General features: G+C 48.0%; 2 protein-coding genes across 2 annotated transcripts in view; both read left to right on the top strand.

The window, feature by feature from the left end:
- The first annotated feature begins 5949 nt into the window (after positions 1-5949).
- Positions 5950-85985, top strand: ANTXRL (ANTXR like). Its single transcript, XM_050960162.1, has 18 exons — positions 5950-6431; positions 22387-22458; positions 23569-23640; positions 25933-26014; positions 26122-26155; positions 28308-28387; positions 28772-28840; positions 29026-29106; positions 29211-29271; positions 40474-40572; positions 42530-42599; positions 46028-46106; positions 50285-50380; positions 51983-52021; positions 53768-53866; positions 55478-55645; positions 56762-56842; positions 83858-85985. Exons 1-18 carry the CDS (start codon positions 6175-6177, stop codon positions 84077-84079), a joined length of 1761 nt encoding a protein of 586 aa, XP_050816119.1. The 5' UTR covers positions 5950-6174; the 3' UTR covers positions 84080-85985.
- Positions 85986-101128: 15143 nt separating this feature from the next.
- Positions 101129-105506, top strand: part of LOC127054232 (annexin A8-like) — a 19939-nt gene continuing 15561 nt past the window's right edge. Inside the window, exons 1-2 of the mRNA XM_050960272.1 lie at positions 101129-101449; positions 103484-103530. Of these exons, the coding sequence (XP_050816229.1) occupies positions 101422-101449; positions 103484-103530 (75 nt within the window). The 5' untranslated portion in view covers positions 101129-101421. The remainder of the gene's footprint in view (positions 101450-103483; positions 103531-105506) is intronic.

Genomic DNA, 105506 nt, shown 5'->3' with positions numbered 1-105506 from the left:
AACAGACTTTTAATTCAGAATTTTCTTGATTCTCAGTTCAATAATTATGATTGCATGATTATTATACTATTCCCAATTTTATACAAGCCTTCAAGTTTGCCCCACTGATGTGCTACAGGTCCCAATGGGCATTAATAGCTAATCACTGGAGTGTTCTGTTTATTGTCTGCACGTGTCCCCCGTGCATATAAAGGAACAATGCAATCGACTGTTTATGAGGGATCCGGAATGAAAAAGTGATACGCTGCAGAACGGGTATGAAAAATGGTGAATGTGTACTAGCCACTTAAAAGTCAAAAGATACGCGATGCGTACTATAGTTTATTTCAGGTTGAAAAGCACTTGTGGGGTAATTATACCTGCAACATTGACAGGAACCAGATCTTTGTCGAGCACCAAAGGGATCTGAAGCGATGAGCATTTGGCTTTTATTTTAAAAGGCAATTTATTGGATTGATTTCAATGCATGTAGAGGGGTGGAAATCTGTTTCTGATCTGCTCTTGGCACATTTGCGCCTCGGACACGTCTGCAGCAGCCCGGGAAAGAGACATTTCCCCGGGAAAGGACGTCTAGTGGGCAGCACTGAGCTCTCAGCGTAGGAGAGGGGATTTTCACTGCCCTGAAGTCACTTGTTCATTTTTTGTGTGTGTCAACATATAGGATGTGGTTTGTTTTTATCTCCATCTCCGTGATGTAAGTTAACAATTGGGGCTGAAATGGCCAGGGCAGAAAAAGTGGTTAACAAAAGCAGTGCATTCAGCTTCAGACGGGCATGGTTTATAGGGGGCAAATTGTCTGCTAAAACCATTTGGTCCTCTTTCTTGCTGACCCGCCTACAGCCAGGGCGGTCTGATTTTCTGAACTGGGTCCAGCGAGGAAACGTAAAACGAAATCAGAGCCAGTTTGCTTGCAGCTTTAGCGTTGGCTCAAGATTTTCTAGCAGTAACTTACACAGCGGGGGAGGGGGGTGTCTGCGCCCATATGTGAGTGTGATTGTTACAGGTGTGTGTGAGTGTGTGTGTGTATTTGTATGTGCTGATGTGAGGGGCTGTGTGAGTGTGTGATTAGTGTGTGTGTGTTTGAGTGAGCAGTGAGTGCATTTGTGTATGTAGGTCACGTGGGAGGGCTGTGTGTGCAAGTGTAGGTGGGAGAGCTGTGTGTGTATATTTGTGTGTGGGAGCTAAGCCTGTGAGTATGAGAGCTGTGTGTAGGCGCGGGAGGGCTGCAGGTGTGAAAGGGCTGAGTGTGTAGGTGGAAAGGCTGTGTGTATGGGAGGGCTGTGTGTGTATGTGTATAGGGGGAGGGCTGCGAGTCGTGTGCGTGTGTGGGAGGACTATGTGTGTATTTGTGTGTGTAGGTAGAAACTCTGTGTGGGTGTGAGGACCCTTAGTGTTTGTGTGTAGGTAGAAGAGCTGTAGGCAGGGGCGGCTCCAGGTCCTAGCACGCCAAGCCAGTGCTTGGGGCGGCATGCCGCGGGGGGCGCTCTGCCATCCGGAGGCGGCAGGCAGGCAGCCTTCGGGGGAGACTGCAGAGGGTCAGCTGGTCCCGCGGGACCCGCGACCGGCAGAGCGACCCCCCCACCCCGCGGCATGCCGCCGTGCTTGGGGTGGCGAAATGTCTAGAACCGCCCCTGGGTGTAGTTGGGTGGGTGTGGATGGGAGAGTTGTGTGTGTGTTTTGTGTGTGTAGGCAGAAAGGCAGTGTGTATGTGTAGGTGTGAGGACTGTCACTGTATGTGTGGTGGGAGGGCTGTGTGTGTAGGTGGATGGTGTAGGTGAGAAGGTTGTGTGTGCGTTGGTGGGAGGGCTGTGTGTGTAGGTGAGAAGGTTGTGTGTGTGTTGGTGGGAGGGCTGTGTGTGTAAGAAGGCTGTGTGTATATGGAGAGGGCTGTGTGAGGGGGTTGTGTAGGTACACTTGTGTATGTAGGGGGGAAGGGCTGTAACAGAGCCGGGGGCGGTACGTTTCCGAGCCCCGCCTGTATTTGCGCGGTGCGGAGACTCGCTGGCCTGGTCTCCCAGCTTGGTCTGGCTGCGGCTGCTGGCAAAGGGGCTTGGCGCCCGGCGTCTTAGCTCGCTCCCCCTCTGCCGAGCCGGACCGCGCCAGCCCGCCGGGAAGCGGGAGGGAGGGTGTGGGCTGCCAGTCCCGGCACAGAACTAGCGCTGTGCTGCCGAGCCCCGGGACCGGGCGGCAGGGGCGGGTGGCGCGGCCTGGGGCGGGCGGGGCCGCTACTATGTGAACACACACATACTGCTACACCCCACATACAGACACACAACATATGTACCACAGGATATGCACAGAGTCCTGCACTCATACAACACACCCTCCTGCGCATAACACGATCCACATGCGGATACAGTCACACAGCACAGGTACGCAACACAGACAGAGTCCTGTACACATACAACACACCCTCCTGCACACACCCCACATACACACGCAATGCCCACTCCTACACCACATCTATACACCCTCCGAGTCCCAGCTACAGACACAACACACACTCCTACACACACCATACACAACAGTTCTGCATGCACACCCCACATATGCACACAACACACACTCCTCTCACACAGAGCACACGCCCCTATACATACACACCGAATATATATACTCAATACACCCGTGCATGCTTCCACATGGTCACACCAAACACCTTCTGCTTCCTATCCATAGGCAAAGTCAGCTGCAAACATGCACACTCTGTCGCACCCATGCACCTCACACAGAAATACACACCATGGTACATAGAGGCGGCACTCATAGGTACACAAAGAAACACAACACATCCATACAAATTCACACACCATAGATATACATCAGGTTCATATAGTCACTGGCAAATCTGCCCCTCGCCACACACGGAGGGGTATTGAGACGGCAAGCAACAACACAGAGGGAACACGCCCTGCAGCTTCGCTAAGGCAGTGGATTTTGACCTGAGGTCCACGTGGCCCCCGGGGGTTCCACAGACTATGTCAAAGATTTCCAAAGGGGTCAACACCTCCATTTGAAAATGTTTAGGGGCCTGCAAATGAAAAAGGTTTGAAAACCCACTAGATCAGAGAAATCGTTAGCTTGGATCCCACAGGACTGGAGGTGGGAGGACCAAACTGATCACCTGATAGTTTCACTACTAAAGAGGCAAGTATCAAGAGGTCAGTTTATAACAGCAAGAAGGATTTAATTCCCACCCCAATGCACACTTCAGCTCAAAACTTTGCCTCTGGCACTATCTGTTGTGCCAGGACAGGACAGGAGATGCTGATGTGACACTGTGAAAGGGTTGCTTTGGACTTTAAGAATGGCCATACTGGATCAGACCAATGGTCCATCTAGCCCAGTATCCTGTCTTTTGACACTGGTCAATGCCAAGTACCCCAGAGGGAATGAACAGAACATGTAATCCTCAAGTGACCCATTTCCTATTGCCCATTCCCAGCTCCTGGCAAACAGAGGCTAGGGACACCATCTCTCCCAATCCTTGCTAATAGCCATTGATGGACCTATCCTCCATGAATTTATCTAGCTCTTTTTTGAACCCTGTTATAGTCTTGGCCTTCACAACGTCCTCTGGCAAGGAGTTCCACAGGCTGACTATGTATTGCATGGAGAAATACTTCCTTTTGTTTGTTTTAAACCTGCTGCCTATTGATTTCATTTGGTGACCCCTAGTTCTTGTGTTATGAGACACAGTAAATAACACTTCATTAAAAGCAGCAAAGAATCCTGCGGCACCTTATAGACTAACAGATGTTTTGGTGCATGAGCTTTCGTGGGTGAATACCCACTTATGCATCTGACGAAGTGGGTATTCACCCACGAAAGCTCATACTCCAAAACGTGTTTAGTCTATAAGGTGCCACAGGATTATTTGCTGCTTTTACAGATCCAGACTAACACGGCTACCCCTTTGATACTTAACACTTCATTATTTACTTCCTCCACACCAGTCATGATTTTATAGACCTCTATCATATCCCCTCTTAGTCCTCTCTTTTCAAAGTTGAGAAGTCCCAGTCTTTTAAATCTCTCATCATATGGAAGCTGTTCCATATCCCTAATTATTTTTGTTAGCTTTTTCTATATTTTTCCCAATTCCAATATGATTTTTTTGAGATGGGGTGACCAGATCTACATGCAGTATTCAAGATGTGGGCATACCATGGATTAATATAGAGGCAATGTGATATTTTCTGTCCTATTATCTGTCCCTTTCCTAATGACTCCAAATATTCTGTTCGCTTTTTTGACTGCCACTTGGGACTTAACTACCTTAAGTAATTTTGTATCATCTGCAAATTTTGCCACTTCGCTGTTTACTCTTTTTCCAGATCCAGGCTCCTTTTTGTCACTGAGAGTAGAGAAACAACCAGAAACCCTCCCCATCCTCAGAAAGAACTTTGTTCTCAGCAAGGGGAATGATCTCTCTTGGGGTTGTGATGAGAGGCAGCTTAGGAGTCTTTGGGACAATATAAACGGGGCAATTTGCCTTCCAACCCCCATGGATTCATTCTCTGACAATGAACCGTCCCCCAAAGAAAGAGCAACGTCCGTTCCCAAATCTCTCATCCAAAGTGACCATTCTCATCCCTCCCTGTGGCTCTAGGCGTTAATCAGGTCATATAATCGCAGTCCCTTCTCAGGAACTGTGACTGGTGGGTGAAGGGTGTCGGGGGGGAGAGAGTTAGTTCATAGCGTGGAGATGGGCGGCTGGAAACTACTAATTATTCAGATTTCTTATGCAGCATTCAGATGAATGCGGGCTTTGGTCAGTTCTTTAAGGGGGATTTTGTGTGTGGGTGGTGGTGGTGATGATGAGGGAGTTGGAGGTCCAGGTTGGAGGTCCAGGAATCTGTTGTTTTTTAAAACCTCAATTCAGTGATTTATTTTAACCTTACCTGCACTGTACATCCACCCACGTATATGACACCCACAATACACAAGTCTCTGTGTGTGTGTTCGTTTTTATCATTAGAAGAAAACATTTAATCGTGGGGTAAAAAGGGGGGGGGGAACCAGCAACCTGTACTACAGCAACCGGGCATTTTCTTTTGCACGTGGATCGAAAAGGCGTGTGACAGAGGCAAGGTGGATTGATAACAGAGGTTGAAAGAAGCGCCGATTCGTTGTTTGGGAAATTGCAAGGCTGCCTCTCCGATACAAAATGTTCGCCCTCCCGACTGGAAATCGCGAGGCACAGAGAGTAATGAGCAGCTAGGGAGCGGATTGACCGGAGGCATTTGGACGACTAACAGATCTGAGGGCTAGCTGGATTGTTTTAAAAGCAGCGCTTTCAAAACAATGGCTAACTCGATAGGAGCCCGAACTGTTTTCCTGACACTTGTGAGAGTGGGTTAAATCGATTCCTCTTGAAACAAAAAGGCAGCAGCTGAATAAACACCCGTGAAGCCAACAGTCCCTTTGCACGACTCGTTCCCAGTGATGCGGTCCAAACAGATCGCTACAATTCGTTCGCCTGGGGTCAAGACACATCGATTCGCTGCAATTCTTCCTCCTAGCCCTTCTTTGCCTGTCGCGTTATTCCAGAACTGCTCCCCGGCCGTGCCCATGAAATACACTCAATCCATAGCAAAGCGGTGACCGGTTGTAGTTGCTTTAGGATCCCTAAACTCTGAGCGGGATTGTAAAACCAGCTGCCTCCGACGGGAACAGGGAGGATGCAAGAAGACGAGAGTGAGAGACTTAAAACAGCTTTGCCAGCAAACGAATCCAGAGCTGACTCTTAGGGAGGGAGAGCAGGCAGCCCCGAGCTGTACCCTGGGTATAGCTCTGGTGTCCTGGGTGTGTTTGTGGGGGAAGGGGGGATGCCTCTCGTGCTAGTTTGCAGCCGTACTCTCCCTTCCCAGCTCTGGAGCCCGGAACAGGAAAGTCCCAGCTCAGCTTCCCCACCATAAGATCCTGTCCCCCCCTCCCTACGAATCTGTTCGCTCCCTGCGGGAGGAGGCACGCAGGAAATTGGGGCTGAGTTGCTACTCTAGCAACTCAACCCAGCCTGTTAGCGAGGGGCGGGGGTATGGGGCTTTAGGTACCGTCCATCTGGACTCCGAGCCAAGCCCCCCTTCCACCCAGAAATCTCCCCCACCCCCAGCATCACCTCTGCCCTTGCATGGACCAGTGGGGTGGGGGAGCAGAGAGCTGGTTCTGCGCATGTTTGAGAGGGGATCGGAAACTTTTTCTTTGCTTCTGAACAGCCTCCAAGGGCCGCGGGGCGGGGGAGAGGGGCAGAGATTGAGGAAGAAAATGGCGAGTCGTGGGAGTTGCGTGGAGAAAGCGGCTTTCCTCTGCGCCTTCCTGCTGGCCACTTGGAGCCTGGCGTCCTGCGCCCAAGCGGAGCCGGAGGAGGAAGGGCGAGACGACCAGCGCTCTTGTCACGGGGCCTTCGATCTCTACTTCGTCCTAGATAAGTAAGTGACAGTCCCTTTTCAAAGCGGTTATTGACCCTTCACTGCCTTTGCCCTGCTGCTGCAGCGGGGATCTCTGGGCTGATCGCCGGGGCATGCCGCCCTCCCACGCTGCCCGCGCCCTGCACACAAAGAGAGCACTGTGCAAAGCAAAGGCACCCCCAGCCAGGGAAGCTCAGGTCACACACACGGGGGCCACAGGGCTTTTCGGGGCCTCGGTGGCCCAACAAAGGCAGCCACGCTCGGGAGAGCCCGCTAATGCGCGGGTAGTAGCGCATAATACGCAACTTGCGTTAGTTCTGGGATGTTGAGGGATTTGGTCGGTTCTAGGCTGTAACCATTTGCATTTACTTAGTTCTAGGCTTAAATCCAAAGAATTTGCTTAGTTCTAAGCTATCACCCACGGGATTTGGTTAATTCTAGGACACAGTACAGCCTGTGCATTTTGGTTAATTTTAAGACTCCAACAGTTGTTTGTCCCAATTGTTTACAGGCGTGGTTTCACTTATTTAAAAATGTGTTAGCTGGTCATGGTTAATCTTTGAGGGGTTGTCTACACTAGTGTTTAAAATATATTAGTTCATACATATTGTCTAATGAATTTTTAGATACTACCTATTATCCTAGTTTAAACATGGCCTAGGGTATTTGTACACCGGAATTTGTAGATGTGTTTTAACATGTGGTACTCAAGTCAACTGTAAATTCTAGTGTAGACACTATGCAAGTGTTAGAAGGCATAGGTGCTCATATCTAGTTGTGTTTAACTCTAGTGTGCACCCTGGGCTCAACATGACAAGAAAGAAATGTTTGTGTCCTGCCTACAGTAGAATTTACAGTTGTGCTAGTCAAGATGCTTAGTTAGCACATGTTAAAACATGACTAAAGATTGGAGCTTTTTTTCAATGTGCATCTGACCAGATGGCTATGTGTGTGTCTAGAGGGGGAATTGTTCAGTCTGTCCGGCCTTCTGCTGAGCTTTGGGCCAAAAAGCACCTTCTCAAAGAAAGATAGTGACTTTGGTTTGCTCAGAAAGCAAAAGGATGCAAAGACTTGCTATGGCAATTGTTATTTTCCAGGAACCTGCATCACAAAATACCCTCCTGCCTCCTAAGGTTTATTACAGGGCTTTCTGACTCCAGCATCAAATGCACTTGTATCAAGATTTTGAATTGTTATTATCAATATTATCATGCTGTTCTCCAGGATGTAATTAAAAAAATCCAGTAAAAATGGATATTGGTGTTTGAGATTGGCAGGATAGGACATGTATATAACTTCATACAATGTAATTTCCTTGCCTTAAAAAGTCATTATTATATGCCTAGTCAAATCTAAGGCTTTAGATATTGGTTAAGGTACTGTCAAACCTCTACATTGAAATTGTGATGTAACTTGATTCTCTGACTTGATTGTGACTGTGGTATCGATGATCCATGTGTAGGATCCAGTCCTGCTGCCATTAAAGTCAATGGCAAAACTCCCATCCACTTCAATCATAGCAAGATCAGGCCATGAAAGTCTGCAAGAGAATAAAAGCCGAACTGTTTCAAATGAAAAATGCAAAAGAGGTAATTTGGTGATTTAAGTTGAGTTTCTTGTGGTTTTAAGGTCTGAACTTGCTCCCACTGAAACCAATGGTGAAATTCCTGTTGGCCTTTCGGGAGTAGGACTGTTACAAGAAAGAAATCTGCAAGGATTATGTGAAAGACCACAGACTGGGGGGCTATGTGCTGCAGCAGAATGTCCAGGAATGTTGGTGGGAGCTGTGCGTACAAACTGAAGTTGTATTTGGCCCTTCCTGCTTTTCTACATGACTGGTGGTATGGCAGCAAGGGGGTTTCTGAGGACAGATCTCATGGATGGATGGACTCTGGCTCTTGGAACAGTTTAGCAGGACGGAGCCAGATAATAAGTAAGAGTTGACAAGGTGGAGGGAATCTATGAGTGTTGGAAGGGAGAATGGGCGAAACTGAGACTGTAACATACACATTTTTGGAATCACATTTATTCAGATGTGAATCAGGGAGCATTTCTGGGTCCAACTTCTAATGGGATAACCCCCAACAATATGCAGTACTAGACATTGTATGCCACCAAGTGATATTGTGGATTGCCTTCCTCCATTGTGCCTGGCCAGTTTGGAATTAGAGACATTCAATCTTAATTAGATGGATAACAATGGGGTTGAAATGTTGCAATTATATATAGAGATATACCTATCTCATAGAGCTGGAAGGGACCTTGAAAGGCCATTGAGTCCAGTCCCCTGTCTTCACAAGGCAGGACCAAGTACTGATTTTGCCCCAGATCCCTAAACAGCCCCCTCAAGGATTGAGCTTACAACTCTGGGTTTAGCAGGCCAATGCTCAAACCACTGAGCTATCCCTCCCCCCAATGAAATGTCCAGGCTTGAGTCCTATGGCCCTGTGAGGCCCTCTATGAATGAATGACGGCGTGTCTGAGAAGTCAGTCTGGGTGAACCAGAATGACTTTAATAAGTCCTCTCTGTTACTTTGCTCCCTTGTGGGAAGATGTTATCTCATATCAAAAGCAGCCAGACTGAAGGAATACAAGAAGTTTCTTCCCTTATTGGTGCAGGCACTGTACATTACCACAATGACTGTCAGGGCCTGATTTTCTTTTTCATCCTGCCAGCTGGCGTCTGCAGGGATCTGATCCTCAAGACATCAGCCGGCAGAGAGGGAAAGATCATGCGCTGGTGAAGTTATTGGTATAATATATGGTGCCAATTAGAAAGAGAAACTTGCTGAGTTTGTGCAGTTTTTCTCCTTCTGATGTAGATTACATCTTCCTGTATTAACTCTATGGGATAGGCAGCTTCAGAGCAAAGGAACCAGGGGTATATGAAGGCCTGACATGGGGAAAAAAGCAAAGACCTATCTCAGAGCTCCTACAGGGTATCATTCCACACAAAGCAGAAGGTCAGGGCAAAGCTTTTATCCCTGTGGGCAAACCTCTTGAAGCTACCACAGGTAGATACATTCTGCCCTCTGGGTTCTGTATTCTTGGTCTACACTGGGGGCAGGGGGTGTCGATGTAAGATGCACAACTTCAGCTACGGGAATAGCGTAGCCGAAGTCAACATATCTTATTTCGACTTACCTCCCGTCCTCACTGTGTGGGATCAATGGCCATGGCTCCCCCATCGACTCTGCTTCCTCCGCCTTCCCTGGTGGAGTTCCAGAGTTGACGGGAGCACGTTCGGGGATTGATATATCGCGTTTAGACGAGATGCGATATATTGACCCCCGATAGATAGATTGCTACCCGCCGATCCAGCGGGTAGTCTGGACGTACCCTTAACCATGGTATATTGTGCTGGAGCAGCATTAGCCTTTGTCGGTACTTGGAGGGGACACCTTAAAGTTAAGGAAAGTGGCTCTGGTGATTCAGAAGGTAGGGCTCTTCTGGTTCAGACTGATGCTAGGGGGAATGTTGTAAGTGTAGGGCTCCCTTACTCCAGTGTGCTGGTTACAGGGGGCGAGGTGATTCAGAAATCAGAGGGCTGATCTCCAATTGCATTGATGTTTATATAGTAATGTCCTGGTTTTCAGAGATGCTGAGCACCCACAGTTCCTGCCATAGGCCATGGGAGCTATGTGTGCTCAGGAGTTGACACTGGACTAGTGCTTAGCTTCTGCTGAACCCATTGCCACAGGTCCCTCAAGTTTACTAATTCACAGCTTCTTGTGGTAGTGGCCTCCTGGCTGCTGCTGACAGCCCTCAGGCTGCATAAGAATCCAGCTGCCTGTCTCTGCGCTACATTCTCTGCTCAGGGGTTTGCTCGCTTGGCTCTGTTCAGATCACGTGGTGACATCCTTATGTCGAGTTATCTCTCTCTCCTCTGCTACATTGCTGTTGACATCCAGCTCTTGTTTGCCACTGTGTCCAAATGCACTTGCAGAAAAAACAATTGACCTCTAGTGTTTTCTAATTATAGCGGCGCCTGGTAGCATCACTTTAATTGTCTATCAGTGCAGCAATTATAAGTCCTTAGTTTAAAGGGGCTTCTAACTCTGCCATGAACATCTGCTCCTGGCTAGTGCTTGACATGACAGGTCTGAGCCACATATGTGTATTTTTGTTTACTGAATGTGAAGAAATCCTTTTGCTTATTTCTGAACTGTGAGGCCAGAGAAAGAAGGACCTTGAGATATTTCTGCATTCCTCTAAATGGGGCGTTTCACAAAAATCATTTATATTTTAAGCAAAATTGAGCTGGGCAGACGTTGGAGTTGCAGACTTCTGTTTATCCGCAGGACAGACAATGGCTGTGCAAGCTTCCCCCGCAGTGTCCTTGCCAGCGTGCATCAACCCTGCTCTGGAAGTGTCTCATCTCTGTGGGTGAGATGGGAGATTGGCCTTCATGGCCCATTCCCTCCTTGGCCTCTCTGCTGGCACTTCCAACAAGGAGACCAATTAGTCCTCTGGGGAAGTGATTAAGACTCATTACATCCAGGCCACACAGTCACCAGATGGGAAGGTCTTTCCATAATTATTGCCCCGGACTGGTTTTGAACTGATGACCTAAAGGTTGCTGCAAGCTATTGCCAGTCCCCAGAGTCACCCAGTCTCTACACACCGTGTGCTTTATTTTCAAAAGCCCTGGTTGGCAAGGACATTGTATGTTCCAGGGAAGCCAAAAAAACCCATTGTTTTGTTTCAAACGTTCCGAGTGAATATAGTACTCACAAAATTGATGGAATACAGGCACTGGCTAGAGCAAATAGGAACTGTGCAGGTTTCCACCCCCCAGTCCTTTCTAAGAATCTTTGCCCATCTTGCAACATTCCCACTGTTCCAGTCCAAGGACTTGACTTAAGCACAGGATATTGATTTGTCTCAGGTACTTCTGCAGCATCTCTCTGCAGGGGGTCTCAGCACTGACTGCTGTTCTGTGTGCTGATTGTGTGCACTGGATCAGAGGGAAACCCTCTAGATTTAGGTCAAAATTATTTAAAAATGGACTGCTAAATCCAGCCTTGGACACCTAGGACAGTGGCTAATGGGAGATGCTGGGATCTCAGCACATTTGAAAATCACACCACTATTTTAGGTCCCCCACTATGGACTCAGTCACCTAACTTTGGACCCCCATTTTTGAAAATATTGGGCTCATTTCTCTCGTGGCCTATGTCAAGATGGGGACCAACCTGTCTGGAAGACCAAGCATTCATGTGGTGTACCGCCTAATCCTGATTCATCAGTACATCTGGGATCTGATCATGAAGCCCTGATGCAGAAAGATTCCACTGAAATCTATGGGAGTTCATGTAAATAAGAAGAACTGAGTTTGCCCCTTAAATGTAATTGATTATAGCAGGTCTAAATTTCTGAATATGGTTGTAAATATCTATCTATCCACCCCCTACACCCCATCCATCCATCTATCCATCCCCAAACACCCCATCTATCAATCCCCATGAACCCCATCCATCAATCCATCCCCATCCAACAGATCGATCGATCTATCTATCCTCACACACCCAATATATCCATGTATCTATCCCCATGCATCTCATGTATCCATCTATCAATCTCTCCCCATAAACCCAATCTATTCATCTATCTCCAAAAAACCCATCTATCCGTCTCCATCAACCCCATCCGTCCATAGAAATATCCCCATACACTGTTCCATTCATCTTTCAATCCCCATCGACCCATCTATCTATTCCCATACAGCCATCCATCCATCTATCTATCCCCATTAACCTCATCTATTGATTTATCTTATCCCCATATACCCTATATATCCATTTACCTTATCCCCATACACCCCCATCCATCCATCTACCAATTCACTCTGTGTATCTATGTATCCACATACAGTACATCCATTCATCTATCCATCCCCATATGCCCCATGTATATATCTATCTATTCCCATACAGCCCATCCATTCTATCTATCCCCATACACCCCATCCATCTAATTATCCCCATACACCCTATATATGCATCTGTGTACCCCCATCCATCCCATCTCTCTCTCTATCTGTCCCCAGAAACCCCATCTAGTGATTTATCTTATCCCCATACAGCCTATATATCCATCTGTGGATCCCCATACACTGCATCCATTCATCTATCCATCCCCATACACCCCATCTATTCATCAGTCTATCCCCATACACCCCATCCATCTATCTATTTATTGATCACCATACACCCCATCTCTCCATATATACCCTATCTCTCCATCTGTCTACACCTTCACCTATCTATTTATCTATCTATACCCATACACCGCATCTATCCATCTCTGTATCTCCATGCACCCATCTATCTATCCCCATACACTATATCCATCTATCTATCCCCGTACACCCCATACATCCATCTACTCATTCCCATATACCCCATCTATCTGTCCTCAAACAGCCAAACATTCATCTATCTATCCCCATTGATCCTGTATAGGCATCTATCTATCCCTATTCATCCCATCCATTCATCTATCCCCATACACCCCATCCATCAATCTACCCATTCCCATACACCCCATCTATTCATCCCAATACGCCCCATCTATCTATCCCATCCACCACATCTATGTATCCCCATACACCCATCCGTCCATCTATCAGTCCCACCCATCTTTGTATCCCGATATACCTCATCCGTCTATCTATCCCCATACATCCTATATGTAAATCTATGTATCCCTATACCACCATCTATCCATCCACATACACCCTATCTATCTATCCCCACACACCCCATCTATCCATCTGTCTAGCCTAGTGATTGTTAAACTTTTGTACTGGTGACCCCTTTCACATAGCAAGCCTCTGAGTGCGACCCCCTCTTAATATATTTAACATCATTATAAATGCGGGAGGCAAAGCGGGGCTTGGGGTGGAGGCTGACACCTCGTGACCCCCCAGGTAATAACCTTGCGACCCCCTAAGGTGTCCCAACCCCCAGATTGAGAACCCCAATCTATCCCCATACATCCCATCTATCCATCTGTCTATCCCCATATGCCCCATCTATCTATATGCACCTCATCCATCCATCTCCGTATCCCCATACACCCCTTCCATCTATCTATCTCCAGGAACCCTATATATCCATCTATGTATCCCTATACAGCCCATGTATCCATCTATCCATCCCCATACACCCCATCTATCCATCCCCATAGACCCCCATCTGTCCATCTTTCTATCTCCATACACCTTATCCATCATCTGTCCACATACATTCGATCATCCATCTATCTATCTATCCCTGCCCGTCTCTGATTCTCATAATCTAACCTAGTCATTTATACCAAATATATCACTATGTTTGAGGTCAGATTAGATGATCACAGTGGTCCCTTCTGGTGTTAAAAATCCATGACTCAAGGAATCTGAGTGCCCGCAGTCAATATGTATTATTATCAAACCCTGATCTGCTGGTATTTTTTTCCTATCTGTCTTTCTTCACTGGGGTATAATGTAGCTGATGTTTAGATTTTATGTAGCCATGTACAATAGCTGGCAAGTTCTGCCAAATGCTTGCTTTGTTGTGGACATAACTTTGTTATTGGAAGCAGGTTGTGTTTATTTGTACTTTGTCCGATATTACACAAGCAGAGCTGCCTTTTGGCAAAAAAGAAAAAAACAATTAAATCCAAAAAGGAAAAAGCTTGAAGACAGTACAAAGTGAACCAATGAACAGTGAGTTTGTTAGATGGCACGTGTATAACTAAAAGGGTGAAGAAAAAAGCATCTCATATGCAATATTTAAATAAAGGCATATATCTGTATAGAACTGCGTTTTATATAGTAAGAGCCTGAGCCGTAGCCAAGGAAGTAAATTGAAAGACCTTGACTGATTTCAGTGGGTTTTGGGTCATGCTTCATAAGCATATAGTTGTAGGGAGTGAGTTATCGCTTCTGGGTGTGAGCTTGCATGCTTGACTCTCACAACGTAAATTTGCACAAGGCATGCAAGGACTGGGTCCTTTATGCACAAATGCAGAAAAGCAGCATGGCTCTTGCACATTACACTCAGCAGAAGTGCCTCATTTTGCTGCCTCCTGGCCAGTAGCAATGCCTGCTGAGTGACGGAGAGCAGCGAGGAGTAAGGGCCTTGGCTTTGCTGAATATAACCAGAACTGCTTAGCTGTGTGTCCGAGGACCTGTACTGGTAATAGCAAAAGTTCTAAGATGAGTAGTGGGCTGACGGGCTAAATTCCGTGTCTGGCTTTGGGTTTCCTTTCCATGTGCGCTGCCCATTTCTGTGGCTAGGTGTTGGGGAAGTCGCAGGAGGGAGCTGGCTTGGCCACATGGTCAGATTGATAGTGATCAGACCAGTGGCAGCGTTTTGAGGGAGGCACACAGAGTAGATAACAATGTGGAGTTAGGTAATTTTACAGCCATTTTATTTCATGGGAGAAAAGCTCTTAGTGAGGGGATAGTGTTCTGGCCTAGCACTCATCCCACTCTTAAAACCTTGGATGCAGCTACCTTGAGAGGCAGTGTGTATCAGCAGCTAGCCTGTTGGAGTGGGACCTAGAAGATATGGGTTTGAATCCTGACTCTCGGCAAGTTGCTTTTCTGTGTCTTTCTTTGTTCCCCTTCCTATCCTTTGTCTTGTCTATTTACGTTGTAAGCTCTTTGGGGCAGGGCCTGTCTCTTATGATATGTTTGGACAGTGGACAGAATAGTGCAGTCGGATGTCAGCTGGGGTGTCTAGATATTATTGGAATACAAATGCTGGTCCCTTTTACCTGAGTGATCCATCCACAAAAAGACCTTTCCAGGCCAGTGCTCAGGAGAGGAGGAGTCTTGTCACTTCCAATACTCTGCTGGCTCAGGAGAACAGAGCCGTGGGATGGATGGATGTGCATGTGCATGTCTGAAACCACAACAAACTCAGTGCCCTGAGGCTTTGCTTTAATTCCAGAGCCACTAATACCGATGTGCAGAATTTCCCTGCTGTCTAGAATGTGGTTGCGGCTGCAATTAGCTCTCACCAAATAACAACCAAGCTCCAGATTTCAGAGCAAGGGGCCCTACTCAGACACATGTCCATCCCTGTGATGGGCGGGGCCAGCTTTAGCCCCAGGATAAGCAGGTACTGCGCTCTGGGAGTACAGTGGCCCAAGCTAAGCCCAGCAGCACGTCTATAGAACAATGGGTTAGAACAGTGGAGTCTATTCTTGCTTTGAGACCATCCTGGAATGCTGCCTTCAGCCTGGAGAGCCTCCATATCAGATATAGGCAAATAGGCAGAAACTTGGCAAAAAACTTGCTTCACCCCCCCACCCCACCGTCCTGTTTTCAACCTCAGTAGGGGAGAGTAGGGTTTTGGCACTGCCATTTATATGTATCTGTTGGCTGTAAATGCAGCAGGAAGAGGGACCCTTTAAAGTAGCACAAGAGTGGGTGTAATTAGGAGCAATGGGATGAAACGAATCAAAGAAAACTTCAGGCACAATCTTTCCGGCATTGACATCTATTTTGCAGTGGAATGAACTCCACATGGAAGTCCATTGCTTGGGATGTTTAAAATTAGCCTCCATGAAGCACTGGGAATTACATGCCTGATGCTGCATTTACTTATGTCAAAAGCAGATTAGCAATGGATTTTAACGGCAGCAGGATTGGGGATGGGATGGATGATCTGCAGAAACAGTCCCTGTTCCTAAGTGTGTCCTATTCGTCATAGATGATCAGATAGTATTGGAAATATTTACTAGCTAGCAAGAGCCAGGGCATCCACTTTCACTGCTAAACTATGGAGCTTGTATGCCCTGTACCCTGTTGATCTACTCGGTCTCTTCAGGGCAGCCCCTGCCTATATCTTGAGTCACACATGTTCCAGCGCAGATTCTATGCTGCACCTCTCAGGAGAAGCAGAGATAGAGGGGGGCAAAGATGGCTTTATTGAGAAGGGTATGGGGGCTGGACCAGAGATCAGCCCCTCGGTTTTCTGCATCTTGCTGTAAATTGGCCATGAATGATACCTCTTCTGTGCCAGTTTTGCCCACCTGGTTTCAGTGGGTATTGGCTTACACCACCCCTTGAGGAGTCGCGCTCTTGTTATGATCCACCCAGTCTTGCACCTGATTGTCTCACAGACATCTCTAAGGACAGGTGGGCCTGACTGTGATAACTGTCACCCCAGCTGTGACAGGGATATAAAAAACTACATTGACTTAAAAGGAGTCACTCCTGATTTACTGCGGTGGAAGCAGGAGCAGAATTAGGTCCTGGTTGTTACAGCTCTTTCTTTCCCCACTGTCAGATGCTGATTCACCTCAGCGCCATTGCCCCAGAGAGGCATCAGCAGGAAATTCAGGCAGGCAGCTGCTGCTCGGGGCTCCCGGATGGGACAGGGAGTGCATTCTTTGCTAGGCTGTGGTTTGCTGACTCTTCTTTTTGTGTCTTGTGTAACAGAACAGTGCTCCCAGCATGGGGAGCTCACTCACAGTGCATGGCTTTTGTGGGTTTTGCATTTGTTGGGCCTGATCCTAATCTGGTCCCGGCTGCATCAGCCTATGATTTCATTGGGATCACTCTGGATTTACACCAGAGCCTGACCCAGAATGTCTCCTTCGGCACATCACTGCCCACAGCAGCTGCTTGCTGCCTCTTCTTCTGCTCCCCCATGAGCCTCAGCCATGGATGGGATGGATGTGGGGGGACAAGGCACCCCCTGTGCTCGACACATTGGGTAAAATGTTGCCTCCTGGCTGATAGGCTGCTGCTGCGGTTGTGGGCTAGTCTCCTCCCCTGCCCAGAAAGGCAGCAACATAGGAGCGCTGGTTGCTACTGCTACCAGCTGGGGGGGAGGGGGGCACTGCTACCTCCCTGGGGATCTCCATGTGCTGCACGTGAGGGAGAGTGGATGCTTTGGGCATGCTGTAGGGGAGGGGGCACACCAAGGAGCCTGCTCTGGGGGCACCATGGAATGGGGGATGGTGAGAAGCTGTCTGTGGGGGCACCACGGTGTGTGTGGGGAGACACAGGTGCTGGCTCGGGGCGGGGGGAGGCCCAGGAGTTGGCGCTGAGGGGTGGGAAGGCCCAACAACTATCTCTGGGAGCACCATGGAAGGGAGGCCCAGAAGCCATCTCTGGGGGGAGCTGTGGGGTGGAGAATACCAAGGAGCCATCTCTGGGGGTGCCAGGGCCACCCAGGAGGGGGCAATTTGCCCCAGGCCTGCAGGGGCCTCCACAAGAGCTTTTTTGGGCCCCTGGAGCGGGGTCCTTCACTTGCTCTGGGGCCCCGGAAAAGTCTCACGGGGCCCTGGCCCCCAGAGCTTCTTCCACTCCGGGTCTTCGGCGGCGAGGGGTCCTTCCACTCCGGGGCGGAAGGACCCCCCCGTCGCTGAATTACCGCCGAAGCAGGACCTGCCACCGAAGTGCCGGGTCTTTGGCAGTAATTTAGCGGCGGAGGCCTCCGCCGCCAAATTACCGCCGAAGTGGGGGCCCCCCACTGCCGAAGACCCCAGGCCCCCTGAATCCTCTGGGTGGCCCTGCCAGGAGCTCTACTTTTCTATGAGGCGATCGTGGCTCAGGCATCACAAGACAATAATCCAGCCTCATCAGCGGCAGTTATCCAATGTTCATTTGCTGCTCATTTAACAGACTCTGATCCTGGCCTGAGTGATTTTAAGGAACTTGCAAAAACAGCTTAAAGAAACAACGTTCCAATGTAGGTCCCGATGTGCAAATGTCCATTTATACCCAGTGGTGCTGGAACATTTTTAGCAGTGAGTGTTGAAAGCCAGCCCCCTTTCCCCTGTCTGCCCCCCTGACCTCCCGAGCTGGGGCTGGGAGCAGGGCTGTGTCTCTCGGAGAGGGGAGATCCAGACAGAAGTAAGAGGGCCAAGGTTGTGACCAGAGCTGGAAGTGGGTGTAGGGCCAGGAGCGGAGCTGGGCAAGGGCCAGCAATTGAGACCCCATGTGTGGGGCCAGGTATGGGGCCCCGGGAGTGGAGCCCTGGGAGTGGGGAGCTGGGCACGGGGCCTTGGGAGCGGAGGCCTGGGAATGGGGGGTGGGGCCAGGCACAGGGCCAGGGAGTGGGGCCAGCGGCCAGGGCCAGTGCCTTGGGACCGGAGTCCTGGGCCAGTAGCAGGGCCCTGGGCTTGGAGCCAGCAGCTGAGGAGTGGGGCCTGGGACCAACCCCCGGGACCCGAACCAGGGAGTGGAGCCCTGGGCGCAGGGCCAGTGGCCCTGCATAAAACCTGGGGCTGCTGCACACTGTGCACCCCTACTTCCTGGGCCTATGTTTATACCTGCAGTACTCTCATAGATTCATAGATTCCAAGGCCAGAAAGAACCACTGTGATCATCTCATCTGTCCTCCCATATAGCACAGGCCATAGAACTGCCGCATTATAATTCCTAGAGCAGAGCTTTTAGAAACACATCCAGTGTTGATTTAAAAGTTGTCAGTGATGGAAAATCTAGCACTCTCACTGTTAAAAACATACACTTACTTTGTGATTCAAAGCATCTTTCAAAGGCCTGCCACCTTCACTATCCTCGGGCATCAGGAAATGGGTTCAGAATGGGTTTTGCAGGCCTCAGACAGACACTCTAGCTAAGACTTGCCTTGCAATTGTTAGATGCTAATAGAAAAACTGATTCTTCAGAACTAAGGACCCACCTCTAGCAGCTGCTGAGTACCACAGTGATTTCAGCTGGAGTTGAGGGTGCTCAGGTCCTCATAGGAAGCACTTAGCACCTTGCAGAGTGGGGCCTTAGTGCATAGTCTAGCAAATGTTTTACCATTGTAAGCCCTGTTCTTAGTTGTATTAAAACTGTTGTTGATGAAAATGGTGCAGGATCAGGCCTTTAGGATAACAAATAAGGATATATATACACACACACACACACACAATCTGTATAGACTTACATATGAAAAAGCAAGCCAAAAGACATGGCAAAAACAATGCTATATAGGAAACAAACAGGTTCTTACCTAGCCCAGCCATCTGCTCCAGTCGGATTTTGGTGGGTCTGGCATCACCAATGTAGCCCATACTGCGGCATCACACACAGCAAGAGATGACAAGTCTGAACTATGAGGGGTGGAGTGGGGCAGGTCCTTTGATGTTAACTTCGTGCTGAGCACTCCTCTGGCACTGTTTATTTGGAGCATCCACCAGCTGATTTTCAAGCAGCTGGATTTCCTGAAACCTATTTGCAGCCAGCCGGGGTGCTTTCGAGGTGGGAGGGATGGAGTAAGGAACACACTGTATGGATGATGCCCCACAGTGGCAAATCACACCTGCTGCCTTTTTAAAGCGCCTGGGCCGAAGGGTGGCAAAGCACAGGGATCTGGTGCAACCCCCTTTCGGAGCATTGCTGATTCCCTGGGAGCATCAAATATAAGGACTCCAGCCCACGACAGATCTCACTTGCTTTTCAGCATTAATCCCCCTTCCCCGCGCGTGAATCTGATCAGTCATTTCCATAAACATGCCCCTAGGTGTGCAAAACTCCAACTGGAGTTACATGCTTATATGAATTCCAGAACTAGGGTCTTCACTACAGGCACAGCACATAGCAATGCCTAGCACTAAGGTTTCCTTGCTTAAGCATTTCTATTCTAATGGACTGTTTTCAGTAGCTGAAAAATTTCTCCAGCTTTCACCTTCCAGGCTGATATTTATAGGTCTGTTCTCTACCAGGGGGTGATTTTTTATTTATTTATTTTTTTTAAGACTGAGCAAAAACAGTTCAGCTATTTTTGAGTAGGCAGTGGGTGAAAAAGATACATTTTTGGCATGATAAAGAAAATCTGTTGCTATCATTCTTTTCAAATCGCGCTAACCCTGCAGCGGTTTGGGGGTAGAAACTTGAAATCCAGCCTGAAATAGTCTCTAAATTGGACATACTAGTAATAGCAGGGATCATATCTAGCTCCTAGATAGCACTTTTCATTAGCAGTTCTCTGAGCACTTTACAAAGGGAGGCAGAATCATTGTACCCATTGTGCAGATGAGGAAACTGAGGCACGAGTAGGCTTGTTCCTTGCAAAGACCCATTGGAAATCTTTTTTGGATTTAGCTGAGTTATCATCACTCAGAGTGGATTTTCAAAGGAGCCTAATGGAGTCAGAAGAACATACATTTTCTAATTCACAGGAAAAGGTTCCTCCACTAGCACCACCCCACTGTTCTGGTGACACTGCACATGCGTGTGGGGCGGGGATGGAGTGGAATTTCTCTTTCGGCATGTAGGTCCCGTGTGGAATCTGATCTTGAGGGTGCGCCGAGGCAGAGCTTCTAGCTTGGGACAGCGTTCCTTATTGCAACATCTATTTGTATCCCCACTGTCCAACATTATACCTGCTGTTTCGTTTACTACATGACATCAGATTTGTGCAGTGAATGAGGCAGGGGTCCCCCAGAAAACAATAGCATGTGATCATAGGGGCAGGGCTACATAAGGAGGCCTGTTCTGTCTATCTTAGGTAGTTATATGGCCCCATTACCTTGATAATGGATTTGTCTTCACATCAGCCCTGTGAGATAGGACCAGTCTATTAGCCCAATTTTACAGAGGGGGAACTGAGGCATGGAAAGACTAAAAACTTGCTCAAGATCATGCAGAAAGCCTGTGGTGAAGTGGGGAATTGAACCCTAAATCCTAGGCGTGCACCCTAACCACTGGACCATGCTTCCTCTGTCAATGCCTGCTTTTTCCATGTTCTGGCAGAGCACAATGGCTAAGGTCAATAAAATTGGCACTTAAGGCAGAGAGCAGTTTATCATGTCTTGCTTGGTGGTGGTTATGCTTTAGTTTGGTTACTTCCTTGTATTTCCCCATTGCATAGCAGAAGAATTCACATGGTGTAATAAGCCCTCGCTCTATGATCTTTCAGCGGATGTTGTTGTTTGTTTATGTAACTTTCTGCCTATGGTTTGCATCTCCTCTGCTTGTGATTCAGTGCCTGGGACATGGAATACATGAATTTGCCTGGCAAAGAGAGTGAATCCAGGTGTGATAGACAGTAGAGTCCAAGGCAGGGCTCCTAAACACTCCGATATCTCACCCTTCAGAGACTTTATAATGGTCTGAAAATGTTCATTGCTACAACATAAGGGCAATACTCCTCTCTAACCCATATAGTGGAAATGTACTTCTTATTTGCTTTACAGTAACACCTAGAAGACCCACTGCTCTAGGTGCTGTACATACATTTAGTAAGAGACAGTTTTTGCCCCAAAGAGTTTACAGTCTAAATGGATGAGACACTGGAGGTGATATTATTCCCATTTTACAGATGGGAAGCTGAAGCACAAAGACTTTTAAGTGACTTGCTCAAGGTCATATAAGAAATCTGGGGTAGATCCAGGAATTGAACTCAGATCTCCTGAGGTTTAGCCCTGTACATTAGCCACAATATTAGCCTTCCTCTCTGGATTACTTTGAAAGTCCACTCTACCTAAATGAGCAGGAATCCATGGATATTTTCTCCCATACATGCTGAGAGAGGAGAAAATTAGAGCTGAGATTGTTCAGTGCAGCTCTGAGAGCAGAATTGCACCCTGGGAAAGCAAATCCTTCATCTCATCACAAGTCTTAGCAAAATAAAATAAAAAGAAATTACAGTTTAAAAAAAGGACAGGGAATTTTACACTGTAAAAATGAATAAAAACAACTAGCAGAACGCTCTCTTCATGTGGCTTAAAAATACGCTGTGTACAGTAGAATAATTATGACCCAATCCTGCTTCCCTTTAAGTGAGTGGGAGTTTGCCGTTGATTTCAGTGGGAACATGACTGGGCCCATTGTTAACCTTTAGAATGGAATTGTTGTAGAAGGGTGGTATTTCAAAGGAGCTTCAGAGAGTTATAGTTGTCAAACTCCTGTTGATTTGTTTCTAACTGCCTTAGAAAATCCCATCCTAAATATTCAGTAGGTTGCAGTCAATTCCACTGCAGGGGGAAATTAACCTAACTGGTTATAATTTGCATTTAGGTCTGGAAGCGTCAGAAACCACTGGACAGAGATCTACTCTTTTGTCGAAAGCCTGGCTGAGAAGTTTATAAGGTAAAGTTTTCGCAAGAGGAAACTTCAGTTACAATATACATAGTGACAGGTTTCAGAGTAGCAGCCGTGTTTGTCTGTATCCGCAAAAAGAACAGGAGTACTTGTGGCACCTTCTAGACTAACACATTTATTTGAGCATAAGCTTTCGTGGGCTACAGCCCACTTCATCTGATGCATAGACTGGAACGCACAAACAGAAGATATTTATACATACAGAGAACATGAAAAGGTGGGAGTAGCCATACCAACTGTAAGAGGCCAATCAATTGAGATGAGCTATCATCATCAGGAGGAAAAAAAAACTTTTGAAGTGATAATTGAGATGACCCATAGAAGGTGTGAGGATACTTAACATGGGGAAAACAGATTAAATTAGTGTAATGGCCCAACCATTCCCAGTCTCTGTTCAAACCTAAGTTAATTGTATCTAATTTGCATATTAATGCAAGTTCAGCAGTCTCTCTTTGGAGTCTGTTTTTGAAGTTTTTTTGTTGTAAAATTGCCACCTTCAAGTCTATCACTGAATGGTTCGAGAGGCTAAAGTGTTCTCCCACTGGTTTTTGAATGTTATGATTCCTGATGTCAGATTTGTGTCCATTTATTCTTTTACATAGACTGTCTGGTTTGGCCAATGTACATGCAGAGGGGCATTGCTGGCATATGATGGCATATATCACGGTAGATATGCAGGTGAACTAGCCCCTGATGGCATGGCCATGCCATCATGTGCCAGCAATGCCCCTCTGCCATGTACATTGGCCAAACCGGACAGTCTCTATGCAAATTTTACAATAAAAAAACTTCAAAAACAGACTCCAAAGAGAGACTGCTAAACTTGAATTAATATGTATGTTATAAATATCTTGAATTAATATGTATGTTATATGTATGTATATATATCTTCTGTTTGTGTGTTCCAGTCTATGCATCTGATGAAGTGGGCTGTAGCCCACGAAAGCTTATGCTGAAATAAATTTGTTAGTCTTGAAGATGCCACAAGTACTCCTGTTCTTTTTGTGAATATACATAGTGTTTCACCTGCTGCTTTCTTAGAGGCTGCTGAATATGCTGAGATAATCTTGTGTGTGATGTGGATTTGTTCTGTTTCAGTCCAATGCTGCGCATGTCCTTCATTGTCTTTTCCTCGCGAGGCACTACGATCATGAAGCTAACAGAAGACAGGTAAATACTTCACTTCCTTCAGACCAATAGAACTAGGGACTCCTTAACAAGTGCAAGAGCTCAGGACTGGCTAACGTTAGTCTTTAGTGTGGATCCACTCCTGCGCCTATTGGAATAAATTGCGGTGCTTCCATTGGGAGCAGAATTGAAGGCCATATGCAGCCCTTTGGTATCCCATTTGCAGCCTTGTGGCAAGCAGATAGCTCAGTGTGCAGGTGCTCTATCAAGCTGCATTTCTAAGGCAAGTCCAGCGCTTGTAATCCGGGAGCCAGTTGCCTGATCTAGGTACACCAGCTCCATCCCACTGATTTCAGAAGGGCAGTTCTGGAGTAAGAGAGAGCAGAGAGAGCAGGCCCTGGTGCTGCCTGCAGAAGACGCTGTGTGATAAAGTGCTGCAGTGTTCTCCAGGAGCGGTCCAAAGCATTTCAGCAATCAATCCTGCATGGTCCTGGACCACTGCTAAAAGATCATAGAAGATTAGGGTTGGAAGAGACCTCAAAAAGTCATCTAGTCCAACCCCTGCTCAAAGCAGGACCAACCTCCAAACAGATTTTTACCCCAGTTCCCTAAATGGCCTTCTTAAGGATTGAACTCACAACCCTAGGTTTAGCAGACTAATGTTCAAACCACTGAGCTATCCCTGCCCCCCACCCAACATGGCTGGGTATTGTTTTGCAAGAAGTGCTTTCTATTCACACCATCTGCTTTGAATGCCATGCTGCTGCAAAGCCAGCCAGAAGAGAATTGCATCCTGTGCTCCAGTGAGAGAAAGAGGAGAAACTGAGACTGCAGCAAACCCTCTTTTTCTGCCACTCTTTGCAACCAAATTCACTCTCCATTGATTGAGTTAGGGCTGAACTTTGTCTTCACATAGTCTGTTTCCCTCTCCTCTCTGCTATATCTATCACACTGGCCATCTCTCCCTATGTGTCTAGTGCTGTGTGCCTACGTCAGTCTGAAGCACTTCTTAAAGGGAGGAGAGGGGGATTGGAATAGTGTCTAACCGACATCCAGAGACAGCCTCCCAGATCCTCCTTCTGCATCTTCTGGGGCCTGGCCCTGAAACCTACTGGAGTGTTTCCATTGACTTCACTGGGCTTCGGATCAGGCCCCAAGTGGGTGTCTAGGGGCCGGAGCTAGCTTGTATTTACCTTGCTCAGGTGGATTTGCCCTTTGCAAGGTGAAAGGTCGATGCTAACCCTGTGGCGATGTTGGAAACTGGCATTAAAATGTTCCCTGATCTAACCCCCCTGCCATATGCCATTCCCGGAGTGCCATTTCAGCTCGCCTTACACTTTGAAAGGGCAGAACGTGCTCCTTGCCCCAGGGGCGTCGCTCCTCAGAGCCTCAGATTTCTCCTCTGTCCCACAAAAACTCACACTGCCTCGCTGTTTATTACTGTGCTGCCCAAATGGCTGGATCACCAAACGAAGGCTGGGGAGAATGTCCCAGGTGTTTATGAATGTTTCTCTGCAGCATCTGACTTTTGGACTTCCTAGGTTCTTCCTTTGGGGACCTACTGCTGTTATGAGTGGCCTCAAGACAGGCTCAGGGCCCCATTGCGCTAGGCGCTGTACATACACAGACAGCTATGATTCTGATACCCTCATATTGAGTGGCACCTTCCATGAGTGGACTTTGAGTGAAACCTTCATGGAATAAGGTGCTATTCAAGATGAGTGACAGTATCAGAATCTGTCCCAGGATAAGGAACAGTTTATGCCCCCAGATGTTTATCGGCGGAAAGAGGGTTGATCACTTTTCATTGGGCCAGATTAGGAAGCCCACAACATTCGGACGCTTTTTCCATACACTTTGGCCTCTTATAGTTATTTTGGGTCAGACCATTACTCAAGATTTAACCAGCTCTAAGGGCTGTCCGAATCATGAGTTTTGGTTTGCACTTTATAGTGTTTGGGGCCATTGGAATGAAGATTTCAACCATGAGTGAAGTTTGCTAGAATTTATATCTGTTTTTTCTTTTTAATGTGATCTGATCCCTAATTATTAATATACCCCCATTGCAACCATGGAACAGGATCCTTCAAATGCGTTTGCCATGACGTTATATCCTGGCTCCATTTTTACATGCCATTGGGTGCAGGGCAGCTTTCAGCATGTTGGGTTGTAGTGATGCTGTTGTTTACTGACCCTTTGGCTCATGTATCTGTGGTGGTGCATTGTTCTGTTCTGATCAAGTGCTCTCAGGGGCTGCATCTCTTGCTGAGTTTCAGGAATGTCTCAAAGCAGAAAAATGAGATTTTTTTTTTTTTTAATTCTTCTCTTTTCAAGGGAAGCCATAAGACGGGGGCTTGAGATTCTTCAGTCTGAAATGCCTGGAGGAGATACATTCATGCATGAAGGATTTAAAAGGGTACACACTATGAAACCTTCTCGCTTTGATTTATACTCCTTAACTTCTGCTTCTCTTGCCCCTGTTGGACCTAAAAAGAGATAATAACTTTTTACTCTTTGTTGCAGGCAAATGAACAGATTTATCATGAAAACTATGGAGGTAGGGACACTTCTCACTGCCATCATTTATTTTCATTGAGAAGCTGGGGAGGATGGGGCTGTCAGCATGACCTGTAATTAACCCGTGAGAGAAAGAAATGTCGGGGGAGGAGCTAGTATTACACTGTCTTTCCATTCCAGTTTGATTTAAAGCCCTGCTTTCAAATTCATAGATTCTAAGGCCGGAAGGCACCACTGTGATCTTCTAGTCTTGACTTCCTGCATGACACAGGATTGCACCCAGCACTCCAGGCAGTGAGCCTAGTAATTGTTCAGCTGATTGGACACAGTCTAGAAGTATTGGGCTTTACATGTATCATTCCATTTTGAAGCATCCAATCCTATCTGCCTGATGTACCCTAAACTCTCATTTGACCTTCAGCATTGCTGTGAGTGCGATCTGACACTCATTGCATTCAGTTGGAGATGTCCCATTGATTTCACTGGGCTTGGATCAGGTTCTCTGTCCTTCTGAACTTAAAAGTAACCTAACGTGGGGGTGGGGGAGTATGCTTTTGTCCTTCTTTGATTCTATGCATAAAGGTGGCTTAACATTTAAAGAATGTATTTTTGCTGCTTGTATTTTACCTTGGCTATATCAGGAGTGTCAAGACTTTTCTTCCCTATGTTGCTGGAGATCTCCTGGGAGGACGCAGAGATCTGGGTTAGGGGTCACTAGGCTTCTAATTGAATTAGTGGTGGGTTTTAACAAAAGTGCCCTTCTCCCAAGTGTTTATCTAGTATTTGAGTTAAGCAGGTGTTTAGAAAAACAAAAATCTAAAGAGTCTGCATAAAAATGGCCTCTCCTCTCAGTCAATGAACCTACTAGTTTTCCAGGAAAAAAAAAGTGTCAACACAATAGCTAAAGTAAAATACCATGAAGAAGAAAAAATGTAAAACATAAAATAACAGCAATGATCTTTCCAACCTTCTTCAACTATTAAAAAAAAAAAGCGAGGTCAAGACCCATTTTTCCCACCTGCAGGTCACCTTTAAGGTTTCATGTTTGTGCCTATGACATGACATGGCAAGGACTGCATGGCATAAGAAACCTGTCAAAACTCATCCGTCTCTTTAATTTCCAGTAATACTAGAAAGACATTTGAAACAGAAAGAAATTACTTTAAAAACCAACATCCCTGGTCTCCCCCACTGCCCAGAAAACAAATGCTTGTATTTTAACTGCTGGACTTAAGAAGTTACATCAGATGTGTGTAATTGACTGAGCCACAATTTACGTACTAGTTGGGAGTAATTTTGCTAGAGCGCTATATTTGACTGTATATTGCTCTGCTGTATACTGGGCTACTTGCTGTTGCTAAAACTTGCCTGGAATAAAGCCGGCACAACCTTTAAGGCCTATTTTGAAGATTTAGGTGGGATGTAAGGGGTGCATCAGCCATGTGCTGGATCTCCACGCATGCGTGAATTTTTTCCCTGTGACCTGTTCCTGCAGTCTTTGCACACCTGTAATCCCCACTGACTTCAGGGAGCATTCTTACACAAGGAATGCAGGAGTTCTCACACAAATGCTGCTCACTATACTCACCTTGTTGGGGAGAATTGCTCCTTTCTGACCTGCAGGAGAAGGTGTTGGGATGGCAGGATGCGTTAGGGAGATCACCCCAGCTTGCTCTGTCATGGCGCAGGAATTGGCATCCCCTTCAATGAATGAACCCCCTGAACCCACAGACCCCTGCTGCCTTTCTCTGCAATGGCCACACTCAGAAATGCTTGTCAAGGGGCGATTTCCCCCCTCCCTTCTCCCTCTGGCCTCACCCTACCACAAGGTTCACTGCAGGATCCTCAGTGGGATCCAAACAGGAAAGAGGACTGACCTGAGGCAGCAGGCTCCAGGGAGGTCTGTGCATGGATGCTGCTGGAGCAGTACTCTCCTGACTTGCACTGATTCCCTGGTGCTGCTTGTGTGATAAAGACGAGTAGGATTTGGCTCATAACACGCTGTTCTGGGTCAGATCTTCAGCTGGTATAGATTGTCATAACTCCATTGTGGTCATTTTAGAGCTGCTGAGCCTTAGAGCTCTGTATTCATTTGTCAGCAAAGGATGCGTTGCCTAAGCTTATTTATCCATTGTCAAAGCTTCTGTATCATTCATACCTAACCCCAGCCATTTTCACTCTTGCCCCTGTAGGACTCCGGACAGCTAGTGTGATTATTGCTCTGACAGATGGGGAGTTGCAAGAGGTTCAGTTTTATTATGCAGAAAAAGAAGTAAGTCCTCATCAAATTTACCCAAGTAGCTAAGGGTATGTCTACAGTGCAATTAGACACCCATGGCTGGCCCATACCAGCTGACCTGGCCTTGTGTTCCCGGAGCTATTTAACTGTGGCATAGACATTTGGGCTCAGGCTGCATCTTCAGCTGTGGGACCCTCCCACCTTGCAGGGTCCTAGAAACCGGGCTCAAGCCTGAGCCTGAATGTCTCCACTGCAATTAAACAGCCCTTCACCCGAGCCCAAGTCAGCTGGCACGGGCTAGCAGCGGGTTTTTAATTGCAGTGCAGACGTACACTAAGTGGTTCATGTCAAACTTGGGAGCATCTGCTCTTGGTTCCAGTGTACCTGGCTTTGCATGTAACAATGTCTTTCATGTAGGCCGACAGAGCCAGAGGCCTCGGAGCTATCGTTTATTGTGTTGGAGTGAAAGACTTTAATGAAACTCAGGTAATTTTGGGACTTTCTTTTTTTTTTGTTCTCCGCACCCATTAACAGCATCAGATGAGGTCATTTACTTAATTACCAGTAAATAAATCCATACCTGTCAGAGCTTTTCCTGTCAGCAAATAGGCTCAGTTTTAGACGCTCCAATTTTGTTTGCCTTGTGCATTTATGATGGTCTTTCTTTGCAGCTGTCTACAATTGCTGACAGCATTGATCACGTTTTCCCGGTAACGGGCGGCTTTTATGCCCTAAGAGGCACTATTGATTCGGTGAGTGGGATACTGCAAAATCAAGAGAAATGCGCCCTTTCCCACATTTGTTAAGTGGCAAAAGAACATAGATGATCAAAAATCCCATTATCTTCATCTCTTAGATTCTGAAGAAATCCTGTATTGAGATCCTGGCAGCTGAACCATCCAGTGTCTGTGCAGGAGGTGAGCTTATATTGAAATCAAATGATATAGCAAAGGAGAGTGGAATTACAAAAAATGTCTGATAGCTCCCTACAAAAAGCAGATCCAAAACCCATGGAAGTCAATGGAAAGTTTCCCACTGGGCTTTAGATAAGGCCCAGTGAGTCTGTGCTCAGCGCAAGAAGGAGGCTACCGATGTAAAGATAGGCTCAGCTTTTCAAAGGCACCAAAGGGAACTGAAATTAGCAGGAATTGGGGTAGTGTTTTCAAAAGCATCCAAGTGACTTAGGAGCTTAAGTCCCTTTTTCCAAAGTGACTCATGGTCAGATTTTCAAAGGTGTCTACAGAGAGACACCTAGGCACAGATCCTCAAAGGGTTTTAGGCTCTTTACTCCTATTGGCATCCCACCTGCATAAGTGCTTTTGAAAAACCCACTAGATGCCTGTTTGTATCTTTAGGCACCTATATAGTTTTGAGGATCTGGTCCTTAGGAACCGAATTCTAAGAGAAAGGCAAAGGGATTTAGGCTTCCGGGTGGTTACGTCATTTTTGGGACCTAGATTCCTATATCCCCGAGCCGACTTTGAAAATTTCAGCCATTTATTACAATATTAGGATCTGCTCTTATAGCCCTCATATACATAAGCAATCTTTACTCACGTGAGTAATCCTAGTGACTTACATTGGACTACTCAAATGAGTAAAGATTGCTCTGTGTAGGCTTAGAAGCCACACCCCTCACTGTACTAGCTGAGTAGTTTTCAGGCTGCTTGTTCCTGCTAGCCCGGTTCTGGTTGCCTCCCATCCACAGACTGACATAGACCTAGCCTTGCTTAGCTTGAAAATGAAGCATGAGTAAAGCACAAGGTGATATGATTTTGTATGTGTCTGGGACTGATATTTACACAAGGAAGGGTTTGCAGAAAGAGGGCATGCTCAAGTGTTACACTCATAAAAAGATTTTGGAAAGTACTTTGCATGAAATGATGGTATCGTGTGGCTTAAATCCTATAGTCATTACTCAGGAAAAATCTCCCTTGAAATCAGTAGGTGTTACACCTGGCTAAGGACTCCAGAATGTATTAAGCTGGTTACGAAAGTCAAAAGATTATGAACCATTTTCCAAAATTTTCTTAATTCATTATTTTTTCAAATTCAAAATTTTTTGACCAGCAGTCTAACTGGTCAATTAACATAGGGAGATTTAATGGCAATTTTCTTTACATTTTTCCTGATCTTTTCCCAGCATATTGAAATATTGTCAAAATTTCAAAAGTCAAAAAATGTGACCAGCTCTGATAATAATGAAAATAAAATGAAGACACCTCATATCTTTCTTTTCATCTGAAGAATACCAACTGCTGCTTATTTTCTGAACAAAATACCCACTTACTTACCAATAGATTGCAACCTGTGTCACAATTTTCAGGAAATATTAGCATGTTTGGCTTTATTCGAAACTGCAAGCAGTCAAAGCGATGAGTTTATAAAACGCACATGGATGTTTCAGGTTTAAGGAAAGGTAATCGGAACTTTACTGAAACAGAAATAATGAACTGCATAGACCAAGATACCTGGTGATTTGTAAAGTGTTAGCATTTTGCATATTCATAATGAAAGAACTGCTAGTGTATTTGGTAAATGCAAAGTATTCCCCAGGGGAGCTGGTGCTAATGACATGCCTTTCGTGTTTAGTATATTTTGAACATGTAACCCCTCTGGTTTGTGTTAGCAATTCATTTGCTGTGTTTTTGTCTGTTTAGAAGACTATTGCAGCAGAGTAATAATGACACCATAAGCTTGCTGTAAGGTATAATTTACAGCATGGTTATTTAGAGCTTATGGTACTGTCTTCCATTCATTTGCTTATACATTACAAAAATGAGCACACTCAAAATAGCAATGGTGCATGAAAGCTAGACCAAAGATGTAATTTGAGGAAAATCTAGTAAATATTGCAGAGAAGAGAAATTTTTGTTCAGTCTTCATTCCCACATGTGAATTGCTGGAGGATGCTGCATTATGTATCTCATTTTAAAACATCCTCTGGCGCTTCCACTGTCTTCTGAATATTCCCAAAGGAGAAAAGGCGGAGAAGATATTTGCCACAAGACATTATCCATGAATTACTAAAAATGGAAGCTTACTGATTAAAAAAGAAGTCCTGGTAGAGCTGGTTAAAGAACAGGGAAACAACTTAGTGAAAAATCACATTTCAGAACTGTTTTCAATTCATAAGGGTTTGAAATGGACCCATCTTTTGTTTTATTTATTTTGCAAATATTTTCAATATAAATATATGGAAAAGGTTTTCAGCAAGAAAACAAATCTGATAACCAGTTTTTTGTCAAATGAAAAATTTCAGTAATCATTTCAATAACATGCTTTTATACATTTTGAAAAAAGTTTTGAAAATTTCATGAAAAATGAAAGATTTTGCAAAGTTGATATTTTTTCTTGAATGAGCTCTCTCGCTCTCTGTCTTTTTTTTTCTTTTTTTTTTAAGCCATATTTCAAGAAAAATTTCTTCCAGCTCTCCTTCCTGGTTTATTAGTTCTAAAACTTTCCCCTTTTTGCTGATGGAAATAGATTAAAAGATGAACTGAAATATATATGTGACTTTCAAGATGAGCAAAATGTTTAATGGAGCTAAAATGATTTTTTTTAAACTTTTTGATTTTCTGAACATTTTGAAAAATGTTGTTTTTGGGTCAGCCCGACACACTTTTTAAAATTGTCAGCAAAACAATCAGTTATTTGCACAGTGCTGGAGAGTCATTTCACTGAAATAGGGGGCACTGCTTGTGGCTCTATATGAGCTCTGTGCCTATTAATAAATATTTGGAGGATCCAAAAACCTTGATAAAGTGGCACATCCGTACTTACATCAATATCTCTGGACAACAATATACAGTTGTTTAGTTTAAATGCAGTGTGATTTATACAGTTCTTTACTTCATCTTTGTTAAGGTCTAACTCATTTATACACACACACACACACACACAGATATAGTACAGTCAGTCAGATATATAGATAGACACACACACACAGATGTGTACATGTTAATTCCTATCTCTAGCTCTTTTGGAAGTTTCCTTAAACCAACAGTGAAGCCTGTTTGCTTTTGGCTCTGAAATATGCACATCCTGGAGCCAGCCATGCATTTTGCATGAAATTCATCAAAGTGGGGGCGTAGTGGTTAATTGGGGGCTTATTAATAATTCTTAGTGACAATTTTAATCTTTATTCTATAATGCCAGATTCTGTGTTACTAAGTCAATGGGACTTTTGCTTGAATAGGGACCGCAGAAGGTTTTGACCTGTTCATTATGAATAATAATTACCATTATATGTGTATTTACAATTTAGCAACGCTCTCAGCTTCACTTTTGAGTTGCCAGTGGCTTAATAAATTGCTAAGGAAATGACTTCTATGTGGCGTTAGCTGAATTCTGACTAGTTCCAGTCTGGGGGTGGTATGTCTGAGATGGAGCTGGCTGGTACATTTATTTACAAATTGATCTAGCTGGGTTATGACAGCTCTCTGATGCTTAATGCTTTTTGACCCTGCAAATTTATAGTTCCTTATGTGGGGAAACGTACTTAGGTCTTTCTGTTCCCGCTGATTGAAAGTGACCAAGACATGCAGCCTGTAAACAGGCGATCAGTGTGGAATGGAGGTGCGGGGTCTGCTGTTTGACAGCATCATTGCTTTGATTAGGCGCTCGGTACACAGATGTGATTGAAAGGTTTTGCTGGATGTGGCATCCTACTGGCCCCGTCAACTCCCAGGTGTGGATGCAAGGAGTCAGCTCCTCATCAGAGTCAGAGAAGCGGAGCCGACAGCACAGCCACCGCGCACCAGCTTCAACCCACCATCTCGCTGCCAGCGCTGCCCAGTTATTTCACTGCTGACCTTTTTCCCTTCGCTGTCTTGTCAAAAGCTACAATCTAGAATCTGACAGTAACTAAGAAAGAAAAGGACGCAGCCAGAGCCAGGGCCCAAAATTAAATAGAATTAGCCATTTCAACAGGCCATCAGCCTGAATGTATTAATGCTCCATAGCATCTGACGAGGGGACTGCTCAATAGCAACCACACAATCCAGCCTCGACTGTTTCCATTTCCATGCAAGACTGTTACTGAAACTATACTGTTCCCTTGTGCTCGTGTAGACAGGTTATTATAGGGGCTCTGGGCTGCTTTAGCAAGCATCTGTGCAAAGTTGCAGTGACAGTGAGAGGAAGGGCAGGATGGATAAACTGCCTTGACAAGATTAAACTTCCAGATGAGGCCGTTACTGGGAACATTTTGCAGTTAGAGTCCTCTGTATTCACAGCGATGATGTTTTTTAAAAAACCCCACTGACATTAATAGTAAGTACACCTTTGTGGCTGCTGTATTGGAAAGCCTGTTCCTTCAGAAAAGCAAGCAGCCATTTCATTTTAACGTGTTGCTTTTATGTACGGACAACAAAAATATCATCTTGACCAGCTGGCGAGATCATTTTGGAGTTAGCAGGTGAAGAAACGTCAGAGTGCAAGATTTGGTACACAAGGATATACATGTACAGCTGCCACTAGAGAGTGCCGTGCGCCGAGAGGGGAATGTAACCCACATTCATGCTGCTGTCAGTTACCTTGGTGTCAAGGAGAAGGTTCTGATTCTGATCAAGAATAACTGCAGTGAAGTAAATTGGTTTACATCAGTGTAAACTGGCGCACAATATGAATCAGGCTTGGAGTAACTCGATTATCATCACTGGAGTTACTGCAGGTTTATACTGGGGTAACAGATAGAGCAGACTGAGGGCCAAATTCAACTAATTTATTTTAAGGAGCATTCGTTGCTGATGCGAATCATGACATAAAAAATAGGCCCAGTTCTGTGCGTTCAACTCCCTGATTCAAACCATCCTTCTGCAGTAAAGCACATGCTCAACTTTAGACATGTGCTTGAGCCCCATTGTCTGAAGCACTAGTTTAAGTTTCAGCATGTATTTACGGGGGAGGTTTTCCAACGTGCCAAAGGGATTTAGGTGCATCCGTCTCATTGGACTTCTGCATCTAAATCCTGTAGACACTCTGGAAATCCTCTCTCTAAGTGCTTTGCTGAGTGGGATGGGTTTAGGCACGTGCTTAAACTGGGGCCTTAAAGTACAACTTTCAAAGGTGCCTAAGTGACTTAGAGGCCTGTCCCTTTGACTTTGAATGGGATTTGGACTCCTAAGACACTTAGATACCTTTGAAAACTTTGCCTTGAATGACTTTGCTGGGAGCAGAAAGTGAGTAACTGATGGTAGAATATGGGCTACTACAGGTATTTCCCGTGTGCAGCTCTGCTTTTGCGGATGGGCTGTTCATTACAGGAGCTCCCTTTTCTCTCCAAAATCTCTTTCCAGCTCTTCACGTTCCTCTAAATCTTGCATTGTCTCTGTAGAACGCCAGAGCAGAAAACTAGTGTCCTCTCCTAGCATGCAGTTTTAGATCATGGAGTTCTGATCCACACAATTCCTAGCAGTCACCTGAGCCACTGCCTTTGCAGATCCAGCTGGAACCTGGAAGTAAGCACAGGATACCATTTATGTCCATAAGGAAGCGTCTCTTTGGGACTTAGCCCTGCAACCAAAAGGTTAACTTGCTGCCCTAGCTGAGGACCATTTGCATTTGTAGTTCTTAAGAACTTCGTACGATACCACATTTGAAATATATTTTATATGAGACACCGGAGTCCCATTGCCACATTCAGGGGCAGCTCTGTGTATTTTGCTGCCCCAAGCACGGCTTTTGGCGGCACGCCTGTGGGAGGTCCACTGGTAACGCGGATTTGGCAGCATGCCTGCGGGAGGTCTGCCGGTCCCGCGCCTTCAGTGTACCCGCCGCTGAATTGCCGCCGAAGCCGCGGGACCGGCGGACCTCCCGCAGGCATGCCACTGAAGGCAGCCTGACTGCCGCCCTCACGGCGACCGGCAGGCTGCCCCCCGCGGCTTGCCACCCCAGGCACGCACTTGGTGCGCTGGTGCCTGGAGCCACCCCTGGACATGTTGCAAAGCCTTAAATGAGGACAGGAAGGCCTGATCCTGCTCTTGTTTGCGCTGGGGTCACTTCATTAACTTCAGAGGAGTCACTCCAGGGCAAGTGAGAGCAGCATCAGGATGAGGCCCTGTGAGTCTGGGCTGAATAAGGAGAATGGCTTGGAGCATGTACGCTGGTTTGCAGTTGCTGACATAAATGTCCTGAGGAAATTGTTTAATCCATTATTAAATGTGTCAAACAAAGATATCTTAGGCCTGATTCTGATCTCACTCAGACTGGTGTAAATCAAGTACAACTCCACTGAAGTCAGTCAGCCTGATTCTCAACTCATTTACAGTGTTCTGTCCCAGGGTGGCTATTGGGTCCCATGAATTTAGCCCTGATTTATGCCAGTGTCACAGGAGAATCAGGCCCACTGATGTCAATGGAATTCTTCCCTAGAGGCTATGGAGCACCCGGAGCCTGGCAGGCAGATTCCATCCTCACCCCCCACCGTGGCATCACCTGGACCATGCTTGTCCATCGTGGCTTGGTACCACTGCCCCTGAGGAGTGTACCTGAGAGGGGGATGAGCTCGTGATGGGTTGGGGATTGGAGCTCCTGGGTCAGACTTCACCTCTGTTCGGTGTGTAGGAGTGAAGGGCAAACCATGGCGTCGCAAAGGGATTGGCTGGAGTCTCGAGGGAACGGTCTCATCCATGTCCATTTGGCTGTGGTTGTATCTGATCCATAGCCCCTGTGCACTGTGTCCTCCCTGTCACAACTGATGGCTCCTCAGATCTCCAGCCATTGCAATTCCAGCAGGAGCATAGACTAGTAAAAGCGTAATTCCCGTCTCATCCAGGTTGATGCCCATGCCAACCTGCTACATGGGCAGGGGAGTATAATGTGGAGCTGGGGCCTTTCGCTTGTTTGTTGTATGGATGAGGAGTATTTGCCATATTGGGTCTTAGCACTGGGCTTCTGCCTCTAGCAATGGCCTGTGCTGGATGTGTCACAGGAAACCCAAAATCACTCATTTGCAACCATTGGGGAAGAACCTCAGCTGGGGTAAACCAGCATCACTCCAATTAAGTCAGTGGTGCAATGCTGATTTACACCAGCTGTGGCTCTGAAAGAAATTGTAGCAAACTGGTGTGTTTTTTCACTACGGAAGCTGATTGCAGCTCAGACACTGAAGCCGTCCTTGTCGGTTTCATGTCCCGGTTTTAGGGTGACCAGACAGCAAGTGTGAAAAATTGGGACGAGGTGGGGGGTAATAGGAGCCTATATAAGAAAAAGACTCAAAAATTGGGACTGTCCCTATAAAATCAGGACATCTGGTCACCCTACCTGGTTCGCAGGCAGTAGCACCATGTTACCCTGCTGGGTTTCTCAGCCCTACAAGGGAATGTTTGAGTGCACACCACTTCAGCTAGTGTGGAGGGCAATGCCTGCAGTGGGCCACTGAAGGAGCTATGGAATCCACAAAATTAAAAGGTCCCTAATACCCCATGGTAATGGCACAGGGAGTTGCGCTACAACCCTGCTCCTTCTCTGGGAGTTGCATTGCACCCCTTGAACCTCATAGATTTTAAAGCCAGAAGATAATACAGGCCAGGGAATTTCACCCAGTGATTCCTGCCCCAAGCCCATATTCATCGGGTCATAGATGCCATATCTTGGTGATTGAGCTAGAGCATATTTTTTTAGAAAGAAACATCTCATCTTAATGTAAAAACTTCAGGTGAGGGAGAATCTGCCAGATCTCTGGGTAAATGGTTCCCATGGTTACTAAGACCTTCCCTCCTGCACATCACCTGCATAAAAGCCCAGTTCCTTGGGTTTCATGCAGGAAAAGTGAACTGCACTCACTAGGTTTTGTAAAAACTTCTTTAAAAAATATAAAATAATCCCCTGTGTTTTAGGGCTAAACTGCTTGACTCCATTAAAAAAAAATCAGCATTTTGGCTAATTCTCTTTCCCCTGGCATACCCTGCCTCAGAGTTTAGCTGCAGGAAGAATCTTTGGTGACAAGTTTGGGATTTTAGCTCCAAAGTCAGTTTCCATACTCCTAAGAATGGCCATACTGGGTCAGACCAAAGGTCTATCTAGCCCAGGGGTAGGCAACCTATGGCACATGTGCCAAAGGCAGCACGCAAGCTGATTTTCAGTGGCACTCACACTGCCCGGGTCCTGGCCATCGGTCCGAGGGCTCTGAATTTTAATTTAATTTTAAATGAAGCTTCTTAAACATTTTAAAAAACTTATTTACTTTACATACAACAGTAGTTCAGTTATATATTATAGACTCATAGAAAGACCTTCTAAGAATGTTAAAATGTATTACTGGCACACAAAACCTTAAATTAGAGTGAATAAATGTAGACTCAGCACACCACTTCTGAAAGGTTTCTAACCCCGATCTAGCCCAGTATCCTGTTTTCTGACAGCGGCCAATGCCACGTGCCCCAGAGGGAATGAACAGAACAGGTAATCATCAAGTGATCCATCCCCTGCAGCCCACTCTCAGCCTCTGGCAAACAGAGGCTAGGGGCACCATCCCTGCTCATCTTGGCTAATAGCAGTCCCTAGTAAACAGTTACTTATGAAGGAAAAATATCACAGGTTGTTTTCTTCCCCCTTCCCAACAGAAGCTGCACAAACCAGAGCAGCAGCTCCAGGGCAGCTGGAGTACGTCTCATGTGGCTGGTCTTTTCCTGGACCGTAGTTTGTTTCTGCTGGGGACAGGGTGCGGGAGGGAGGGAGAGAGAGTGTGAAGGAAAATGGCAGCTGCCAATCTATTAGTAACTCCACGATGCTCGCACAGCTTGGTCCTTGTGTGGCTAGAAAGGTCATAGGTTAGAAAAGGTTCAGAGAAGGGCAACTAAAATGATTAGGGGTTTGGAACGGTCTCATATGAGGAGAGATTAAAGAGGCTAGGACTTTTCAGCTTTGAAAAAAGGAGACTAAGAGGGAATATGATAGGGGTATATAAAATCATGAGTGATGTGGAGAAAGTGAATAAAGAAAAGTTATTTACTTGTTCCCACAATACAAGAACTAGGGGCACCAAATGAAATTAATAGGCAGCATGTTTAAAACAAATAAAAAGAAGTTCTTCTTCACACAGTGCACAGTCAACTTGTGGAACTCCTTGCCTGAGGAGGTTGTGAAGGCTAGGACTAGAACAGCGTTTAAAAGAGAACTGGATAAATTCTTGGAGGTTAAGTCCGTTAATGGCTATTAGCCAGGACGGGTAAGGAATGTAAGGGTAACCTGTTTGTCAGAGAGTGGAGATGGATGGCTGGAGAGAGACCACTTGATCATTACCTGTTAGGTTCACTCCCTCTGGGGCACTTGGCATTGGCCACTATCGGTAGACAGGATACTGGGCTAGATGGACCTTTGGTCTGACCCAGCACGGCCATTCTTATGTTCTTATGTCATGTTTCACCAGGGTTTGTACTAAGGCAAAACTCTCCTCTCTAATCAGCGTTGGGGGCGGGGAGGGAAGAGTCTCCATTCTGCCATCTCTCTGGGAATGGAGCTGCTGCTGGGATAGAAGCATATTGGCAAGGAGATCTCCCATGTGGGTCTGGGAGGAGCATTGTGCCCTGGGTTGTCACAAGTGGGGCCTGGTGCCTCCCTCATTCACATGGGTGTCAACCAAAGTGAAGTCACTCGGGAGGAAACCAGGACTAATGTGACCCGAATCAGACCCGTGATGTTATCTCAGCACCTTTCGTCTAGATATGTGGCAGAGCCACATTTTCAAAAGTCACTAAATGCCAAACAGTTGGTCTTGGTACCTGGGACTGGCCTGCTAGAGTCCTGGCCCTTTAAAGAGCACCCTCTTGCCTCGTGGGGTAAACTCCATTGCATAGAACTGAGATCCTGTAGAAGGACCCTCTGTCCTGGTTGTAGTCCTAGTTGACAGAGTCCACTGTTAGCAGTCAAGAGTCAGCTGGGTCAGGATATCAGGGGTCAGAGGCAGGAGGCAAACCAGAGATCAGAACCACAGGTCAGCGGTCAGGAGCCAAGCCAGTTCAGGATGCCTGGAAACCAAGCTGGGGGAGGAAAAGCAGGAGGCTCCAGGTACATAGTCCAGAGCAGGGTGAATCTCAGGTGTTTGGACAGCTTCCTGTTGCTGGCTTAAGTTCGGCTGACTGGCCAATCGGCTGCTCTGGGACTTTGCTAACAGGACGTCAGAGGTGGAGCCTCAAACTGGAGCTGGGCTTCATGTGTCCTGGGTCAGGAGGCTGCCAAGTGGAGGGTTGAGGCGTGGCTGCTCCTCTGGCCCCAGGTTTGAGGCCCGTGAGTCATGACACTCAGAAAGATGAACTAGGTGAGAAGCCTCCATCTTCCCTGACTCAGGAGGATCTAATGGCCCATGGCCACCTTCTGCTGTGAAAAGGAAACAAGTTATATACATCCAACCACTAAATGAAATACTCAGCCCTCCTCTGCTGTGGGACAGAACTATCCTCCAAGTGTCCCCAGGCATTCTGAGTCCAATTAGCATCCGCTGGCTTGGCATCCTTGGAGCTTGTCTTATACAAGGTCACATGCACCGGCCCTGACTCTTATGTACACCAAGACCACTTCCCACCACTCCAGCAACACACAGGGGCCTCAGTGTAAATGGGGCTCAGGCTTTGTGGGTGCTTAGCTAATAAGGATCTGGATGCAAAGCCCACACTTTGGATGAATATATTATAGGCTGGCTTCCCAGCTGATGTAAATCAGGGTAGCTCTGTTGATTTCAATGGAGCTGTAGCAACTGACCCCAACTGAGGATCTGGGCCTGTGTTTGGACTGACATATTATTTTGATCTTGAAATACTAGAGAGGAACAAACCCTGGAGAAATGAATTCACAGGAGGCAAAACATGACACTGTTGTGAACATTACAAGTAAATATCCCTTAGGGGACTAAAAGAAGTCTTCCACTATTCTACAACAATGGTCCCTAAATCACTAGTTTGCACTAGTGACCCTACAATGCTTTGGGTTATTACTGTGGAGTAGTGTAGTCGTTTATAACAGCAGGGTCAGAGTTAATCATTTGATTCAGACAGAGCAAGAATCAGCTGCTGTCGTGTCCTACTTCAGATCCCACTGGGATTACACTGAAATGCAGTCTTTGAGAGGAGAGGGGAAAAAGGTCAGTCATTTGTCATCATTCGTTCTATTTACCATTGCAGAATCCTTTCAAGTTGTGGTAAGAGGAAATGGCTTTTATCACGCAAGAAACATCGATCAAGTTCTCTGCAGCTTCAAGATCAATGACACCATAACAATCAGTAAGTTGATGGGCTGGCGATTTTATGCCATAAGTTGCACAAGGATCCTGACCTAGCTCCTCTCAGAGTCAATGCGAGTCTTTGCACGGACTTTGGTGGGCGTTCTTTAGGGCCCTAGTCCCATCCTAGGGGTCAAATTCATCCCTGTGCAATCCCAAGACCTGGGAATCATTTAAGTCATACTCTGAAGGTGGTGCCCAGGCTTTGCACTGGATCTTTCATCCTCACTGCAACAGTGGAGATGGTTTGACTTGCTGTCCACTCAGATACAGCCCATCTGGTACTGGGAGGGGTGGAGGGGGAGGCGGGAAGACGTGAAATTGCCCTCCGCTCTCGTGTCCGTTAATAACACAGACGGATGCTGTCCTGATCCTGAGATGCTGTGCTCAGTCACACGTCAGTTTCACTGGCTCAGGAGGAGTGACCAAGGGTTGGTGCCATTGGAGGCCTGTTCAGTCACTCAGTGAAATGAGTTGGTCTAAAGTATCATAACACAAAACCCAGCACAACTGTGTTAAATTGGGCCCCTTGCAGGCAGTCTCGGCACACAAGCTAAGGCTTGAATGGGCCAAAGAGATGCCCCCTCCCCACCACATCTAGAAGTTGCCTGGGTCCGTCATGAGTGATGAACATGAGTGGGGGAGTTTGCCCACTTCTGCTCATACCATCATTACTGGCTGAACCCAGTAGGGACTTTTATACTCTGTGGCTGTCAGTCAGGTGGCTGCTTTTCTCCAGCAAGAAAAAACACATGGATTGCTGCTTCTTTTCCTCTTCTGGCTGCGTGCCTGGACGTGGCAGTTCAGGAAACTCGTGGTCTCCCTCCCAGTCCACTTTCAGATGCCCTGAGTCTGTTTCCTGTGGGATTCCAGGTGGTGCAGATAGCCAGACGTCAACATCTCTCGGCCTTTCTGACCATTCCCCCTATTCATGAAGCACTGCACCTGTTTAGTATCAGAAGGGTAGCCGTGTTAGTCTGGATCTGTAAAAGCAGCAAAGAATCCTGTGGCACCTTATAGACTAACAGACGTTTTGGAGCATGAGCTTTCGTGGGTGAATACCCACTTCGTCAGATGCATGTAGTGGAAATTTCCAGGGGCAGGTATATATCTGCAAGCAAGCTAGAGATAACAAGATTAGTTCAGTCAGGGAGGATGAGGTCCTGTTCTAGCAGTTGAGGTGTGAAAACCAAGGGAGGAGAAACTGGTTTTGTAGTTGGCAAGCCATTCACAGTCTTTGTTTAATCCTGAGCTGATGGTGTCAAATTTGCAGATGAACTAAAGCTCAGCAGTTTCTCTTTGAAGTCTGGTCCTGAAGTTTTTTTTGCCGCAGGATGGCCACCTTAAGATCTGCTACAGTGTGGCCAGGGAGGTTGAAGTGTTCTCCTACAGGTTTTTGTATATTGCCATTCCTAATATCTGATTTGTGTCCATTTATCCTTTTCTGTAGAGGATATGATGCCAGCAATGCCCCTCTGCTATGTACATCGGCCAAACTGGACAGTCTTTACGGACTTTGCAAGCTCAATAGAGTGACAAGGGGGGTGAGGTCACATCTTTTATTGGACCAACTTCTGTTGATGAGAGAAACAGTCAAGAGATTGCCCAGTAAAAGATGGGACCTCACCCACTTTGTCCCTCTAATATCCTGGGACCAACCCAACTACAACAACAGTGCGTCCAAGTTGCACAATACTAAGCCAAACATTTAGGTAACCCATCCTGAGGGTGCCCTTTGAATGTTTTGAGCTGGGCGATGTCACAGCTGGATATCACAGCTGTGATTTGGAATGACAAATAAAGCCCCTAAAGACAAGGACCTGCTCTGAGCCATGTCCACACTGGGCCTGATCCTTCACCTGCAGCTCTCCTTGACGTCACCAGCACCCCTCCGAGTTGAGCCCGTTCAGGAGACACCACCCTTTCCGTACGTTACTGTCTGTCATGTTTCCTTTTAGACGAAAAACCAACTATTGTGCAAGACACCTATTTGCTTTGCCCTGCACCAGTAATAGAAGACATTGGACAGTAAGTACAGCTCTGCAGCCTGGGCTGAAGGAGCGGGGCTGTTGGCTGTGGGATCAGCATGTGTTTTGCCTAAAAAGGACTAAGCAAGGAGCTCAGGCGTGTGAGGCTTTTCAGATGTTCATTGGCAGGTTCAGCACCATCCTGATGGACCAGACCCTCCCCTGGGGTATGTCAGCATGGCTCCATTCCAGGCTGGGCTCAGGCAGCACGGGACCCTGGGCACACTTCAGCATGGGGCCCCTCATAGCCCTGCCGCCATTTGAAGTGGTGGTGGTGGTAGGGGCTGCAGCCTGCCCCTCTGGTCTATATTCCATAACTTGCCAGTGCACTCAGTCGTCGTGATGCCTCCTTGAGAAGCTGGGCCCTGCAGTGCATCTTGCAGGAGGGACAGGGATCAAACACATGGGCAGAGCATTGCATCTGGGTCTGCTGGTAAAAAGAGAGTTGAAAACAACATATTGAGTGTCACAGATCCACAGGGCCGGTGCTGCAGCCCCAGCTTTGGAACAGTTACTGGGAGGAGTCCTGCAGCATGCCAGACCCTCTAGGGGGTCTCACTCTTCCCCCAGGGTAAGCCACGTGGCTTCACCACCACCTTAGATGGGACCTGTGGGCCTTCAGCACTCCTGCTTTACACTGGGAGCTCAGCGAGTCCCACTGAGACAGACCCCTGAGGGAGCTTGTGCAGTCTTAGGGAGCAACACACCTCCTCTGCTAGCACCTGCAGGGACACATCCAGCGTTGTCACACTGCCGGGTTTATTAGTCAGCTGGAACACACATAGGAAGGCCTTAGTTGGCCCAGAGGAATGAAGTTTAAGCGCAGTCCAGAGCCCAGCCAAGCTGCAGTGAACCCCACTGTTCAAGCTCTGTCTCCCCATCTGTCTGACGTATGCCCCCGCAGTCAATGCTTAATGTCCCCCTCATTCCCCACTCCCCCACAGTCCTTTGTTTCTGACCTGAGGAGAGGTGGCTCGGGCCTCCCTGCTGAGAGGCAGGGAAGTCCATATCTCTCTGGGCCCTTGGTTGCTAGGTTTCCATGCCCAGGCAATTGACTTTGCCATTGTCTCCTTAAGAGCTCCGTTGATATGGGACGTGAAGCCACAGACAGCTAGGCCCCATGCCTACCTGTGTCTTAACTTGATCTGAGAGCAAACGTGCCCTTTTCACCCACTAAGTAGCAATGCCGCATATAGGAGAAACTGAGGCCATACAACTTCTTCTTACAAATATTCCAGAAAAATTCCCACTTTATTACGTTGGGTTTGAAAGCTACGGCTTCCACATCAATCCTACCATAATCGCCTGGGGCACATTTCCATCACCGCACACAACTTCCTGCTGTTCGTGAGCATGCGGAATAGTAGGGATGCATGAGAGGGCTGAATTTCTGGGCATCCTTCTGCTCTCATGTACGGTGGTGTAAATCAGGAGTAACAAATGAAGTCTCACACTCGTGTGGAATCAGTGCAGTAGGGTGTAGAATAGTTGCGTTCAGGAGCTCTGATCAATGCCTCATAGTGAGTTTCACCAGGGCAAAGAGTGGGTGTGAAATGCAGCCATTCTTAGCTGGTGGCATGTTACATCCACTCTGCCTAGGCAGAAAGGACTATACAAGGTGCAGGGCGAGGGAGGAATTGGGCCCATTGATCCTTTTTATGCATTGTAAATAAAATCCTTACAAATTCACACCAGCCTAACTAAGGACAGAATCTGGCCCTCTGACTACACTGGCAAATGGCTACATTCTCCTCAGTGCAATGCTATTGATGTTAGTGGTGCTGCACCAGGACATGTGAGTTTAGTTCCAAGTCATCTAAGCGGGATGCAAAGCTGCAGATCTCAGAGGTTCGCTTCACAGGGGCCTGTACAGACATTTCCTTCCGCTTTTCTTTGGGTTGGTTCAAACAACTGTAAAATCTGAAAGCAGAAAACTCCCAAATATTACCTTGTTTGACTTTGAAACTGCACATTACACAAGGTACTATGGGAACCACATAAATTCACTCACATCTGTAAACCTTTTAGCACATCCTGGGCTCGGCTTCAAATCTGCAACAAAGCTGGCGCTAGGCAAACTTCGTGTGGTTTCGGGTTTCATCTCCCAGAGCTCTAGTCAGGCATTTCGTCTGTCTTCCTGCTTCATGGGAGGTTTAATTTGTAGCCGAGAGACTAATCTGTGTGAACTAGACTACTGAGCAGCGAAGGAGAATTGCTTTGAATGTTGAGGACCTGCTCTATCAATTTTGAATATCGACAATTCTGAATGTATGTGATGTCCCCTCCTCCCCATATTTTACATCTAACTCTAGAGCGGATTGAGATTGTATTGAATTTTAAGCACATTTCACATTTTGACACCCCCCCCCCCGAAAAAAGAGGGGGGATGGATTTTGGAGTCGGGAAGGAATTTTCCTCCAGGGAAGATTGGCAGCGGCCCTGGAGGTTTTTCGCCTTCCTCTGCAGCATGGGGCACAAGTCACTTACTGGAGGATTCTCTGCACCTTGAGGTCTTTAAACCATGATTTGAGGACGTCAGTAACTCAGACATAGGTTAGGGGTTTGTTACAGGAGTGAGTGGGTGAGATTCTGTGGCCTGCATTGTGCAGGAGGTCAGACTAGTTGACCATAATGGTCCCTTCTGACCTTAAGTCTATGAATCTATGATTTCAAGTGTCTTTATTTATGAATCAAATTTAGTTTCCTGTGTTTGCATATTCTCTGCTCTCACCAATGATGGTGACTCCTCCACCCGCCTCAGCAACTTGTTTCATGACCCAACCCCCTGTTAAAGTTAAAGGGTTGAATTGTTCCCCGTCTTACCCCCATGCAATCCCATTGTGTGCTCAGGTAATATAGTGAGGGAGACTAGATAAGTATTTAAATAGCTAGGTGGGGTTTAAGCCAGGGCAGAATTAGGCTCTTAAGGACAGGTGCTCAGCTGGTGTATGACAGTGACAATGTACTCCAGCTGAGAACATGCCCTCCAACCTAAGGCCAGATTCTGCTCCCAGCTACCCTGGCATAAATCCAGAGGAAGTCTGTTAACTTCGGTGGTGATTCTCAGGGTTCATCCCCATGAAAAGGAGAGCCAAGTGTCCCTGCTGCAGCTTAAACCTGTAGCTTCCCATTCTAGCACAGGTCGTATTGCACACATCTAAGCCATAGCATTCTAAGTCACTGAGCTAGTGCCCTATACCCCCAGGGAGAATGGAGTCTCTTAATAAAGAACATATGCCCCAACTCAGTTTAGCCAACATTACAATGTTGGCTTTTGGGCAAGCAAACAGTCAGATGCAGGTGAGCACCTGCCGTCACATAACTGCATTGACTAGGGAGGACATGCACTCAGGAGCCAATGGCCAGGAAGAAGGGGAACAGTGGGTATAAAGATGATACTAAAAATAACTGTATCTGTTTGTGCTTTAGGGTGGTTTTCCTCCAAGTCAGCATGAACAGCGGACTAACATTCATCTCCAGCTCTGTCAGCATCACCAGCACACAGTGTGTAAGTATGGGATACAGCCACCAGAAGCACCTTGAAAAGAAAGGGCTGCTTTCCAGGGAAGGACTCTTCTCCGTCACAATTGCAGAGCCGATCCCGGCAGTGCACTAAAAAGCAGAGAGGGCTGGCTAAGAGCAGTTCATTAGTGATTGCAACCCATGCCTGGATCACGACTGATAAATAAATGCAAGAATATCCTCCCCCACCCCAGGAAAGAGAGAGAACTGCAGATCTCAGACCTGGACTGGGAGGGGCCCATGGACCCCCAGAGGAAGCCAAACCCCCCCCCCCCCCGAAAGTATTGGCAGTCCACCGCTATTCATCGTCTGTTCCCCTGTTTCATTCCCATTCATTGGAGGGGGGGTTGCCACTGAAATGGGATGAGGGTTGGCCTTCCTGGCATGCAGAGGAGCATAAAGAGACAGTAGCCCCAAGTGCTGGGATGAGCTTTTCCTGGAGGGGCTGTTCTGTCACCCAGCCAAGGAAGAGCTTTCTGTGCCGCTGATACTGATGGGAGACAGGGAGAGAAATGGCTGGGCTACGCAGTGGCTTTGTGGCTGACGTTAGCCTGGCGTCTGTCTGCCATGCGGGAGCACGACAGGACTCAACAGCCCCAAATGACCTTTTAGGGAAGATTCATTTTAGAAGCAATCAAATAATCCAAGCTAAGAAGCCAGTTATGATAAGTGATCAGCTCACTGCACCTCCAGGGAGAGAATAGGCCACGTTCCCGGCTGGCGTAAATCAGCAGAGAGGCAGTGGAGCTACATCAGTTTACACCAGCCTAGGATCTGGACCCCTGAGTTGAGATGACAGGAGGTTTGCCATAATAGCTGGATAACAAGCATTTTACACCAAGGTCATGGGTGTCAAGGTGAGCTTAGTTCTGCTCAGTGTCGGTGCCACCTGACGGCTATTGGAAGGGGTTGATGGGCTCAGGCTATGTCACAAAGCTGTCATCACATGTGGTATTCCTTCACTGGGCCCCTTTGTGGCAGCGTCAGCGCAGAAGCCATGGGTGCTGAAATCCACATGGCAGAGGTGTCTGACTTTTTCAGCAACCCATGCTGGGAAATTAAATCCCAGAAATGTGGGAAAGTCACAGTGTTTAATCACTTGGAATTGAGCAGGAACATTTTTTCCATTTCTCCTGGTTTCAAAACCCCCTCCAAACTTTGCAAGAATTGCGATGAGATGGGGATTTTACACCCACACAGCACGCATTTTATACCTACATCCCCTTCAAAGCCATCTCGGGCTGCTTCAGCAAAACCTTTTGCAATGATAGGCCCAGTTTAGGGTCGGTTATGGGCCATGAATTTTAACTCACTGTACATTTGGTTACCAGTGCTTCGTGCACTTCTAATGGAGATTGAACTCAGCCCTAGCGGGGATCCCTGCAGGTCAGAGCTCAGCCAGTCTGCTGGGGAAGGCATGCATTGCCGTTGCCTTGGGGTAAACAGAGGACTGCAATCTCCAAGGCTGTCAATCTGCCACTTTTCACCAGCACTTCCAGTCACTTGTAGCTTAAAAACGAGCAAGACCAGGGGCCCAATTCTCAGCTGATGAGCAGCAGCCTAGCTCCATTGAAATCGGATCGCACCGCTGAGGGTCTGGCCCACCCTTTGCAAATATGTTTTCAGGCTTGCGCGGAATCTCATGCATTCAGTTCTTTCTTTATCATTTTAGAGGATCCTTCCACTTCCCTTCTCTCCCGTTTCCTTTGCTGTGAATCGCAGCAAGCTGGCCTCCTCGGCCCTCATTCTCAGCTGGCACCTCTGTCCTTTTCTGTACAGTAAGTGTCTTTTCTTCCCTTTCCTCCTGAGGTTTCCTCTCCAGCCCCTCCACCAACCTATTTCCAGTCTTATTTTACCTATTTCCTAACAATCTTATCTAATCTGCTCCTAGCCCCTCCTCCATTTCACTCCCAGGTTTTGCATCTTTTCAGCAGGCTGACCCTGTTGCCCTTATGACACTGAGATCATCCAACACAAACTTTGATATAATGTAACTGACTTTGAGAAGGTTTCCTTTAGCATGGATAATAGGATCACTAGGGCAGCAGTGCTAAAGTTTTACTGCTAGCTCTTACCATCACTAGCTAGCCCAGGGGTCAGCAACCTTTCAGAAGTGTTGTGCCAAGTCTTCATTTATTCACACTAATTTAAGGTTTCGCGTGTCAGTAATACATTTTTACGTTTTTAGAAGGTCTCTTTCTATAAGTCAATAATACATAACTAATCTAGTGTATGTAAAGTAAATAAGGTTTTTAAAATGTTTAAGAAGCTTCATTTAAAATTAAATTAAAATGCAGAGCCCCCCTGTAAACATGCGGGACTCACCCCTGTGGCTTCTCCTGCTGGTCGTCTCCAGGAATTAGCTCTCTAGCTGTTGGAGCACCCTCTGCAGGCCCATGACCTGCTACTGCTGGGCCGCAATGTCCCTCCCAGGATCCCAGTGCCCCTTTAACTGGGTATTGCCCCCTGGCAGTACCCCCACAGTTCTGGGTCTCTCCCTCCTAAGGGACCCCCCACCCACTATCCCCACTTTGCCTTAGTCTTGGCTACTGCCTGTCATCACTTAGCCCCTGTTCACTGGGGCTGACTGCAGTGTATCAGCCACTCATCACAGGCAAAGGGATTTGGACCTGCTGCCTCTGCCTACTCATGGGCTGCCCCTTTGCAACTCCAGTACCCAGTTGGCCTTACCCTAGGCCTGCAGCCTGGGGGTTTCCAGGCCAGAGCTCCCCAGCTCCTCTTGCTTTCCCCCAGCCCTGCTCCACTTTAGGTACCCAGGTACGCTCCCCAGCAGCCAGGCCCTTCTCCCTCTACAGGCAGAGAGAGACTCTTGAGCGCCTGGCTCCCAGCCTCTTATGTAGGGCCAGCTGAGGCCTGATTGGGGTGTGGCCCAGCTGAGGCTACTTCCCCTAATCAGACCAGCTTTTCCCTGCCACAGCCCTCTCCCAGGGCTGTTTTAAGCCCTTCAGGGCAGGAGTGAGGTAAGCACCCCGCTACACCGCCAGGCCGGTGGACAGGACCTGGGCAGTGTGAGTGCCACTGAAAATCAGCTTGCGTGCCGCCTTTGGCATGTGTGCCATAGGTTGCCTACCCCTGAGCTAGCCTGATGCAGCCCAGGGAAACTACAGATCCCAGCATGCAACATTCCATTTTGTAGCAAGGCTTATTTTTTGTCAAAAAGTCTCTTTGTTCCTTGAAGAGGTTGTGTTGGGCTGCCATGAGTGCACAGAGGCCTGTGTGGTGTCACTTAGGGTGAGTGTTTTATTACAGAAAATCTGCAGAGGGATACAGCTAGTGATTGGTTTTGCAAGACTTTCCAGATTAACCCATGAAGACCAGAATTTTCAGAAGGGCTCAGAACTCACAGTCCAAAGAGCTTGGCTCTGATATAGACACCAAAACCAGCAGCCGTTTTTTCAGAAGTGCCCAGTGGCTTTGGGTACATGTCTGCATAAATGTCACAGTGAGAGCCACTGGGTGCTTAGCCCTTGACAATGTGGCATTAAATGCCTACCAGGTTAGAACGTTGTCTACATCAGGAAGCAGTTTGAATACAAGAGGCAAGAACGTAAACTCTTTGCTCCAAAGACTGACATAGTATGGATGTCAAACATAGATGTCAAACATGTCACCTGCACCTATTTTATTGCCCCGTGAATGAGAGTATTGTAGCAAAATGACCCATTTGCACAGTTAAGGAATCGGAAGATACAGTCAGTCATGTCTTGCTGAATGCCTGAGTATCCATAGAACGATCCTGCAGTTGGAAATCAGGCAAAATACCCCACCAGAGACACTGGGGAATGTTGTTGTCTTCAGGATCACATCCTTAGGCTCCGATTCAGCAAAGCATTTAATCACGTGCTTGAATGCCATTGAAGCCAATGAGACACAAGCATGTGCATAAATGCCCTTGTTGAACAGGGCTGCGTTCCTGTATCAGGGCTTGAAATATTAACCCGTGTCCCTGAGCGTAGAATCCAATCCCAATGACAATAATCACTAATTCTCTATGCTTTGTATAATCTGATTAAAACCTGTAGTGAAGCAAACCAGCTCCTCTTCTCCAGGTGTAACAGTACAGCCATAGGGTCTCCTGCTGGTGTTAGCCTGCCCAGCTTGTGGTATATTAAGGTAACCTGGAAACAACTGTCTTGTTTGCAGCTCAGTGGGACGATCCTTTTCATCGCACTCTTAATTCTGTTCCTGTTGCTGGCCTTGGCGCTGCTTTGGTGGTTCTGGCCTTTGTGCTGCACAGTGGTGAGTATGGACTGTGATCTCCATGGCTTAGTTTCCTCTGCTCTCTGCCGGAAGCTGGGGTTAAAAGCCTGGAGACATGCTCAATAGACAATGAGCGGAGCAGGCATGAATCTTCTTCATCTTAGGATATAAACTGATGTATCGGTATGGCCTCGATTCAGCAAAGCACGTAAACCTGTGCCTGTCCCATTGACGTCAGTGGGACTCAAGTACATGCTGAAAGTTAAGCAGGTGATTAAGAGCTTTGCTGAATCCAAGTGAGGCAGCCGTGTCGGTTTGTTAGAGTATAGGACTAGGATCCAGAAGATGTGAATTGCATCTCCAGGTCTGCCACCAAGCTGCAGGGTGACTTGGGCAAGTCACTTCCTCTTTCTGTGCCTCCATTTCCCACCTGTACGGAATGGGGTTGAAGAAACTGGTTTTCCTGGTAAAGTGCTGTGAGATCTAGGGATGGAAAGTGCTAGATATGATGAGGATGTGTGAGTGTATGCTCTTACTTCCATTGGAAATGCATTTCATGTGATGGACATTTCAACTCGTGGGTTAATGTTTCGCAGTAGCGTTGGACTCAAATGACCTGTTCAGTTAAGAGAAGGTTTGAACTCACAAAATCTGAGTCTATATTATGGGTGATTCAATCTGGTGTATAAGCACTGGTGACTCATCTACGCCAGTTTGACCCCAGTACCACTGCACTGTCTTCAATGTCATTATTCCTGACTGTTGGGAGCGAGAAGCAAGTCAGGCCCAGTAACATGCCAAGTCTAGATGGATAGGGCTGGCTGGTGATAGTTCGTCAGCAGGCAGGAGAATCTCTGTGATCCCATCTCTACCAGCTGGCGGAGATCACACATACCGCACTGCACGCTAGCTATTGTCCCAAAGGAAAGGTGCCAGCTATCCTGTTCTGTCAGCTGTCTCCTGCCAGCTGATCTGTCCAGTGGCACTAAAGGTCACTGGTCAGGGTGCCAGCCCTGCCTGCTGAATACTGTGGCATCACTGCTGGGAGAGAGAGGACAACCCCAGGTACAAAGCTGGGTGCTCACCTAAAATTAGGCTTGGCAGAATTCAATTTTTATTTTTTATAATGACAATGGATATCGATGTTTATTTTTAAACTTTTATTTTATCAATTGAACTTTTCACCATTGCTGGAAACTTTTCACAGTTGGTGGGGGGGTAGAGGGGGGAGAGACAATGAAGGGGAGGAGAACAATGGGCCGGGGCCAGACAATAATCCTTTAATGACAATAGACATTGAGTTTCAAATAGTTAAAACTTTATAATCACTAAAGCACAACTTGTCAACATCACAAGTCAAAATATACAAAGTAAATATCCTTAAATCAAACTCTCAGGCAGCATTGTTCTCACTTTGTCTATCTATATGTTTCTATGATTATCAATGGAAATATTTTTTCACTGGTTTGTGTGTGCACAGTGAAATCAACGTTTACTGATAATAATAAAATCCTTCTGCGCTGACCTGTAATGTGAGCCCGAGGGGGACAGAGAAGGACTGAGCCCAGGGGGACACAGGCAGTGACAGGGATATAAAGTGTATCTTTAACTCCGATTCTTTCCATTGCCTGCATGTCATAGGTCATCAAGGAGCCTCCACCACCGCCACCCCCAGAGCCTGTAAGTATTTTATTTTTCAAACCATAATACTACTGTCTGCAGCCACTGCAATGTAGCTCAATGACTAGGAACTTGGTGGGAGTCATAATGACAACTCTAAGTCTGTCTCCTGGGATAGGGTTATCTGTGCCTTTAGGTCCATATGCACACAGATGCTCTTCCTCCATGGAAAAGTAGCTGCATAACCCCCAGCAAGATACCTACAGAATCACTCTTTCGCTCAGACCAGTATTTTGTTCCATGCTGCTGCGCATCACGCATGCATGAAAAACTGTATTGCCAGATGCTGTGCTCAGTGCTCCAGTCCTGGCTCAGGCAAAATTGCCATTGTTCTCAATGGGAATTTAACCTGAGGAAGGAGTAAAGCTTAGAGTCCATCATCAGGTACAAGGCAGTGTGGAGACTATTGTCTAGTGGCAAGGTCACTGGCCCAGGACTCGGGAGACCTAGAGACTCTGTGCCTGGTTCTGCTATTGATGTCACTTCCTCTCTCGTCCTTTGTGTGTTTTGATTGGAAGCTCTTTAGCGCAGGGTGCCTCACTGGGTGTGTGCACAATGGGGCCCTGATCTCAGGTGAAGGGGAGCGTCCTGCCTGTTTCCACTCCTTGCATGCACACACACAGTTAATCCGTGGCAAAAATAACTGCCTAACTCATACAAGCAGGCTGCAGTTGGCTGCCAAATTGCTTTAACTTGGCATCCATCTGAGGAGGGAACCACAGCTGCCATTTTGAGGTTGCCAAAGACCGCCATTACTGTCTCTGTGAGCCTGTGATTTGTCCCGAGCAGCAATTCTGTGGCAATTTAACGGGAGGCCTGAGGGTGGGGGAGGGGGTACTGTGGAGAGACCTTGCTGAGCCCTTCTCTGTGTCATACGCATTCTGTGCACCAGCAGCAGGTGTTGGGGTCAGACCTTCAGCTGGTAGAAATTGGCCCAGCTCCACTGAAATCAGTTCAATGCTCTGCAGGTGGGGTAAATTGAATTGGAGGCAATTAAGCTCCACTAATGTACCTCAGCTGAGGACCCTGCAACATGTCTCCTGGGATGTCGGTGCAGGATCTTTCACCAGCACTGAATTAGGTTAAGTGAGGAAAGAACAATGGCTCTGAAAGAGAACCCGGATCTGGACTCCATCGCATTTTGGGTTTGCTTTAAAAACAGCCCCAGTCTTTATAATGGGCCAGATCAAACACCCCAGATCCAATCCCCCCAAAGGTACAAAATCCAGTGCCTGATTTGAATGGTTGCAGCCTGAGCCCGTCGCTGCAAAGAACCAAGCAGGGCAGAAGAGCTGGGTACAGCTGCGAGGAAAGAATGGTCTGTAGTGCGCGTTAGTGAGCTCACAGGGATTGCCTTTTCTCCTGTTAGCAATGTACAGTTCCCAAAGCACAGCGAAGAACGGGTTTCATTTGGTGAACATAGCAGCAAGGCCAGTATAATGTGCAATTCATCTCCACTGTGCCTTCTACACCCTTAAAAGGCAGTTGTGATTTTTGAAGCTTTACGCATATTTGACCGTATATAAAAGCAGCCTGAAGAGACGAGAAGAAGTGAACAGACAGTCGGCTTTGACTTCTCTAGGAGAAATTGCAGCTGCAGAGACAAGAGGCTTTTGTTTGCTGTCAGCACATAAATATAACATACAAAGCCAGATAGCCAGGGATAGGGCCATAGGATGTTCACTTGTTTACATCCCATGCTGTGTGCATGAAAACAACAGCGATCACTCTCCTTCTTTCCCGCAGGAATCGGATGATGAAGATGGATTGCCAAAGAAAAAGTGGCCAACCGTGGATGCATCTTATTACGGAGGCAGAGGTGTTGGTGGAATTAAGAGGATGGAGGTATCAGGCGCTTTTGTTTCCTGGGTCGCAGTAAACAATCAGAACCTTTTTAATTGAAAATCACGGCAAGACATTTCAAAAATGCTTTTTACAGAGTTATCATGATGGAATAGGGAGGTTGGTTTTTAATTAGGACCCATCTACCTAATCACACCTGCCAGCCCAGGAGTCAGCCATCAAGCGCCATCGTTTGCATCGTGCAATTAATTGTGTCTGGAAGTATTAGTGAGTGCAAATTTGCAGGTTGAGGAATGGGATGAGGACCAAACAGTTTCACTTTATTGGATCAGATCCTCACCTGGTGTAAATGGGTCTCGTCCTATAACTTCAATGGAGTGAGGCCAATTTATAGCAGCTGAGGGTCTAGCGTTAATTGGCCAAATTGAATAGAAGTAATTGCTCCTTAGCGCAGGGGTTAGGATTTTACAATCAGGCACTGAAACCTGATGCACTATCAGTTTGCCATGGGAGATTCTGACTCTTGAAACCAAGTGGCTAAGCAGCTGCATAGGGCAAATCTTGCCCTGGGATGCATTCACACAGCTCCCATTGAGGTCAGTTGAAACCCAAGGGCAGAATCATAAAACTATAGGGTTAGAAGGGACTGCAGGGGTCATCTGGTCTAACCACCTGCCAAGATGTGAGATTTGTTGTGTCTAAACAAACTTGCAGGTTTAAACTAGTGTAAATGGAGGATTCTCTGCAACTTGAAGTCTTTAAATCATGATTTAAGGACTTCATCCTCCTTTTGAAAACCTCCAGTGGAGAAGCTTCCACGACCTCCCTAGGCAGTCTGTTCCACTAGACTACTGTTCATACAGTTAGGAAGTTTTTCCTGATCTTCCATTTTTGACATGAATTGAGATGCATTATTAGGGGAAATCCAGCCCTCTCCTATGCACCTATGAAGAGTCCTTTGCTGAGGAACCTAGTCTAGTGAACCAGGACTAACTACCCACCAAGTCTGAGAGCCACTGCTCAAAAGAACCCTTCAGGGCTCTTCCTCATTCCTGAATACTTTTGTCACCTCTAAGTTGGAGGGCTGCAGTGCCCTGTTCTTGGGGCTATTGGTGGAGACCACTCAGGAATGTTAGCTACTCCCCTGCCATGGGAGACCATTCGTGGCATTTGTGTTGACAGAAGATGCAGACTCTGGCAGATTGCTGCCGTGCTGTTTTCAGTGCAGGGTCTTTGACTCTGGAACCTTGATAGACCATGTCTGATGACCTTCAGGGTCTAGTGCAAGATGCATCTGACTACCCTAGGTTTCACCCAAGTAAAGATTTGGATGGGAGGCGCCTGCTGGCTAAACAGCTGGCTGGGAAATTGAGTGGGGAATTTATTTTTTAGAGTTTCCTCTTTACGTTGATTGTTGGTAATGAATTAGGGGATTTTCCTTCCTCGCTAGTTAATGGCTGCATGTCATGATGGATTGTTCTGACAGTAATTTTGCTTCCAAGAAGGTCAGTTCTCCCAGATGCATGAGCAATGGGTGAATGTTTCACAAACACTGATTGAAACTAGATTAAATAATAGGCGTGTCTAGTTAAGATGTATGCCAGCACTGCTCACTGAAGCTTCTGCATCCATGATGTGCCCTTACAACTTCAGGTGAGGTGGGGAGACAAAGGATCAACGGAGGAAGGGGCCAAATTAGAGAAGCCCAAAAACGCTGTCATCAAATTGCCAGAGCAGGAGTATGAGCCGTGGGAGCCCAAGCCAAAGAAACACAATGTGAGGAAGCCACCTTCCCAGAGGAAGTGGTACACTCCAATCAAGGTAATGCATCTGCACATCAGCTTTAAAACATGGGTCGTTTATGCTAGGCATGTTACCACAGATAGGTTCCTGAGCACAACATTTCTCATGGTTGGCCATGGGGTGGGAGAACTATTGGAGGGGTCCCCATTTCTGGGACTAGACTTCTCATAGGCAACAAAGTCTTGGGTAACATCTTTCACCTGTTTTCCTGCCCCTCTGCACTGATTGGATTCCAGCAAGAAATCCCAGAATCTGTTCTCAGGACAGCACCGTCTCAGCAATGCACACCCAAGAGGGGCAGACGATGTAGAGGAGGTGGGAAGGAGGAGCGTAGTTACAGCCCTGGATTGGGACTCATAGATTTCAGCTCTCTTCCTGCCCAGCTGTGCCAAAGATGCAGTGTGTGCCTTGGCAAAGCCAGTTAGGGTCAGGTTTTTAAAGGTCTTCAGGCACCTAACAGTGCAGAAAGATACCTAGAAGGCTTTTCAAAAGCACCAATGAAATCAGTGGGAGTCAGGTGCCTATCGGCATCTCTAGGTTTCTAAACACTTTTGAAATCTTAACCTATCTCAGTTGATGCTGATGATGATAAGGCATCTTTAATCCCAGGGTTGGTTCACCGATATCCGTGTCATACACTGAAATCCTCAACGGGAACGGCCAGTGAATTTCAAAGTGTTATGAAAATTGAATAAGCGATCCGTCTTTTGGATGCTTATCTATGCCAAATCTGTTCTCTTCTCCTTTATGGGGGCACCCATCATTAGACTTCCACAAGCTTCTTTGTCAAGTCTTTTCTTAATGCTGTCTAACCCCATTCACCTAACTGCACCTGCTGGTCTATGTTAATTGTTCATATTAAACCAGATGCATCCTTGATGTAACTCCAGTCGGATGGATTTGTTCCATTGTGTGCAATGGCTGGTTCCCCTAGGCACTCGGTATTACATTGATGGGCATGCTATAAATACAAAGACAGATAATAATGAGTATACAAAGAGCAGCGGCCTCCGGGCCAGCCTGTGTGCTGATGGTTAAACACACACACAGTAATATCACAGCAAGTCGACTGTTGTTTAATTTCACATTGTTCTCTCAAGCATTGTTGGTCATGTCACGTATGTTTGATTCCAGGGCAAACTTGATGCATTATGGGCTCTGGTTCGACGAGGCTACGATCAAGTCTCTCTTATGAGACCACAGCCAGGGGATAAGGTAAGTTGTCATGGACGCACTGTCATGTCGATTCTTTGTTGTCGGAAGTAATGCTCATTTTTTTCCTCTTCTTGAGAGCTTGTCTCTCTTGGATTACCCTGAGGCTAAAATCCATCACTAGATCCTGAGGTTTAATGATGAGCTAAAATGTTTGCAGTGGCATCTGTTTAAAAGCATTGCCCCTAATGGTCAATCACTGTCTCTCTGGTGCTGTCCTTTGAGCAGACGCAGGTAGAGACTGGGTCATTTGAAGATGCCAGTTCATCTCTTGACTGATGTTACTTCTCCATGATGCTGTTTCTTGCCTTTCTTTCCGTAAGCAGAGATGCACTGGAATCAGGGGTTGGACTTCTTCATTTGTGCACTCCACTAGATTGTTGTGTTCTAGTTCAGTGCTGCTGTAAGTGTTAATAGATATTGGATCCTGCATACCAATGGCTCACAAAATGTTTTACTCATTCAATAGCAGAATTAAATGACAGGTAAGAGAAATCATAAATCACAGAGGGTCCCACCCTTCTGGGAAAATTCCCTGGAATTGAACAGAGAATAACCTTCCTATGGGATTATAGTGCTGGGCTATAGTGCTCTGCCACAACCCATAAGTGGTCTTTAAAATTCTAGAGAAATGATCTCCTGCTTTGTTCAGTTCCATGGGCCAGATCCTCAGCGGATGTGAATCACAGCTATGCCAATATGCACCAGCTGAAGATCTGGCACTATTGTATTTATAGAGTGTAATTTCTGAAGGACCCTGTTGGTTTCACCTCTGTTACATTCTGTAGGACTTTTCCGTAAAGCAAGCAGTCCTCTGCAGGAATGATCCACACAGGGGATGTTTGCACTCATGGGTTTTCCTTCTTGTGGAAGTGACAAGGGGTTCCCATCCCCAGATCTTGCCACCAGCCCAGGCTATTGACACAGGTGCCCTGTGCCTGCATACTGCCTCCTGGTTTCCTTGGCAGCAGTTCAGTCAGGATGCAGGCACCATCAGGCCGTGGTACAGTAATACCGGCTCTGGCAGGGATCTTCTGAGGGAAACCGCTGCCCAGACACTGGCTGCTCCTTGCCTGGGCCCTCCTATCCTCTGATCTGGATTTGTGCAATGGAGCTTTAGGCCTTGGCTACACTGGTGCTTTACAGCGCTGCAACTTTCTCGCTCAGGGGTGTGAAAAAACACCCCCCTGAGCGCAGCAAGTTACAGCGCTGTAAAGCGCCAGTGTAAACAGTGTCCCAGCGCTGGGAGGGCGGCTCCCAGCGCTGCAAGCTAATCCCCACGGGGAGGTGGAGTACGTGCAGTGCTGGGAGAGCTCTCTCCCAGCGCTGGCGCCGTGACCACACTCGCACTTCAAAGAGCTGCCATGGGAGCGCTCCCGCGGCAGCGCTTTGGAGTTTTGAGTGTAGCCAAGCCCTTAGATGGGCTGTGAGGAGAACACTGTGAAGCTATTTCTCCCCATTTCTGTACCCCTCTTGGGCCAGCAGCCCTGGGTTCCAGCACCCCGGCTCTCAGTGGGAGTGTCTGGGTGAGAGTTGCCGAATCCTGCAGCAGAGTTACATCCAGTGCAATAGTAATCCGCAAGTGCCTGTCACGGGCTGAACTGGCCTCATGCTGGGCTTCCACACATGGGTGAATTTCACCCTTAGTAACCAACAGAAAAGGTGGCTCCGGTTTTCTTTTAAAACCAATTAGGTGCATCCCTCCTGTTCATAGCAAGCTTCTGCTGTGCCCTGGACCAGGAACAGCTGAGCTCTCCCGCATCAGTATTTAGTCTTCAGGGTTCTCCACTTTTCCTTTGTGCCATAAATGAAACTCAGCTTCCTACGCTGCTCTGTAAAATTGCCTTTTAACTGGTTTACCAGGCTGCGTTTCCTTAGGCAGCTGCACTAGAGTCACTTATTTACTTCTTAAGCATGGCCCTGGGATTCTGAATAGCCCATTGAGGCCCAGCTGTATTTTGATAGCAGGCACATTGTACGGTAGGAGACTATCCTCCACCTTTCACTTGCGCGGCTGGTAGGTTTCTATCCTTGCAGAGCACAGTCCTGCCACTGTCAGAGCAGTCAAGAAACTTATCAGGGGCTGACTCAAAACAGGGATTCTCAGTTACTTGCCTACAACCCTGCTGTGTGCAGAAGGAAAAGAAACCAGCAAAGAGACTATTTAAAATGGAGCGAGCTGAAGGATTGTTGTATTCGGGGGAACATTAGAAAATCAACTGGGCATCTGGGGAAATAGGCTGGAAAGAATCTCATTGAGTTACATTCAGTGGAAGAATAAGGGTCATCTCTGTTCTATGGGCTGTGAAATTAACTATCGCTGAAGAATGTTGAAAGGAAAACAAGAAAATGACTGGGCACGGTTCTGTTTTCCGAAAAAGGCACTGGCGGAAGTTGCATCTCAATCCTTTTCTTTCATTTCAAGAGCCAGCATTGCAGGGAGCAATATTATTGTATATTATTTGTATTCCAGTAGCTCCTACAAGCCCCCGACCGAGATGGGGGTCCCATGCAAAAATATACACTCAGCCCCTGACCTGAAGAGCTTACAGCATTGCAGGACTTTTCATGTTGATAGACATTGTGTAAACCTCTAGCACACAAGCAAAAGGAATGACACAATTAGTTATGAGTCAGTAGCAGGCTCTTAACCTCACCTGAGCCAGCCTCTAGAGTGAGACATGGTCATTCTCTCATTCATATGCACGCTGATAGAGCTAAACCGATTTTCTCATTTCATGCTCCCCCAGCTCATAGGATGAGCTTACCAGGCATCACGGTTAGAGATGGTCTGAATTCTCTCAATTTGGAATTTTTCATAAGAATTTTGACAGATCCCTGCTCCCTCCCTCTTTGCATTTTGCCATGTTGCCAACTCTCATGGCTTTCTCCCAAGTCTCACGATATTTGGTGTTTTTCTTTAAGCCTTAGCTCCTGGAGTCAAGTGATTATGCGAGAATCTTGGTTTTATTGTTTTAAAAAAAAAAAGAATAAATTTCTAGTCTTTGTTGTGGCAGAAAAAAGCTTGAAAATACGAGACCTACAAGATCAATACCCAGCAGGCAAAAAGAACACAACATTGATTATTGGTTTAAAAAAATCTTTTGATTTTTTTAGCCAGCCTTGTGATTTTGGGAGGCTTGGGGTTGGTAATGCTATGTTTTGTGAGCAGCTTGAATCACGATGTTGTGACTCGAATGCACAAAACCAGCTTGGACTTTGAAGGAAGATGGAAGGTTTCTGTCCATCAGAGATCTAACTGAATGCATGAGGCGTGAGTTTCTGGCCACTGGGGTGTGTGAAACACAGGGATATTTTTTAATTAAAAAAGGAAAGTTTTATGTGTTTTGTTTTAGATTTTCAAAAAGCAGCCAAATTTCCCCCTCCTCCCCCCAAATCCTTTTTTTAATTGAAAATGTAGGGTTCTGTTGGGGGGTGATTTGTGAGATGACCTTGTGTGGTTCTTTTCTTGAGCAAAACAAATGTGGTTTTCCAATTTTCCAGTTCCATTATTCCTTTGTAGGCTTTGTCTGCCCTTGGAGCCGAGTGTGTAATTCCCAGCTCCTGTAGACATACCCATGGCAGCATTGTTCCTTCTAGTGCACTAAAGCTAGCAATGGAGCTGAGGGGAGCACAGGTGGCAGCTTGGGCCAGCTGTCTGAGTTGGGGTGATGGAAGCTCCTTAAAAGTGGGGAAATCACTGGTGCCTGAACTGTGGTCCTGCCCCTCCACGCCACCCCTTCCTCCTGAGTCCCTGCCCTGCACCACCTCTTTCCCCCAAGACCCCATCCCCCACTCAGTCCTTTTTGCTCCCTCCACCCCCAGTTTCTTGCCCTTACTACTGGTAAAAAGTGATGGGGCCATAACTCCCTGGGCCCCCCTGTTCTGGCGCCCCTGGTCTTGGTACAATGCAGCCTGAGCCCCTGGATATGTACTTGGCTGGCTAGCCCCAGCCACTGCCTGTACTATCCCACCAACGCTGCTATTTTTAGTTTGCTAGCTCTGGCAGAGCTAGCGTGGGTACATCACCGCAAGTTGGGAATTGCCATTCTTGGGAAACTGTTGAAAAAATGACCAAGAAATAAAATGTCATGGCAGAGAGAGTAAAAAAATGTTCTTTTTTTTGGGGGGGGGGGGGGAGAAGGGATGAAAAATGGCTTTTTGACTCAACAGAAATTTTCTTGAAAAAATTTCCCATTTTCACCCACATTTTTCAGGTTTTTGTTGAAAAATTGAAAACATAAAAAATGTTTTGGCATTTTCATGAAAAGCTACAAAAACTTTTAAAAAAGAAATGTTGATTCTCGCCCCCCTCCCCCCCCCCGGCCTGCAAAATACACTACATGTTTTAATGAGTCCATGGCTTTTTTGTGGCTTGTCTTACAACTCCCGTGGCATAGAGGGTGCCCGGGTCAACAGACTCGATCCTGTGGGGCTCGTGCTTAGCTGTGTAAACATTGTAGCTTGGGCTCTGAGGCCTAGGGAGGGGGGTGGGCTCAGAGCCAGGTCCAGCCTGAGCCGCAGCTTAAAAGTGCTGTCTACACAGCTGTATTTAGTGCCAATGTGCCAGCCCCTTAAGCCTGAGTCTATTGAGCTGGGTCGGCGGCTTGCTGCCACTGCCTTTGTAGACGTACCCGAGGGGAGTGTATTAGGCATCGCTCCTGGTTGGCCTGTTCATTGTCCCATCCACGTGGCCCTCTTCCTCTCCTCCCTGTTCTGGCAATGTCGGAAACGCCAAGCAATTACCTGGTCGCTTGCCCCAGGCATTCAGAAATCATGAGTTGAGTCATGAGATCGGCTTACCACCTATGAGATTTTTTTAAAATTAAAAATCTGCGGGAGGTAGATTTATTTGCCTGGTCTCTTTTGAGCCTTGCTTGGGAAAGCTGCCCACATCAAAGCGTGCATGAGCATCTTTAGGGACAAATTCAAGGTGACAGCCGAGGCAGAAATACAGAGCGCCCTGCTGGCTGCTGGGAGGGGACTTGCCGCCTCCTCTGAGAACCCAGTTGCCTCTCCACTCTCCTCTTTCCACACTATCCAGTCTCCCCATCTGGCGAGTCGCTACAGTCACCCACCCCCTTTACGGTATCCTACCCGTGACCCTTTCCTTCTGCCACCCCCAATTCCCCTGCACCCTCCTCAAGCAGCCCAGTGCCCCTCTCCCACCTGCGCTCTCAGATCCCTTGCCAAGGATCGCTGGGGTGGTGGGAGCCCCGCCCCACAGCCCCATTCCTCAATTATGGTTCCAAAGCGGTGGCTCTAGGCCGGCCCTCTGCAGCCGTAACAACAAAACACATCTGTGGGAATCAGCCTTGGCCTCTCTGTACTGAACAGGTTTCGAAGCATCCCAAGAGGACTCAGCATCTTCTTAAGAAAAATCCTGGTGCTGGATGATCCAGTGGCACTGAGTCAAACCCATCCCTGCTGTAACTCCACAGACTTAGATCGGGGATAAATTTATCCTTCCTCTCCTAAGATCAGTGAGCAGAGTGGCACAGTCCTGGAGTGACCACAGTGGCAAAAAGCTGAGTTTGCTGCTTGGGGAGATGAATGATTATAACACATCCCAGTATTCCAGTAGCACCTGAAGGCTTCAGCTGAGATCAGGGCCTCATTGTGCCAAGTGCTGTGCGAAAATATGAAGTGGCTCCTCAGCTGGTGGGAATGGTCATAGCGAAATGGAGCTATGCCAGGGTCCACCAGCTTAGCCTCTTCTTCGGAAGGAGAGAGAGCCCCTGCCCCATGGAGTTCACATTCCATATAGAGGAGGCAGCCAAAGAGGTGGCAGAAAGGAAGAACTATCCCCATTTCACAGGTGGGAACTGAGGGCCCCTCTACCTGAAGCATCTGTTGCTGAATGCACTGCTCACCAGAGTTCCCTGCCAGGAGCTCCTCTTCCCTAGGGATCAGACAGCAAGGGGGAAACACACGCACGGCGTTAACCCCTCATTACCAGCAGGCTGTTGGTTGTGGGTGGTTCTTCTTCGAGTGATTGCTCATATGCATTCCAGTTAGGTGTGCGCGCGCCGCGTGCACGTTCGTCGGGAAAACTTTTACCCTAGCAACCCAGTCGGGTCGGCTGGGCGCCCCCTGGAGTGGCGCCGCCATGGCGCCCAATATATATCCCAGCCGACCCGGCCACCCTTCAGTTCCTTCTTACCGCCCGTGTCGGTCGTTGGAACTGTGGAGCGCGGCTTCGCTGAACTCCACACTCCCTAGCAGCTCATTTAGCTTTCGTGGTATATAGTTACTCATTGTATATAGATAGTTTATAGTTGTCAATAGTTAGTAGTTTAGTGCTTTAGTTTAGTTTTTAGTGGTAACGAGGGGATCGGGGTACCCACCCCTCCCCTCCCCCCCACACGGGGAGCCGGAGCCCATGCCCGGCTCATCAGGTTTCAAGCCCTGTGCGGCTTGCCATAAACCTATGCCTGTGGGAGACCCTCATGACTCCTGCTTAAAATGCCTAGGGGAGTCGCACTTAACTGCTAAGTGCTCAATCTGCAAGTCCTTTAAGCCAAGGACCAAAAAGGAGCGGGACATTAGATTAAGACAGCTCCTAATGGAAGCGGCCTTGACACCTTCGCCCTCGGCTCAGAGCGCAAGCAAGCCGGTGAGCAAGGGCACCGCGGCACCGAGTACCTCCTCCAAGAAGGCGGCACCGAAGCCGAGCCAAAGCCGCTCCACCTCCCCGAGACCAAAGGCGGCGAAGGCACAAATCGTCTCGCCATCAGCCGCCCCGCAGCCAGACCCTGCGAAGACAGCGGATGGCCCGGCACCGATACCAGCCGCGGCACCGCCCAAACCGGTACCGTCGACTCCGGCCCCGAGAGGTCCGTCGAGTCCGGCACCTGGTAGCTCCCCGGTACACGCAGTGGTAGAGCTCTCTACACCTACTACCCCGGAGACATTTGCCGCGGCGAGGGAGCTGATCGCCATTACGGAGGCACCCATGCCCTTACCCCCGGCACCGCCGGTGCGGGTCCTGTGTTCTATGGGCAAGCCGACCCTGACCAGACCAGCTTCGGTCAGTGTAACAGACCGGCACCGCTCTAGGTCGCGATCCGGCAGACGCTCAGCTTCAAGACGACGTTCAGACTCACGGCGTCGGTCCCGATCTCGATCCCGATCCCGGTACCGATCGGGCTCCCGGCACCGATCACCTCGTCGGCGATCACCCAGGCACCGGTCGAGCTCTCGGCACCGATCACCTCGGTACCGCTCACGCTCCCGGCACCGCTCCGGCTCCAGGCACCGCTCCGGCTCCCGGCACCAGTCAGGCTCCCGGCACCGGTCGACGTCACGTGCGTCAACTGAGTACTCCCGGCACCGATCCAGCTCACGGCACCGCAGGGAGCACCGCGCCTACAGGAGCAGATCCAGACAACGGCGCTCGCGATCCCGGTCGACCTCCCGGCACCGAGCCGGTCGCAGGTCCCGGTCTCGCTCTCCCCACCAATACCAGCACCGGTCGCCAGTATCCAGAGGTGTGAGGTCGGTCGGCACCGCGGCACCGACCTTTGCAGCACCACCGTGGCCATCAAGAGCCACGTCGGCATCCTCCCATGCGGGTAGTTATTACGAACCTGAAGTACCGCTGGGCGAGTTTCAAGACCCACATACACAGGACACGAGTGCCCAACAGTGGGGCTTCTGGACACCATGGGCTTACCAACAGACCCAGGGTGCCCCCCTACCTCAGCCGCGTCCCGCTACCGCAGAGCATCGGGTGCCAGAGGCCACTGTTTCCCGACCTCCCGCGATTGAGTCGGACAAACAGCCACGTCCAGACTCACCGGGCTGTCACGAGCTGGAAACAGAGGAACAGCGAGACACCGCACAGGAGGACATCATCCCCGGTGTCTCCTCCTCCTCCTCGCCAGACGAGGCAGTGGCGGGGACTTCAACATCGGGACCTCCACCAATAGATCTCAGGGCCCACCAGGACCTCCTCCGTAGGGTAGCACTTAATATCAACCTCCCCGTGGAGGAAGTCTCGGAGGTTCAGGACCCGGTGGTGAGCATACTATCGGCAGATGCCCCTACCCGGGTAGCTCTGCCGTTTATACGGACTATTCAGTCTACCACCGAAAACCTGTGGCAGTCACCGGCCTCCATCCCTCCGACAGCTAAGGGAGTGGAGAGGAAGTACATGGTACCCTCTCGGGGGTACGAATACCTCTATGTACACCCTCCCCCCTCATCCCTCGTGGCCCAGTCGGTCAATGACAGGGAGCGTCATGGACAACAGGCACCGGCCCCCAAGTCCAAAGAGGCCAAGCGCATGGACCTCATGGGTCGCAAGGTCTACTCAGCAGGGGCCTTGCAACTCCGTGTGGCCAACCAGCAGGCCCTTTTAGGGCGTTATAACCACAACATATGGGTGGAGGTGGGCAAGTTCGCGGAACTGCTCCCCCACGACTCACGCCCAGAATTCAATGCATTCCTGGAGGAAGGTAAGAAGGTGGCCAGGACTACCCTCCAGGCCTCCCTCGATGCAGCTGATTCGGCAGCCAGAACCATTGCGTCCGGAGTAACAATGTGGCGCATCTCTTGGCTTCAAGCGTCCACACTACCTCCGGAGCTGCAATACACGATCCAAGACCTACCCTTTGACGGGAAAGGCTTGTTCTCTGAGAAGACGGACTCAAAACTGCAAAACCTAAAAGACAATAGGGTCATTATTCGCTCATTAGGGATGCATACCCCGTCCACCCAGCGCAGACCCTTCAGGCCCCAAACACGGCGCCCATACTTCCCACCCCGTCAGAGGCAAGACCTCAATAGACGGCGTGGACGCGGGGGACGCAGACGCCAACCCAGCTCCCAGGGAGGCCAGAACCAAGGGCCTTCCAAGTCGCAACCGGGCCCCAAGTCCGGCTTTTGAAGGTGCGCCCGGGGACGGCTTATCAGTCTCAATTCAGGATCCTTTCCCTACTTTCTACAACCGCCTCTCCCGCTTCCTCCCAGCGTGGTCCCAATTAACGTCAGACCGTTGGGTGCTACGCACAGTGAAGCATGGATACCATCTACAATTTGCTTCTTCACCCCCTTCCCGCCCCCCTTCCCAGTCCCTCTTCAGGGACCCCTCTCACGAGCAAACCCTTCTACAGGAGGTTCGCTCCCTCCTGGCGGCGGGGGCCATAGAGGAAGTACCTCTAGCCGAGAGAGGCAAGGGATTCTACTTCCGTTATTTCCTGATCCCCAAATCCAAGGGAGGTCTCAGACCCATCCTAGACCTTCGGGGCCTCAACAAGTGGATGCTCAAGTTGAAGTTCCGTATGATCTCCCTGGGAACCATTATTCCATCCCTGGATCCTGGAGACTGGTACGCCGCCCTCGACATGAAAGACGCGTACTTCCATATTGCCATCTTCCCACCGCACAGGAAGTACCTCCGCTTCACGGTCACACATCAACACTTCCAGTTCACGGTTCTACCATTCGGTCTCTCGACAGCCCCAAGGGTGTTCACCAAGTGCATGGCCGTCGTGGCCGCCTACCTCCGTCGGCGGAAAATCCACGTCTTCCCGTACCTAGACGACTGGCTCCTGAAAGGTTCCTCCCAGTCGCAGGTACGACGACATGTGGAGGCTGCCACGGACCTCTTTTCCCGACTGGGACTGCTGGTCAACATCGAGAAGTCCAACCTAGTTCCAACACAGAGGTTGGACTTCATAGGTGCGACCCTGGACTCTATTCAGGCCAGGGCCTTCTTACCTCAACCTCGTTTCCAGGCGATCGGGGCGATCATCCGGAGCTTGCAAGCATCCCCTCTCACCTCGGCTCGGACATGCCTCACACTCCTCGGTCACATGGCCGCTTGCACGTACGTGACAAAGCATGCCAGACTCAGAATGAGGCCCCTCCAAACGTGGCTTCACTCAGTATACCGACCAAGCAGAGACCACCCGGATGTGTTAGTGATGGTGCCCCCCGATCCTCTCCGCTCCCTCGACTGGTGGCTGACCCCATCGTTGGTATGCGCGGGGATGCCATTCCATCCGCAACAGCCATCGGTGACTCTAACAACCGATGCGTCATCCCTGGGTTGGGGAGCTCACTTAGGAAACCTGCGCACCCAGGGCCTGTGGTCGACCCTCGAGCTGTCACTCCACATAAATGTCCGGGAGCTAAGGGCAGTCCGCCTTGCCTGCCAGGCATTTCTCCGTCACCTCCAAGGCCGTTGTGTTTCCGTACTCACGGACAACACAACGGCCATGTATTATATCAACAAACAGGGGGGAACCCGGTCATCTCCACTGTGCCAAGAGGCCATTCGACTCTGGGACTTCTGTATAGCCCACTCGATAGACCCAGTGGCATCCTTTCTCCCAGGGGTCGAGAACACGCTGGCGGACAACCTCAGCCGATCCTTTCTCTGCCACGAATGGTCGATCAGACCAGACGTCATCCATTCCATCTTCCAGAGGTGGGGGTTTCCCCGCATAGACCTCTTTGCAACCAGGTCCAACAGGAAGTGCCAGGAGTTTTGCTCCTTTCAAGGTCTCTCCCCGGGGTCGATCACGGATGCATTTCTCCTGCCGTGGACCCGCCATCTCCTGTATGCCTTCCCTCCGTTCCCCCTGGTGCACAAGGTCCTCTTGAAGTTGCGCAGAGACAAGGCTCACCTGATACTGATCGCACCTGCGTGGCCCAGACAACACTGGTTCACCACCTTGATGAACCTATCTGTGGACCCCCCAATTCACCTTCCTCTCCATCCAGACCTAATTACCCAGGATCATGGCACGCTTCACCACCCGGACCTGCGAGCCCTTCATCTCACGGCGTGGCTCCTACATGGCTGAGCTCGGCAGAGCTCAGCTGCTCTACGCCGGTCCAACATATACTTCTTAACAGCAGGAAGCCCTCCACTCGCTCTACGTACAGGGCCAAATGGAAACGCTTCTCTTGCTGGTGCGCTTCCCAAGGGGTGAACCCCACGCAGTCCCCAGTTTCCACAATCCTCGACTACCTCTGGTACCTTAAACAGCAGGACCTGGCAACTTCCTCCTTAAAGGTGCACTTAGCGGCCATTTCAGCCTTCCGGCCAGGTGAAGGTGGCCGCTCCATATTTTCTCATCCGCTAGTCGCCAGATTTCTTAAAGGACTGAAGCGACTATACCCGCCTGTACGCCGCCCTGCCCCTACGTGGGACCTTAACTTAGTCCTGAACAGGCTCATGCTCCCACCATTCGAGCCACTGGCGACATGCTCGCTCACACACCTATCATGGAAGACAGCTTTCCTGGTGGCCATTACATCGGCCAGACGGGTCTCAGAGCTGAAAGCTCTCACAGTGGACCCACCTTACACCGTCTTCCATAAGGACAAGGTACATCTACGACCCCACCCGGCGTTCCTCCCTAAGGTGGTGTCCACCTTTCATACCAACCAGGACATCTTCCTTCCCGTCTTCTTTCCGAAACCACACTCTTCTCGGCGGGAGCAACATCTACACTCCTTGGATGTACGTAGAGCGCTTGCCTTCTACATCGAGAGAACCAAGGGGTTTCGGAAGTCCCCTCAGCTTTTCGTAGCGATTGCAGAACGCATGAGGGGACAACCTATATCCTCTCAGAGGATCTCCTCCTGGGTGACTGCTTGCATCCGCACATGCTACGACTTGGCTCGTGTCCCATCTGGCCACCTCACAGCACACTCCACAAGAGCCCAGGCGACATCAGCGGCCTTCCTGGCGCACGTGCCTATTCAGGAGATATGTCGTGCGGCGACCTGGTCATCGGTACACACTTTCACCGATCACTATGCGTTAGTAAGACAATCTAGAGATGATGCGGCCTTTGGCGTAGCAGTTTTAAATACCGCCACATCTCGCTCCGACCCCACCGCCTAGGTAAGGCTTGGGAATCACCTAACTGGAATGCATATGAGCAATCACTCGAAGAAGAAAAGACGGTTACTTACCTTTGTAACTGTTGTTCTTCGAGATGTGTTGCTCATATCCATTCCAAACCCACCCTCCTTCCCCACTGTCGGAGTAGCCGGCAAGAAGGAACTGAAGGGTGGCCGGGTCGGCTGGGATATATATTGGGCGCCATGGCGGCGCCACTCCAGGGGGCGCCCAGCCGACCCGACTGGGTTGCTAGGGTAAAAGTTTTCCCGACGAACGTGCACGCGGCGCGCGCACACCTAACTGGAATGGATATGAGCAACACATCTCGAAGAACAACAGTTACAAAGGTAAGTAACCGTCTTTTCTCTAGAGGCAGAGGAGGGAACAGAGTGTGTGTGGCTTGGGTTCACTCCGGGGGCTCTCCTCAGCAGTCTGGCCACAGAGAGGCCCTGCTGCTGGGTTTGTAGTTATGTTATTTTAGTGCTGGTTTGACAGCCCTGGGGACGGAGATCCTTCTGATCCACACAGCTGGGAGTGCCAGCTGGCTTTGTCAATGAGGAGGCAGCATGGCCCTGCAGGTAGGGCATCAGAATCAGGGTGGTTGGGTCCTGTTTCTCACTGTCATTGATGTGCTGTGTGGCCATGGGCAGCTTGCTTCGTGCCTCAGTTTCCCCACCTATAGCATGGAAAGAAGGATACCCCTGCCCTTCAAGAGCATGAGTGGGGAGAAGTTACATTAATGTCAGCAAAGACAGAGTGCACTGTGTCCCCTGAAATTCACACATACTGCGTTTGGTCTGCGGGAGGATCATTCAGAGCAACCCCATGGGTCTGATGTTTCTTGCTCCTTGTGCGCTCGTCTACACCAGTGTGAAGTGGGTGTGAAACATCACGACTGGTGCAAGGCGGGATAGGAGGGGATCTCCTATGGGCTTTGCACAAGTGTCCAGGATGCCCCAAGTTAGGGGAGAATCCAGTCCCCTGAGAGGAATCCACTAGTCTCCTTTGGGATGGGGCAGCTGATGGAAAGGGGTCCCCCTACAGGCGGCTTCCCATGGGACCTGCAGAACCAGCAATGGTGACTCTGACGTCCCCGCCCCCTCCTGGAGATCAGAGTGGCTGGGGCTGGAGGGGCAAGTAGTTGGAGCACAGTACCGTTCCTCACCCCCACTCTCCCGCATCTGGTGTCATACAGGTCATTACAGGAGGGGGGTAAATTAGAGCAACCCTGGGGGCTGCCCTAGCCTGCACCAGGGGTCACACCAGCTCCCGGCAGCCCCTGGGTAGGGAAGGAGCCAGCCACACCCCCTTAACCCCTTCGCTGGTATCATGGGTCTGCGTTCCTGAGCTGGGGATGTTACAGATGTTGGCTCCCCACCCGCTTCGCTCTGGGATGAAGACGAGGTGCCCCATCCAAGGGCCGGCTTAGTTGCTGCTTTCAGCAAATCCACTTTGGTTTGCAGTTCAGCACATACTGTGCCAGGAAATTCTCCACTGCTTGGTTTATCAAAAACCTCGGCTGAAAAAAAAGAGGCATTCTTTTCCCCCAGCCGAATGGCTCTGGTTTACTTGAAGCTTTTAGAAAATGATCTTATTTTTGTCTCTGAAAATTACCTGCAAGGAGGTGAGATCTTACACCAGACTGGCTGCATCCTGCCCTCACTTACACCTGGGGTGACCCCAGTGCCTTCTGCTGTGAGTCAGTGAGCCTTCTCCAGCATTAGCCAGCAGTTTGCATGTTCAAGGTTCATCCCAGGGGAAAGGAGATAGCAACTGACTTCACAGGAGAACCTGAAAGCTGAATTTAGCCTGGATTTTTCTCATTCCTCAAAATCGGAGGAACGCTTCACAGGCATCAAAGGCTGGCTGACTAGGAATATAATAACTGGCAGCCAGGACTCCTGGGTCCCATTCAGAACTTAGCCATTGACTCCCTGTGTGAACTTGAGTGAATCACTGAGGCCAGTATTTTAAACAGTGACCTGAGATCTTGTGAGCGTCACTAGCTGGGTCCCTGACTCTGTCCACCTTAGGGCTGGGTTGCAAAGGGGCTTGGATGGAGCAGTGGGTGCAGAGCATTTCAGGGACTCAGGCCCCAGGTGTCTCTGCAATTGGGCAGTTGCTTTTTAAAATGCTGGCTTTAACCGCTCTGTGCCTCAGTTTCCCCACCTGTAAAATGGTTGCAGGATGGTGGCAGGCTTATTTAGTTAATTGCTGTCAGGCACTTAGGACCCATCAGGTGACAGCTGCTACAGAAAGACAAAGGATTATTAATAGCTAATAATTATTTCCAGGTTGCTACCCACAGGTGGTCAGCAGGTTGGATCAATCCCATGTCTGGTGGCAGCACATGCCTGTCAGGTCTTGCTGGCTGCCTGCAGGACAGCGCTGTTTAGCACTCATTCTAATTAGCTCTTTTTAAGTCCCAGGAATGGCCTCTAATGGGATTGGAGCCTGATTTCCTGCCCCTTGCTGGGCGACATGCTGTAGCCGCCCCAGTAGTGATTGGCAGGGCTACACAAGGTGTTGGAACTGCAGAGTTTGCCTCTTTCAGACCATATTTATCAGAGATCTTTGCCTGGATCTGGGGCTTGCTTTCTTCCCGTTACCTTTGTGGAACCGATTACTTTCATAAGCTGCTGAAAAATTCAAGAGACAGGAGATGCCGCCTGCCACGATAATTGATCTCGCATTGTCAGTTCCAATGAGCCTGTGGCGCCCGGGTAACTTTTTGCAGTTGTGACTGATGTCTGTAATGCTGGGCTCAGCTGTAACAGGCACTGTGGGAAACAAAGATCCACAGCGCATGGCCAGTTGCCTGAGTGCTGCCACAGCTATGCAGATGTGCCGCGTTCACAGCTGGAGACATCTCATCTGTGACCTAAGGAGTTTCCTGTCCTGCAGGGAGCTCCCACGCTGGCACTGCTTGTCTCAGGCCCTCTTGTATGACTTCTGACATGGAAAAGGAATCCACAAGTAGGCTTGGCAGCATCTATCTGTCCTGGGCATATCTGAGGCTAGCCAGCTCCAGAGCCCAAAAGCACTCTTCGTAATAACAGCTCACGGCTGAGCCTGCTGCCCAGGGCCGGTGCTTCCATTTAGGCGACCTAGGCGATCGCCTAGGGCACGAGGATTTGGGATGACGGCAGACTGCTCCGGTGGACCTCCCGCAGGTGTGCCTGCGGAGGGTCCGCTGGTCCTGCAGCTCCGGTGGAGCATCCGCAGGAACGCCTGCGGCAGGTCCACTGGAGCCACGGGACCAGCGGACCATCCGCAGGAACGCCTGCGGCAGGTCCACCAGAGCCGCGGGACCAGTGGACCGTCCGCAGGAAAGCCTGCGGGAGGTCCACCGGAGCCGTGGGACCAGTGAGCCGGCCCTGCGCCTAGGATGCCAAAAACCCTGGCGCCGCTCCTGCTGCTGCCTGCATTCTAGAGCAAGAGAACAGAACCAGGGCTGCATCTACGCTGACAGCAGCATGCCCCAGGGAAAGGCAGGCTGCATCCACACTTGTCACTGTGGTGTGTGGCTACACACGGCAGTGAATGGCTCTGCCAGGGGCAGGCAGCGGGGAATAGCTCCCAAATAGCATCGTAGCTGTGGGAGGCACTGCTTGGGTGTGTACAGAGCTCATGGAGGATATTTGTCTTCGGATTCAGAAGCTTAGGGCACCTTGCTCCCCTAGGCCGTGTCTCGCCATCTACGCTGCTAGCTAGGCCCAGCATGGCTATACTGTACACACTACCCCAAAGCGTGAGCCGGAAGGGAGGAACTTGTGAGTGAGGCAGTGGGCTTGGAGACCCCAGTTCAGTGCCTGGCTCAGCCACAGACTCCCTGTGTGACCTTCACTTCACGCCTCCATCCTACCTTGCGGAACTGGGATAATAAAACATCCCAGGAGCGCCGAGAAGATCATCCCATTTATAATGTTTGTGAGGCACTCGCTTACTTCGCAGAAGGGGCATGTAAACAGCAAGGAACCGTGGTCTGTCTTTTTAAATCTCTGCCAGCGCAGTGATCTTTATAATACCCAACGGGCATTACTATGAGGAACCTGCAGACCGGACTCTGAATGCCCCCAAACAGTTGGGCTGTGGAGTAGGACGGTCCCTTATTAACTAGACCCCCCACTTGAAAATGTCTGCCAGCATCGAGAGCCCCCAGTAGCTCATTGGGTCCCAGCAGGCCTGCACTGCAACTGAACAATACTTACATTCTTTAGTGCAGCACACACCAGCAATAGTGGGTCTGATTCTGAGCCCACTGATATGAATAGAAAGACACTTCCACTCCGCACCATTTGACTACAGTGGGCTTTGGAGCGGGCCTATAAATCAAGACACGCCGGGGCCTGATTTTTAACAAAGCTAGACTTATAAATGCATGTGCATCTGTGCACCATATGCAGATCAGGTATTGGCACAGGCATATGGCCAGTTATGCATCTCACTGGTCACACATAAGTACCCAGCGCAGATGCATAGTCATAGTAATTGCACATGCAAATTGGGTGCACAATTACACTTGCATTCATGTGCATACATTTTCAAATGCGAAAAAGACCCTCCGTTTAGAATGACAATCCTGCAGAAACTGAGCTCTGTTTACATCAGCAAGGTTAACCTGTGGGTGTCTTTTTCAATCCACTGCTGGAGTTGCAAGTCCCTAAAACTTGCCTGGCCAGTTTTGCATCCAGGCTGTGTAAAATTTATAGACTGATGTGAGCTGAGGTTGTATCTATAGCCTGGGTTGGTGACAAATGCTGTCTGGTTTTTGTTTGCATTTCTGTGTTGCCTTCCAGTTGAGGCTTTCAAAGTGCACGTGGCCTAGTGGCTAGAGCAGGGGAGTCACTTCACAACTCCGTGCCTCAGTTTCCCGGTATGTAAAATGGGGGTAATGCTATCAACCTCCTTTGTGAAGCAGTTTGAGATCTATTGGTGAAAAGCCCTAGATAAGAGGTTTCTAACCATCAGAGCAGTGAAGTTCTGGAATATGTTTCCAAGCAGAGTAGTGGGGGCAAAAAACCTAATTTGTTTTAAGACAGCTTGATAAATTTATGGAGGGGACAGTAAAATGAGGTTGCCTACCATGGCCCATGGCCCATCCTTGAATGTTATTAGCAAATATCTCCAGTGGCCAGAGAGGGGACTCTAGAGGGGGAGGGCTCTGAGTGACAACAGAGAATTCTTTCCCAGGTGTCTGGCCCACATGCTCCAGGTTTAACTGATTGGCATACAATATTTGGGATCAGGAAGGAATTTTCCCCCAGGTCAGATTGGCAGAGACGCTGGAGGCTTTTCGCCTTCCTCTGCAGCACAGGGCACGTGACACTTGTTGGTATGAACTTTACTAGAGTAAATGGTGGATTCTTTGTCACAGGAAGTCTTTAAGTCATTATTTGAGATCTTCAGTAATTCAGCCAGAGGTTAGGGGTCTGTTACAGGTGTGGGTGGGCAAGGTTCCGGGGCCTGTGATGTGCAGGAGGTCAGATGATGAGTCTAGAGAAACTGGGCCTGAATCTCCAAGTGATACTTAGCTGTACCTGGGCCCCATTTTATTTATTTATTTATTTGGACTCTTCCTGGCTGTTTTGCTGCTTTACTTTCCTGTTGATCTCCATTGACCAGGGAGCTTCCCACTGGGCCTGATCCTCAGTCACTGAAGGCAGTACTGAGCCCTGTGTTTTCAGAATCCTGTTTGATGGCGTGAGGCACGAGGAGGAAAATGCTCCTTTGATGTTAGTAAATGGAGCAGCAGCATGTGACCTCATCAGCAGGGCTCCATGAGCAGCAAATAGGGAAGCCAAGCCATCCTCTGGGTTCTGCGGAGTGGGCCTCAGGCGAGCTGGGTCCAGTTTCCAGCATTGCAACAGCCCTCGGGCCAGTCAATTTTACGTCTCTGTAGGATGGGAGATAATTCTTCCCCCACCCTTTGTCTCTTTAGGTCCTGATTCGGGAAAGCACTTAAGCATGTGCTGCCGTGCTACCCAGAACAGGGGTGCTTTCCTGACCCGGCACCTTAATTATATGGCAGGACTGCCTCTTACTATCTAGGGCGTGTCTAGTCTATGATGATTGGGTGTATTTTGAAATGCGTTAGCCGGAGCCCTGCTCTCAGTCATGGCAAATCGGTGCGGTTGTAATGTAGATAACCAATAATAATGTGCTGGGTGGAAATGCTCACATTCCCTTACAGATCGCTTGCGAGCTGACAGGCACTGGGCATTCACCATCTTTCATTTTTCTATTTGAATCTACCTTTGGTGCTTCTATGGTTTCCCTTTACTGTAGTATCTGAGCTCCTTGCAATCTTTAAGGTACTTATCCTCACAGCACCCCTCTGAGACAGGGACCTGCCATTATCCCTGCTTGCATTCTGTGAAACCAGCTCCGTTCATTTAGGAAGAGGCCCAAGAAGAGAACAAACAGTTAAGAAAGGGGTGAAATGGATTTATTTTTCAAATGGGCGGGGGGGGGGGCACAGGTGGAAGAATCACATCTTCCTTGTTAGATATCAGCAGTACTTTAGCGTTGGTGTTTAAAATTCCCTCACTCCGGTCCACTTCTGTTTATCATACCATTTCATAATTTGCAGATTGCAGTGGCTGGAGCCACCTCCCCAACCATCAGAAAATCATTATCCAGGAGAAAATACTTCTAATGTTAGGAGGTATTTAAAACACCCAACCTCTGGGTGGACAGGGTTAAAAAAACCCAAACCATTTGTGGTGGTTATTTTTAATGCTCCAAGTTGAGACATAAAAACTGAAAATGCAAAAAAATGATCAAAAGCGCAATCAGCAACGAAGTTGCAGCTATTTTAAACCTCTCGCATTTCCCTTTATGTTTGATAAGCTTTTCTGTCCTTTAAACACAGAAGCAAAGCCCCAGCCATGAATGTAGCTGTTTTCGTTAGTAAGAGTTATTCCAATCCTGCCTGAAATCCAGGTCTATTTGGTTGAAGTGACAAGGAGTTTCACTGCTCCACTAATTTCTAACCCTAACGCTATGGGGTAATCAGTGCAATTGCAGGGACAGCGGGGAGCGTTTTAATGAGCCGTGGCATGTTCAGCCCACAGTCAGCATTAAGCGATGCAGTGCAAGGAAGCTTTTGGCAAACACTGATTCACATGGATTGTGGTTCCTTGAAACCGCACGTTATCGGCCCGATCCTGACACCGTGCCTAGGCAACGTGAACAGCAGATGTTCAGCACCTCTTTGGATCAGCTCCTTCCTTGTAAAACGATTACATCCAAAACGGTTTTGGTGTCTGATCCATGAATTAATCAATGTAAACCAACCCATTCATCTCAATGGACTTTGGGTCAGGCTCTGATTGTATATTTTGATTTGAATTTTTAGGGAGCAAGGTTCAGATGCTGCCAGCTGGAGGGTTCTTGTTCCCTTAAATCACTGTTCACTAAAGTTTCCCAAGAATTAACTTCTTAACATTAACTTAGGACCCACAAAGGTCAAATGGTTGAGACCTCCCATTGATTTCATTGGTCTTTGAATTCGGGCTTCCGTTCAGTTACATTGATTCTGTGACTCAGCTTACACATCCAGTCTCAAATATCTCATGCTTTGTAAGTTGACTTGTTCATTTTATTTTTAACATTTACCTGTTCTCCTTTTCTTTGGGGTTGGTAGATAATATTGAGTCACCGTTTGTGTTGTTTTGACATGCCTATCTGTGCTTTCAAACAGAAATATCAATGACATTTTATTTGTTAAAAAGCAGTTTATAGAAAGTGAAGATGAATGTAGACATGCTGTGCATATAAAATAAATGTACCCTCGGTAAAAACCTACTGACATCAATGAAGATAAAATAGCGATGAATTTGGCCCATTTATTTAGAGACCCAAACAAAATTACATTACTCTCAGTTGTTAATTTCTTAAAAGTAGCATTTTGGTTGTTTTTTTAATTATATTTATACAGATTATACAGATATACCAACAGATTGTTTTATTCTAGAGTGACCAAACTTTAAAGGGATGTTTTCAATTTAAATTTTACCCTAAAATTGAAGGGCAAAACAAGATTTTATATAGTCTACGCCCCCTAAGAAATGTTCTCAGGGCTTCAAACAAAAATTCTGGTGGAAACAACTAAAACCAATGAGTATTCCCTTCCCGAAAGTCAAAATTGCATACTAAGAATCTTTAAGTGAAATTGACTATAAATAAAAATTAAACTGACTTTCTTTGCTTTTCATTCTGCAAACTGAGAGAAATGCAGAAAGTATACAAAATGGCAAATGGAGCAGACTTTTAAACTTCCCTTTTTAATAATGAAAGATGCTGTTAGTACCATAGGGAAAGGCATTTGTTTCTGTACAACGCATGATTTTTAAGTTGTTGGTGTTCCTTTACATAGCGCTTCCCGTTTTCTTGAAGACTTGTTGAGTAGCAGACGAAAGAAGCAAACAGTGGGAATCTAAACACTCAGCACTATGCTGACAATGACCAAGAAACAAGTTGCTTTCAAAAGTCTTTTCCCCCCCCCCCCATAAACCACAGACAAAAACACATCCTAGGTGGTCAAAGAGGCAAAGCAATTGAATTACACATGATTGTTACACTGGGATAAAAGCTGCTTTGAATTGCCCTGATTGATCTGGCTAGAGTCAAAATGAGGGCAGATCCTGCAGCTTCAGTATTTGTACCTTTGAAAAGCCAATTTGGCGAACAGCGTAACAGGAGACTAACAAGTGGATGGACATATGGGAAGGCAAAATAATGGTGTATTATAAATACTGTGTAGATGTGAACTGAAGTAAGGCCGTAACTCCATATGGCATATTGCTGATCTGCAGTTGGTCCATGAATGACAATAAGATTTACGAGTCAGACCATCTGAGCAATTTCATGCCAGCAGTGAGGGTGGAACCAGATAGAACTGGATTTATTCAGATCACCTGCTTCTTAGAAAACAATAAGGCAGCTACCAACAGCTGTCCAAGTTGGGATCATTGTGGCATTGCCACAGTTGACAGCTCTGATACCTTCCCTTAAAAGATTTAATGCTGCCATACTTAAGGGGAAAATAATGCCAATTCCACCACTGGTGTGATTGCGGTTGTCTATCCCTATTAATCAATCCCGTTGATCACATTACCTTGAGTATAGGTGTGTGTGGGTAGAAACCTGAGGAAAGAATGCAAAAGCTGTATTTAATTTAATCTTTATTCAAATGCACATTGCAAGCTGTTGGGGGCGGGGAATACTTAAATCAAATATAGGTATGAAAAAAACCCTATAATTTCTGTCTCATAATAAGTGGGGTTTTTGTTATTTAATGTGTATACTAACCCTGGGCTGATATAGGACCATGTAACAAACACAAGGCCTTCCAGTCCTTACTCACATGCATAATCCTTGCCCACAGAAGTAACCCTCTTGGCACCGCTTGTTTGATTACGACTGGCAGGATGTGGCCCGTAGCTTATTGCAAGGCTGAATTCCTCAGCACTGGTAAAGCATTTCAAGATCTTAGGAAGGTGCAAAGCATGATTGATCAGTAATGATTATTTGCTCCTCTTAGTTTCTCTGTAATCCTAATGCAAGGAATCAATTCAGCTGTGATTTATCAATGGCGGCTGCAGATGCTCGGAAGAATTAGCTTTAGTATTAACAAATCGCTTGTTGCCATATGAGATCGGAAGCGTGCACCGATAATCTGTTGTGAGGAAATGTCACAATATATACATCAATCATCCCAATCGCTCTCTGTCAAACTCCAAACCCAACTGTATTTTTCATGACACAGTGTGATGCATGGCCTTTAAATTACACAGCTGTCTGATAAATCCAAGGGTATGTCTACACTACCCGCGGGATCAGGTAATGATCGATCTATCGGGGATCGATTTATCAGGTCTCATCTAGACACAATAAATTGATCCCCGAACGTGCTCCCTATTGACTCTGGAACTCCACCAGGCAAGAGGCAGAAGTGGAGTCGACAGGGGAGCCAATCTAAGTCGATCTAAGATACTTTGACTTCAGCTACACTATTCTCGTAGCTGAAGTTGCGTATCTTAGATCGATTATCCCCCCCCACTCCAGTGTAGACCAGGCCCAAGAACGTGGCAGAACCTGGCAGCAGTTTGACGTTGCGTATCACTTTAACTGAAGTGAAAAAATGCAAACAGATTTCTGGGCTCCCCTTTGATTATACACGATGAATACCTTTGAGACTGGTGTTTGTGGATGAGGAAGAGCACGGGGCAAAGAAGACTTGTAAGCAAAAATACTGATGTGCGTTTGTGGCTTTGCACTTACAGAGGAGAAGGGTTTTTTTTAGTTTCATTTTGTATCTGACTTTTGAGTAAATAGACTTCACTCACAAAGTGATGCTTCTAAACCCCTCTTTTTTCCTTTTTTTTTTTTTTTTGTTTTGGACCCCTGGCAAATGCACAACCATGTAAATACAAGGGCAAAAGCATTTGTGTACTAAAGTGGATTTGTCGGACATGCTGCATGTCTGTAGATTTTGGTGGCTTTATCAGGCATCATTTACTAATGCAGCAGGGAGCAGATTTTGAATATAAAGTAAACCAGTGGAAATGAAGATACGTGGCCCCTAGAAACAAAGAAGGATGATGCAATGGTTTGGGTGCTAACCTGGGACTCAGAAGACCTGGGTTCTATTTCCTGATCTGCTACAGGCTCCCTGTTTGATCTTGGGCTTGTTCTCACTGAAGAGTAAAGCCAGGCTCTTTGTTGGGTGTTGCTCCTGGCCATCTACAGAAACCTCTGGCACAAGTGTGGTGGTGTTTCAACCTGGCTACCTGTCCTGGTGGGGCTATAGAGTAAAGCCTGAGTGTTGCTTTCACCTGGCCACTTTGCAGCGAGGATGCAGGCTAAACTACTCAGTGCTGATAGCCATCCAGTGCCTTCCCACAATTCCCCTGGGTGCCCAGAAGGGCAGGAAAGTTCTCCCACAATTCCCTGGGAAAGAATCACAGAGCGGCTCAGCTCAAGGCAGCACAAACAACTGAAGTGCTAGCACCTCCTCTGAGTGAGCACAGCACCAGTGTGGCTGCTCACCCCCAGGCAGGACCACCTAGGGTGCAGATCCCCTCAGTTAAATCTGCAGCGCAGACATAGTATTAGTGTCTCTGTGCCTCAGTTCCCCATCTGTACATTGGGCATAATATTCCCACTCTGCCTCATGAGGTTCACAAGGATAAACACAGTGATGATTGTGAGGTGCACAGACACTATAGCAATGGGGCCTCGGACAGAGAACTGTATGTATATATGTTTAAACATATCTGCCAAGTCTTGTGCAGCTCCGGGTGTGATATTCAGATATTTAATTAACTAATTGGCATAGAACCCTAAACTTCAGCTTCAAGCACTGGAGGCTTTAGTACCGGTGAAAGGCATTGGTCCTTTGTCTGTCTACAGGATAGCAGCCAGGCAGGCTTCCCACATGTCCTGCTCTCAGCCCTGGTCTGGGAGAAGGAGTTCGTCTAAAGGTAACAGGTGCAGATCAGTCTCCACAGCCCATTCAGGACTTGGCCTCTTTATTTCCTTGGCCACTTAATGCAAAGCCTGGTGGTGAGTTTGTGACAAGGGAGACAACTGAGACCTGCCAAACTCATCTCATGCAGGGGCTACCTGGGGTCCTTCAGAGGGGAGCAACTTTTAATCGCTGTTGAGCTGGGCTGGATTACAGGGCTCAGAATGTCATTAGCAAAGCCTGGGGCCAGGTAGGCAAGTGTCACATTGCCCCGTTTGGGTCACCAGCACGGCTTGAGCCTGGGAACATACACACTTCCAATGTAGTTATACCCTAGGGTTACCATATTTCAACAATCAAAAAAGAGGATGGGGGCGGGGGGGAGCCCCACCCCCATCCACTCCCTCCTACTTCCCGCCCCGACTGCCCCACTCAGAACCCCCAGTCCCCTCCTGGTCCTTGTCCCCTGACTGCCCCCTCCTGAGACCCCCCCGCCCTAACTGTCCCCCTAGGATCCTACCCCCTAACTGTCCCCTGACTGCCCCAACCCTTATCCACAACCCCACCCCCAGACAGACCCCCCGGGGACTCCCACGCCCCATCCAACCACTCCCTGCCCCCTGACAGCTCCCCCCAGAACTCTTGACCCATCCAACCCTCCCCTTGCTCCCTGACTGCCCCCTTTACCATGCCCATGCTGCTCGAGCTGCTGGCTCCACGTGGAGCCAAACCAAACAGGCTGCCCCACTGCCGAACACACAGCCCCTCCCCCACAGAGTGCTGAGGCAGTGGGGGGAGGGGCTCTGGCTGCTGGAGGCCAATGGGAGCGGCTCAATCAGGCCCAGCTGCCCTATCGGCCGCGCCGCACTCTGCATGGGGAGGGGAGCCGGGGGAAATCCCAGACCTTCCTACTACCTTATTACCAATTCCTCCAAGACGGCTATTTAAAGATGAAAAAGCCGGACACGTCCGGGGAAATACGGCCGGACAGTAACCCGATTATACCCTATCTCTGCGGTTGCATGCTTGAGTTCCATCCGGCCTCTCACGGGTGATTTCAAAACCCCTCCAGCAACATGGCCGCGCACTTCGCTTCTCGAACAGCCCGGCAGTGGGCGGAGCCTGCCAGGTTGAATGTTCTGAGGCCTAGAGCTGGGCAGGAAATGGGTTTCCCATCCCACAAGCATTGCTGAGATTTCAAAAAACAAATTCCTGTGCTGCAGAGGGATGGAACCGAGACCTTTTCTGCTAGAAAACAGGGAATGAATGACATAGCCCAGTGGCCTCACATGGGAGACCTGGAGTCAAGCCTCTCCAAATCAGACAGCTTTTGGGGTGTGAATCTGGGTCTTCCACATCAAATCCTGAATTGAAGGGATTAGATCCTGAGTCACCTACATCCCAGCTGAGTGTCCTGACTGTTGGCTACTGGGAGGGGGGGCTGGCTTCTCATAATCATGGGCGGTGTCAATCCTGCATTTTCAGAGAGCCATCATATCTAGCCTTTTGTCTGATGGTGAGGGGCCTGTCTCAATCTCAAAAGCACAGACTCTTGCCGGGTTTAAAGCAACAACTTTGCTGCAAAACTCTCTCTCCCTCCTCCCAAAACCAGGAGCATGCAAGGCCAGATCCGCAGCTGCCAAGTTTAGGAGATCGACTTGGGACATTGGGAATTTGCAAAGGATATAATGAGTTTCCCCAAGCAGCGGCAAGGGGTAGGATAGGGAGCCATGCAAGACTTGGCAGCTGCGAAGCTGGGTAGGTCGGGAGGTGAGAGAGCGGCTGGGGTACTGGCGTGTGTCTGGGATTGCTGGGTGGGCTCTGGTGCTGGCAGGGTGCTTCTTTCCCTCTTCCTCCTTAGAGCTTGGCTGAAGAGAGCCTGACAGAGCTCTGCTTTGGCTGGTGGAAGCCCTGTTGAAAATGTGTGTAGCCCTTAAAGAAGCAGGACGTCCTTCAACATTTCTTTCTGTTTCCTCTTTGTTTCCCCACCCACTATGGTGTGGAAATACCACCTAGGCAGCTCCCCACAGCCCAGACTGTGCGATAGGCCACTCCCATTTCAAAATCCCCCGAATCGGAAAACACGTTACACTATCACATGACTTGCTGGTGTTCTCGGTGTGGGACCAGAGGGCTAAGGACCCTAGGCCATGTCCTGCATAACCCTACCAGCAGGGCTAGAGTGAGCATCACAAAGTTGGGCCTTTCCATGTAAACCATCAGCAGACCCTGCTTTAAAGTGGCTGGTTTCAGGTCCAAGAACTGCGTTGCTTTTGAATGCTAGTGCATGTGATGTGCATGCATCCCTAGGCCTTGTCCAAAGCAAGACTTGGACTAGTTTTGGGGCAAGGTATGTTGCCTTCTGCTGGGTCAGGGCTATTGTGCTTTCTCCAGCAGTCTCTTGTATGCACAGAAGATGGGGAAATGGTAGTATAGCTCTAAATGGAGAAGCAAAGCAAGATGTGAGACTCCTCTTCATTGAGCATACATTGACTTGTTCTGTATATATCACCAGTCCTTAGACACAATGACGTCTAGTGGTTAGAGCAGGAGCCTGAGAGTCATGAATCTTGTTTTCTCCTCCCACTTCTGCCCGCCCCTCCCCCCCCGGCTCACTGCTCTGCTTTAGACAAGTCTGCCCCAGTTTTGTACCGTTGTTTTCCCAGCTGTCAAATGGTGATACCTGCAGGAAGGGCTTTGAGATCTGTGGCTGACAAGGTGCAGTGGAAGTTCAAAGTACTGTAGCATGACTGTGATAGAGCCCCCACTCAGAGACTCCTTTTCCAAACACCCCTGGGCAGGACCAGCACTAGGGTTTTGAGCGCCCTAGGTGGACGGCAATTTCACCGCCCCTCGCGCTGGTCCCGTGGCTCCGGTGGAGCTGCTGCAGTGGTGCCTGCGGGCGGTCCGGTGCTCCACGGCTCCGGTGGAGCTGCCGCAGTGGTGTCTGCGGGAGGTCCACTGGAGCCACGCGTGAGGAGCCGACCGTCTGCAGGCATGGCTGCGGCAGCTCCACGGGAGCTGCCTGCCGCCCCCTCCGGACACCCTGGGCTGCAGGCTGCCGCGGCTGCTCCCTAACCCAGAGTCAGGGTGCCTCCACGGCAGCCGGCAGCCCGGGCTTTCCCTGGGCCAGGGGACCCCCGCCCCTGGGCTGACAGCTGCCGGGGCAGCGCCCTGACCCAGGGGACCCCCTGGACTGCCGGCTGCCGCGGCGGCGCCCTGACCCAGGGGACCCCCTGGGCTGCCGGCTGCCGCCGGCAGCTCAGACTCCCTCTCTGTCCCAGCAGCAGCGGCTGCTCAACCATTTGAAAAAAAATTGGGGGGCGCTTTTTGGCACCCTCAAATCTCGGCGCCCTAGGCAACCGCCTAGTCCGCCTAAATGGTTGCACCAGCCCTGCCCCTGGGAGACTTCAGCGCAGGAGCTGAATTTCAGAATGGGCCTTTTTCTCAATAACAGGCTCAAGCAAAACCTATGTCCGAACCCCCGAGTGTTTGATAAAGCGAAGGTCTGAACTTTGCTGGTGAGGGCGCAATAAATGTCCGGTGGCTGAAGATCTATAGGCATTTCCATAGAAAAAAACAGCGTTACAGCACTGCTGTCTCCAATCCCTTTGGCACTGGGCTTGCTAGCTGCTGCAAAACACACGGAGGCTTTACGAATAACAATTTTTCTTTTAACTAGGGGCGATGCATAAACTTCACTCGGGTGAAATCAGACGGAAGCACCACCCCATACCGCCCACCGCCGAAGCATGATGCCACCCCCCTCAACAACGCTCCGAGAAACACCTCGCCTTCGGCCTCTCTGCAGCCTCCTTCCAGGCAGCCGCCTCCTGGACCACCCCCAACCCGAGTGCCCCCAGGACCTCCTCCAGCGCGCCCGCCCCCACAACCCCTGGCTTAGAGCGCGGCAAAAACCAAGATTGCTCTCTGCTGAGCATGGCATATTTATTGAGGCTTGGTTTACAGTCGAAAGATAGCGAAATTTGTTGCTGGTCAGCAAAAAAAAAAAAATGCCAAGCGTCAGTTTTACTGTATAAATATATTTATGCCACACGTGCTGAGTAAACATTCAGTGGATAATTCTGGAGCTACTGGATGTAGAACAAAACCGAAACAATCATCTAGTCACAGTAGCAGTGTTTATATAGTTATATATACACACACACACACATTTTTTGGATTTATCCACACATGACGTTTGTATGACATTATATGTCCTATCATACATGAAAACCCGAGCCAGATACACATGCATCAGTCAGTTGAAAGGTGCCACCTGCAAATGAGTTGGGTAAATGTAGGGAATTGAAAGTTGCTCTTCTCCCCACAAACACAACGTGAACGGGGAGCTGTGATTACAAGGGATCATTCTCCTTGGTTTGTTCTGCAAGGGGAATTTCCCTGGATAACGATAACAGAGCAAGGTGAGCTATTCACCATGCAGTTCCAGTGATTTAGGGTGTGGAATCTGCCCTGTGTTTCCCCCCCACCTCCGAGAAGCTCAGTTTTGAAACCAAAATCTTTGATTTAACTAGATTTGGCCTTTGTTCTTAATTTCATCAGACATAGGCTGTAAAGGCTAATTTGGGGTTCTGAAAACCTCAGAGTGGGGCAGATCTTTCCAAAGTTCAGGGGAATGTGGAAAAAAGTTTCTAGGTTTTTTGCATTTTTTAATTTTCATTTACATAAAAAGGCCTCTCACATGGAACAGAAATATATGTCCCTTATATGTGACTGCTACTGTATATAAGTAGCATGTTTGATACATCAGACATACGTGGGAACACACAGGGATTGATCCCATGTCTGTTTCCCATAGACTTCACTGCTAGCAGGAGCGAAGGATTGAGCTCCTTTATGATTCAGATGAAAACACATCTGAGTCCTTTTATATATCAGAGATCCCCCTGCCCTCAATATGGAACATTACTAACTAGCTGTGTGTATAAAACATACAGAATCTGATCTGTCAGCGTGGGCTTTTCTTTTGGTTTTTATTCATGCCAAACCTGTAGGACTCCCAAACTTTAATGAGCCTCAGTTATGTCTGACACTAAGCATGCGTGTAGGTGGGGAATATCTGACGTGGGATTACGGGGTGCCTCATGACTGGGGCTTGCTAAATGCTAAATCCTGAGTGGTTTGTACCCAGCTCATCCCTAGTGAAGCAATATAACTCTCCCCATCCTGTATTATACTGCATCAGAAAGGGTGTCTTCAGATCCACGTGTAAATGGTATTACTGGAGTCGTAGAGAGGATGTCAATGTTGCATCATAGAATCGTAGGACTGGAAGGGACCTTGAGAGATCATCTAGTCCAGTTCCCTGCATTCATGGCAGGACTAAGTATTGTGTCTTATTGGCATGGTCTATCTATTTGTATGAGGGAGCAGATACAACCTTGCACCTGTTCTTGGCCATATAATCCCAAGAGGAAACTGTAGTAATGTCTTGCATTTACTTTCGCTTTATGGCATCTGCACTCCTGGTGCGACATAAAGAGGCCTTAGGGTAGATCAGAATCAGGCTTGTTTTTTTCAGTGGAAACACCCAGTTGCAGAACCCAATAACTAGCTCCCACCATTCTATGCTGATCATCATTACAGGCTGTGTGTACAGAAGAGGGATGATAAAGGGCCCAACAAGGCCTAATTGGTAAAGACACGCAGCGCTATGGCATGCTGTTGGGCCATAAACTCATCTCACAGGAATCAGGGTAACTCTACTGAAGTCAGAGGAGCAGCACCCATTTACACCAGCTGCGGATCTGGTCCCATTGACTACACTGGAATTGCTCCTGGTTTAGACCTGAAGAATGTGGTTAACTTTAGGTCTGTGATTAAATTCCATTGAAGTCAATAGGATTATTTGCATGCTCAAACTGGGGCCTCACAGTGCACTGAGAGGAGAATCAGGTACATTACTTATAGCTCGATCCAGTCCTACCTCCCTTACTCCACATGAGTGCGGTCTGCCGAGTTGGCCCCTATGTGGCAGACACAGAGGGAATGGCTTGTGTGGGTTAACATCTCCTATCTGGATTACTCCCCCTCCATTTAAAGCATTTGCTTTGAGAGCAACAGTGCCATATCTGCAGCCAATGTGACATCTAATTAGTCAGCAGTTGTTCTCACTGCTTTGAGTTGAAAAGCAAAAATAATGTGTCTTATTCTCCATTTCAGTTATGGCGAAACTCCATTGCCTTCAGCGAAGGGGACTGGATGAGCCGGGGGAGAGTGGGCATGGGCTGCCAACTCTTTCATAGCAAGACCATCCATTTAGCCCAGACTGGTAGTGACTGGAAGTTGGTGTTGCCTGATATCTCTTTGGAGGTCTCTCTGAAATGAGTTGGTGGGTCTCAGCCCAGCCCCTAGCAGACAGGTGTCTACATCACAATAAACAGTTGGCATTAACCGCCCCTGTTGTTGGCAATCTCAGCAGAGGCCGATAATTGAAATGACAAAGGATACTGAACATCCCTCCCAGCCTCAAGTGCTGTCATTGAGATCTGGCACATTGGTGGCGAAGCTTGTGCGGCTACTGCCTATGCATATAGAAAGGACATTAGTGTTGTCAGACCTTTCACCAACACTTAATTCACCACCGGGGGGGACTGAGGTACTATTGAGACCCACCGTGCTGGGAGCAAATAACAAGCAGGGGAACTTAACCTACAAAAATTGGTTCTATTTATAAAGTGTTTCTTGATGGGCCAGGACTACTGTTAGCCAGTGAGAAAAGCAGCCAAATTCTGTCATCGCTTACTCCTGTGTAAATCCAGAGTAGCTCCAATGACTTTTATGGGGTCACTGCAGATGTACACCCAGTGTAAATGCCAGCGGAGTTTGGCCCAGGGATCTGTGTTACATATGTCAATACCTAAAGGTTTTTCACAAGCTATTCAAACAGCTGACTCATCTGCAGATTGACAGGTATAACAACTCTTTTATCTTTGCAAATGTGTCTAGTCTTGGCTGTGCAAGGAATCCATCTTCAGTAAACTCATGTGCACAGCTGTGCTAAATTCACCTCTGCATTACTCAAGCTTCACACTGCTCTGACTCCATCTCTTCTAAAACTACCCCAGCATACAACTGGAGGAGAGCAGGGTGTTTCCATTAGTATCCATGGCTAGAGAGTTAAATTCCCAGGAAATCGCTTTTCGTTTGTATTGCAAACCTGCCCCTGCAGTGTCTGCAACCCATGCATTACAGCACTGTGTGAGCTGGACAGTGAAATTGGTGAGAAGCAAAAGGGAAACTGACCAGTGTATTTTCATTTGTTCGAGCTGAATGCAGCACTAAATGTAAACCTAGGGCACTGGCTGCAGAAAGGACATTTGGACTTGGACAAATCTTTTCCATTTTTATTATTTCAGGAGTTACAATAATACAGGTGAAGCAATTTGGCTTTTTTGTAGTCTATTGGGTCAGAGCCTCGGCTGATTTAAATTGTTGTTGCTCCATGGACTTCAATGGAGCTGTGCCACTTTGCACCAGCTGAGGATCTGGCCCAGGATTTTTAACCTGACGGTGTCCCTTTCACCGGCCTGACAGTTAAATATGCTATTGTTGTTTTCGTCTGTATGTCTGGCCATTTGTGATTACAGTGCTCCATAGCAAACACTGTCAGGAAGTGTTTCAAAGGGAACGATTTGCCAGTACTTGGAGCCTCCAGTCTCATTTTTACCCGTGCACCGTGAGTGTCTAATGCTTTCCCTGGCATGATTGGAGAATCTGGATTTGGGAGCATCTGGCACACACTTAACACTGGTGTAAACAGTAATGCAAAATGCAAAGCAGTGGAGAATCAGACTCCAAGTTATCAGGATTCATCCAAGACCATTGTGGTTTAGGCTATTAAGGGCTGTGTACCAACCTCAGTTCATGATACATCAAGATCAAGGCTGTGGGTCAAACAGTCCTAAATCTAAAAAGGTCAGCTCCTATTATTAGTGAGTGAGCTCAGTGATGGATTGATGCATGAACTGTACCAGTTCAGATGCACATGCTCCTGTTGTTCTCTAAGCCTTTATATTCTTGTCATGGCTTTTGTCAATGTGATCCGCACCATTCTTTGACTTTTTCATTTAAAAAAAGCATTTTCCTGAGAAAGCAGCCCAGCTTCTGTAAATATAGAGAGTTTAACACAGAGGAGACAGGACACTTCTGGACTTTACTGCTGGACAGTTAGAGTAATTTATTAAAAGGGGCTTAAGGTGAATAAATACAGGTGGCCCAGGATGCTATGCATGGGAGTGTGGTAATACAGTCTGGTATTCTTAAATTGTTCTCTGTAGCTTTGGGAAACAGGAATTATTGGGTACTGGTAGTACATTTAGACATTTGTTACTGATCTGATGCTTTTGAGTAATGCAAAATGTAGGAGAACCAGGAGATTTCTAACTTTTAACAATGCTTGAACAGATATGTAGATAATGATAGATTTACATTTTGGAGAAGAGAGAAATTGCTTGGTTTATAAGTGAAAACAATGTACTGTACAAATATTTTCTAGAAAGATGTACGCTCTCAGAAGTAGGGGATGTGGGCTGACATGACAGCCATAAAACGTTGGGGACAGAGGAAGCTGATGGAACATGTTGGATTTCTTATTGCTAAAGTTTAAAGGGGTTCTTCATGGGGGTTTGTTGCCAGTACATGTGGTACAACTTTCTGTAACTAACATGCTGCTTCCATGTTATAATTGTATAACCTTATGCATTTTGTGCACCTGCTCCATTTCTCTGAAAAACTCTGCAACAATAATATCTACATGCAAATGTGGGAAATGTAGCCAAAATCTCATAATCCAACGTAATGTAGTCTTAATGGATTTTAAATCAGCAATAAAAGTGCTTAACGGTTACACATTAGAGCGAATGATTTCACTCCAAGGGACTTTTTAAGTAGCCACAAGATTATCTGACCCTTTAATATACTGTTCCTCACTAAGCAGCAAAGAATCCTGTGGCACCTTATAGACTAACAAACCTATTGGAGCTTTCGTGGGATGCATCCGATGAAGTGGGTATCCACCCACGAAAGCTCATGCTCCAATACGTCTATTAGTCTATAAGGTGCCACAGGACTCTTTGCTGCTTTCACAGACCCAGACTAACACGCTACCCCTTTGATACTTGTTCCTCATTAGTTCACTCATGTTATGGGTAGAGCAAGAAACTGGGAGTCAGGGCTCCTGAGTGCCAGCCAGTGCTCTGCTGCTGTGCAAAGGAGTGTCCTGTCTCTGAAGGGACAGCCAGGTGCTCACAATCACAGCAGGAGATTCCCCGCTTCACCCTAGGGCTGACTTATTTAAACAAAACCAGGGAGCTAGAAGCTATCCAGGTTGTCAGGTGTGTGTGATCTCCCTCTCCCTGGCTACAAGAGACTAACCTGAGCAAGCAGAGACTTTCTCTGAGGACTTGGGCAAGGAGCTTTGAAACTGAGGCCTCTGAGCTTGGATTAAAAATGCTGCTGCCACGAGACTTTAAAAGGACACACGTCTATTTTGGTTGGTTGTTTTTGGCTTCCCTTGGCCCTGATCCTTTACAGAGGGAATATTTTTTTGCCCTAACTGGAAAATAAGGTGGGGTTTGCCTGCAGTGCCACACCTGATCCCATGGGAGTGTGCAGGAAAGGCCCACACCTTTACATACTGACCCAATGGGCAGCTGTGTGCCAGCTGCTTGTTCTGTGACCCTCTTTTCCCATTCCTGAATGGGAGTGACAACCCTTGCCTATCTTGCAGGGCTTAATTACTTAGGAGCACGTTCTGATCTCATGTGCATGACTGAAAATTCAGAGTAATTCCACTGAAGTCAACCGTCACAGCAGTTCACACTCAGGTCACAACTGCAAGGGTATTTTGCTACCTTGAGGGCTTGAGGTATATTTTTAACAAAAAAGAAAGCTGAGATTCTGGAGCATAATTCTGCAGCATGGAGCGAACTCTAGGGCAAATTCTACAGCTGTTGGATCACGGGACGCGCAGGGCTCTTCCTGTGGGGGAGATCTTGCTCAAGCAAAGCTCCCACTGATTTTGGGAATCTTGCCTGTGTAATGACGGAGGGATTGGCCCTATAATTTCCCATCCCACGCAGCCTAGCAAGCCCTTTATTTTCTTGCTGGGAGCATTTCCTCTGAATCTCTTTGTGTCCCTATGGGGATAGAGACAGGCTTTAGCAGAGATGCAGCGGAAGTAGAGAGGTCATGGGGATAGGCCACAAAAATCCTCAAGCCAGGCAGGCCACAATGACTAGCGATCAAGGCTGTGGCAAAGCTGCACACGGTCCGCACGGCATGTCAGCCACAGCCCCGTATGGAATGAGAAGGGGGAGGAGAGCGGCCAGGAAGCTGATGCATGCAGATCTGAGTGGGCAGATGCAAGCACACAGCCAGCTGGACAATGTGGAGGCTACAGGGAGGGGAGGCCACAGGGAGGGAAAGCCAGGCAGCGCAGAGAGCGATTCATCCCTGTGCTGGCCTGGGAAGCAGCCTGTACCTTCCCTATTCAGGGACTGTAGAGGGGCTTTCTTGCTTCACAGTCCAAACAGGGCTTTGCTGAGGCACAGAATCCTGGTGGGGGATGCCCTGACCACACTCCCTTCCTGCCCCTTCTATCACCATCACTCACTGACTACTCTGGCCCTCCCAACGCTTCTGCAGAACAACAGGGTGTAGGGCAGAGGTGGGCAAACTACAGCCCGTGGGCCACATCTGGCCCATGGGACCCTCCTGTCCAGCCCCTGAGCTCCTGGACCAAGAGGCTAGCCCCCGGCCCCTCCCCTGCTGTTCTCCTTCCCCCACAGCCTCAGCTCACTGTGCCACCGGCGCAATCCTCTGGGCAGTGGGGCTCTGAGCTCCTGCCCGGCAGAGCAGCTGCAGAGCCAGCCTGACCCGGTGCTCTGGGCGGCGCGGCTGTAGCGCCGCCAGCCACCAGTGCTCCAGGCAGCATGGTAAGGGGGCAGGGAGCAGGGGGGTTTGGATAGAGGGCTGGGGAGTTTGGGGTGGTGGTCAGGGGGCGGGGGTGTGGATAGGGGCAGAGTGATCAGAGGTCATGGACGGGGGGGTTGAATGGGGGAAGGGGTCCCTGGGGGCAGTCAGGAAAGAGAGAAGGGGTTGGATAGGGCAGCAGGGGTCAGAGGTGGAGGGTCCAGGGGCGGTCAGGGGACAGGGAGAGGTGGATGGGGCAGGAGTCCCGGGGGGCTATCAGGGGGCAAGAAGCAGGGGGGGGGGTTGGATATAGGGCAGGGGCTGGGCCAGGCCTGGTTGTTTGGGGAGACATCACCCCCGCTAACCGGCCCTCCATACAATTTCAGAAACCTGATGTGGCCCTCAGGCCAAAAAGTTTGCCTGCCCCTGGTGTAGGGGCTCTGTAACCCCGGGCAGGGCTGGACACCTGACCTAGGACCCCTTTGCTCTGTAAAGGGGCTACAGGCTAAGGGTCAGTCAGGCTCAGGGAATTGTATCACGGCCGAGCCCAATCCTGCTCCCCAGGAAAGCACCCGGAGTTGGCTTAGTGGATCTGGGTGCAGCATTAAGTCATTGGACCAAACCGGTGGCAGGCTCAGGCAGGCAGAACCTGTGCTGTGGCCGAGTGTGGGGGCTGTTATTCTGCTCATCCTTTAACCTGAGCCGAGAGCTTTTGCCCCAGGAGCTGCATCCCTTCATCATCAGCATTGTTGTTTCTGACAAACAGCCTGGCACAGGACACAATTCACCCAGTTGGGCTGCGTGGCCTCCACTGTTTTGCACAGTTCTAACTAACGTTGTGCCATTGGGGTGTTACGGGAAAGGCAATCCTGAGCTCTTGAAAGGGTTCAGATGCACAAAAGCTCTCTGGGAGCCAGTAACAAACACCAGATGCTCACTGCAGCTGTTGCTGGTTAGTATTCTCATAACACTAGCTACAGGCCTGAGACACAGAATTCAGCTCTGACCTGAACTCCTCTAACCATCAGGAATGTTTGGCTCCAGGGTTCTGGTTCCAGCCTCTCTATAAATGGCCAGTTATGCTGATTTAGCACCTTCCAGCCCAACATGCTGGCTCAGAAGTACAAGCTATGTTATAGACTATACCTATATACCCTAGCCTGCTGCCCCTGAAATCAATGGCAGGATCCTATGGGCTGCAGCATTTGGGGCCAGGAAGTGAAAAAGACTTCCTGCTCCTGATGGAATGACAGGCCAGCTGGAAACTACCAACTCTGGCAGCTTGAAAAACCCTGTGCTGTGATCTTGAATGAGCACAGTGCTCTGACCATTGTGAATTATAACTCATCCGAATCTCAGCAGCTAAGCAGCACAGTCCCTCTAGCTCAGGAATGGGCAAACTTGCGGTTCTGAAACTGTATGGAGGGCTGGCTGTAGTGTATTAAATTGATCCCTGTAGGAATGTGCTACTTACAGTGCACCAGGATTGGTAGCTGTAAGTAGTACGCTGTACATAGCACATTCCTACAGGGAGCAATTTAATACACTACACACGAGGGGTCTCACAGCCACACTGCCTGGCAGGAGCTCGCAGCCCCGCTGCCCAGAACACAGGCACAGTGAGCTGAGGCTGGAGGGGAGGGGCCGGGGCCTAGCCTCCCCGGTCGAGAGATCAAGGGCCGGGCAGGACAGTCCCCCAGGCTGGATGTGGCCTGCAGGCCATAGTTTGCCCACCTCTGCTTTAGCTCCATGCAGAGTTTTTGATACAGTCTCTCACAGTATTCTTGCCAGCAAGTTAAAGTATGGATTGGATGCATGGACTATAAGGTGAATAGAAAGCTGGCTAGATTGTCAGGCTCTACGGATAGCGATCAATGGTTCGATGTCTAGTTGGTGCCGGTATCAAGCGGAGTGCCCCAGGGGTCGATCCTGGGGCCAGTTTTGTTCAACATCTTTATTAATGATCTGGATGATGGGATTAACTGCACCCTCAGCAAGTTCACAGATGACACTAAAATGAGGGGAGAGGTAGATACACTGGAGGGTAGGGATAGGGTCCAGAGTGACCTAGACAAATTGGAGGATCAGGCCAAAAGAAATCTGATGAGGTTCAACAAGAGCAAGTGCAGAATCTTGCACTTAGGATGGAAGAATTCCATGCACTGCTACAGGCTGGGAACTGACTGGCTAAGTGGCACTTCTGCAGAAAAGGACCTGGGGATTACAGTGGATGAGAAGATGGATCTGAGTCAGCAGTGTGCCCTTGTTGCCAAGAAGGCCAATGGCATATTGGGCTGTATTAGTAGGAACATTGCCAGCAGATTGAGGGAAATAATTATTCTTCCCTATTCAGCATTGGCGAGGCCACACCTGGAGTATTGCGTCCAGTTTTGGTCCCCCCACTACAGAAGGGATGGGCAACAAAAATGATTAGGGTGCTGGAGCACATGATTTACGAGGAGAGGCTGAGGGATCTGGGGGTTATTTACGCTGCAGAAGAGAAGAGTGAGGGGGGTTTTGATAGCAGCCTTCAATTATCTGAAGGGGATGGAGCTAGGCTGTTCTCAGTGGTGGCAGATGACAGAACAAGGAGCAATGGTCTCAAGTTGCAGTGGGGGAGGTCTAGGTTGGATATTAGGAAACACTATTTCACTAGGAGGATGGGGAAGCACTGGAATGGGTTACCTAGGGAGGTGGTGGAATCTCCATCCTTAGAGGTTTTTAAGGCCCAGCTTGACAAAGCTTTGGATGGGATGATTTAGTTGGTGTTGGTCCTGCTTTGAGCAGGGGATTGGACTACATGACCTCCTGAGGTCTCTTCCAACCCTAATATTCTATTATTCAAATGCTTCAGCCGCACAGGGAGCTTGCAAGTCCAGGCTCTGATGTGGTCACTTTTGTCCTCATAGATCATAAGCCCAGCTGGCAACTGAGCCACTGTGGGTCACAGTTGTGGGATATATATCAAAGGAGGAAGGTGAGTATCAGTGCGGCGGAGGGAGGGAGGGTGACTTACTGTCTCACCACGGTAGATATCCTACTGCTTTCCTGCAGCCACAAGGTGCTAAGGCTGCCACCTCTGATCTGCTGTTTCCTAGGAGAATGTCGAGACCGAAAGCCTATTTGTGAACATGTTAAGGGGGTCATGGCAAAATACAGAGACAGAAACTCCATGGCCTGAAAGCAGCTTGTGTGCCACAAACCATAAACCCTGCATCTTCTCGCCTGTCATGGTTACTCAGCGCATACTGAGTGCAGGGGAATTGATTTCATTCTCTGCTCTTTACGGTTTACTGAGACCTCAGTCTTTTAAGACACATTTTGTACCAGAAAGCCTGAGAAAATCCCAGTGGTGAGCAGCCTCTCTGAAGACTAGGTCTGCAAATGCTCTGTGCCTCAGTTTCCCCATCTGTAAAATGGGGATAAAGCTCCTGATACTCCTGTAGAAGGTGAGGTGAGATCTGCAGGTGGAAGGTGCTGTCTGATTTCTCAGTGTGATGGTGACAAGGAGAGACACACTGGCCAGGAAGGCTAGAGACCCCTATCAGAAGATCTGCTGCCCCCTAACAGGTAAAACCAGGCATTACACTCCTGACTCCTATCACATAACCTGCTCTAGAGCAGACTTGGGGGCCAGTGACCACTGAGATGCCCCTGCCTCCAACAGGCTGTGGTGTGTTCCCAGCCCCCTCTCTGCTCTTGCTGATTGCAGCTGTCCCTCCCTGAAGTAACCCATTGAACACAGATGGGAATAGGCTCTGTTGCTGTGTAGCTGGCCCTTTAAGAGGAAAGTGGCTTCAGCCCCATCTGTGACACAGCCTATTCTCCTCCCCAGGTGGGAAAAATGAAATTCATGGGCCCCAATCAGACTGCAGGTAGACATGGTTGAGGCTGTAGGGAGGTACAGCAGGGCCTCCTTCAGAAAAGCTATTGAGATGAAGAATGCAGTCTGTATAAAGCTGCGGGGGCTGTGGAAACCCTGCTTCAAGGGGATTTATTCTAGGAGCTGGATTAGATTAAGTAAATTACACCTTCCTTCCTCTACCCTGTACGCTTGTGGGGGAATATTGTGTTAAAGCTTCTTTGCTATGAGTAGATTATTTCTGGGACCCTTGGAGGGAAGCTGAGGTGGGGGGCTGTAGGACTGCTCCAGGCCATGCAGGGGGTGCTCTGAATGTGGTAACCCTCTTACAAGCCCATTTCCCTCTACACTTGGCACTGAGGAGCAACTGCTCCCATTATATGGGGAGGTCCCAGCAGGATAGTGTCCAAAGTGACCCCAGGTTATGGGGCTGGCAGTGCCCCCTGAAGGATGATCAGTTTGAGGTGATCCTGCTTGGGTGGTGTTTGCTCTGGGTCCCTGGATGAATTCCTTTGTGTTCCTTTATTAGAGACATTTGCCCAAGCTTCCTGTTCTGTAAGGGCCTGATCCAAAACCCATTAGAGCTGACTGACAGATGGTCACTCATGCTGGAGCAGGAGCCCATCTGTTCCTACCCACTTCTGTTGCCTCAGTCCCATGGGTGGGGCAGTTCTGAGCAGCAGGGCCTGGCTCACACCCTGCATGACTCATGAGAAGGACCAGGTTACAGGGAGTCAGGGCTTTGTATTATCAATGCACTGCACACACTCATCAACTCTCACAACTTCCACTCCAGCCAGCAGGGGCTGTGTCAGCTCAGCACCCTGATCACCAGGTCCCTTTAATTTGGGCATCTGAATGGGGATTTAGGTGCCTCACTGCAGTGACCTGGGGGGGCGGGGGGATTGCTGAATGCTGATCCCAGTTTTGGCACTAATGTACTTCATGGCCTTGGTCAAGTTGGTTTTTTGTGTGCCTCAGTTTACCCATCTGAAATGCTGAGCACCCCAGCCTGACCCTTTGGGCCCTGGTTCTCAGTGCTCAGCACTAGACACTGCTGTCTATCCCAAACAGTGCTCTGTGGGCAGCAGCAGCTCTTGAGGTTCACTAAGGGGCAGGGCTGGGTTCCCTGAGCTGCCCTGGGGGTAACTCATGTGTGGTGGTAGAATCCAGGCACCTTGCAATGCGCTACAGCAGGGACCAAAATGAAATGAAAGCGTACCTTTATGTGTGTTTGAAGCTAAGGAAAGAGCCTGGTGTCCATCTGCTCTCCTGGGCTTCACCATCCAACCCCAGTGTTGCTTTACGCAGCAGGAGGCTGCAGTGGTGTGGAAAACATGGGAGTAACATGCTGGGGAGAAACACTGCCACCCACGATCCTGCTGCTCTGTCTTCCCTGGCCCTGCTGCAGAGGGGTGAATATCACCCTGTCACTGCAGACTGCTGCCTCTGGGTTTGTTGGCCCTGAGCTCTGGGCTGGGCACGCTGGTTTGGAATGTTATTTAGCTCCAAAGGAGATGGAGGAGACTGAAACCCCACCCAAACAGGGACTTGGGGTGGCTCTCCACACCCTCCATGACTGCTCTTCCAGGCCCTCAGCTGGGAAAGGGGCCGTAGCCTTTCACACCTCTCACGTGGCTGGCTCGGATTAATCGCTGATTCAGTAGTCAGACCCTTGTCCCATCCCTCCTGCCAAACCCTCCCTGCAATAGATTCTGTGGGGCTGATGTAGCCCAGCTCTCATGGGAGGCTTTCTGTGCCCTACAGTTGATCTCCTCTTCCCACTGTCTCAGAAGCAAAGCTGGGCTGTGCCATCTGACATGCGAGGGGATGGATTCACCCAGGCTGCAGTCTGACAAGGGGCCAAGCTTCAGAATCCAGGAATTACAGGATTAGGGGCATCTAGTCCAGTGTCCTTAGGGTGACCAGATGTCCCAATTTTATAAGGACAGTCCAGATATTTGGAAGTTTGTCTTATATAGGTGCCTATTACTCCCCACCCCTTGTCCTGATTTTTCACACTTGCTATTCTGTCTCTGACAGTCACCAATGCTAGCAGCTTCAGAGGAAGGAGCAAGAAGTCTTGTAGCAGGGAGTTATGGGATGATCTCCCCATCCCTGGAAAATTCCTTCCTGACCCACAATAGCCAGATGTCCACTCATGCCCTGAAGCAAGTGGATTTATCCCTTCCAGAATTCTTCAGTACATTTTAGTCCTTACTCTGGATATTCTTGTTATCCCTATAAATGATGCAGGTGAGTGGCTGTTTCAGTTGTCTCAGTGCTAGCAAGGGATAGAGTAGAGAGGGCTCTGAGCAAAGCCCCTCATCTGAGCATAACTGTGGTGATGAACCTTTGGCCCCTGTGGCCATCATGGACTGACCCAAAATCCTAGCTCTGACCATCAGGCATCTCTGTGGCTCAGGCTCATCTTATGATCAAAGCTGTGTGTTCCCCCTCTTTCTAACAATGAGTCTCTCCCGGGGCCGATGAGAGGGGGGGAAACCGGTACAAATTACTGGAGCCCAGCGGTCTGGAATGGGACCGGGGGCCGGCTTCCCTGGCTTTGTTGGCCCTGTTTAGCTGGTCCACCCTTGCTGGGGGGCCCGAAAAATGTTTTTCACCCGGGCCAGAACCCACTCTTGGCAGCCCTGGTCTCTTCCCCTGTGGAATGGGCTGGGGATGTCTCTGTTTCCTACCTGTGTTCCTTTCCCTGAATTTCAGCAGATGTTGGCCTAGCATCAGAAATACTTTCCAGCCCTAAACCGCCTCCGGCTACATGGCAAATTCTTCCTTCCACTAATAAATACATAGGTGCAATTCCTATGACCTTCAGTGGAAGTTCCACTCCTTTCAATAAGGACAAAAAATGGGCCTCTTACATCTGGGACACTGATGACTGAAACAGTGCTATTTTTAGATTAGCCACTGGAGGCCAGTACATGACAATGTTTTTCCATCAAACACACACAGCAAAGCTCTGATGTTGCAGTTCATAGATTCCAAGGCCAGAAGGGACCACTGTGATCATCTAGTCTGACCTAAATATCTAGTCTGACCTGCCGGAGGCACCACAGGGATCTGAATCCTGGATTTCCTGTTTATTAGGCAGGCACCTTAACCAACTAAGCCACAGCACCCTCTAAAAGTGCCTCGCTGATATTTTGCTATCGATTGTGTTGTGCCTTGCTAGAATGAGTACAGCTGGGTAGAAAGTTTCCAATAATGTTTTTCTGTTGGAAAATGTGGATTTGATTAAATGGACACATGCTGCAGGCATGTGTCGATTTCAGTGAAATTCCTCTGGAAGCCAGGCAAATTTCTGACAGACTCCTGCCTGTCAGACAGGTTTGCAAACCTACCTGGTTTCTCATAAGCTCGCCTTCCAGATCCTCAGCAGCCTTGTTCTCCCAGGGCTTCCTGACTCCTCAGCTGTCCAGAAGCCCCAAGAGCCTGTTCCCAAACCCATGAACTGTCCAACTTTTTGCCTAGTAGGCTGCCAGGGTTCCAGGCATCTCTCAGGAAGCCTTGGAAACATTTCAACAGAAAGAAAATTAATTGTCAGGTTTTTTTAAACAAAATCTTGGGATTTCTTTTCTTTTTGGTTCCATTTCAGAATAAAATGGTTTTTTTTTAATTTTGAAATTGCCCTCTGAATGGGGTTTCCAGACACTAATAATGACCTGCCCCCTTCCGCGAGGCAAGCATTTAACGAGATAGTGTCAAGGGTGTTTGGGGAATCCACAAACAACTGTGACTCCTCGATGTTTTTAAAACTCATGGGCGCTTGCAAATAACATATTGCCTCACCAATACTTTCCATTAATAATAGCAGACTTTACAGATGCAAATACCAAGAGTATGCTGCTCTTCTACAGTCACTGCAGTGACTCGGCAATGAAAAAGAAAGCCACCATCTCCTTACTAATGGGCAACATTTTCAAATGTGGGTGCCCACATGTGGGCATACAAGACACCTCAATCAAATTGGTCTGATTTTTTTCAGAGCTGTTTGGCTCCTGGCTAAGCTAATGAAGTGGGAGGCGCTCGGTATTTCTGATGATCTGCATGGGGCAATTCACCAGCAGAACTACTGTAGTGGGATTATACCACTAGAGTTGTACCATATAACTCCCGAGGTGGACATTCAGTCCAGAATAAGAGTGTCCACATCATAGGGAGCTATACCAGTATAATTTCAGCAATAGGACTGTCCCAGTTTAGTTCTGCTGGTCAGCTTTCCCCATATAGATAAGCCCCGAATCTCAGGCCACTTTTATTTGGATGCCTAAATATAGCTTAGCTTAATTTTAGGCTTCCACGTTTGAAACATTTAGATCAGAGAGAAATTTACCATTTTTGTTGTTGTTTTATTCATTTCCCATTACTTACTTTTGCAACCCTTTCAAACTGAGGAAGGCTGAGGGTCTTGTAGCTAAGGCAGTGGGCTGGAACCCAGGAGATCTGGCTCTGATTCTTAGCTTGCCCTCGGACATTGTGAGGATTAATGTTTGCAAGGTGTTCAGATATTATGGTGATAGGGTTCTATAAGGACACACAATTTATGGTAAACTGGATTTCTTTTTAAAGCAACAAAGCCACTCTTTGCTCTTGCAGAAGACTTTAAAAAACTTCACTTTATTAATTGCATTTTTTGGCCTATTTTCCCTTCTCACTAGTGTACAAATTATTTGTGCACATGGCAATTCCCCACCCCCCACCCTCCTTTTTGGTTTTTTGGGGTTTTATTTTTGCTTTTTGGTTTTTTTGCAAGTTCACTATAAAACATGAAAAACCCTGTATTTCAAGTAGTTTTGCATTTGTCCAGATGAAAACCAGTACTCAAGAGTTGCCTTGAACAGGACTGTCTGGATTTGTTTGTTCTACAAGTAAGCTTCCACATTATCTAGAGATAAACTGTGGAGAACCAGCCATACCTTTGAACTGCAGGTTGAGCTCACAGTACTGCTGTGCTGGGCCTACGAGGTAGAAAATGAGCCATTACCTTGCAGGGTCTAGTTCTCCAAGCCTGGTTCATGTCAATGAGTACTCTTGCAAAGTGTTAATGGGACAAAGATCAATCTGAGTGACTTGAGGGTTGCAGATTCAGCATCAGAGAGAAAGCAGCAGCGTGTGTCTATTCCTGTCTCCCATTGCGAAAGGCTTTTGAGAATCATATATCAGGGAAATGCTATTGCCTTGATCAGCAGAACATCTAAATGTATAAAACTTGAGGCTGGCTTCTGATTTCCATGTAAATGGGGCATAACTGCTCTGACTTTGATGAGTCGATCTGGGTTTCTAGCAATGCAAGTAATGAAAATCTGGCCCCTAGAGCTTAGGGTCTGGTCCAACACCCTTTGAAGTCGGTGCCTCTCTTGACTTCCAGGGGGATTGGATCAGGTCCTCAGAGTCAGGGAACATGAAGAAGTAGCTGCTAAAACAACTGATTAAAGAATCTGTCTGTAATATTTAAAAAGGCCTGTTTCTTCTGCTGAAGACATGAATTTATATAGCATCTTCTTAGATTGTCAGCTCTCTGGGGCAGAGACTGTCTTTTTGTTCTGTGTTTGTACAGCACCTAGCACCTTTCCTGTTCTGCTTATAAGTTTGTAATTGAGTTCACCATTATCCTGGGCTATTGAACGTAAGTACTCCAACTTCTGTCCCTTTGGTAGTGGCTAGCACTACAATGCTGGAGTTAGCCCCTATTTTTGCCAAAGGGATCCTCAGTGACCACATAGTCTTTGTTTCTCCTCTCATCTTCTTTATTATAGATTGTTACTGATAGTGTCATAGATCTCCTGGATCATTACTATGTGTAACAGTAACTTGCGTCCTCATGATCATTTACGATGTATTAATACATTATTATTTCATTTCCAGTTCCTTTTTTTAAAGGTTCTTTCTTTAGATGGATCTGTGCAAATGTTAAAGCGATGCTGCTAGATTGCATTTGGGTTTTGTAGAAACATGGGGGCTAATTCGCCTCCCACTTTCGTCAGTTTATATTCATGGCTAGCCATTGACTCACTCCTAATTCTCACCAATGTGAGAGTGGAATTGGGGGTCAGGTTTTTACTAAGCCTTTTGTTTCTATGCTTTCTGAACTTTCTTCTGTCCTGTTTGCTGCCCTAACACAGCAGGGTCTGACTAGCCTGTTGCAGTAGCGCAGGAGAGCAGGAAAGTGAGTGACTAGAGATAGGCCATGAAGATCTTTACTGTGAAAAATGGAAGCAGGGAAGTGAACAGCACGGATGGTGGAACGGAGGTAATCTGAGATTAAAAAATTCATTACAACTGAAAAACTTAAAACGTAACAGCAATGTCAGTCTTCTGCAAGCTACAGCCAGCACTGTCCGTTCTGCTTTCTGCAAGCCAAATCCCTCATTACTTTGTGCAGACACACCCACATCCTTACATAGCAACGACAGCTACTCCACCCGATGATCTCAGGTGCTCTTAATATCAGAGGTAAGGAAATGTTATTTAATAATGTGGGGTTTTTTTTAAGCGAATGACATGTGGGGTCACATCTTCCCATGTAGCCAGATGGCTAAATGGGCAGTTAGGGCTACCTGCTGGTAAAGGGGATGTGGCTGGTGGAAGGGGGCATGACTGTGCTGTCCCTACACCTTAGTGATTCTTCACTGGCCTTGATATCCTTCAGATTGTAGCAGGCTGGACCAGGTCAAACAGAGCAGCCCTAAGTTTGAGAAGGAAAAGATCTCTTAAAGAAGCCTTAGCATCTTCCTCTCCTGAGGCCCCACCTTTTAAAAACATATTTCAAATCTGTTGAAGTTTGAGCAAACTCTTGTCAGTCATTCTTGAATTCCCCAAAGCTGCCAGTGAGGAAATCAGCACAAAGATTAAACACCACAACCCCAAACCTCTGGTAGTCCTGACAGCAGAACTGAGAAAACCTGAGCACAGAGCTAATGTCAGGGGTGGCCCAGAACTCCAGAGACCCCCGACAATCTGGGACGGCTTGCACAATAGGCCAGACTCTGGAAACTTCTGCGTGATCCTGTGATCATCATGGGGAAACAATGTGAGGGGTGGAGCTGCAGCTGGCAGCGTTGTTCGCTACCTCAGGGTGTGGATGTTGCTCTCCAGAAAGGAATGTTACTGAGACAGTTATTGGCCCCGGAAAGCTGGGCACCGCTCTGGGGCGTAGGTGGAACCACTCCCTTACAATCTGTTTTCCAAAGCCTTGCAATAACTGCAAATTCCCCAGGGTGGCTTGAGCACACGGTGCCTGGGCTCAGTCTCTGAAGGGGAACAGAGTCTAAAGCGGAGATCGGCTTCTCCAGGTTGGGCTGGTCTGCCTAAGTTAAGCTGGCCTAGGCTATGGTAGTAAGAGGGCTGGGAGGAGCAGCCAGTCACTCACTAGAGGGGCCTTACAATTCACAGTAGTCCAGTCCCTGATTTTCATTGGGCTGCCTGGCATTTGAGAGCCATAGGCCCATTACACTTGTATCCATCTTGCTCAGGATGGGCTGATTCCCTCCCCATTTCCTCAGGAAGGCACTTATGACCAGGTCTGTGTATCCCACTGAGGGATTCAGAAAAGCCACAAAGCAGCCTTGTTTGGCCAGCTTTAGTGTGTGTGTGTGTGTGGCAAGGGGCGGGGGGTGGCTCATGAGTCCATCACCTTGAGAGTAGGTGATAGAAATGGAATCTTCACTGGGCTAGATCTAGTTGGTTTGGGCCTGGTTAACAGACCACTTCCCTCCTCGCATCATTCTGGTGCTGCTGTGATTGTCAGAGGCCCTTGAGTTCCCAGACCTTGCTCCAGCAGAAAGGGTACGTCTCACAGTGCCTTCTCCACACGGGGCTCTGGAACACCCTTCCCTCCTGGGTCTTCATAGCCTCAATGTAGTGAACTTCGGTGCAAGTTGTAGGCCTCCTTTTTTTCTCCTAGGCTTTGCTGGGAGGGATGGGGCACTGGGTGGGGATTAGCCGAGGGAATGAGTGTCATGTTTCGTTAGGGTACAGATAGACTTTTCATAATTAGAGAGCGATTGATCCGAGTGTTGTAGGGTGCTCTGGGCCACACTGGGATCTTGACATTTATCTGGCTGTAATTTCCATGTTGCACAAGCCCCTGGGGCTAAGACAGGCACATTGTAAAAATCAGAAAGGGAAATTCAAACTTTAGTCAGCCAAGTTTGCATGTGAGGCTTTTAACCAGGGAAGACCTGTTACTAAGCAACCGCATCTCTGCCAGTGAGATCATCTGTACAAAAACCGGTCGAACCATGTCTTTAGGGTGTTGCCTTGTGAGGTTTATAGAAAAGGAAGGTGCACATTTGTACATTTTTGGTGCAGAGGTGCCAGTTAGACCTTGCAGCGATCAGTGTGAATAGACCTCCAGAGAGCAAAAGAATTATATTTTCTTATTTTCTAGCGGTGAGTTTGCAGGAAACTTTTTTGTCTTTCCGATTCACATGTGCTCAAGCCCTTTAACTTTCAAAAGATCTAACGTGTAACTTCCTTTATTTACAGGAAAAAGAATTGCTACTAAGTGTACCATGGCGTGGTGGAAGGGCTGGGTAAGTAGAGGAAATACTGGAGTGTGAAACTCTCTGTACATGATTTTAGAGGCATATTGTCATGCCTCAGACAATATATAAATTCTATGTGTGGAGACACAGTAAAATCCTTCCACTTACAAACTGACCACACCTGCTGCATGATCACTCTGTGTGCGTGTGTTTGATTGAGGAATTTGTTAAACATGTTTGCTGGTTTTTAAGCAACAGGCTGGCACTTTTATTAGCTGGTTGCTTATGAGAGGGTTTAGGTGGGTGGAGAATTTACTGAAGGACAGCTAAGCTGAGGAAGTGAGTTTTGCATTTAGTTCTGAGAACTGTGAACAATTTGGTCTGTCTTCTCCCTTGTGGGAGTGAGTTGTATGTTCTAGGTCCAGCGCCTGCAAACATTCAACCTCCCGTTGTCATCAGCCTCTCGACTGGCCACCAGGCTGATTGTTCCAGGTGTGGTGGTAGGTCCTGGTCCTGGAAGGAGATGTGGTCTCAAGTAGCTATGCCATTGCCATGGAGGGTTTTGAATATCAGTACAGGGACTGGACTCAATGGGGAGCCAGATTACAATGTTCCTTTAAAGTTCATATTACTTTGAAATGTATGTTTCAAATCTGGTCAAATGTCTGAATGGCTTTCACTGAGGCAGACTCATCCTGTACCTAAGGTCAAAAGTGGAGGGCAGCAACTGATAGTGTGTGTAATCTAGGCCCCACTGAAATTATGGTGTGACCTGAAGACAATCAGTAGGGAATGGAATTGCTCACCCTGAACAGTCACCTACCAGCCACCAGAGTTATCAGGAGCCCTGTCCGCGGTAGAGTGGGTCAGAAACAGTTTGATGACACATTTTCCTTTGTTCCATTGGAAGCTTCCTGCCAGCTGGGCCATTCAGCTCCTCCAGGGCCCACCTAGCAGGCTAATGGGGAGTCAAGGAGATCCAGCTCCCCAGACTCTAAGGCACATGGCTCTTAAGGCAGCTTAGGTTCTTGCACTTTCCAGGGTCTCTGGCTCTAGGGCAGCCTGTCAGGCAAACTGCCCCACAGCAGGGCAGAGCATAATTCCCTTCTGCAGAGAACTTCAAAGCTTTGGCTTTTGTTCCAAACTGGAATGAAACCAGATTCTGAAATCTCAAAATCCTCCACAGAATGGTGGTCCAGTTCTCCATCCAGCAATGCCTCACCGTGTTCCAAACACCAGCGCCAAACTGTCATTATCCTTATGGGGTTTGTTTAGCTGTCTTCCATTAACTGTTTTGTCCCAAGGCTGCCTCCTCTCTGTATTGCCCAGTAATTGGCCTCTATGGTTCTCATGTAATACAGATCCGTGTACACCTCAGATCATGCATCTCCTGGTGCTTTTACTCTATCCGGTATAAAATATGGAGAACAGTGAGGGTCAGGATTCTGCTTCAAATGGACAAAACATTTGCTCTGGTTTTTGACTATGATTGTTACTGGTAGAGTTGATTGGAAAAAGGACAAACAATTTCATGGAAAAATTGTGAATTTGTTTCCATTTCACAGAGTCCAAATGCAACAATTTTCTGTGTGTTTTTTTAATGTTTTCTCATTTTGCCCCCCTCATATTTCTCCATGAAACAATTGAAATATCAACATTCCTCTCCCCCTCTTTCACCACCGGGTCCAAGAAGTTGAATAATGTGGGGGGAGGGACATGACTTTTTCCTTTTTTTCCCTTTGTTTTTTTTTTTTAATTTTACTTCTCTGTCCCTCTTCCAAAGTTGGGGGCACTTTGAAAAATGAGAGTGGAAAGAGGAAGCAAAGCACAGAACTACGACCACTCCAGAGCCCTGGAGATTGTTCTTTCTAATCAATAAAAAAGTGAGGGAGGGAAACAAAGTTTGAATTTTCTTTTAGTTTTTGAAAAACAGAGTTAAAAATTTCAATTCAAAATACAAAATGTTTTTGTTTGTTTGTTTGTTTGTTTGTTTGTTTTTAGAAACTTTCCATTTAAAAAAATCC

This window comes from Gopherus flavomarginatus, chromosome 6, assembly GCF_025201925.1.
Source record: "Gopherus flavomarginatus isolate rGopFla2 chromosome 6, rGopFla2.mat.asm, whole genome shotgun sequence".
NCBI lineage: Eukaryota > Metazoa > Chordata > Testudines > Testudinidae > Gopherus > Gopherus flavomarginatus.
This window is presented reverse-complemented; position numbering and strand designations above follow the sequence as displayed.

Excerpts from the sequence above, each read along its gene's own strand:
- ANTXRL (XM_050960162.1), top strand. The coding sequence starts at position 6,175 with ATGTTTGAGAGGGGATCGGAAACTTTTTCTTTGCTTCTGAACAGCCTC. Across the intron at positions 23,641-25,932 it reads ATGAAGCTAACAGAAGACAG|GGAAGCCATAAGACGGGGGC; the intron begins GTAAATACTTCA and ends TCTCTTTTCAAG. Across the intron at positions 55,646-56,761 it reads AGTGGTACACTCCAATCAAG|GGCAAACTTGATGCATTATG; the intron begins GTAATGCATCTG and ends GTTTGATTCCAG.